General features: G+C 45.2%; 6 protein-coding genes and 1 long non-coding RNA gene across 10 annotated transcripts in view; 5 read left to right on the forward strand and 2 right to left on the reverse strand.

Annotated features, from left to right (window-relative positions):
* Positions 1–6,684: 6,684 nt before the first annotated feature.
* On the reverse strand, positions 6,685–20,874 carry RAD51D (RAD51 paralog D). Of its 4 annotated transcripts, none has more exons than XM_058560386.1 (10): positions 20,700–20,873; positions 20,295–20,428; positions 19,962–20,080; positions 13,428–13,509; positions 13,053–13,187; positions 12,445–12,540; positions 9,748–9,838; positions 9,557–9,627; positions 7,449–7,613; positions 6,685–7,281 (listed from the first exon to the last, which is right to left on the reverse strand). In XM_058560386.1, exons 1-10 carry the CDS (start codon positions 20,779–20,781, stop codon positions 7,198–7,200), a joined length of 1,059 nt encoding a protein of 352 aa, XP_058416369.1. In that variant the 5' UTR covers positions 20,782–20,873; the 3' UTR covers positions 6,685–7,197. The 4 variants fall into 4 exon arrangements, with proteins under 4 accessions (XP_058416369.1, XP_058416370.1, XP_058416371.1 ...); XM_058560387.1 differs by having other exon boundaries at positions 20,295–20,356; positions 20,700–20,872; XM_058560388.1 differs by lacking the exon at positions 13,053–13,187 and having other exon boundaries at positions 20,700–20,874.
* Positions 7,192–13,074, forward strand: LOC131417236 (uncharacterized). Its single transcript, XR_009222693.1, has 3 exons — positions 7,192–7,304; positions 9,030–11,492; positions 12,364–13,074. It is a non-coding gene; the product is annotated as an uncharacterized LOC131417236 (long non-coding RNA).
* A 1,507-nt stretch (positions 20,875–22,381) lies between the features above and the next one.
* Positions 22,382–30,428, forward strand: FNDC8 (fibronectin type III domain containing 8). Its single transcript, XM_058560392.1, has 4 exons — positions 22,382–22,840; positions 27,251–27,620; positions 29,124–29,360; positions 29,937–30,428. The coding sequence occupies exons 1-4, from the start codon at positions 22,632–22,634 to the stop codon at positions 30,264–30,266; spliced, it is 1,146 nt and encodes a 381-aa protein (XP_058416375.1). The 5' UTR covers positions 22,382–22,631; the 3' UTR covers positions 30,267–30,428.
* A 1,549-nt stretch (positions 30,429–31,977) lies between these two features.
* On the reverse strand, positions 31,978–40,286 carry NLE1 (notchless homolog 1). Its single transcript, XM_058560391.1, has 13 exons — positions 40,250–40,286; positions 39,970–40,113; positions 38,787–39,004; positions 38,112–38,191; positions 37,212–37,288; positions 36,938–37,035; positions 36,409–36,601; positions 35,756–35,891; positions 35,542–35,588; positions 34,612–34,814; positions 33,170–33,329; positions 33,001–33,071; positions 31,978–32,338 (listed from the first exon to the last, which is right to left on the reverse strand). The coding sequence occupies exons 1-13, from the start codon at positions 40,265–40,267 to the stop codon at positions 32,326–32,328; spliced, it is 1,458 nt and encodes a 485-aa protein (XP_058416374.1). The 5' UTR covers positions 40,268–40,286; the 3' UTR covers positions 31,978–32,325.
* A 3,374-nt stretch (positions 40,287–43,660) lies between these two features.
* On the forward strand, positions 43,661–73,690 carry UNC45B (unc-45 myosin chaperone B). The gene is made up of 19 exons (XM_058559326.1): positions 43,661–43,828; positions 44,398–44,434; positions 45,581–45,756; positions 47,055–47,144; positions 49,133–49,300; positions 49,878–50,046; positions 52,912–53,082; positions 55,743–55,914; positions 59,072–59,372; positions 60,321–60,415; positions 60,591–60,738; positions 61,510–61,650; positions 63,887–64,014; positions 64,960–65,026; positions 65,888–66,001; positions 66,354–66,469; positions 67,603–67,720; positions 69,943–70,098; positions 72,851–73,690. Exons 1-19 carry the CDS (start codon positions 43,661–43,663, stop codon positions 73,109–73,111), a joined length of 2,796 nt encoding a protein of 931 aa, XP_058415309.1. The 3' UTR covers positions 73,112–73,690.
* Positions 73,691–93,542: 19,852 nt separating this feature from the next.
* On the forward strand, positions 93,543–125,859 carry LOC131417239 (schlafen family member 5-like). The gene is made up of 6 exons (XM_058560393.1): positions 93,543–93,928; positions 97,123–97,254; positions 114,973–116,023; positions 117,220–117,345; positions 121,146–121,866; positions 122,039–125,859. The coding sequence occupies exons 1-6, from the start codon at positions 93,755–93,757 to the stop codon at positions 122,847–122,849; spliced, it is 3,015 nt and encodes a 1,004-aa protein (XP_058416376.1). The 5' UTR covers positions 93,543–93,754; the 3' UTR covers positions 122,850–125,859.
* Positions 125,860–132,078: 6,219 nt separating this feature from the next.
* The window catches only part of LOC131417921 (schlafen family member 11-like), a 10,227-nt gene continuing 192 nt past the window's right edge, over positions 132,079–142,113 (forward strand). Inside the window, 6 exon segments of the mRNA XM_058562024.1 lie at positions 132,079–132,120; positions 132,550–132,883; positions 134,118–134,246; positions 140,189–140,437; positions 140,440–140,911; positions 141,119–142,113. The exon segment at positions 141,119–142,113 is cut by the window's right edge and continues 192 nt beyond it. Coding sequence (XP_058418007.1) covers positions 132,079–132,120; positions 132,550–132,883; positions 134,118–134,246; positions 140,189–140,437; positions 140,440–140,911; positions 141,119–141,896 — 2,004 coding nt within the window. The 3' untranslated portion in view covers positions 141,897–142,113.

The following is a 142,113-nucleotide window of genomic DNA, read 5'->3' on the forward strand; positions in this document are numbered from 1 at the left end:
GCCACACAGTTAGAAAAAAGTCGAGCTGGAATTTGAAACCAGGTCTTTCCACTACCAGGAACGCATGGAAAGACTGGCCTTCTAGAGGACTCCACACCTGTATTAAATGTGCCCATCTTTTTCCTACCTGGCATAGTAACTTTCCTTGGTGCAATTCCTTGTCTTCTTGGCTTCTCTCCAGGGCTTTATTTTCCCCCATGAAGGCGTTTATTGTTTCTTCTTTTCCCCTTCTCTGGTGCCTTTTCTCTTGAGATACCAAGACCTTGTTCATCCTCTCTTATTTCTGAAATGAGTTTGTGACCTGTGATTCTCCACCCAGTCTCTCCTTCTCTTGATGTTACTTATAGTCATAGAGTGTAAATAGGTCCAGAACAAGAATGCGGCGAGACCCAGAGATGTCTTTTTGAAGCTTAGTTTACGAGCTGAGTGCTCAGTTCTGAAAGAGGGTGCGTTTAATTCACTGATTGGACCCAATAATTAGAGTCTGGATTCACACCATCCTGTGGAAAATTGTTTTTTCTGGGGCCTCTGGTCCATATTACAGCTAAATCATTGGAATGCTGCTAAATAATGTGCATATCCCTGAAGCGAGGTGGTCTCCTCTACTTTCTCCACCTTGAGCATTACCACCATCACTATTTTTCATTTTTATTGTGCCCTTCCACAGAGGCACTCAATAATGCACCCATTGTGCAAGTAATCTGAAATCCTTTTCAGTGAGCAATAGTATTTAGTAGTTATAAAATGCTAATTTGTCTACCAAGTGACATATTTATAGGAGCTGTTTACTTTGACATATTTTTATTATTTCACTCATTTGCTAAGTACTTTCCAATACATATTTATGAAGTGCATGCCTTTCCCCAAACAGTAGTGAAAAAATAAATCATATTATTTCTTTTATTAGTAGCAGCATAGTTTGTAAGTCCTGGTGCTCTGATTTTTGTTACTTCTGGCAAGAGACAGAAGAATTCATGGTGATTGAACACCTACTATGTACCAGACTCTCTGTGAAAGGCACTTTACATAAATTATCTGTTTATTCCCGAGACATATTTTACCAATAAAGAAAATGTAATTCCCCTGCAACATAGATTTTACCAATGAGACAGAGACATTACCAGAAAGGACCCAGCAAGGCTTCGAACCTAGATCTTTTCCTGATTCCAAAATCCCAAATCATCATTCCACTTCACCAGCCCTCTCTTAACTTCTCTGGACCTAATAAATTCTGTAAAATAGAAAGTATTCCTTTCTGAGAGAGGCTGTGTAGGTCACGCCAGAATGGAACAGTTAGAGATAAACAGACACAGGATGCTAACCCCAATTTTTCTATGGGAGGTTACTCTCTGAGGGAGTTATTCCCTAAGAAATCAGTGGTAGTGTTTTTCCCAAAACAAACGCCAGTAAAAGAGTTCTACTCAGGGACAGCCTGGTGGCATAGTGGTTAAGTGCGTATGCTCCGCTGCTGGCGGCCCAGGTTCGGATCCCAGGCGCGCACCACCACACCGCTTGTCAGGCCATGCTGTGGCAGCATCCCATATAAAGTGGAGGAAGATGGGCACAGATGTTAGCCCAGGGCCAGTCTTCCTCAGCAAAAAAAGAGGAGGATTAGCATGGATGTTAGCAGAGGGTTGATCTTCCTCAAAAAAAAAAACAAAAAAAAGAGTTCTACTCATTCCTGGAGACAGGACTGTCTACATAGTTTGCAGGGCATAGTGCAAAATGTGGGACCCTTGCAGCCGGCCCAGTGGCGTAGTGGTTAAGTTCACACGCTCTGCTTCAGCGGCCCGGGGTTCACAGGTTCGGATCCACAGACAGCATTAAGAATTTCAGGATGGGGCTGGCCTGGTGGTGTAGTGGTTAAGTTCACGCACTCTGCTTTGGCAGCCTGGGGTTCGCAGGTTCAGATCCCAGACACGGACCTACACACTGCTCATCAAGCCATGCTGTGGTGACATCCCATATACAAAGTAGAGGAAGATTGGCACAGATGTTAGCTCAGCGACAATCTTCCTCAAGCAAAAAGAGGAAGACTGGCAACAGATGTTAGCTTAGCGCCAATCTTTGGCACCAAAAAAAAAAAGAATTTCAAGATGGCAACAGCAGAGCATTAAACTAAGCACAGGGCTCTGTGCAACTGTACTGTTCACATTAGCATGAAGCTGGCCTTGCCAGGACAGAAGGAAGCTGTTACCAGTATCTCCCAGGCGTCATAAACCTCACAATGATATGAGATTGAGTGCCTATTATATGCCTGAACAGTATTCAGTGCTTTATATAAGCTATATGACCCTAAAGCAATTCTATGCAGCAGGTATTATTTTCCCCATTTCACAGTGGATGAAACTAAGGCTTAAAGAAGCTAAGTGATTGATCCAATGACATGCAGCAAGTAAGTGTCAGAGCTAAGAACAAGTTAGTTGAGATGTAAAAAATCTTGTTCCTTGACTTTGTATCCTTTTTAGCACAGGCCCATTATCTTCTGGCAAACCCAGGTTTAATTTGAAGCTATTACACCCAGAAACTACAAAGAGGCAGGGAAGAGCTAGGATTCAAAGGCTACTCAAGGAGTCAAACTTGTGCAGCAGCTGACATGCAGTTGTACAGCTCCAGGACGCATGGACTTTCCACTGGCTGGGAGAAAGAACTCTACTCTACACATGGCCAATGTAATGGCCAGTACCTGGCATCCCTCTCCAGGACACATGGGAAACAGAATGAGGTCTTTACCTTGACAAGAGGTAACTACAGGGAAGCTATGGCATCTTACTTAATGATAAAATATTAGAAACAGCCCACTAAAGTCAGGAACAAGACAAGGACAATGCCTATTGTTGCTTCTATTCAATTTAGTACCAGGAGTTAGTCTAGCCAGTGCAATAAGACAGGAAAAAATGAAGGAAAGCAACTTTTTGAGGGTAACCTTTGATGAATAATATACATAGCGCTAATTTAAGCTCCATGCACCGCACAGCTTTCTCCATTGCCCATCCCCAACACACCTAGTTGGACAGCTTTAACTACCCAGTATAACTCCATGCCAGAACACAGCAAAAACCTAGTGGGATATGCATCTAAACCCCTTATCTTCCCCTGGCTCACATCTCAGAGAGCATAGACCCTGTTGTGTTTTAGTCAGCTTTATTTCCCCCAAGCCTCCAGTTCACTTTAATACCAATGATATCTCCCTTCTCCAAGTGTTTGTCATTCTCTTCACTTCTCTAGGGGAAATCAGAAAGAGCTGATAAAGTAGATCTCTGATCCAGCTTTTTATGGTGAGCTAAGCTGAAAAGAAGCTGGGATGTGTAGCCTTGGCTGCTATCAGGGAAAAATATGAGAGAGTATTATTCAAACATTTCCATATTCACAAGTGAAGGCAGCATGAGGATGGAAAGTAGAGTTTGGAATCAGACAGATTCAAGTTTGATTCTGGTGCTGCCACTTATTATGTCCTTATCCTCACTGGGCTCCCATTGACTGTCTGTAAAATGGAGTGATTCCCCACGCCACGAGGCTGTCCTAAGGTCTAAATGAGATGTGTACAAAGAGCCTAAGCACATGAGAGCCTTGACAAACTTGCCTTCTGGACTATGGCAGACAGTAGTGGTTGCCCCAACATCCAATTCCTCCATGCACACGCCCTCCTTTCTAGTAGCATCCCCATTTTCTTCCAATGGCCACAGCATGTGCTTAAAGAAAGCCTGTCCCCAGCTCCAGCGCTATTTCCTGGTTGGTCTGAACCAATCAGAGTGGTCCCATTTGCCTTACCATGATACAGACGTGAGTGCATGAAGCAATTCTGCACCAATGAGACATGAGGTAAGTCTGCTATGGTTGGAAGGAAGTTCTGAGTTTTCCATCCTTAAAAGGATAAAACAAAGAGGCGATTATGTTCCTGCCTGTAGATACAGTTATGTGCCACGTAACGTTTCAGTCAACCATGGACCACATATACGATGGCAGTCCCATATGATTAGTACCACATGGTCTAGGTGTGCAGTAGGCTATACCATCGAGGTTTGCGTAAGTGCACTCTATGATGTTCACACAACAATGAAATCCTAACAATGTACTTCTCAGAATGTATCCCCGTCATTAAGGGACGCATGACTGTATTGTCAGGTCTCAACTGATGCTCAGAAGGTCTGCATCCGGGCTTTGATGAGAACAACAAGCTTGAGGACAAAACCAACACAAAAGGAGAGCAGAGCAGAAAGATGGAAAGGCTCCACACTCCTTGAGAATGAGCAGCTGAATGAGCCAACCTTGGACTTCATGTTACCAGAGATAATGTCTTTATTGTTTAAGCCTCTGTAAGTCAGGTTTGTTACTTGCAGCAGAGAGCAGCCTCAATGATACACGGACCTTGTGCCTGAGAGAGTCATTGGGAGTTCAAGTGCCTGACGTAAAGTCATCAAGTGCTAGCACATAGTAGGGATTCAACATTAATTTTGTCTAATATCAAACCAAGGACATACAACAGTCCTTTGTAGAGAGATACGTAAAAAGACACTCTGGAGACTCAATGACTATCTAAATTAAGAGAAAAACATTCCTGCTTTCCTCCTTTGCCATCTTTAAAATGCATTAAAGCCCACCCATTCATACATTTAACAGTTATAGTCATGCGTTGCTTAACAACAGGGATGTATTCTGCGAAATGCATCGTTAAGCGATTTCACCACTGTGCAAACATCATACAGTGTGCTTAACAAACCTAGATGGTATAGCCTACTACACACCTGGGCTATATGGTACTAACCTAATGGGACCACTATGTGCTCCATCATTGACCAAAATGTCGTTATGTGGCACATGACTGTACTGAGCATTGACATGGGAGCCCTTAAAGCAGATCCTGGGCTCATGGAGAGACAAGTAAACAGAAAGAATAAGTGAGTGGTACAGGGGGGTTATGATGACTAACAGTTGAGGCACACAAAGGGCAGGATGTCAGGGTGGGTGTGCACGGAGGCAGACACGTAAGCAAAGGGAGCAAAAGGCGCTTGGGCAGGGAGCCAGCCTGGCCTGAGGCCTTTAGGGGCCCTGCAGAGCATGGTGTGCCTGGGACAGAGCATGCAGTGGCGGCATGCCCCTCAAGAGAAAACCCCGTCTAAGGCCAAGGCCCAAGGAGGAAGCAAATTGTGAGGGGCAAGGTCCTGCAGGGGTGTCACGGGTGGTCTGGAGTAGCAGTGAATGCGGCACCTTCCCATGGCGAGAGGGGCCACCTGGGGGAGGGGTGTGGCGCCTTCTGCAGGAGGAAGTGCCCTAGTGGGAATAGAAACTAAAGGCACCGTGGAGATAGGAATCCTGGCCTAGGAATCAGGAATCCTGGGTTGCAGCCCTTGTTCTGCCACTGGGACCATCACATCCTCTCTGGGTCTCAGGTTCCTTCTCTGTTAAATGACAGGATAGGGCATGTGATCTTTATAGGCCTCTCAAACTGCATTATTCTAGGGTCCTCAGTCAGGGACTAAGCACCTGGACTTACCACATACAGGAAACATGGCAGATCTGCCCAGGGCTCCACCTTGAATGCTAACTCCAACTGATGGTTGTGGCTACCTGGAGTGCTGAGTGGAGAAAAACTGCAAAAGACTCAAGCTCCACAAAAAAGAACACTTGCCTGATTGGTGATATCTGTGGGTTCAGGATGGCCAATGGTATGAGTGGCAGGGACTTGCCATTCCTAGCTTAACGTGTTGTTTCCTGCTATGTTTGCAGAAATGTGCCAACCGCTCATGGTATAAGGACACTGAAGATTCACTCCTCCTGGAGTCTTCTGTGAAAGCAGCAGCGCCAAGGATCCCCTAGTTTTGAGCTCACCAACCCCGTCTTCACTCAGGCAGCCCGTTTGCCACTCATTCCCAATCCTCCCTACCTCTTGCTTCCATCCCTGCTGCATCCATCATCTCTAAATGTCGTATCTTCTGCCTACAACTCTGACCCCTCCTTTCCTGCAGCCAAGACACAACTAATTAATTACACAACAGGCTCTCTGAGAAAGGCGACCTTCCTTTAAAAAATGTGATCAGTAAACAAACCTGATCATTTCTCTACTTTGCCTTTTATTATCCCTTCCCCGGTGTGCTCCTCCCCTCCCAGCCAGGGTTTCAGCTCTCAGACGGAGGGCCACAGTGCTGGTCACAGAAAGGGGGATTATTTCATACACCAGGGCACTAGGCTATGGTACAGCTGGCAGGAAGAGAAGGGTAATTATATTGCATCTTGGAGCCACCGGCAATGAATTTCTGCATAAAGGACTAGATTTGCCATGTATTATTTACGCCAGCATCAATTTTCCCAGTTGGCTCTATTTACTGTGCAAATTCTCCTGTCTGTTTATGGGCAAGACCACGGTTCAGCACCTCTGGTTACTTTACACTGTGGAGAGGCCCCACAGGGCACCATGCAAATTAAACAAGTGGCTGGATTCACCAGGAGCAGGTCACATCCTTTTTTCATGTTAAATCATATCCCTGGGATTGCAGCGAGCTCACAGTCTCACCTAGTCATGGTGATCCACACAGGTGTGCGCAACCAAATTGGTGGGAGGGAAAAAGGAATGACTATTCTTTGGGGCCTCACTGGGGGAAAGTGAAAAACAACTTTCTGGGGGAAATTAGGTGGCTCTGGGGCTTGGGGAATTTCCTTTTTATATTTTTAAGAGCACGACACAGATGAAGAAGAGTTTTACATTTACGAGGTTACTTTCCACCCAGTAACTTACAGACAGAGCTAAGTGAAAGGGAGCCCCATCTTACAGATGGAAAAACAATGGCAAAAAACAAAGAGAAGCAAAGGCAAGCTAGAGGCTTCATGGCTCAGACCCTGTGTAAGGATGGAGCACAGGTACAATGGTGATGCACAGGGTCATCTAGTCACTAGTGTGCCTCTTTAGAGATGCCCCAAGCCAAGGGGAACTTGGCTCCCACTGAAACATACATAGTAGAAACAAGGAAAGAAAACTTGGCACCAGCATGAATTCCTGAGTCCATCCACCATAGCATCTTCTCTCGCCTGTAGCTCTGTGTTTCCACAGAGAGAGAAGCTGAGGAAATGGAGATGTCTCTTCTGCCCAGCCCGAGTGCTTCTACTGCAGTCCCAAGGGCTGGGTGGCAGGGAACAGGAGGTATTACTGCACAGGAGAGTCGGGCGCCTTGACGTCTCTCCCTTTCCCAATCAACAGCACAGTCATATCTGATCTTCCTGTAATGCTGGACTCTGCTCTGGAGTTCCCCAGGTCCCAATGTCTACTGTCTCCTGGAAACCTGTTGGCTGGAAGAAGACAAAAAGGAAGGGTAAGTTTTTGAGTTAAGCAACTCAAGTGTAGCCTCTTTGGTTATAGGGTCTTAGCATCCAAGAATTCCTCTACAAGAGATCTGTGGGCACAGACACCACCCTCAAGGGCCCTGATTACTAGCTTCCCCCAGGGGCCAGCTCACCAGACGGGGAGATTTGATCAGACGTGCCGTGCGCTGACTGCCTGATGTTCCTGCTCCTTCACCGATATCCAGAAGAATCCGGGTGCTGGGCACAAAGCTCCAGGAGCGTCCGAGGGCAGGTTTGAGCTTCCCACTGTCCCTGTCTCGGGTTATGTGGTTGGTCACCTGCATCAGAAGGAATCAAAGATTTATAGATCCATAATGCTAGTGTAGAGGACATCTGTTCCTACTGCTTCATTTTACAGATGGGAAAACTGAGGCCTAGTACAGAGAAACGACCTCCCCAAGACTCCATAACTCATCAAAGGCAGGTCTGGAACTAGAACCTTGGGCTCCTGACTTGCGCCCAGCTCCTTCCACTAAATCACGATGCCTCAGGCTTAACTCCAACAGAAGGTTATGGGGTACATGTCAGGCAATCAGCAGAGCTGTCTGCACTTTCCTGTAAGGAAGCCAGTAGTGGGCTTGAGCCTACTACACCCCCAACCCAGCAGATGGGCGTCCTGAGACCATGTCCACCAGCCCTTTGTGTCAGGTAGTGCATCTGTGTGTATGGGGTTGGGGAGAGTTTTACAAGGGGGGGGTCCTAATCTGGTCGGTCAGCTCTACTCTGCCCAGGGTAGCCACAGGTAAGCAACTTGAGCCTCACAGTATCCTCCTGATGAGGTTCTCCCCACACACACACCGACCCCCCAGGGCAGGGGCTGTGGCTTGTTCATCACTGAATCCCCACTGCCTAAGCCAGAGACCAGCACATAGCAGGGGATCACATACAGCCTTAAGTCAGGAGAGGGAGGCCCTGAGACCCAGTACAAGAACAAAAGAATATGAAAACAGATGTAGTTCCACTGCCAGTGGGTGCACACATTAGTATAACCTTCCTGGAAATTTGGCAATGTTGTATCTAGCCATTAAAAATACAGGTATTCCTGACTCAGTAATTATACTTTTAGGAGTTTGAAGAAATAATATGAGATGTGCAAAGAGATTTAGGTATAACGATATTCATTATACTTTTATTTAAAATAGAGGAAAACCAGTAACCTAAAGGCCCCAGATCAGGAAACAGTTAGAACGTTATGTTACACCAGGGGTAGGCAAACTACTGCCCGTAGGCCAAACTTGGTCCCAAAATTGTTTTTGAAAATCAAGTTTTACTGGAACATAGCCATGCCCATTTGTTTAGGTATTGTCTGTGGTGGCTCTCACGCTATACGGGCCAAGTTGAGTAGTTGCAACATAGAGCGCATGGCTGTAAAGCCTCAAATATTTATTATCTGGCCCTTTACAGAAAAAGTTTGGTGACCCCCATGACATAGGTATTAAACAAAATAATATGTAACTGCTAAAATTGGCATTCTTAAAGAATCTATTTAACGACATGGGAAACGGAATGAGATGGTAAGTTTTTTTTTTTAAACAAGGTTACAGTTTAGTTGGAAAGTTGGTTAAAAGTATATGTATGCATGCAGAGAAAAAAGATTCTACGGAGATATATAAAAATATTAATATGGTTTCTGTGGATGTGGAGATTGATTACAAATTTGATTCTTCTAATTAACTATTTTTTACACTTTCTAGGAAAAGCATGCAGACTTCTAAAAAATTACTCCATAAGCAGAAAAAGCTACTTTAAAAGCAAAAAGATCCCTTTCTATGAAGCTCTGGAAAAGCAAAACTATTGGGACAGAAACCAGATCACTGGTTGTCTGGGGCTGGGGGACCTTTCTGAGGGGACAGAAGTATCCTATATCTTGACTGTGGTGGGGTAACAAGACTGGATATGACAGTATCCGTTACAAACAAGGAGAAAGTTACTGCATGTGAATTACACCTCAATAAACCTGACTTAAAGAAAGCCAAAAGGAAAACAAGACTGTTCCTGATCCCTTGGCTACTTATGATCCGACCCCCTCCCAGGCCAGCACTCTAGATGACTCAGGGAAGTGGGGTTATGACCCTTTCCTAAAGGGCCACTTTGGGAGTTCAGAAGCTGCCGTTTAAGAGAAATAAAGAGCTATAACTAGAAATCAAGCTCATCTCCCCGCTTGGTGAAGCTCAGGGATCAGAGACAAGAGAAGCACGGCTGGCCAAGCCCACTTCCTCACCACCACTGCCGTGCCAAGGTCCCGGGCCAGCGTCTTCAGCTCTCGGGCCAGCTGCATCATCAAGGCCAGGCCTAGAGGAGAAGTAGAGGGGGAAGGCAGCAGGGCATTAGGGACTGGGCTGGCTGGAGACTGGACTCTGATCTGGGAGGCAAGATCACATCCCTGACCCTGGGCTCTGCCACATCACTCACCTTCCCTCTGCTGACCTCCTAGAAGTGGGGAGACCACGGCGGTGACCGAGTCCACAACCACGACCTTCACAATCCCCGAAGAACTGCTCACCTTGGGGGTTGGGGGGAAGTAGGTGCCATGAACCAGCTGGCCCATTCCAGGACAAGCTTGCTCCTCTATCAGAAACTGGTAAGAAATAACCTCCCCCGACCCCAAATACAGGAGCACAGGAATCACGGAATTTCAGCCAAGTCTTCTTTCCCCACCCCACTTTGTCTGTATAACAGATTTTACTGAAGACTTGGGTGGACAGAGAGGGTTTAAATCACAGTACACCACAGATACCCTAAAACAATGAAATTTGAGAAATCCCTGTCCAGTGTCCTGCTGCCCCTGGTCAGGAATTTCCTTAGTGGCCACCTTTCTCCTTATGGCCAGCCCCCCAACATCTTGTCAGGTCCTTCTTTTCCCCCTCCTGCTTACTTCCCAAATTCCTAACTTCTTTTGCTGAAGAGTTCAGCCTTTCTCTTTACTTCAGTCTCCTTCTAGATCATTTCTCTGGGGCCTCATCTTCCAGATCTAAAATGGTTCCAAATATAGATATAGAGACAGCCATCTGTTAAAACCATAATTTTTTGTCTCTACACGAGCACTAGCAACCTCCTAGTTTCTTGGACCTAAACTGTCTTTGATGCTTCCCTTCTCTTCTCCCTTAGTCTTTATATCCAAGTCATTTGCTGATTCTGTTTCCACAACTTTTTTTTTTTCACTTCATGTTGGCCAAGTCTTGGATATTCAGCATTATCTGGTCTCTTCTGCACTTCTTCCTTCATCTTCCAGATACTGACTCTTGGCCAGTCCTCAGCTTGTCTAAGAGAGGATGGCGGAAAAGAGAGAAGCTAAAACTGAAATTGGCTTAGCTCTTCCTCTCTCTGGGAGACCAGGTTGAAATCTCTGGCTAAAATGCGACAGCAAGCCTTTCACTGCCTGTAGCTATGGAGCTGTCAGGTCATCGGTGGCAGACAGACCCTAAGGTGGTCCCCAGATCCCCACCTCTAGGTATTCAAGCGGTTGTACAATCCCCTCCCCTTGACCATGGGTGAGTCTTGTGACTTGCTTCTGACTAATGTCAAAGGTGTTGGAATGTCACTCTCTTGATGAGGCTATGTTATATGGCAAAGGTAATGGGACGGCACCTCCGTGATTACATTACATTGTATAAGACTGTGTGCTGCATTTTGTTCTCACTCCCATGCCGTCTTGAAGAAGCAAGTGGCCACGCTGTGAACTGCCTTTGGAAAGGGCCACGTGGCAGGGAAGAGCAGGCAGCTTCCAGGAGTTGAAGGTGACCTCTGGCCAACTGCCAACAAGAAACTGAAGCTGCTAGGAAATGAATTCTGCCAACAACCTGAGTGAACTTGTAAGCAGATTCTTCCCCAGTTGAGCCTCCAGATAAGAACACAGCTCAACTGCCACCTTGATTACAGCCTAGTGTGACACTAAGCAGAGGACCCAGCTTAGCTGTGCCCAAACTCCTGATCCACGAAAACTATGAGGTAATAAATATGTGTTGTTTTAAGTCACCAAGTTTGTGGTAACTTGTTATGCAATAATAGAACATAGACCATCTAATGCTCCTACAGTAAAAAATATATGGTGACTGTGGACAACTCACTGAATTTCTCCAGCCCTCACTCTCCTCATATCTAGAAACGAGAGGGTTGGATTAGATCAGGACTACCTGCCTTCACGTCTCAACACACAGGTGGGTCATAACCAGCTATGACTCCTATGGCAAGTATTTGTTCAACCATTATATGTTCCAAAGTTTGTAAAAATGATTTACTTTATATACAATCCTGGGTATGCCCATGGGAACATGTCATCCTTTGGGGTGAGAGAAAAAGTTTAAGATGAATTAAACTATTCTAAGGTGTCTTCCAAATCAGTCTGCAAATCAGAGCACCAAATCCTGTCTAAGCATCTAGCAGGTATAGTAGGGTACCAACCCAAATGCCACTCCAAACCCCTCTTCCTTGTTAACAGGACTCTGAAAGTGTTAAGGTACTGGGCAGAAATCTCGTGATGTCAGGGAAGGTGGGCCCAACCCCTGGTCTAACATAACACATATAACTCAGTTTTGGCCAGTTAGATGTAAGGGGAAGTGGGAAGTCTACCAATGAGTTCTGGAGAAAGATTTTTCTTGCTTGATAAAAGGGAAGAAGTACCAAAAAGAGGCATTTATCTTTCACTGTCCTGAATATGGATGTAGATGTGTGAAGACATGATCCTTAGAGCTATAGCAGCCACTCTGCAATCGTGAGGGGGAAGAGCAAGAGAATCAGACATACCAACCTAGAGCCCTGATACTGTGGACCTGCCAACCCCCAGACTCATTTGAGATAATTAAATGTCCTCAAGCTTCAAATATCTGTCAGACTCCATTAGTTGCAGCTGAAAGTAATCCTAACTGAGCCGGTGGGGGCATGCAGAGATGAATATAACACGATCCTTGCACTCAAGGGGCTTTCTGTTTAGTGGGGAAGATGGCGTGTAAACAATAAAGCACTCAGGAATCCCATCGTGGGAGTGGCAAACACAGCAGGAGTCACCAGATTGCACATCTGCATTTCCAGAGTCTGTAGGAGGATATCTGCCCATATCCAGAGAGCACCCGGCAAGCTGGGTGAAGCAGAGGGGTAGAACAGCATGCTCACCTGCTGGGCCACAGCACCTCGGAGGTCCTGCAGCACATCCAACATCTGGAAGATGTCAAACGCACGTACCACCTGGATCCTCTGAAGAGCTCCCGCCTGAAGAGGTAGGGATGAGAAGGAGGGGCTTCGGATAAGAGGGAGCAGGGGGTGGAGCAAGATGAAGAGGGATGTTAAGGCTGAGCAGGAAGAGGCCCCTAGACAAAAGGACTCAGGTCCAGGATGGCAAATGGGCTTTGTCTAATGGGTCAGTTCTCACAGTGGTGGCTGCCTGGGTGCTGAGGTGCAAAGCCAAGTCAGAGCTCAGTGGGAATGAATGATAGGACTGATTAGCAATGTCTGCCAAGGGCAAGAAATTGGATAGACACACGGATGCAGGCTGTTTGCCAGCCCTGAATTAGTTTCTTGGAAGGATCAGTGTGGGTAGCATCCAAGCTGGGGTGATGTCATAACAGGGGAGGCTTGAAGAATACAGGAAATATTAATAAAACAGCAAGTTTCAAAGCCAGAAATAACTATTCATCCAAATGGCCCAAGTGCTTGCAATGTAAAGGATAATGGGGTCTTTTGGTGTCAGAATCTCAAAGGAACCCACCCCTCCTGCCCCTTACCTGCTCCTCCTCATCTGGGGTTCTGGCCTGAAGTAGCTGGAGGAGGCGGGAGCCTGTCAGCCCTCCACTGGAATCAACGTATAGGACGTTCTGCTGCAGGCCATGGGCCACATTTGCAGCCACACAAAGACATACCTGAGCAGATGGGGCATTGGGTGAACTTGAGCCCTCAGAGAGGGCCCAGAATGGGAGCTCCCCACCAAATCTTGTCCAGATCCCAGCAACACAAATGGGCCAAGGTCAAGCCCCACTCCTCACGACCACCTTCTCTCTTCGGAGCTCTGAATCACAAGCACAATGGCAGAAGCCCCCCCAGGGATCCAGAGCCATGCACCCCTCTCCCCCAATCCCCCTGGCTGCTGGCCACACGTGTACCTGGGTTTTGCCGCTACCCGGGCCTCCTACGAGTTCAGTCACTTCTCCAGTATAGAGACCAGCATCAAGCAGTTTGTCCAGGCTGATGGCAGAATAGGAGGGAAAAGAATCAACCCAAGGGATTGGAGGGAAGGGAGGGAGTAGGAACCAAGAAGAAAAGCAAGACATTCCTTCCAAGCACTGGTTCTGTCCAGAGACATTCTGAACATCTCTGGCCAGGAGGCTTCTCCTGGTGGAGCTTCCTTTGGGGAAAGAGGGCACGGCTAAACGCTCTCCCGGTCCCTCCTCATCCTTTCACTTCAGCTTAAAGACCAACCTCCCAACAGAGGTCTTTGCCGCCCTCTCAAAAGATGATCCTTTCATTTTCCATCTCAGCCCCTTGTGGGTTTTCTTGATAACATTTCTCATAATTTGTCATTTTTTTTAACTTTGAAATAAGGAAGTTGCCAAAAAATGTATAGGGAGGTCCTGTGTACCCTTCACCTAGTTTCACCTGATGGTGGCATCTTGCACTACAAGATGTACTGTATTACAGTACAGTATCACAGATTGACCCAGTACAATCCACAGAGCCTATTCAGATTTCACCAGTGTTACCTCCATGTGTCTGTGTAGAGTTCTATGCCATTTTATCACACGTGTAGGTTTATGTAACCACCACAATCAAGATAGAGAACATTTCCATCACTACAAGGCTCCCTTGTTGCTAGCCTTTATAGCCACACCCCTCCTCTCTACCTCTAATCCCTAACCCTTGACAACCACTCATCTGTTCTCCATCTCTATTACGTTATTTCAAGGATCTTATGCACATGGAATCATACAGTATGTAACCTTTGTGATTGGCTTTTTTTCACTCCAAATCATTCCCTCGAGATCCATCCAAGGTGTTGTATCAATAGTTTGTTCCTTTTTATTACTGAGTAGTATTCCACGGTATGGATGTACCAAGTCTGTTTAACCATTCACCCATTGAAGGACATGTTCCCTATTTCCAGTTTTGGGCAATTATGAAAAAAACTGCTACGAAGATTCACGTACAGGTTTTTGGGTAAACCTAAGCTTTTATTTTTCTGGAATAAATGCCCAAGAATACAATTGCTGGGTTGTAAGATAAGCACAGATCAATGTTATAAGAAACTACTATTTTCCAGAACGGCTATGCCATTTTCCTTTCCCACTAGCAATGTATGAGTGATCCAGTTTCTCCACATCCTCACCAGCATTTGCTGTTATCACCATTTTTTATTTTGGCCATTCTGGTAGGTGTGTAGCAATATTTCATTGTGATTTTAATTTGCATTTCCCTAATCACTAATGATGCTGAACATCTTCCATGTGATTATTTTGCCACCTGTACGTCCTCTTTGGTGAAATGTCTGTTCATGTCTTCTGCCCATTTTCTAATTGGATTGTTTTGCTGTTGAGTTTTAAGAATTCTTTATGTATTCTAGATGCAAGTCCTTTGTTGAATATGCTGCTTACAAATATTTTCCCCACTCTATAGCTTGTCTTTTCATTCTCTTGCACAGTATAAGTTCTTAATTTTGATTTTAAAAATTTATCAATTTTTTTTTTAATCATACTTTTGCTGTCAAGTCTAAGAACCCGTTGCCTAGCCCCAGTTCCCAAAGACTTTCTCCTGTTTCGTTATAAAGCTTGACAGTTTTTTTTTTTTTTTAAAGATTTTATTTATTTATTTTTCCCCCCAAAGCCCCAGTAGATAGTTGTATGTCACAGTTGCACATCCTTCCAGCTGCTGTATGTGGGACGCGGCCTCAGCATGGCTGGAGAAGCGGTGCGTCGGTGCGCGCCCGGGATCCGAACCCGGGCTGCCAGCAGCGGAGCACGCGCACCCAACCACCAAGCCACGGGGCCGGCCCCATTGACAGTTTTAAGTTTTACATTTAAGTCTGTGATCCACTTTCGACTTTTGTATAAGGTGGGAGGTTTAGGTTTATTTATTACCTCTGACGTCCAACAGCTCCAGCACCATTTGTTCAAAAGGCTATATCCCTCCTCCACTGAAGTGTTTTTGCACCTTTGTCAAAAATCAGCTGGACATTATTTGTGGGTCTACTTCTGGGTTTTCCACTCCACTGATCTGTGTGTCTATCTTTGCAATACCACACTTATCTTGATTATTATAGGTATAGAGTAAGACTCAACATTTGGTAGAGTGCCTCCTCCAAATTTATCCTTCTTTTTCAAAATTGCTTTAGCTATTCTAGGTCATTGGCTTTTCCATATAATTATTAGAATAAGCCTATTTCTACAAAAACACCTTGCCAGGATTTTGGTAGGAACTGTATTCAATCTACAGACCAATTTATGGAGAACTGAATCTTTACTATGTTGAGTCTCCCAATCCACGAACACAGTATGTCTCTCCATTTACTTGGGCCGTCTTTGATTTCTTTCATCAGCAATGTTTAATTTTCAGCATACAGATCCTGTATCTGCTTTGTTAGATTTAGACCTAAGTATTTCATTTTCTTTGGAGCAATTGTAAATGGTATCGGGTTTTTAATTTCCGTTTCCACATGTTCATTTTGAGTATATAGAAATACAATTGATTTTTGTGTGTTGATCTTGTATGCTGCAACTTTGCTGAATTCACTTATTAGTTCTAGGAGTTTGTAATTATTTTCTATTTGCTTGTTTTCATCTGTCTTCTCCATTTGGCCGGGAGCACCCTGGGGCAAGGACTGGGCCTTGTTCACTATCACATCCCTAGCGCTGGCACCGTGCCTGAAACACAGGAGACACACAATAAATGTTCCCAGAGAACTGAGTGACAGAACAGTGCTATTTAGGTCCTATATTGTCAACACTCGGGCTGTGGAAGCCTTGGGATAAACTCACGACATGGCCAATTCCTAATCCAGGTTCTGTCCTTGAACCACCATGAAACAGGTCACTACCCACCCCCTATGCCCTGCCCAACCTGCAGGCTGAAGCTTCTCCTCCTATGCCACAGCCTATACCAATGCCTCCGAGTCCTGACCACACACATCCCTTTTCTATCCTGCAATCACCTTCACAGCCTCCAGTCCCCTGAAATGTTTCTTGAGGACCTCCCATGACCCCTCTGTATGTGCCAAGCAGCCCTTAGTAAGCACCCCATCTATTTCAATACCAGGGACCCCATGATTATAACCACAGGTCCCTGCCAGTCAAAACGTTCTGGTTACCACTCCAGCCCCACGGCTTCTTGGGGTAATTGTGTTCATCTTGTTTCTGTTTAATAAGCACCTGTTTGAAGAGCATGGAGCCTCTGCCCCCCTGGATCTGGTTCCTTCCACTGAGATCAGAGAACCCCCAGTGCCATTACAGCAGTGGTTCTCCTGGTGTGGTCCCCAGACCAGCAGCATCAGCATCACCTGGGAACTGGTTAGAACCGCACTCTCAGGCTGCACCCTACACGTAATGAATCAGAAACTCTGGGGGTGGAGTCCCCATCTGAGCTTACACAAGGCCTCCGGGTGATGGGGATGCATGCTCAAGTCTGAAAACCATGAGGCTAGACTAGTGATTCTCAATCCTGCCTGCATAATGAAATCACCAGAGGGGTTTTAGAAAAAGAGGCCAGGATCGGCAGTTCCCAAACTCGTCTGCACATTGGAGTCACCTGGGAGCTTCAAAAAAATACTGATGCCTGTGTCCCACCCCCGAGAATGGGATTTCATTGGTCTGCAGGAGCCTTGGGCTTTGGAATGTCTAAAGATCCCCTGGTGATTCTGATGTGCAGACAAGTTTGAGAACCACTGGCCTAGAGCAATTAAGTTAGAGTTTCTAAAGGCGGGGCCCAGGCATAAATATTTCTTAAGCTTCCCAGACGATTCTAAAGTGCAGCCTGGGCTAAACCACTGGGCTTGACTCTCCAGTCAACAATCAACCACACTCTTGGCTGTGAGGATCACTCTGCATAAAGAATTCCCAAATCCACCTCCCAGCTGACTTCTCACCTATGTTTATCTTCCACATCTCCTACGGCCTAGAGGACCGTCTTACCAGTCTCCTCTAACTTGGCATGTCAACATGGAGAGAGACTCCAGCCTGCCTTGTGGAGCAGAAGCCCACCTGGGTTTTACCACTTGTCTTGAATACAAGTGATTCCTGGGATTTCTCCTCCACATTTCCCTCTGGACTGGCTTTCAGGCATTCATTCAAACATCGCCTGAATGCCTCACGTGTCCTGAATGCCTTACTCTAAAACGAAGGAGAGGGGCCGGCCCGGTGGCGTAGCGGTTAAGTGCAAGCACTCCGCTGAGGCAGCCCGGGGTTTGGATCCCGTGCGCACACCGACGCACCGCTTGTCAAGCCATGCTGTGGCGGCGTCCCATGTGAAAAAGTGGAGGAAGAGGGGCACAGATGTTAGCCCAGGGCCAGTCTTCCTCAGCAAAAAGAGGAGGATTGGCAGATGTTAGCTCAGGGCTGATCTTCCTCACACACAAAAAATAAATAAATAAAAAAATAAAATGAAGGAGATATAGAGCCATAGCTCTGGTCTTCAAGGAACCACCAAGCTCCGCCAATCAATACAGCTTCTTCCAAGGTACACTACATGTTCTACAGTCCTGCACATCAGCACTAAAGGCTCTGAGAAGGCCCACAACAAAGAAACCTGTTCAATTTGGGTTAATGGAGCATTTCCCAAATTCTTGACTACAGAACTGCCCCCCTCCCTTTCTAAACTTACATTCATTAACTGTCCGCAGAACAATGAGGAAGGCTAGAAATCTAGTGAATTATTTTCGATTCATGCCTATATCCCACCTGGTAGTATGGCACATCACAGGTCTTCTTCAACACGTCTCCCGCTATCACCTGCCTTAGATCAGACTTGTACCCCCACCCTCTCTCCTACAAGGCTCCCTAGTCCCGTCCACCCTGCACACCTCTACCCCACAGGGTATAGCTCTATTTCCACAATACAGCCTCCCACCTCCACGGAGGCAAGAAGGCAGACAAGTGCGAGTTAGGTCCCTGGACTTAGCAGTGCGACAGCCATGACTTCAAGTGCCTGGTCTGCCACTTACTAGCTGTGCCATCTTGAGCAAGTCACCTCACCCGAGTCCCAGTTTCCTCCTCATCAATGGTGATTTTCACCGTAATGCGCTCATCGGTGGTTGTGAAGAACAAATGAATTAATGCACCATGAAGTGCAAGTATGGGGCCCGATTCTTGGTAAGCACCCAGAGAAAGCCCATCCACTCCTCAATGCCCAAGGCCTGCCTCCTTTAGAGCTTCCTGAACCACTGTGACCCCTTGCAGTGACCCCATGCAGCTGCAATCTTGCAGTTTACCACTTGACTGCTCCCTAAACGCCTCCTCTGCCTATGTTGGTTTTACAAGCTCCCTAAGCCCTAAGGCCAAGTCAGCTTCCTATTACTAACACCCCCCTGATGCTGCCTCCACACATGCTTATACTTCTCTCTACCTACTAGGCCCCATGGCCCTTAAGTGCAGGAGCCTCGCCTTATACGTACACGAATCACCTGCACGTATCTGGCACCCAGTAGGCACTCAGTACAAACCTCACACGGAGCACCCAGCAGGCCCTCAGCCAGTGCTTGACAGATAACAGACTCAGACTCCCAACCAGAGGGAGCAAGCACCGTGCTGTGTGAACCCTGCCAAGAGAACGTGTCATGGAAATAGGAAGGGCCAAACCGATCCAAAGACCTTTGCGGTGGCAGAGCTCTTCATCAAATTCTGCACAAGCAGGCCAGGAGAGAGGTCAGACTCTTTGGCGAGAAACTGGCTATTGTCTTCCAACTCTTTCCCTCTCCCAACAACCCAGAAGAATGGAACTACTCTTTTACGGAAGCTCTCTTGTCCCCTCCTGCCGCAGCGTAGGGGGAACGAACCAAGTTCTGGGTTAAGTACCAGGGCCTGAGCCCCACCTCTGCCCCTCACTCCTCTTGGGTAAACTCAAGTGGGGTTAATAATCACTAACTCCCAGGGTCACCGAAGAGATTATATAACCTATAGTTACAGCTGGTATTTAGCAGGCACTCAATAAATGTTGGTCCTGTCATGTTCTCTCTTGCCCTATTCTTAAGTGAAATGGGAGGCAGGGCTAGAGAAGAGCTGCTCTGACCTGCTGAATCATAATGAAATACTGACATCTTGTTTTACAGGACAGTGGTTCTCAACCAGGGGCAATTTTGCCCCTGGGGCCTCATTTGACAATGTCTGGAGACATTTTTGACTGTCACAACATGGAGGGGAAAGAGGTGCTCTTGGTATCTAGTGGACAGAGGCCAGGGATGCTGCCAAACATCCTGCAACACACAGGACAGGCCCCTCCCCCCCACACCAAATAAGTACACATGGCGAATGTTGAGAGTGTGAGGTGGAGAAACCTCATTACAGGGTACGAGAACTCAGAAGTCCTGACTACCCGTCCAGACTGCCCTCACCACTGCTTGAAAACGCTGCTCTCTCTAGACTCCAGCATCAAAAGCCGAAGTGGAGGCAGCCTCGTCCTCCTGCCTCTCACCTTCTTCCCCAAGTACACACACAAACCTCTCAATGCCGGTGGACAAGATAGCAGTGGAGGTCTTCAGCTCCTCGTAGAGATCAGCGCCATTGAAGGGGAAAGCTGAGAACTGAGCCAGCAGCACCCGCCTGAGCGCGACCAGGGCCTGCAGAAGGGACAGCGGCAACTCCGGATGGGACAGAGGCACTTCAACCCAAAGCAGCCCAGAGTACTCGGTAATGACCGGCCAAGGGAAGGGTATCCTAGGGTCTCATACGCGCCCCCACACCCCTTATCAATGTCTGGGAAACTTTTGCTCCCTTAGCTGAGATGGGCATTCACAGACACCCGGGTTTGGAGCACGGAGACTGTCAGCTCACCTTATAAGACAAGCCACACTTCTGGGCTACCTCCTCGAGGTCCGCAGAAACCAGGTCCACCACTGAAACCAAAACACGTGCGGTTGACTGGCAGGAAGGGCGGCCCGGGCTTCCCACACTTGGCTTTGCCTCATCTGTGAAATGGGGGGACCATTCTACCTCGGGGAAGGCCGTCTCAGGAGGCCTACGTGAAATACCAGAGCTAAGGGCTGGCGTGCAGCCTGGCACACGGGAGGGGTCCTGCCCTTCCTCCGGGGGGCTCGCCCCACTCCCACCTCCCCAGCCTCTCCAGAATGGTGGGGGCAGAGGAGGAGGGAAGGCCTCCGCCCGGGAATGCCAGGGCAGGGGGGCGGCCCCGCGGTGTGCCCCGCCGCGCGGCGCGCACTGCAGAGCTCACGCGGTCACCTGTCCTGATCCCGCGGCTCCTCAGCAGCTGGACCATGTCCTGGGTGAGGCCAGGGCACAGCCCGGGCCTGAGCACGCCCATGCTCCCTGTGGGCGCGAGGCCTCCGCCGGGCCCTCTCCGGACGCCCCTCGGAGCCCCTTGCTGAAGGGGGCACGGGCGGCGGCAGGAGGCGGCGGCGCGGAGGATGTGAACCCCGCTGGGTCTCCTGTGCGCAGGGCCCGCCCTCTCGGCCGCGCCGCCGCTTCCGGCTCCCAGGCCCCAGGGCGCGGCCTGCAGCGCCATCTGCCGGCCGCGCCGCGTCCCGCGACCCCGTGGCTGGGCGGAGACCCGCGCGGGCCGGACGGAGCCAGTCCCCGACGCACGGCCCCGTGCCGCCCTTCCTGGCCCCGCGCCCGGCGGACTCGCGCGGGCTCCCACGACGCCCCCGCCCGCCTTCGCCTCCAGCCTGTTCCCCAACGCGCACGCAGGCCTTCCTGCCAGCCTCCTGGGGGCGGCCTCGGTCCTAAACGCTGGGCCAGAAAGTTCGACAAGACGGATCATCCCCAGGTCAGGGATCTACCTGTCAGTGAGGGGAAGACAGTGAAGAGGAATGAAATAAATCAGATAATAGGGTATTACAGGTTGTATGGTGGGTGCTAAGAAGCAGCAGAGCACACAGAGGGCTCCTGCTCCTATTTTCCAATTTTTTTTTAATGAATAACAACAACAAAAACCCTGAGTATGTAGAACACAAAAAATATGATTTGGTATTTTTTTTTTTCTTCCCCAAAGCCCCAGTAGATAGTTGTATGTCATAGTTGCACATCCTTCTAGTTGCTGTATGCGGAAGGCCGTCACCATGGCCGGAGACGCTGTGCATCGGAGCGCGCCCGGGATCCAAACCCCCCTGCTGGCCAGTAGTGGAGAGCGTGCACTTAACTGCTAAGCGGCAGGGCCGGCCCAGATTTGGTATTTTTAAATGTCCTTTGCTTTGCCTCATCCTCTGGAAGAAATAAAACAGCTTTACAGGGTTATCTCCTCACAGTCCAATGAGGTAGGTGCTACTTGTATCCCTGTTTCACAGATGAGGAGACTGAGGTGCAGTGAGGTGAAGTCACTTGCCAAAGGTTACACAGCCTGTAAGTGCACAGCAGGACTTAGAGTGGACAAATCCACATCTAAGTGCAAAGCCAGTGCTTTCTTAACAGCCTCTCCCCACCCCCTAAGGTGTGTATGTTTTCCTACTGTAAAGTGGTTTCCTTGAGAACAGAAGTAATGTGTGGCCCATCTTTATATCCCTCTGCAGCACCCACCATAGTCACTCAACACAGGCAGACACTTGGGCGTGGCGCATTTAGAATTCTAGCAGTAAAACCTGGGTAGGTGTGAGCTATGGACCATCTAGGCTTTCCCTGTGCCTGGATGACTGGATGGAGTGGGGGTTTGCTGCCTAAGATTTCTGCAGATTGAGCCTCAGCATTCTGTAAAGAATTCTCCCACCCGTTCCAGTACTGCCATCCCAGGGCTCCAGCTGCCTCACTCCATGCCCGGCTGCCTTTCTCTCACCATCCTTTTCCTCCTTCCCAGGGCAACTCTGAAGGAAAAAGGTGGTAAGCATTTTGAGATCTTCAGGAAAGGAAGGAAAGATCTTCAGGGAAAGATCTTCTGGTGTCATAACCACAGTTAGGCCTGGAAGGGGCCCAAGGGGTGAGGTAATCTGTTCCTTGGCTGTACCCTCTACCCCAGCCCTGACACTGGCCCTGGACAGCAACAGCCTCAGATCACGGAGGAGGCTGGTCCCCCATTGTTACACTCTGCAATGATTATGAAGTCAGCTCATTGCACGCCCATCACACCCAAACTTAGGGTAGGTCCGCTGCCCCCAGTTTCTCTCTGCTTCCTGTCAGCTTGGTTGTCCCACATGGTGACAGCTGTGGTCCCAAACAAATCAGATGGCATCAGAGGCGCACTACAAAGTCGGAGATGGGGAAGAGGCCACGATGAAGAAGGAAACTCTCAACGTTTTGAATGTGCTCAATCAAATGTCGAAGCCCTTTCCAAACCCCAAGTCGATGAACAGGACCATCACTACCAAAGGACTCCAGCTTTCCTCGACAGGCAGTTTGGTTAACTTCTTGGAGGAAGATACCATCAATCTACCGTAAGACACAAATCGGGCTCTTTCCTCCTTTCTGAGTCCAGAGCTGGGGGGTTGGGGAGAGGGGCTTGAAGAGGCAGTACTTCCTTGACCTGTCACAACCCTGTCCCTGGATTCCCAGGCAAGAGCATGTGTGCAGCATATGGGTTCCTGACCCCAAATCAGTTCTTGGAGGCATGTTGGCCTCCTGCTCCAGGAAGCCTTCCAGGATTAGTCAGAGATTTGTTGATAGTCCTCCTCATCCTGCTTTGTCTAGCTACAGTCCTCACCACCCCCACATAGACACCCCTGCCCCATTCCACTCCCCCATGGCTCCTCTCCCTCAATCCTTCCTTTTGGTGCCTTTGCCTGCCTGATTATGTCCCCCCAGTAGCCTGCCTGCCTTCAGACTGAGGTTTACTGTTCCTCTTCAGGGATTCTGGGTTCCCTTTACCTCATTCCACAAAACTTTTTGAGGCCCTGCAAGGTGTCTGGGCCAGTGTTAGGTTCTGGGAATCCAGAGCTGGAAAGCACAGTACCTGCCTTCAAGGAGCTCCCAGCCTGGTGTGTGTGTGTGTGTGTGTGTGTGTGTGTGTGTGTGTGTGTGTGTTGGAAGGGTGTCAGGCAAGAATCCAGAATAATATGGCATGGTCTGTGCTATGTCGGGACACCTTGAGGAACCAGAGGGGGCTTAGTATAAGTTGGGGAGGAGTGCAGTTAAGGGAGGCTTCTTGGAGGAGGTGATATATGAGCTGAATCTCCCTGGAAGGGAGGGAGTTAGCCAGTGAAGGGGTGGTGGTGTGGGTTGATGTGGGATCTGCAGGGCGGTTTCATGGGTGTGTGTTTCCCACACAGCCCCACACTTAGAAGGGCCCTGTGCTTAGTTTAAGGCTCTGCTGTCACTGTCTTGAAATTCTTAATAATTTTTGAAGAAGGGGCCCCACGAACTATGTAGCCGGTCCTGATTATATGAAAGGGATACGGTGTCCATTTCCTAAGGGACCTGTAAGTGAGCAGGTATGGGTGAAGTGACAGGTGCTTGTAGGAAACCTCATGGTATGGTGGGAGTCTCAGGCTAGGAGTCCAAGTTCAAATCCAGGTTCTATCACTTAGGTAGATGGCCATAGACAAGTTAATTAAGATCAGGGACCCTCAGTCCCTCATTTGCAAAATGGAGCTCACACTTATCCAGCAGGGTGTTGTGAAGGTCAGAAAGTGCTTTTGTCCAGCATATGGCCCCATGCCTAGCTGCCTCTCATGCCCACTTCAGCAGTGGTGTTGTGAATAAGTAAATCTAACATAGAGATTCATTAGGACAGTCTGAAGTATAGATGACGTCAATACACAAGCTCTTCCGCCTACAAAGGACCTTGGTGGGGGAATCATCTATTGCAAATGTCCACCAAGGGCTAGCACAGGAGGTTTGGGTTGAGCGGGATTTCTTAGGAAAAGGTCGATGGGGCTGGAGTTCAGAGAAGAAAAATTTGGCCCATCAATCAATGATGAAGCCAGAGGCTGGCCTGGAAAAAGGGATCCAGGGGTGTGTATCGGGTGCTGGACCTGGCCAGAGCAGCCGGGGGAGATGGGGGAGGAAGCAGAGGAGAGGATCCAGAAAGCACTGGGGGCAGATGGAGGCTGCATAACATGGAGACGGCGTGGAGCCCAGGAGATCTGGGTTCTGATTCCAGCTCTGCCATCAACTCGCCGTGTGACTTTGGTCAGGGGGCTTGGCCCCCAAAGGCCCTGTGACTGCTCTCTCTAGATCACTGCTCTTCAGACTATGGGTTGTGACCCATTAATGGGTCAGGAACTCATCATTCTAGTTGGTGGAGACCAGTATTATAAAAATGAGATAAAATAGAACGAAAATTCCAGAGCACATCACACAGAGTAAGTACTGGTTTGTGAAACATATTGTAGTTTCATGTTATGTATGAGTATATGGATCTTCCTCAACTTACAGTGGGGTTACATCCCAATAAACCCATCGTAAGTTGAAAATATCCTAAGTCGAAAATGCATTTAATACACCTAACCAGTGAACATCATAGCTTAGCCTCGCCTACCTTAAATGTGCTCAGAACACTTGCATTAGCCCACAGTTGGGCAAAACCATCTAACACAAAGCCTATTTTATAATAAAGTGTTGAATATGTCCTGTAATTTGTTGAATACTGTACTGAAAGTGAGGAACAGAATGGTTGTCTGGGTACAGAATGGATGTAAGCGCATCCCGTATTTACCCTTGTGATCGTGTGGCTGACTGGGAGCTCTGGTCATTGCCGCTGCCCAGCATCACGAGAAAGGATCCTACTGCGTATCACTAGCCGGGTAAAAGATCAAAATTCAAAATTTGAAGTACAGTTTCTACTGAATGCATATTGCTTTCACACCATTGTAAAGTTGAATCATCATCAAGTCAGGGACTATCTGTACTAGGTTGCTAAGTAATATGTATTCCTTACTTTGGGTCAAGGTCAAAAAAGATTGGAAAGCCAAACCTCTGGATTCTGCACTTCATCAGTAAAAAAGTTTTTAAATAGTGGGGAAACATGTACAAGGTTTTTCTTTGTAATAGCAAAGAATTGGTAACAATTCTTTGTTGCTAACAATATTTCTAACAATACCAATAACAAATATCCACGTAATGGAAAACCATACAACAGTTAAAATGACTGAACCAGAGCTACGTATATCAATACAGATGAATCTAAAAAAACACGGTGTTGAGTGAGAAAGCAAGCTGCCGATAGATATGTAGTGAATGATACCATTTATTTATGTAAAGTGTAAAAATATGCAGAAGAACAGATTTTGCTTAGGGCTAACATACATATGTGACAAACCTATAAAGACACACAGAGGGGCTGGCCTGGTGGCGCAAGCGGTTAAGTGCACGCGCTCTGCTGTGGCGGCCCGGGGTTCACTGGTTCAGATCCCGGGCGTGCACCGATGCACAGCTTGGCAAGCCATGCTGTGGCGGCGTCCCATATAAAGTAGAGGAAGATGGGCATGGATGTGAGGGCCATGTCTTCTTCAGCAAAAAAAAGAGGAGGACTGGCAGATGTTAGCAGAGGGCTGATCTTCCTCACCCACAAAAAAAACACACACAGGGAATAATAAACATAAAATTGAAAATTCACTGGTTAAGGAGCCAGGTGAGGGAAGGAACTATCCAGGGGCTCTCCCTATACTGATGAAGCTTTCGTTCTGAAGCTGGATGGTGGCTAAGTGGAAACTTAATACATTATTCTTTTATTTCCTCACTTTATCATATGTTCATTTTATTTTTTCCAGTTTTATTGAGATATAATTGACATATAACATTATATTAGTTTAAGGTGTACAACATAACGATTTAATATATGTATATATTGCGAAATGATTACCCCAATAAGTTTAGTTAACATCCATCACCACACAGTTACAAATTTTTTTCTTGTGATGAGAACTTTTAAGATCTACTCTCTTAGCAACTTTCAAAATACAATACAGTATTATTAACTATGGTCACCATGCTGTACATTACATCTCCATTAATATATTATTATTATTATTTTTGGTGAGGAAGATCAGCCCTGAGCTAACATCCATGCCAATCCTCCTCTTTTTGCTGAGGAAGATTGGCCCTGGGCTAACATCCATGCCCATCTTCCTCCACTTTATATGGTATGCTGCCACAGCATGGCCTGACAAGCAGTGCATCAGTGTGCGCCTGGGATCCGAACCCAGGCCGCCAGCAGCGGGGCGCATGCACTTAACTGCTACGCCACGGGGCTGGCCCCCTAATATATTATTCTTGATGTCTTTCTGTATGTCTAAAATATTTCATAATTTAACAAAATTAGAATCGAAAAAATGTTTTTGAGCATTCACCCAATATATGTATATTTATCTGTATACTTTTAATTTTACATGCTATGTATTAATACTGTTAAATGTTATAAGATCTAAGTAAATTAATTAGTAATTACATTAAATATTAAACAATAGTAAATAAATATTAGTAAAGCTTAGTTATTTTTCTTTTAAGTACTTTTAGATATTTTCCCATACTGCAGTAGATCACTTTGGTCATTCCCTGGGGTATTTGCACCCCACTTTGGAGGGAGGACAAAGTTTTCCCAGTGTTTCTCAAATCGTGGTCCTCAGAACACCTGCATCAGAATCATCTGAGGATCTTATCAAAGATACTTTAGCAGCTTCCCAGTCCCATCCCAACTGGGGACCAGGGACCAGGAATGTGTGTTTTTCATTTATAAGTGCCCTGATGGGTTTGATACACTGCTGCAGAGCAATAAGGATGTTCTGAGCTGTTCAGAAGCAGCTGGGGTGCTGGTAAGTCAGGCCCGAGGCCTGCCCTGCAGGAACTTCCAGCCTGATGGGCTGGGGTGGCCTTCTTCACCTGGCTCATCTGTCTCCCCCCCACCCCAGGAAACTGATACCACTGGAAGATTCTGAATGCAGCTCCGATGACACCAGCGTCTCCCCCGTCTCATCCACCTTGTTGAATCCCATCAAACTGGTTGTGACCCAGCCCAACAGCAGCTTCTTTGCGGGGATGCTGGAGGGCGAGCTGAACAAACTCAGCTTCTCCTCGATGGCCAAGAATACAGAAAAGGGGGACCTGGCCCTCTGCCCCCACCAATCTAAGTCCCAGATAGCCCCTGGGGGCATTCTGGACCTTGACAACCCTGAGCTGGATATAGACACCTCCTCGACATCCTCGGAGTCCTCTGTGATGGTGGATGTGCCTGAGGCGCCCTTCATCTGTGAACACACGGTCAGCGATTCCACCGCTGTGGTGCGTTTCCCTCCTCGTGCATTTGACTAAGGCTTACTGTGTGCCAGGCACTGGGCTGAGCTCCATGGGGAATGTGAAGATACCTACCACCTGCATCCTGACCTCAAGTTCTTGGGTTAGGAGAGATGGCATGGCTGTAAAGAACTCCAGTGCAAGCTAGCAAGGGCTCAGTGCTCTAGGAAGAGTTCAGATCAAGTGCCACCAAGAATCCAGAGGGAAAGAAACATTACTTCCAGGTGCAGGAATAAGCTTGGTGGCTTTTGGTAACTTTTGGGCTGGGACGCAGAGGTAGGATCTAAACACCTAGAGATGGGGAAAGGCATTCTATGGAGAGGCTGACACTAGCAAAGACTCCCCCCACCCCTGCAAAGGTGGGGACATGTGGGTAGAAACACCCATGTCCTAATCCAGGGCTTCTCCTACTTTCAGGCACCTGTAGATCTGATCATCTTGTTACAAATGAGATTCCTAGGCCTCCCCCACTGGAGGTTCTGATTCAGTAGGTCTGGGGTGGGGCCTGAGAATTTGCACTGCTAACAAATTCCCAGGAGGCGCTGATGGCCCACAGACCACATGTTGAGTAGCACTGTCCTAGAGTGCAGAAAGAGGGACAGAGGGGAAAGTCAGTCTGGGGTCATTTTCCCAAGGTCCTCCAATGTGAGGTTACTTTATAGATTTTTCTGTAAACAATAGGGAACAGCTTTTTACCAAGCTTTGTATCAGGCGATGGATGCAATTTGACCTGTATTTTAGGAAGATAAATCTGGAAGCCCCATTGTTGGATGGCAGTGGAGAGCAGGGTTTCTCAAAGTGTGGTTCCCAGACCACTAGCAGCATCAGCATCATATGGCAGCTTGTTAGCAATTTAAATTCTCGCCCCCCCCCCCGACCCCCCCAACTTGGGCCCACTGAATCAGAAACTGTGGGAGTGCGGGCCAGCAATCTGTGTTTTAACAAGTTTTCCAGGGGATTCTGATGCACACCAAAGTTTGAGAACCACTGGCCCAGATGGAGGGGAAAATGGAAATGGGAGACCAGATAGGATACAGCAGGGCCAGGAATCTGCAGTGGTATAAAAACTCCCCAAGATCCTTAGCCAGGCTTGGCAACCACTGTTGTAGGACAAGTTTTATGGGCTCTGGAGCTATTGGCTTGAACCTTGCCTCTGTCACTTAACTGTGTGACCATGGGCCAGCCACTTGCCCTCTCTGAACCTGTAACCCCATCTGCAATGACCAAGGTGGACAAGGTGATCTCTAAGGTCCCTCCCAACTGACACAGACAGCCCAGAAGAAATAGAGAATGAGGGCACACTCTGAGGTGAGTGGGGCTGCCCAGGGAGAGTAGCATACATTGCAGGTGGGTGATTCTCTTCCACCAGACCTGCCTCAGCTCCAGCAGGGGCAGGGGATGGGAGTGGGGCATTCTGACCCACGTGGGGTGCAGGTGAGGAGGACGGGTCGGGCCAGGTCTGAGGAAGCCTCGGGGGCTCTCTTCCCCCAGATTTCCTGGACCTATGCCTTGGGCAAGCAGCAAGTCAGTTTCTACCAGGTCCTGTTGCAGGAGGTGGCAAAGAAAAATGACAATGAGCCGCCCAAGGCAAAGAATCGCCCATGGATCTTCAACAAGATCTTGGGCATCACCGTCAAGCTGATGGAGCTGAAGCCTAACACAAGTTACTGCCTCACCGCCCGCGCGGCTAACACAGCTGGGGTGGGGAAGTGGTGCAAGCCCTACAAAGTGAGCCCCGGGAGAAGAGGGGCCCACGGGCAGGGAGGGAAGTCTAAACCAGGGACTTTGGGGGTTGGGAACAGCTCTATTCCCCTCTGACTCATCTCTCTGCTTGCTTTCCTTCTGCCTGGGCAAATAAGTCCCAATTCCAGGCTGTTCTCTTCTGGGAGGTTTAAGGATTAAGCCGCTCTGGGCCCCACTGGGAATGCAAACTAACATATTCCTCAGCATCTCTAGAATGTTCATCTTCCAAAGTCATTGGTTTTTGGATTCTTCAACTTACTACTAATGATTGTGAGAGGGCTGGGGAGTCAAGGGCATTGAGGGAAACAGAGGAAAGGGAGCAGCCTGGGGGTAGGCAGGGGCCCAGGGAGGAGAGGCCCGAGCACAGACAGCCCTGTGGTTGGAAACATCACCACTAGGGAGGCAGAGGTTGGAATCATGCCTCTCTATACCTGTTTCCGGACTCAATGAAAAGGTTGGCAAGGCTAGCTAAGATCCCATTTAGCAAACAGAAGAGGGGGCTGCAGAGACAGAGCTCAGGTCTGGGGAGGAAGTCTGAGGGGTTTTCTCGTTTTATTTCAGTTTGCAACCGTGGCCACTGACTTGAACATCTTCCCCGATCACAACCCCATCCAGATCACCGTGCTACGCAAGGAACCCCAGCGGAAAACCGTGTTCATCAGGCTGGAGGACATGCAGAGGCAAGAAGATCTGCAATGCCTGTTTCCCTACAAAGGGGGAAGGCTCCAGGAAGCCCCTCTCCTACCTTCAGCTTTGGTCCAAGGCCCTCAGGAACTAGAAGCATTAAATGGACCACCAGCACCGTGCCACGGAAACACTGACGACCCCGCCGGCCCAGGGCCTGGTGGCAGTGATACCGGAACGCCATACCTGGGCTGGGGCCAAGGCTAGACAGAGCTCCGTTCACGTGGAGACACTGCAGGCCAGGGCAGCCACTGCCCACAGCTACTAGGCCCCCTTCCCCAGATCTGGGCTGGGTCCAGGTTCTTCATTAAAGTACTGCAAGTCATCCAGTGCCCCTACAGTCTGCTTCATGCTGCAGACAGCCTCAGCTGGGCCACTGGCATCCACCTTCCTAGCTTCTGCCAGGACCAAGAGTCCAGGTGGGTGGAAGATAGAAAACAAGGGTGGTGGGGTAATGGCATGCTACCACACCTACTGCCTGGCTCTGCCAGCATCACCCCTTTCCCCATGCGAGGAAGAGCTGGTGCTCAAAGACTAAAATACCCTCACACCAGGAAAAACAGCAATGTTGCACAGAGGTGGTGGCAACCCGTAGACTGTCAGCATCAGACTTGAGCTCCAGAGGGACATGGTGTCAAGTGCACAAACTTTGGGGCAGGGTCTGATGTAATCCTGGCTCTCCCTGGATGTGAGGGCACGGGCAACTATTTAAGCTTCCTGGGCTGTTTGCTCATCACAAATACGGGGATGTGAGACTCTTGCAGACATGGCTGCAGGGGTGGTGTGAGGGTCCTGTGAGAGCACAGCAGGAGTGCCTGCACAGAGCAGGCTCAGCAACTGGTGCCTCCCTTTGCTCCATGCCGCCTCATTGCAGAGACGGCAGGGCCAGGGCGGAAGCCAAGGACCACAGCCAACCATATGCAAAATCACACAAGCACGGATGGGGGTGGGGGAGGATGAGAAGGAATAAGAGCTTAGAAATGCTGTGGCCCTGAGCAGTCCATACAAGGGTGGCTTGGAATTCCACATGAGCAGACCCGCGTGAGCATCAGAACAGGGAAGGGCCGGCCCTGTGGCTTAGCGGTTAAGTGCATGCGCTCCGCTACTGGCGGCCCAGGTTCAGATCCTGGGCGCGCACCGACACACTGCTTATCTGGCCATGCTGAGGCCACGTCCCACATACAGCAGCTAGAAGGATGTGCAACTATGACATACAACTATCTACTGGGGCTTTAGGGGGGAAAAATAAAGAACAGGGGAAAGCGAGGCAGGATGCATGGAAGGCAAGATCCTGGCCAAGGGTGTGAGGACGTCCTCCTGGGGCACAGAACTATCCTCCCATATGAGACCACAGCTGCTTCTGCTGGAGCTCTTACCGTATCCCTACACGCCCTGTCAGAGAGAGTCTCCGGGGACAGCCATGGCCTCCCCCCTACCCCGAGAGCCCAGCACAGTGCTCGGTACATGGCAGAGCCTCCAGAAGCGTGCTGTTGGGAGAGGCCAAGGAAGCACCCCTCAGAGCAGCACTGGCCAGCGGAACTCCCGGTGGTGATGAAAGCGTCCTGTCTGTGCTGTCCAACACAGTAAGGAGCCCCACCGAGCCAGTGAGACTGAGGATGGCATTTCTCCCTCTAGGGAATCTAGTCAATAGGAATAGCCACCTATGGCTAGTGCCTGTCATACTGGACACACTGCCTTAGATTATCCTCTGGCCACTACCAGAGAGGCTTCAGCCAGCCTCCCTAGCCTCAACGGGCCGCTCCCTCACAAGCACAGGGGAAGAGAGCAAAGGCAACTTCCCGGTCAGTATGCTTTTGGCGAAGTCCAGTGCAGAGGGATGGGGCTAGACAAAGTGACTTCTTAGCATGGTCCCTGGTTGAGCCCTCGGATTCTAGGACAGGGAATTATAACCCAAACACACAAAATATAAGTTATTTATTTGGTCATAGAATCTGGAGTCTGAACCTGAATAGAGCTGACACTGGAAAAGGAGGCGGGATAGCAGCAGGGGTCCAGTCATTGTCCAGCCTCCTGCCACCATGGTTGGCACCAGCAAGGTACAGAGTGATGGCCATGGGCTGGGCTCCATGATGACCTCCTGTGACCTTCGACCTCCTGCTCTGGGGAGGGACCCCACTGGGGTCTGTCCAAGGACATCAGGCCACGCTCGTTCTCAGGGTCACCACCCTGGCCTCTGGTCTCTGTCAGGGCAGGCAGCTGGCACAGGCTGAGTCCAGGCGGGGGTCAGAGAGAACTGTGGGATTTCTCATCTCCTCCATCTGTGGAGAAGGAAAGGGAACAGGATGGAGATCCCACCATAGGAAAGGGAGGCTGCCATATAATCCCAGGAGCCCACTACCAGGGAGAGTCATCAAGAGTCTGACTACTGTCTCTGCTCTAGCCACGCAAACTCAGGCTAGGCACCCACCGCCTGCCTCGGCCAGCAACTCATCCCGGGGCCTGGCCCCTTGAGTGTCCACCATGGTCTTCTAATGACAAATAGCAACAATCCTTTACAAGCACACAATGCTTCAGGTTCTGAGGTGTGTTCACCTCCTACCTTTGAACCTCCTGTCTACGGAGGTTTGATAACTCCTAAGAGACGGATTAACTAAACTCTCCAAGATTGCACCAGGATTTGAACTAGGTCTTAGGACTCCAAAGTCCAGCGCTCTAACAAAGAACTACCGCCTCACGCTGGAGGGACCCTGGACTCGCCTGTGCAGAGCGGCCTGAGAACCCTCAGGGTCTCCCATGATCCCTGCAATTCCCAGAGCCCTCCCACTTGCCCACTGAGAACCTGGCTCCGCACACCGTCTCAGGACCCTCCGGGCACCCAGAGAGCCCTCAGAATTCTACGCCAGAAAGGAAAGTTGCAAAGAGCAACCAACTCAAGGGAAGGAGAGCCAAACACATCAGCCACCACCTCCCCCAAACTCACATCCGGAGGCATTTGTCCTTCCCACCACTTGCCACTCTCTGGCCATCGGGACTCCAGTCGACAGCATATACCTAAACCGAGGAGGAGCAGAAGTGGGGCAGTGAGGAGGGTGGGGGGAGGAGGGCCAGGCTTCAATTCCACCCCCGACACAAGCAAGGGTCTGCCGCACCTCATCCGCGTGGCCTGGCAGGTCTGTGGCCAGCTTCTGGGCCTTCACATCCCACACCTTCAGTGTGCTGTCACTGCTGCCGCTGACCAGGAGCCGGCTGTCGGCTGACCACGCAATCTGGTACACGGCAGCCACGTGGCCACGCAGGGAACCCAGGTACCTGGGCCAGGGGAAGATGACGATGGATATTAGATCTTCAACACAACTGAGGGGTCCTCTGCCCACAGCAGTAGTTCTCAACCTTGGCTGCCTGTTAGAATTACCTGGGAACTTTTACAAAACCTCACTGCTGGCCCCCCACCCCAGACCAATTTATCATTACCGGTCATTACGATTTTGTAAAACTTCTCCAAATGGGTTGCTTCTAGGGTGCCTCTCGCCAGGCCTCCATACCTGCACAACTCTGCATGCCTTAGAATCCAATGCAGCCATCTGCTTAGCCCATCTGCCTGACATCCCCCTACACACAGTCACTTGCTGACAGGTGGCATGGAATAATAGTGGGCCAGGCCCACCCAGAACTTCAGGTCGATACACACCAGCTGTGTCTACTGGGACACGTCATTAGGTCTCTCTGAGACTCAGTTTCCTTATTTTATTTTTTTTATTTTTTTAAAGATTTTATTTATTTTATTTTTTTCCCCCAAAGCCCCAGTAGATAGTTGTATGTCATAGCTGCACATCCTTCTAGTTGCTGTATGTGGGACTCAGCCTCAGGATGGACGGAGAAGTGGTGCCTCGATGCGCACCCGGGATCCGAACCCGGGCCACCAGCATCGCAGCGCGCGCACTTAACCACCAAGCCACAGGGCCGGCCCATCAGTTTCCTTATTTTAAAATGGAACTGAATGGCCTATTTCAAAAGGTTGCTGTGTGAAAATACATTGTGACTGACACACAGGTGCCCTTCCGCCCCACAAGGGCTTCCCTTGCTCTTCTTCTCGTCTTGCCCAGGCCTTTGCCTCTTCTCCAACCTAATTACGCCAAGGGCACTGTGCCTCGTTACACCTGTGCTTCAGACTTCAGTGGCGAGCAGAAATCACCTGGTGACCTTATTAAAATGCAGATTACGAATTTCTATCAAACTACCAGGTGATGCCTCTGGTCTGTGGACCATACTTGGAGGAGGGCCAGATAACGACTGTCCCACAAACCTACACTTCTGCCGCATCCCTGGCCCTCGGCCAGCTTTAAGATCGTTTCTCTCCTTAGATGTGAAATGAAGTAGCCGTTTCAGGGCTCACTTAGTGGTGGCCCTAAATATAAATTTCCTTTAGTTCTTGTCATAAAGCTGAGAGGGAAGGTGTCTGCACATTACAGAAGAGGAAACAGAGGCTCAGAAAATCCAAACACTTGCCAAGGCCACACAGCTGGTTAAGTGGCAAAGCCAAGCTCCTTCCGAGGAACAGTGCCCCTCCTCACTCTCCCACGCCCCCACTCACTTGCCCGTCCTGCCATCCCACAGCTTGACGGACTTGTCAAAGGAGGCGCTGGCGATGATGCGGGAGTCAGGGGAGAAGAGCACCTGGTTGATGAGGGCCTGGTGTCCCGTCATCCGGGCGAGGGGCTTCTTGTCCTCTGCTGGGGACCACAGGAATAAGGTGAAGTCGTCTGAGCCAGACACCAGCCTCTCTGGGCCCTGGCCCTAGGGGAGGCAGGAAGCACACCATGTTGGACATGGTCTCAGGAGAGCCCGTGCTCGGCAGCAAACACATACCACTGATTACAACACCAGCACGGAGGCTGGGACCAGGAGAAATGAGGCCTGGGTCAGCCACTAACTCACATGGGTTACTTCCTCCAAAAGGAAACTTTATGCACACGGGAGGATTTCTGAGATACATAATCACATGAAAAAGCAAGGTACAGAATGGTGTGTTAAAAGGGGGAAAGATTTTGCATGTGAGTTTGTATACATGTGTGTATGTGTGTTGTATATAGTGTATGTATATACATGTATGTGTATATATAAAGTCTCTGGACGCAGACAGAAGATACTGGTAGTACTGGATGCTTCTGAAAGGAATGGATGGATGTGCAACAGAGATGGGAGACTTTTCACTATCTACCTTTTCGTATTATTTGAACTTCAGGCCACGTAAACGTGTTACTTAAGCAAACTAAATAAAATGAAGAGAGGTATCTTGGGAATGCAATAAATAGATAAGCAAATAAACAAACAAAATGAAATAAAATGATCTCGAGTGCACGCATTAAGATCTTAGGATTGTAGGCTAGGATTATGAAGAACAACTTTCTGGAGGTACGTGCTGTGCTGGGGCTAGAAGGGAGAGCGGCCTGAGTGTGGAGTTTTAGGGACCAGGAGGGGGAGAGTACAGAGCTGGGGATGCTGGCGGCTGGCACATACTCACCCGCACGAGGTTGTATCTGCTCAGAGCCCTCTCCTTCAACTCCTGCACTGTGTCCAGGTGCCAGAGGGGAGAGAGGGAGACGAGGAACAAGGCTGGTTAGAAAATCCAACACAAACATCAAACACCCCCAGCCTAGGTCTGACTCTCACACATTAAGCTAGAGAACTGGATCCTTCCCAAGCAGCCCTTTCCCCTCCTTCTCTCGCTCACTCACAGGACCCCTGGACGTCTTGGGCGTTAACCGAGGCCTCCGCTGGCTCAAAGGCCCCTGTGCGCAGGGCGTAGTCAGTGCTGAGTGCCATGGTGTTCACCCAGTGGCCGTGGCCTTGCAGAGTCCGGCACAGCACGCCCTAGGGCAGAGGGAGACAGGTCAGACACACACACCACTCTCCACCCCTAAGAACCTGCACCCCTAGATTAGCTCCAGAAGATGGGTGGCATGGGACTCAGAATTAATACCCTCATTGACTGTGAACTTAATCAAATCACCCCACTGGGCTCAAGTCTCTCCTCATGTCTAAAATGAGGGCACCAGCCCAAATCAATGTTTCTGAAAATAAGTGTCATGGAAGGGAAGTTAAATATGTCAGAACACGAGGGCTCCAGTCAAGTAAGTTTGGAATACGGCAGGTTCGATAAAGCTAAATAAACTTCCTACAGGGGGAATTTCTAGAGCCTGACCACACTAATGGACGCTGGAACCTCCACTAGAGTGCAGCACCGACCACAGCACCCCTGTTCCTGAAGCGCCTCCCAACCTGGCTCCCAGAACACACTTGGAAAACAGTGGTCAACACTCCTTCCAGCGCCCATATCCCCTGGCCTGAGAACTCCCCAGGCTGGTTTCTGAATCCTCTCAGCTCTTACATCGTGAGCCCTCCAGACTTTGATGGTACGGTCCTGGGAGGCAGAGTAGAGAAGCCCGTCCCCTCCCCACCGGAGACAGGTGACTGACTGCGTGTGCCCGGTGAGGATGCGCTCACAGCGGCCCGCAGTTGTGTCCCAGACCCGCACGCTGCCGTCCTTGGAGCTGCTGGCCACGTAGCGGCACTCCGGGTTCCTGGGGAGGGAGACGTGACCTCACTTCTGACCTGGCGATGCCTGTCTTGCCAGCGCACCTCCCCATTCCCAGCATAAAGTCATGGATAACGTCCTGACAGCTTCCCGACCCCAAGGTCTGGCTGCACACAAGGCGGCTCTCAGGCCCCGTGATGAGCAGCCCGCCCCGTAGCAGCAACGCAGGCACAGAAGACCTTCCCCACTGCCTGCTACGCTGTCACTGTCAGCCAGACTGCCCACCTCGCCCTCAGGTAAAACTCCTCGCATCAAGCAGGGGAGGGGGACAGCTTTGAACCTCTGGCTCCTCATTTGCCCCAGCTCTGTCACTGTCACTTACGCATGGAGGGGCTCCCAGCTCAGGCCTGTGATCCACTTGCTGTGGCCGGCAAGGGTCCTGCCCACCTGCTTCCCTGTGCTTGGGTCCCACAGGAGAATCTGAAGGTCAGAAGCTCATTGAATAACCCTCCCCAGCCTGTCCGTGGTCCACCAAAGGTCCCCCGCCCCTCACCCCACCCCACCCTCCCCACTAAAGACCCCAGAACCTGATTCTGACCCATCTCCCAGGAAGGGAGGCCCCAAGTCCCTGCCTAGTTACCCTGACCACCACCTACCTGGCCATTCTTGCAGCCTGAGGCCAGCTTCTTCCCGTCTGGGGACCAGGATATGCTAAGGACCCAGTGTCTGTGTCCTAAGAAAGCAGAAGAGGGAGAAAGGAGGGGCCACATCTGTCTTCATCCCCAGTGCCTAGCAATGCCTGGCACATTGCAGGAACTCCTCAACTAGTTGCTGAATAAATGAACAATCGAACAAAAGGAGAGATGAGGCTTTCTAGGCAAAGGGAGAATCCACCCCAAATGCTATTGCTCTGCATCTTGCTGCACAGACGACACTGCCACTTTCTAACAATGCCTTACGTGATACGTGGTATAAAGTGTTTCCACATGTCATCCCTTGTAATTCTCACAACAGCTCTAAGGTATGAAGCAGAACAAAAACTGTCATTCCCATTTTCCAGATAAGAACACTGAAGCTTAGAAAGGAAGCAGGCCCTGCACACGCAAGGTCACCCAGCTAGCGTGTGGTCCCCAGGCCAGCAGCAGCATCACCTGGGGACTTGACGTGCAAATTCTCAGGCTCTTCCCCAGACCTAATGAAACAACAACTCTGGGGGTGGGACCTAGTAATCTGTATTTTAACAAGCCCCAGGTGACTCAGATGCATCCTCAAGTTTGAGACCCGCTGTGGCAGAGGGTGGATTTAAGCCAGGTTCCCCATGCTACCAGCCAGCCAGACCCTTCCCACAGCCCCACACTGACTCTGGTCGAGTCTCTGCTTGTCTGTAAGCGGCTGGCTGGGCTCAAGGGTACAGTCTCTACCCGGCAACAGGCAACCACTCACCAGATGTGAAGAGACTGGAATCTGCTCTGGGCCTCCTGAGGAACTAAACAGCTGAGGGAATAACCCGCCCACCATTGCGTTAAGACCCTCTAAATGGCTAACCACATACTGACCCTGACATGTGAAATGCGGTGTCTCGGTGCTGAGATCCCAGAAGCGCACAGTGGTGTCTCCGGAGCCACTGGCCAGGTACCTGGGAAAGAAAAGAGGGTGGCTAACCTCTGCAGTGGGGAGAGGGGAGGGGCCCACCCCAAGACACTGCACATGTGCGTTTCTGCCGCCGTCTTCTGGGAACAGAATCTGGGACTGGACTTTTTTTCTCCCCTGAAAAGGAGAAATATAACACTGATGCCATCTAGGAGAAGATCCCAGGAGGCCATTTCTCTCCTCTTCCTAAAAGGAATGGCTACAGCTATAGCCAGATTTGAAGCTTCTCATTATCCTCATAGGACTGTGAGAAGCAAATAAACCCAGTTTCACAGATGAAGAATTAACTCAGAAAGGTTAAGTGACGTGCCCAGGTCACACAGCTAGGAAGAAGCAGAGCTCAGCGTGCAGCTCAGATGTCCTGAGATCAAGTCCAGGAAGGGCTCTTCTGAGGCAGGTGTCCTCAGCCTTTGTGGACCAAGCCCCACTGGGGAAGTCCCTTACTTGCAACCTGAGCCGAGAGCTCGAGTCTATGGTAGGCAGCCTGAGGCCCCATTGATCCTAACTTGTGGGTTCCTCCATCACCACAGCCAGAGGCTGCACCCCCACACTCCCCTCCACAATTCTGCAGCTGTACTTACTTTCCTGTGGGGCTGAAGGCCACGGAAATGACCGCCTCGCTGTGACCCTCCAAGGAGCTGGTGCAGCGGGTCACCGCACGGACCCTGAAGACAGCCTGTGGCTGGTAGATGATGTCAAGGACCTTCTCCGTCTCCACCGCTTGTGACTCCAGCGTCCTCCCCAGTGAGGAGACGATCTCAGCATCATGGACATAGAAAGCCAGTGGCAGTGGATCCTCCTGGAGGGCAATGGCACAGGGCAACTCTCCCATCAAAGGATGGCAGGGGCCACCTCACCAGGGATGCTCCCCACTGAGCCATGGGGAAGTGAGGCTTCCTTTTCAGCCACCCTGCTTGGGATACTCCCATCCTTCCCCACTGAACGAGACCTTTTTAATCCCTGAAGGGCAACTGTAGGATGCTTACATAGCTCTTTAAACCCCTTTATCTGCATCTTACATCAACCCTGGGAGGTAAGCATTAATATTCTCACTGATAGGTGAAAAAAATGAGGCTCAGAGCAACTAAGTAATTAGCCCAATGTCCAATTGCTAATGACTAATTCAGGTTCTTTAGTGTTCTTCAAAAAGAAAACTCAAGTCCAGGATTAGGGTTAGTATATAGCATCACGCATCGTTTTCTAAACCACCACTTCACGCTGTGTAATATGTAAGAAGCATCCTAAAAGCTGGTTGGAAATGCAGACTCTTTATTTCAACCCCCCTGAGTCTGGTATAGTAAGTCTGGGCTGGGGCCCAGGTACCGTATTTTTAAGCACCTCCCACCCCATCAGAGAGCAGCACTTTGAAAACACTGGCTTAGGAGTGAAGAGTATGGGTTTTGAGTCTGAGACACATTTGGGTTCCAGTTCCAAAGCTACCATCTACTGCGTGGCATCGTGCAAATAATTTAGTGCCTCTGGGCCACACTGTATAACGGGGATATTAATGAGGGCCTGTGGCGAGGAATCAGTTTGACAATGCACCCAACGCGTTCAAAACGCGGGCTCTCTCCGCAGGGGGACCCCGATGGTCGGCGTGTAAAGCGCTCTCATACTGATTACATCTTCTGACGCCCCCTCCCCCGAGGCGGGTGGCACTGCCACGGACGCGTGCCAGGGTGTATCGCCCATTGTCGGTAAGTAGCGAGGGCCGCTGATCCCCAAACCTTCGGTCTCCTGACTCACTGCGGGCCCGCCGCTCACCTGGGCCAGCAGCGCGTTGCACACGAGCTGCAGCTTGTCCGGGGTGATGTCCACGGGCACGTCGAACGGGGAGCCCAGCAGCTGCCCGCCCTCATCCTGGAACTGCACTAGCAGCCGCTGCACGTCGGGCGCCGCCGCCTCGTCCTGCGCCAACAGCGCGGCGGGCGTCAGCCACCCCGCCGGGACCGGAGGACCCCCACTTCCCCCTCCCGCCGGTCTGCGGGACCCCGAGCCCGAGCGCCCCGCCGCGGCGCCCCTGCCCGCACTCACGCACACCCACCACCACCTCTGTCGCCATCCTGCGTCCCCACGTGGAGGAGAAAGACTCCGGCGGGACGGAGCGCCGCCCCCGGGCTCGGGCGGTGCTGCCGCCCACGACATCGCCCTCTGGTGTTGCGGAGGGGAAGTGTCATGCCGCGCCCGGCCTTCCGTGGGGAGTGGCTCTCCCGGTACCCGCCTCCACAGCCTCCCTTGGACCGGTCGCCGCCGCCGCCTTCAGTCCCTCGTAGTGCCTTACAGGATACAGAATCCTTGCAGAATCCTTTTCAGAACAAGGATTCTTGCCCCACTTTATAGGTGGGGAAATCGAAGCTCTGAGGGGTGAATTGATTTTCTCCAAGATCACAAAGACAGGAAATGGCAGAAGACGAAGAGGCTGGGCTCCAGGCTGCAGCGCCGCTGCAGGGGCTGGCTTAGGAAGTCAGAGCCAATTGGGTTGTGGGGAGGAAGTATTATTGTTTTTTAGATGGATCAAATCAATTCGTAATAGTTGATGAGTACAAAAGCAAAAAACGCCTGCAGTTTTCAACACTGTAAAGCGATAACAATGATGATGATGACAGCAATGTCAGGCGTTGTTCTAAGTGCTTTACACCTATAGCTCATTTAATCCTCACCATAACCCTTTTCTCCCCGTATTACAGATGAGGAACTGAAGCAGACAACGACCAACACGAGCTCTCTCACCAGAAACCTGGGGTCTTCCTCAGCAGCTCTCCACTCCCTCGCCCTCACATCCAGGCAGTCTCAAGCTCTGTCAGTTCTGCCTGGTTAACCTGTCCTGAATCTGTTCTTTCTCTCCACTGCTACATTCTGGCCTGAGTCGCCATGGTTCCCTACAGCAGTCTCTTCACTTGCCTCTATTTCCACTCTTACCTGCTCCCGTGCATTCCCCACCTACAACCAGGGTGATGTTTTCAAACCAAAAATCCGGTGTGCCTCTCCAACCTAAAACCCTACGATGGCTCCAATTACGTGCAGGAAAAAAATTAAACTCCTTATAGTGGTCCATTCAGACTTACTTACCTCTCTGGCCATCCCTCTCTCTTTAAGAGCAAATGTATTGAGTACCTACTCTCTATCTGGCATTGTTCTAGAAGCGCTACATATATTAACTCCTTTAGTTGTTTACTCAGGGAAACCTTCTCTGAAACAACGTCATGTTTCCCTATTATATGTTTTCAAAACATTCTGGTATTCCTCATATTTAAAATCGCAGATCTATGGAATTATTTCATCCTTTCATTCAATAAATACTTTTGAGCACCTACTATGTGCCATACACTGTTATAGGCACTTAGAACATGTCAGTGAACAAAAGAGATGCAAATCCTTGCCCTCATGAGTGTTCTGTACTTCCATTGTCATTCACAGTTCCTGGCACATAGTAGATGCTTAAGAAATGCTTGTGGAATGAATTACTGATTCAGGATTTAAACCTAGGATCCCTTGGACCTAAAGTCACAGAAATGCAGTTCTCTGCCAATGGCAGGATCTTTTATCATATTACCTCATTGTTACAGAGAGCTTGCCCCACAAAGGGGCTCAAGGTTTGGGCCACTATGAGGGCAAGGAATTCATCCATCCATTCAATAATTTATTTATTCAGTCAACAAATAGGCGTCAGACAAAATTGCATCAGAGCTGGGTCTTGTGTCCAGCAGGGCAGTAGAACTTGTCCAAGGTCGCATAGCTGTGTGTCTAAGGTCATAGAGCTAGGAGCAGAATCTAGTGTGGGTGACCCACCTATACTTTTTCTTCAGTGTGTTTCTCAGCCCCAGACAGGTAAGTTGGAAGATATATGGGGGGAGGGGGCAGAACGGTGGTAAGTGAAGCAAAGCATCAGCATGAAGACACCATCATTCATTCAGGAAACATGCATTGGGCACTGACTCTGCCGGGCTCTCTGCCAGGGGAAGTCAAACTCATGAGATGCTGTCCTTGCCCTCCGGGAGGGAGCTCACAGCCCAGGCTTGGAGACGCTGAAAGGCAGGAGAGTTCTCAGTCCAAGGAGGGACAACCTCTTACATTTGACTCAGGAACCCTTAGTCAGATGGGGAGAAACAATTCCTGCCCCAGGGGAGCCCCTCTCTGGTGGTGAATACATAGTTCTTGTCCCAGGAGGACCCCCTTCTGATGCGGGAGACTCAGCTTGTCCCAGGAGAGCTCCCAGTCAGATAGGGAGTGCAGTCCCTGGTCTCAGGGAAGTCCCAGGCGGACCCTAGGAGAAGATTGCAGTCTGGTGGGGGATGTACAGAGCCCATCCTCAGGGAGCTCCCAGTCTGATGGGAGTGGTAGGCTGAATATATTCACTTCACACAGCTGGGGAGGAGCAGAAGAAGACATGAAGACCGAAACACAGAACCCACTTACATTAAACATTTAGCAAGTCCACTGGTCTTTCTGAAAAGGAAGGACGTTTTCAACAAGTGAATGCCGAGGGGTAGGAAAGTTGTGGAGAAGTGAAAGAAGGGAAGGAACTTTCCTCCTCTCTTCCTTCCCTCCTCCCTCCAGCAGGGCATTTCTGGAAGTCTCCAGTTGGTCACGGACCTGGGCAGCTGCTCTGTGTGTCTAAGTCTGTCAGCCCTTCAGCTGTCACTCTGCTCCCAAAATAGCAGTGGTTGAGGGGAGGGAGAGGAGGAGAGGAGGTTGTTTATCTGGGATGGAGGTGAAGAAGGGGTGTTATAGCTGTGCCTAGGGAGGGGAGTCTGCTGGGGGGTTCCTGTCCCTTCTGAACCTTTCTCTCACTATTTTGGGTGTGAGTGCCTGAGCCTCCAAGACTGCCCCTGAGTGGGGTGCTGGGGCAGAGGTTAGTCAGCACCTCCACGTGGTAATGACTGTCCAGTCTGGGGAGGGGGAGGGCCCCGAGTATCAATGACAGACTCCAGGGCACCTGCCCCTGTGGCCAAATATGGTCTAGAGCCACTGACAGGGGTGATAAAGTCTCCTGGGTGGGGGCTGGGAGGGGCAGGCTGAGGCTGCCTGGCTGGGGGTTCACACAGGAGCTCAGAGGGGCAGCCCCACAGGAGGACAGACGAAGAGCGCTGTCCTCGTGAGAAAGTGAGCCTGCGTGGAGTGTTCCTTGGACTGGGGAGGGAGAGGGGGAACTGAGAAGATCTTCTAAGGCCTGTAAGGAGAGCTCAGGCCTTTGGCGTGGTGGCTTCACCTGCCCAGCTGGGAGGGACGGAGAACGAGGCACAGGGCCTCTGAGACCCCTCTCAACTCTGCTATTCTCCCAGCAAATGTTCTAATGTCCTGCTGGGTAATGGAGCTGAGGGTACTGGGGGTGGGTCCCTTCCCTTCCCTTCCATCCCGATGCGGGGGGACCCTGGAGCTCCAGACCTCAGGCCAGGACCCAGCTCTGGGTCTGGAGTGAGGGGCTGGCCACACAGAGCTGCTCCTGTCCTGACAGATGGCGGAGGCAGAAGCCGTGCAGCTGAAGGAGGAAGGGAACCGGCATTTCCAGCTCCAGGACTACAAGGCCGCGACGAAGAGCTACAGCCAGGCCCTGAAGCTGACCAAGGACAAGGCCCTGCTGGCCACGCTCTATCGCAACCGGGCGGCCTGTGGCCTGAAAACGGTCTGAGGCTGGGCGGGGCGGGAGGCCGAGGGCAGGGGCTGGGGTGCAGGGGTGGGGGGGCAGCCTCCTCGTCCTGATGGGCATCGTCCATCATCCCAGCCCTCTCATCTGGACCCCTCGGGTTGGAGAAGGGCGCCCCCGGCTGCTTTCCTGGGCCTACCGCCTGACCACAACTCTGGGAGACAGAAATTCCTCCGGAGGGGAATCAGCCTAATGGGAACTGGCATAATGCCGGGGGCTTTTCATGTGTATTTCGTGGCATCCTAATAACAGCCCTGTGAGGGCTGTGTTGCCAGGCCCATATTGCAGATAAGAAACTCCAGGCCCAGAGGGATCAATAACTTGCCCAAGATCTCCTGGGTAGTCAATAGCAGGGCCCAGATTCAACCCCGAGTTTGTCTGATGCCAAAATGTGTCCACTTTTCCATGCCCAGCGAGGGGTGCTCCCCGGGGCATATGACAGCCGGCAGCTCCCAGCAAGTCCTCTCCCCTCACTGCAGGACCCTCTCTGGATGTGTCTGCATTGGGCCCCTGTTAACCAAGTCTCCCTCTCCTTCCCCATTTCTCAGGAGAGCTATGTTCAGGCGGCTTCAGATGCCTCGAGAGGTGAGCACTGCCCCCCATCCCCCCACACCTCCCCATCTCCCCCTCCAGTCCCTGTTTTGTCTAAGAGGCTCTCTACACTGGCAGTGATTACAGAGTGTGTAAACGCCATCCTAGGAGCTGTAGGCGGGGCTTCAGATGTTACCATCCCTATGCGAGAGGAGAGCTCCAGAAGAGCCACATCCCTAAGTCACATTTTTGCAAATCGGGTTACATGTTAAATATATTGGGGTGGCTTCTTTTCTTAAGAGGATGCTTCTGGAAATCCTTTTGTCATGGTAACGACACACCACCCTTTGTTGTAAATTAGGATATGCTCATCCTGGGGCTCCCCAGAACCAGGCACATCAGCTCAGTCCACTCTGTGGGGTCCGGGCTTCCCGAGGGGAAGAGGGAGGCACTACCTTGTTCCACGGATGCTAGGGAGAAATAAACATAAAAAAAACCACACGTAAGTTAACGTTGGCTTCAGAGTATGATCAAAATGGGAAGACTTCTCTTGGCTGCAGGTCTGTGTTGGGGTTCGAGCTGGTTGTCATTCTTTTAGGAGAAACAGATAGTCTGGAGTGAGATCAGAAGGGAGGGAACAAGCTGGAGAGTGGACTGGAAACTCGTGCTGTGAAGAGCAGTTGAGGGAAGAGGTGATATTTAGCTCAGAGAAGGCAACTCCCAGGTGGGCCAGAGAGCTGCCTTCAAATACCTAGAAGGCTGTCGCAAGGAAGAAGGATTGGATTTCATCTCGGGGGTTCCAGGGCTGGACTGAGGATAAAAGGACAAAGCTACAAGGAGATATGTTTCACGTAGGAAGAGGGACGGGCTTTCTAACAGGGCTGTCTGGCTGCCTTGAGAAGGAGGGAGCACCCCACTGCTGGAGGTATGCGAGCACCAGTTGGATGAGCACTTCGTTAGGATCATCATGTAGCAGAGACCGAAGCATCAGGAGTTGGACGAGATGACCCTTAAGCTCCCCTCCAACCTTGCGACTATGATTCTTACTGCCTCCTGAACAGAGGGGACTCTTGGGCCAGATAGTCCACACGGGTGGACAATCTCCAAGGAAGACAAAGAAGCCCTGGAGTTGGGGGCTGGGGAGGGAGGAAGGCGGTCTGCAAGCTCGCCCCCTGAGGCCCTGCCTGTCTCCCTTGCTAGCCATCGACATCAACTCCTCGGACATCAAGGCTCTGTATCGGCGGTGCCAGGCGCTGGAGCACCTAGGGAAGTTGGACCAGGCCTTCAAGGATGTGCAGCGCTGCGCCACCCTTGAGCCACGGAACCAGAACTTCCAGGAAACGCTGAGGAGGCTCAACACCAGCATCCAGGAGAAGGTGAGCTGGACCCCTCTGCACAAGCCTTGCTACCTCCCCCCATTCCTAGTAGGGACAAGTTAGGGAAGCGAGACATCAGGGCAGGCTGGCCCTACCTCCACACCCTTAGAGAGAGGGAGCACATGGCAGGCGGACACCACAGAATAGCCGAGCAGGTGCACCCATCTGTGAGTGATCAGAGATGCTGTGATGCTCGTTTGAGGGCGCAAGCCAGCCAGAACATGGTCTTTTAAATTCCAGATGGAGGCTTTAAAAAAATTGTAACTGAGTATGTCTGCAACATGATCTTCTTCTCTTTCTAGGAGGACGAAGGCAGCATGAGATACCTGAACTGGGGGGAGGGTATTGCTGAGGATGGAAAGTCAGGAGCCAGTAGGAACATGACATCTTTTCTAGGAAAATGGAGTAGGGAGGGGAGAACTTGGACCAGAGGTGAGGAATCCTGCATCCTAGTCCTCACTTGGCTAACAATGTCCTGAGGGGCCCCTTGGGGTGTCAGTTTCCCCTCTGTGAGAGCAAGAGGGTAACTGAACACTTAGCTCCTTGCTCCAAGACTCAGTAACTCCTGCGTGCTGGGGCAGGCCTACAGTGGCATCACAGCATACTGTCCCGAGTGCAGACCGCAGGGCTGAGGAAATACAAACTAAGGAATGACCAGGGAAGGGGGGGGCGAATGAGAGACGTGTGTCCCCCCCCCCGAAAAAATGAGCCCAGGATGGAAATAGGCAGGAGTGCAGACCAGCAGAACAAAGCAATGGGAGGTACAGAAGGAGCTAGCGAGATGGGGATGATGATCAGTTAGCTCATTTTCCGGAAGCTTCAGAGCATCAGGGTTGGGGTTGGGAGTGTGACGGACGAGACATCCAAACATAATGATTTTACTTTTCGTGAAGAGGTGCTTGAAAACTGCTTCAGGCTTCTGATGCTGGAGGCATATTTCTGTTTCAGCCCATTTTTAAGTGTCTAATAGCTAATTGTTACTAGACTGCAAAATTGGGGTGATGATCCCCTGCCTTCTGAGACTTGTGATGACCAAATGGGGTAGCGAATGTAAGTAGACTGTAAGCTTTGTGGGGCAAGGACTTGACTTTGTTCACCATTCTATCCCCAGCATCTACAACAGTGCCTGGCATGTAGCAGTTGTTCAGTCAACGTTTGTTGAATGAATGAATGACAGTGTGGATGGTGGTGGGGCCCAGAGTAGATATTCTAATATTTACTGAGATGAACTTTCTATGGAGCCGACTGAAATGTGGACCCCTGCCTGCCTTCTTCCCCACTCCTTCCCCTCTCCTCAGCTCCGTGTGCAGTTCTCCACAGACTCCAGGGTACAGAAGATGTTTGAGATCCTCCTGGACGAAAACAGTGACGCTGATAGGTTGGAGAAGGTGAGTGCCGGGCAACCAGCCGGCCAGCAGAGGGCGCTCTCGGGACCCGCCGGGTGACTGTGCTTCCGCTGCAGGCCCCGCCCCTGTCTCTGGGCGGGAATGCCTGACCGGTTGGGGGAAGGGGGAGGCGTCTCCTTGCAGAACCTGGCAAAAGTAGGCCAAAGGTTAAGCACTTAGAAACTAGCGTGATCTATGAGAACGGCAAGGATTAAGGTGAGACCGGTAGAGTCATGCAGCAGGGTTGGAGCTTGTCTTTATTTACATGTTTGATCTTTTGTTCATCGTGAATTTTTTTTTGCATTGCATTGATTTTGATATTTTAAAGTATTGCGTTAAATATTATTTATCTTGATTATTGAGGTTTTGGCGCCCCCGTAAATCTTGCACCCAAGGCGAGTGCCTCTCTTGCCTCACGCTAGTTTTGGCCCTGAGAAACAATGATGTATTAAAATAATGTTGTATTCCGTTACGAAATATTGCAAAAAGTCATTCTGAAATATGAAAATATTTACTCCTAATACCGTCTTCTTAGCCACATTTGTTGCATTTTTTCATGTTCCCTTCTAATATTTCTTCAGAGGAAAAAAAATGAATATCTGAATGTTTTGCACTTATAAGAACTTGACAGACAATGCCTGGGGAATTTTCGTTAGTTTTATGGTGAATAAACCCATATAATATGCAAATATCTTTTATAACAAACTCTTGTGGGGACTTAATGAGTTGTTATAGATAAAAATGTTTTGAAAAGTACAAAGCCCTTGACTGATGCTGATGATGGTTCTGGTCATGCTTGTGTAGAATTCTCTAATCAGCCCCCTCCCCAGCATTCCACTCCCCATCTCTTGCCTGCCTCCTTCTCCTGCCTCCTGAGTTCTTCCCTCAACCCTGGGTTCTCAGGTCTTGCTCCAGGCCTCCTCTCCTGATCTGGAGCCTTTGAAGGTATATGTATCCTCAGGTTGAAAGGCTTTAGGGTGGGAAGACAGTTGGGAACCTTCTAGCTCAACTGCCTCATTTTGCAGACAGGAGTCTGGGGCCCAGAGAGGTGCTGTGACTTGCCCAAGGTCACACAGCCAGCATGTGGCAGAATCAATACTCAAACCCAGGGCTTTCAAGTCCCATCTAGTGCTCTCTCTGCCCACCACCTCCCACCTTCCTTCGAACCCCGCAAATTCAGATTACCCTGAACAGGTGAACAAACAAATAAAAAATGCCAAAGCCATATTCAAGGAAAAATTTTAAAGGAAAATAATTCTCCATTTAAAAACACTTCACTTCTGTTAAAAGATAACCTCAGGCATATTACATATTTTAGGAATTTATTTGGGCAAAATCCATCCAATCCGGCAGCACCAAAACAGGAGTTGGTTAGGAGCGCTCCACCCACAGGAGCCCAGGGAAAGACTTTTACAGAAAAGAGGTGGAGGCAAAGCAAGAAAAGGATCTGATTGGCTACAGCTTAAGTGGTTGCATTATTTGGGAAAGACTAGTAGGCTGTGATTCGTTGTCCTTAAGTTTCGATTTCTTAACCCTGAGGCATGTCAAGCTCAGATTTTGGTTGGCTTATGTAGCTGCCAAGGCATTAAAGCCACCTCAGTCTAATGGCCTCTTTGTTTAATTAATTTAACACTTCCCTACCTTTTTTTAGTCCTTATCCATAAGCATGTATACACAATTTTATTTTAATGTAAGTGCAATCGAGTGAACCTATGATTCTAATTCTGCTTGCCAGTGTCTTTTGCAAGTTGCTGGGTAGTCTTTTTATTTATGACTTTAATGGCTGCAATACATTTCATCAAGTTGATCTTTATGCCAGTTACTTTGTTTCTTCTTTTGAATTATGTTCTTGGGCTATGTTTCCAGGAGTAGGATTATAGGGGAAAGAATGTAAAAATGTTTTGAAGACCTTGTCCTTGCACTTGGCTCGTGGCCAAGGCCCCTGCAGGCGGACCTCCCTCATGACCCTCAATGTCTCCTCCCTTCTCCAGTCGGCCAACAACCTCATTGTCCTAGGCCGTGAGGAAGCGGGGGCCGAGAAGATCTTCCAGAACAACGGAGTGGCCCTGTTGCTGCGGCTTATGGACACCAAGAAGCCTGAGCTGATGCTGGCTGCCGTGCGGACCCTGTCGGGCATGTGCAGTGGCCACCGAGCTAGGGTGAGGGCCTGGGTGTGGGATGCTTGGCACAGATGGCTGCCTGTCCTCCGAGGACCTGGAGGGTGACATGTGGGCAGGGTGTGGCTGGCATAAATAGACCCTGATACAAAGTCTCAAGTGTCTCCCCAACCTTGGTTGTTTGTTCCCCATTCGAGAGATTGATCCTCTTGTTCTTCCTTTGAGCTGGAAGTGGGTCTATGCAAAGATAAGGTTATCGAAAGTTGTTTGTGAGGACCAGCTGAATGCAAAGGCTATGATAGTTTACATTGTTTCATACTAAGTCTTCAAAATCCAGTGTGTGTTTTAAACCTAACAGCACATCAGTGTGGACTCCCCACCATGCAAGTGCTCAATGGCCCTGTGTGGCGAGTGGCTACTGTATTGGACAGCACAGCTGTCACCTCTGGAAAGGGGCATGGCTTGTGTCAAGGGCCTTCCCAGACCGTGGGTCCCATGAGGCATTCACTGCCCGGGCTTATTTCCCTGCTACATGGTCCGGGTGTCTCCCTCTCCCTAACCTGCACGGCAGCCGGAAGGGAGGGCAGGCAACTGACCATGGTTCTTGCTGGGGGTCTAGGCCACAGCAATTCTCCACGCGGTCCGGATAGACCGAATCTGTAGCCTCATGGCCGTGGAGAACGAGGAGATGTCGCTGGCTGTCTGCAACCTGCTCCAGGCCATCATTGACTCTCTGTCTGGGGAGGACAAGCGGGAGCCTCGAGGGAAGGAGGAGGCCCTGGTTCTAGGTAGGAGACATTCTTCGGTTTGGGTTCAAGAGGGTGGGGGCAAGGGAGAGTCAGTGACCACCTCAGACTGGGCATTTCCTCTATGTGGTGGGGCCTGGTTTTATTTTTATATTTATTTTCTGGTTATAAAAGTAACAGAGGCATAGCAGCATTATGTGCAATACCTTAAAGGTGGAAGCAACCCAAGTGTCCACTGACAGATGAATGAATAAACAAAATGTAGCATATACGTATAGTGGAATATTATTCAGCCTTAAAAAGGAAGGAAATTCTGACACATGCTGCAACATGGATGAACCTCAAGGACAATTATGTTAAGTGAAATGAGCCAGTCACAAAAAGACAGATACTGTATGATTCCACTTATATGCGGTTTCTAAAATGGTCAAACTCATAGAGACAGAAAGTAGAATGGTGGTTGCGAGGGGTTGGGGGAGGAGGAAATAAGGAGGTATTTAATGGGTGTAGAGTTTCAGGTTTGTAAGGTGAAAAAAGTTCTGGAGATGGATAGTGGTGATGGTTGCACAATGATGTGAATGTACTTAATGCCATTGAACTGTACACTTTAAAATGGTTAAAATGGTACATTTTATTTTGTGTATATTTTGCCATAATTAGAAAAAGTAACAGAGGCTTATTGGAGAAATTTGGGAAAATTTAGAAAAAACAAAACCTGTAATCACCCCTGTGGATAACCACTATTATCACTGCATGTGTATCCTTCCAACCTTTTTTCTGTCCATCTATATAAATATCTGTTTAACAAAGTTGGAATTTGGCTATGGATAGTTCTGTGGTTTTTTCCTTCACTGAGCGTTATATTAGTATTGCATACTATTTAATATTCTTAAAAAGGATTCCTTTTGACTTTAATGATTATTAATTTTACATTTGTTTCATTCCATAGATGATGGAATGAAACATACATGCACATACAAACTCATGCTTCTTCCTGCACATGCAGGTCCTAGGCATCATTTTAGAAGTTCCTGCTTTGCTTCGGAGGGTCACAGGGGCAGGTTCACTCATAGAAATCTTGATCTTAAATAATAGTAATCTCAAATAATAATAAATAAATGATTGATCTTAAATAATAATAATAAAAACTTGATGTTAAATAATTTCCCATGATCTTAAATAATATTCCATTGTATGGATGTATCATAATTCATCAACCAGCTGTATACTGTTGGAGATTTAGATTCTTTCCAATTTGCATGCTTACAAAAACACTTCATAGCCATTCTTTATGTAAATCTATGCTTGCATTTTTAATTATTTCCTTAGAACAAATTCCTAGAAATGAGAATACAGGTCAAAGGCTGTGAACAACTAAAATTCTTTCCCCATCTTACTTTTGGATTCCTTTCTGAGAAGGTGCATCAGTTTGTACTCTTCCCAAGTGATAAGAGTTCCTGTCTCAACTCATTCTCATACCAGATTTGGATACTATCATTCTTAAAGATATTTTCTTATTCAGTGGGTAAAAATGATCCTGTTTGAATTTTAAAAAAATTGCTAGTGAGATTAATCATTTTTTAAAATCTATATTAGCCATTTGGATTTCTTTGTGAATGATTTGTTCATGTTGTTACCTATTTTTTCTGTTGGGGTATCAGTGTTTTTTTAATTGGTTCATAAGAGCTCTTTGTAGATTAATAATATTAACCTTTTGGAGTCCTGGATTCTTGATGTGGTTCTGATTCACTATTGTAATGCTCAACAAGTCACGTTCCTTTTCTGTGCTAGAATCATCAGAGGGTCCAAGATGGCCTCACTTGTATGGCTGGTGGTTAACTAGAGATGCTGGCCAGGGCACCGTGGTTCTACTCCTTGTGGCCTCTCCAGTGGGCAGCCTAGGTTTCTATGTAACATGGTGGCTGCATTCTAAGTGGACAAGCCCTGTTGGGCAAGGGCTTTGCAAGCCTCTGGTTGTGCCATAAGTCACATGACCAATCCAGCGTGGGAGGGGACTCCTCAAGAGCATGAATACTGAGAGGTGTGGTTCGTTGGGGGCCACAACTTCCCTGGGAGTTAGTGAGCTGTTGGACATTCTGCTAAAAACTTCTTCCTTGTACTGATTTCAAATCTATCTCCTTGTGGCTTCCACCCGCCTCTGGGCCCAGTTCTGCCCTCTGGAGCCTCCCAGAATGAGTCTGTCGTCTCACTCTCATATACCTTTATCTGAAAACAAGCTATCCTGTCCACTTGTGTCTTTCTTCTCCAGTTAGATAGCCCCATTCCTGCATCATTTATTTATTTAACATGGTTTGGAGATCTTTCCTTTTCTATCTGCCTCCTACCTTTGGGCTCAACCCAGAATGAGAACAAAAGTCTCCAAGTCCCAAAGAGGTCAGACAGGGCAAAGCAGGAAAAGGCATTTGCTTTTTATCATCCGCAGGGGCAGGGAAGACCTGGCTTCCAGACAGAGGCTTGAGTTCAGGCTCCCAGCGTGCCGGAATCTGTGGGGAGTTAGATGTCTGTAAGGACTATAAATTTCCTTTCTGGAAAACACCTTATTAAATCAGTTTATTAAAAACTACATGAAGTATCTGTGGATCCGTGCCAGTCATTGCCTGGGAGTGGAGAACTTTCTAAGAACCAGAGCTGTTCAAGGATGGAATGGCTGTCGTAGAGGTCAGCGTTCAGAGTGCCTGGAGGACCCCCTTGGTGGTGTTGTCTGGGGGTTTCCCGTCCTTTTTTGGGGTGAGATGGGCAATACTGTACTCTCCCGGGGAATTCCAATATCTAGGAAGCAATGGATTCGACATTTCCAGAGTCCTTCTAGAAGCCTCTGCCATTCCTGGTCCTATGTGCCTGAGGCTCCCTCCTCCTCTCTATTTACCCCGTCCTCTCCTTCCTCAGACAGCAAGAAGGACCTGAAGCAGATCACCAGCCACCTGCTCGACATGCTGGTCAGTAGGAAGGTGTCTGGCCAGGGCAGGGACCAGGCCCTGAACCTGCTCAATAAGAACGTCCCCAGGAAGGACCTCGCCATTCACGACAACTCACGCACCATCTACGTGGTGGATAACGGTGAGGAGGTGGAGGGCCTGGGGCTCACTCTGTCCTTCCGCGAGGGCACCAGGGTACCGGCACTGAGCAGAAGGTGGAAGAGGCGTGGCTCTCGTCTGAGAGAAGTCTTCGGTCCCAACTGAAAAGCCAGGAAAAGGCATTAGCGTGTTAGGGTCCACCAGTGTGAAGGTGTAGATCAGGGCTCTGAATTCAGGGCCTGAACACACCCAGAAAGTGTCCGAAAACATCTGGAGGGAGTTAGCTAACAAATGGGGCAAACGCCAAAAAACAAACCGGACTCCACCAACCATGGGGTAACGTTCCTCACGGTCAGCAGAATACTCCCCAGGCCTTGGAGAAGGGAGAAATGGCATTGAGTGTACTTTATAGAAAGCACAGTAAATTTGTCAGCTCCAGGGTGTTGCCCCTCTCCTAAATCACCTTCTTTAATTGTTCAAGAATCATAGCCGTGGCTTTAGAATCTATTGTGATAAATTCTCTCGCAGGTTTAATGACGTATAGGCCACACCTTGTTCTAAAAGGTTCAAATCAGCTTTTACCAGCTTGAAATTTATTCTCTTTTGATACTGCACTTCCCTTGTTTTGTTTTCACAGATCTCAGCAAAGTGCACTTTAACAAATTACTCTAGATCTTCAGCCCCACCCCCAACACTTTTGTCCCCAGTTCTGGTCTTCTCGGCATATATTACAAAGGCCGGGCATCAACAACAGGCCTCTTTTCTCTGCACTAGGATCTAGGCTCAACCACATGGTTTGTAGGATAGGGTGTGGGGTGGGGAATATTTGTTATTCTATGCACCAAAATGAATAGCACTCGAGTAAAAATAATATGGACTTAAAAATTCTGGGGGCTGGCCCGATGGCCTAGCGGTTAAGTACGTACCCTCCTCTTCGGCGGCCCAGGGTTCGCAGGTTCGGATCCTGGGCGCCCACCGACGTACCACTTGTCAAGCCATGCTGTGGCGGCCTCCCATATAAAGTAGAGGATGATGGGCACAGATGTTAGCCCAGGGCCAATCTTCCTCGGCAAAAAGAGGAGGATTGGCAATGGATGTTAGCTGAAGGCTAATCTGCCTCACACACACACAAAAATTCCTGGGATACTAATGCAAAGCTGCAATGTTGAAGTTGTGTGTTGTAGAAACTGGGCTGGGAGACTTGATTAGGAGAGCCACCATGATGTCAAGCCTGAAGCGAGCTTTTGGGTTCTGGGAGGAGCAAAGATTAACAAGGAGGAGGTCCAGAGTGTTCTAGCAGAAGAGAAATGAGATGCTCAAGGCAAGGGCAGGAAGAGAAGGGAAGAGTGGGAGATGAGGGTGGGGAGGTGGTGGGAGGGGGAGCAGGTGCGTTTGATGGAGGCCTTTGGGAGCCAGGCTGGGGAGTTTGAGTCGGTTTATCAGGCCTCTTCCTGTAACTCTCCAGCCCTGCGTGTGGTTTTGTGAGTGTGGTAAAATACTCTTTGCATAAAGTGTACTGCCGAACACTTGTAATTCCCTCCTAACACCCAGAGTGTCATGCCTACAGCATTTACCTTGAGTGTCCCTCCTCCCACTTCCTTGTGCCACCCAAGGTCTGAGCAGCTCCTGGCCACCTCTAAAACCTGCCTCTGAAATCAAGCTGTCTGTTGTCTCAGAGGCAGCACAGCATAACAGTTAACATCGAGGGCTTTGAAATCAGACGTTGCCGGGAGAGTATCCTCGCTATGTCACTTGCCAGCTGCGTGATCTTGGGCAACTTACTTGACTTCTCCACATCTTGGTTTTCTGCTCTGAGAGATGGGAATAATGATGCCTAACCAGTAGGGTTATTGTTAGGATTAAATGAGGATTAAACGTGTATAAAGCTCTTGGCACATAGTAAGTCCTCAAAATAACTCACAACTCTTACTTTGTTGGAGAGAAGCACCCCACTCACAGATTACCACCCTGTCCTTGTCACACCTTATTGTCATGTTTGTATGTCTGTCTTTTCTATCCACTGTGAGCTTCTCTGAGGTCAGGATTGTGTTTCTTATTTTGGTATCCAGTACCTAAAAGGTGCTCATTTATTCATTAACTCATTCATTCGTTTATTTAACAAGTACGTAATGGTTGAGTTAGCCTGATGGGTAGTAGGAAGCCACTGAAGATTCTTGGGCAGTGGAGGAGAAGGGGTAATCATAATAAATAGTGAGCATAGTATTTACCAAGTAAATAATAAATATTTATTGAGTGATAATGACGTGAATGGATTGGCAATGGGCAGTTCCCATACATTATCTCGTTGAGTCCTCAAACTCTATGAGGTAGGTAGTATTGTTTCCATTTTACAAATAAAGACACTGAGGCCTGGGGAAAGAGAATATAAAATGGTGTTTGAGGAAGGTTATCAACTCCTAGCATGTTAGCACTGGTCGAGTCCTCTGAGATCAACTAGTCTTAATTTTGTAAATGTGAAAATAGAGGCTCTTGTGGGGAGTGAGTTGCTCAGGTGGGGGCAGAGTCAAGTGTGGAAGCTGCGTCTCTTGGCCCCATTCCAGTGCCCTTCACTCTGGATAAGCCACGTGCTGCGTAAAGGCAGGCTGGAGAGAGGCTGGTGATAAGACGTGACCCAGCGAGGGGGTGTGTTTGTGAGGACAGAGCCCAGCAGGGGTCTTACACTTGCCACCATCCGTCCTGCAGGCCTGAGGAAGATCTTGAAGGTGGTGGGGCAGGTCCCAGATCTGCCGTCCTGCCTGCCGCTGACCGACAATACCCGCATGCTGGCTTCCATCCTCATCAACAAGCTCTACGACGACCTGCGCTGTGACCCGGAGCGCGATTACTTCCGCAAGATCTGTGAGGAGTACATCACGTGAGACTCCTGGAAGCCTCATGGGGTGGCTCTGTGTCAGTTATCAATAGCTGTGTAACAAATTACCTCCAAATTTAGCAGCTTAAAACAACAATAATCATTTTTTATCTCAGAATATGACAGCAGTTTGGGAGAAGCTAGGCTGGGTGGTTCTGGCTTTGGGGCTTACAAGTTATAGTCACATGTTGGTCTGAGCTGCACTCATCTGAAGGCTTGACTGGGGCTGGGAGTTCTGCTTCCAAGATGGCACCCTCAGATGGCTGGCACATTGGCGCTGGCTGTTGAGGGGAGGCCTCAATTCCTCCCAGTGTGGACCTCTCCTCATGGTAGCTGGCTTCTCCTAGCATGAGTGATCCAAGAGAGAGCAAAGCAGAAGTGACAGTGTCTTCTATAATTCTGTGTCTTCTATGATCTAGTTTCAGAAGTCACACACCATCACTTCCACCACATTATGTTCATTAGAAACAAGTCATTAAGTCTGGTCTATGTATAAGAGGAGAGAATTAGGCTCTATGTTCTGCAGGTTGGAGTGTCAAATATTTTTGGACATATTTTAAATCTACCACAGCCTCCTGTGGTTGAAAGGAATGAATGTCAACTTGCAAGGAGGGAGACCTGGCTCTGTCAAGCCTTTATGAACTGACTTTAAGGCCTTGCAGAGACTAGACAGGAGCCCAGGGCCCTCAGCAGCTGGAGTTCTTGAGTCTTTTCACTGCCGCTCCATCATCATTGTGGCTCGGGTGCTCTCTATGCATCCTTTCCCTTCTCCTCCCACTGCTACATGGCCTTTTAATCCTTTTTTTTTTTTTTTTTTTTTTGGTGAGGAAGGTTGGCCCTGAGCTAACACCTGTTGCCAATCTTCCTCTTTTTGCTTGAGGAAGATGGTCCCTGAGCTAACATCCGTACCAATCTTCCTTGCATGTGGGACACCTCAACGGCATGGCTTGATGAGTGGTGCGTAGGTCCACACCCGGGATCTGAACTTGCGAACCCCAGGCTGCCAAAGCGGAGCATATGAACTTAACCACTTCGTCACCAGGCTGGCCCTCTTTGCCTTTTTTTTTTTTTTTTTTTTTTTTTTGTGAGGAGATCAGCCCTGTGCTAACATCCGCCAATCCTCCTCTTTTTTTGCTGAAGAAGACGGCCCTGGGCCAACATCTGTGCCCATCTTCCTCCACTTTATATGGGACGCCGCCACAGCATGGCTTGCCAAGCAGTGCGTTGGTGCGCGCCCGGGATCCGAACCAGCGAACCCCGGGCCGCCGCAGCGGAACGCGCGCACCCAACCGCCTGCGCCACTGGGCTGGCCCCCCTCTTTGCCTTTTAACCCTTTATTCCAGTGATCCTCAAACTTGTAAATGGTTCAGATTTTTGGGACACCCCCCCCCCCGGACTCAGCAGTCTGGGGTGTGGCTCAGGAAGCTGCATGTGTAAAAAGCACCCCAGGTGAGCCGTGGGAGCGTGAAGACACTGCCTGCACCTGCTTGTCCTTTCTCCATTCCAGGGGTTGGCAAACTTCTCCTGTAAAGGGCCAGAGAGTAAATATTTTAGGTTTTGTGGGACCTGTAGGTCTCTATTGCATATTTTTTTTAAATGTAAAAACCGTTCTCAGCCTCCCTGATTTGGCCTGCAGCCGGTTTGCTGACTCCTGCTCAATCCCATAGCTTCTCCTGACCCCTGACTTTGGTTCCCTGAAGGCTCCTCAGGGCTTTTCTGGTCTTTCTCTGTCTCAGCGTGAGCTACTTCTTGAGTCTCTCACGAGGTCCCACGTTGAGTTCCGGTAACTGTCGCCCAGCTGGTCCTCCTTTGGGCAGAGGGTGTTGAACGAGGCACCCCTCCCGGTGGTCAGCCTGTGCAATGCTGTGCAGTCACCTGAGGCTGAGTTGAGGGGTCTCCACCTTCAACAAACTTGCCTGAGGCTTCCCCTCTGCAAGGGGGTAACACACCCACTTTGTCAGGGCCAGGGGCTGGGGGGACGTTCAGACATCAGCCGGCATCAGGAACCAGCTTAAAGGGCAGACCCCAACTAATTATGAAAGGCTGTGGGTTCCCTGGTGCTGAGTGGAGAGATGGGGTGCAGAACATGGACTGTCAGGACTGGAGGGGCCCTCAGAGCTTCTAAAGCTGACCCCTCTCCCCAGAAGGACTTGCCCAGGTCACCCAGCCCACCATAGGCAGATGTGGGACTAGAGCCCAGGCCTCCGACTCTCAGTGTGGCATTTGCCTGACTAGTCCATGCTGCCTTCTCGCCTTTATACACATCTGCACTTCCACTGTGCACATCTGCCCTGATTCCCCACATTGAACCAACCTGGGCAGATCAGAAGGATCTGAAGGTGTGTCACCCCTGATGTCCCTATACAGAGATTCTCCCATAGAGTAGATGATAGTAGATTCCGAGAGCAAGCAGAACCTTCTGGCTCGTCTAGTCGCTACCCTCACTTGATAGGGGAAGGGCTGGGAGCAGACAGTGGGGGTGACTGGCCCAGGCTGCGTCATGACTCAGCCACGTGGGTGGAGTGATGCAGTGTGCCGGGCACCGTGGTAGGCCCTTTCATGTTGTTGTGGCTGCTGTACTGTCCCACCAGACATCCCACCTTCTGGAAAGCCTGTTGGCTGACAGCTCTCACCTGTCATCTCTCTTGGGGACTTGCCTCAGCTGAGGACAGCTGTTCACCCCTACTGGGGCAGCCAGCATCCAATGACCTGTCCTTCACTCCAACTTGGAGCAACTTGAAGGGGTGTGTCAGCTCTAGAACTCTTCTGAGGCTGAGGCTTTGTCATGACTGCATTGCAGCCCAGTGCCTCCCTCTGTCCAGTCCTGCTTCCTTCCCCAACAGGTGTTGATCCCAAGAGCTCTCCCTAATAAACTTCCTGCCTGTCAATCTCCATCTCAGAGTGTGCTTCTTGGGGAACACAACCCATGGCACATCTGTTATGTCATTTACCCTCATTGTAACTCTGAGAAGTGGTAGTACTGTCCTCAGTTTCCAGATCGAGAAGCTGAGACTTAGAGAAGTTCAGTGAATTGCCCAAGGCCACACAGCACATGAGTGGTGGATTCAGGATACAAATACAAATCTGTTTGCCCCCAAATCTCACACTTTTCCCACCCCCCTGGGCCAGTTCTCTTGACCACACTTGCTCTCTGTTTTAGGAGCAAGTTTGACCCCCAGGACATGGACAAGAACGTGATTGCCATCCAGACGGTGTCGGGGATCCTGCAGGGCCCCTTGGACCTGGGCAATCAGCTGCTGGGACTGAAAGGTGTGATGGAGATGATGGTAGCGCTGTGCGGCTCGGAGCGTGAGACAGACCAGCTGGTGGCTGTGGAGGCCCTCATCCATGCCTCCACCAAGCTCAGCCGCGCCACGTTCATCATCACCAATGGCGTGTCACTGCTCAAAGAGATCTACAAGACCACCAAAAACGAGAAGATCAAGATCCGCACACTGGTGGTGAGTGGGCTTGGTCCCAGACACTGTGCCAGGCACCAGGGCACCAGGATGAATGGGGCGTGGCCCCTATCCTTGTGGAGCCCACACTCTAGAGGGCACCAGAGCCACCCACAGGCCCCTGCAGAGCAGGATGATCAGCAGGAGGCTGTGAGAATTCAGCCTCTCAGGAGGCTGAGGAATTCAGTATGGTGGACCCTCCCATTTAACCGTGACCACATTCGCCTCTGTACTTTCGAATGATACTAACGGTCATGAGCTTCTGTCCAGCAAATATTTTCAGAGCAAACTCCAAAAAGTCGCTTTGTTTCCTTAATCACTTTCTCTATGGCATAGTTAAACCTGTTTCATTTTTTCCATTTTCATTTTGCAGAAATTATTTTCATTGATGTTTTCCTTGTAAACGATTACAGTGATTTGAGTCATCGATCTGTATTTCTGTTTATATCAATTTTTAAAAAAACTAATTATAGCTTCTGCCATTGTGAGTTTTCTCTTATGGGAGACATTTTGTCCTAATAAGAGTCCAACTTTTCCTGGGTAAAATTCTGCACGTCTGAATTTGTTATCCACAAGATACGATTTCTCTGCCAGTTTTTGTACTATATCAAGTTACTGTTGTAGTTTCAGGTAGGATTATTATTCTTTTGTGCTGATTTTTCAAAATGGCAGACCCAAAATATTTGTGGGGTCTTACAAAATGGTGGGGCAAAGGGGCAGGGTAAAAACCTCGAGCTTCGTGGGCATCTACCGTAACCTGGAAGCCTCAGAGAAGGCATCTCGGTAAGAGGTGACACCTGGCCTAAGTTATGTAGTACATGTAGAGGTTTATCCAGGCAAAGAAAAAGGGGCAAAGTGTTCCAGCCACAGGGACTTGTTTGAGCAAGGCCTTGTCCCCAAGCCTTGGTGTCTCTGACCCTGCAAGTGGCCGCTGTCTCCCCTCCTCCACAGGGTCTCTGTAAGCTTGGCTCTGCAGGTGGCACAGACTACGCTCTCAGGCAGTTTGCTGAAGGGTCGACGGAGAAGCTTGCCAAACAGTGTCGCAAGTAAGGGGATCCTCTTTCCCCAGGCCCACCATCTCCTCTCTAGGGTGTGCCCTGGTGGGTGCCAGGTGGTGAAAGCCCCCTCACCTGCTACCCACTACCCTGAATTTCTTCACTCCTGACCTGGGCCCGGGCCCTGGCACCCTTCCCCAGAGCCTCTCCCTCTCTCCTCTTTCAGATGGCTGTGCAATGCGTCCATAGACACTCGGACCCGGCGATGGGCAGTGGAGGGCCTGGCCTACCTCACGCTGGACGCTGACGTGAAAGACGACTTTGTCCAGGACGTCCCCGCCCTGCAGGCCATGTTTGAGCTGGCCAAGGCAAGTGTGGCCCAGACCTCTGGCCTCAGGAACGGTCAGCTGGATTCAGGCTCACAGGGCCTTCCATTGAGCCTGGGAAATGGGACCCCTGTGTCCTCATCCTGACTCTACACCCCCTCCCCATATAAACCTGCATTGGTCATTCCCCTCTTTCTGGCCCTCATTTTACCTGACTGTAAAATGGGCTCACAATTCTTCATGCCTTCCAGGCAGTGGGAGGATGAACAAGAGGCTGGTATTTTTTCCTGAGACCCTCAGGAACTGAGGTCTTGAGGCACCGAGAGGCACTGCCTAGCCTCTTCTGGATCCCCTCCCTCCTTCCCAGTGCCCCTAAACTCATTTCCTTCTCTGCTGGGCCAATCCCCTGGCTCTCTTCCACCACTAAAGAAAGGAAGTGTGGAGGGAGTTTCCACCGGGGCCAGACCAGAGGGTGTCCAGCCTCCACCCCGTCCCCACCCGAGTTGGATGGGGAAGCGTGTTGGATTGGGCTTTTGAAAGAGGCACAAAGCAGGGAGCACACTCAGAGGACTCGCATTCATGCTCTCAGTCGGGGGGGAGGGTGGCTACTGAGAGTGCAGGAGGAATTTCCACCCACCCTGTACGAGCAGACCCAGTTCGTCTCCCTCTGTGCCGCTTGTACTTCTCCAAGCTGAGTGGCACCAGCCACGCTCCCCCTAAACCAACCTACCAGCCGTGCGAGGGAGGCGTCTTGGAAGCAGAGGCTTGTTCTAAAGTTCCCTTTCTGCCCTTCCCCATCACTTCGCCCCGTGCCTCCAGACCTCTGACAAGACCATCCTGTACTCGGTGGCCACCACCCTGGTGAACTGCACTAACAGCTACGACGTCAAGGAAGTCATCCCTGAGCTGGTGCAGCTCGCCAAGTTCTCCAAGCAGCACGTGCCCGAGGAGCACCCCAAGGTGGGGATGGGGATGACCTGGGAGGGGTCTGTGTCCCCAGACCGCCATAGAGGCGGAATGGAAAGATAGTGATGTCTGGGTGCCGTGTGTGTGTGCGTGTGTGTGTGTGTGTGTGTGTGTGTGTGTGTGTTTGTGTTTGGGAGGATTTGGCATAAGACAGATAAATGGAGGATGATAATGGTAAATTTCCCCCACCAGCTGGCGCTCATGTATTTTCTTAGTTTCTGTTTTGAAAAAAACCTGAATAATCTGTAGTTTGAGAAAACAAATAGAACCAGGATCAACGTTTTGTAATTTATGTTGTTGATTTCATAGTCATCAGACAGTTGTAGTTCATGTTTCCAACACTTATAAAAATTTTATTTTCTGGGATATCTGAATTTGGGGATATTGGTGCTAAGTAGGAATAACGAGAGGAGAAGGGACATGGGTGAGCATTAGCCCAGATGCCACAAATGCCCTTGGGGCCCTCCGCCGTGATTCCCTGCACAGTAGGGTATAGTTTGTACATGGTTTGCATGTGAATATATATGCTTTGTATTTCCAGCCAGTAAAACATTTAGATTTTTTAAAGATGATCAAAGTAATATAACCATATTGCAAAACCAACAAAAAGGTGCAGTAGAGAAAAAAAATGACCATTCACAGTTTACATCATCTCCACGTGAGCACTATCGGCATTTTGGTGTGTTATATTGCCTACCAGAGACTTTTTTTTCCCCGTGCATTTTTTTTTCATAGTTATAATCAGAATGTAGTTATCATTTTGTGCCCAATTTTGGGAAAATACTTTATATGTTTTCCACATTATATGTCATTCTCTGAGTCATATTTCACACCCGCGTAGTATTTCATGCAGGTGAGGGTGTGTGGCATGTTCTGCTACCAGAAAGTTCACATGTGGCTTCTAGAGATTGCCCATGACTGTCAGCTTCTTCCCAGCCACTCCGAGGATTGTCTGTAGACACTCTTCAACCCTGGGGCTGACTTTGAATTTGCAGCAAAACCCAATCTATTGTTTTGTCAGCTTTATCCACTCCTTATCGCTTCTCACTCCTGCCTACCTCCACCTACCCCCCCCCCCCCACAGCACACCAAGCCAACTGTTTGCAAGCCTTTTCTTTGCAAGACAAGTAATGTATGAGTCATCTAGTGTTTTAGATAATCTCTCTTCTGTTTCACTCCTCTGTGAATGAAGTGTCTTGGGGATTGATTTCCATATCGTATCAGCTCCTCAGGCTCTGTATTGGGAGTGGGGAGGGCAAGGAAGAGGAGGAGATGTTCTGACATTCACAGCAACAGAACATGCTGTACTTCCCCTTGGCGGTTGTTTCGGCAGAGGGAATCTGGAGGAGTGTATTCATTTCCTATTGCTGCTGTAACAAATTGCCACACACATAATGGCCTAAAACCACACGGATTTAATATCTTCCAGTTCTGGAGACCAAAAATCTAAAATCAGTCTCACCGGGGTGAAGTCAAGGTGTCAGTAGGGCTGGTTCCTTCTGGAGGCTCTGAGGGGACCATCTGTTTCCTGATCTTTTTCAGCTTCTTCTTCTTTTTTATTTTTTTGTGAGGAAGATCAGCCCTGAGCTAACATCTGTGCTAATCCTCCTCTTTTTGCTGAGGAAGACCGGCTCCGAGCTAACATCTATTGCCAATCCTCCTCCTTTTATTTTCCCCAAAGCCCCAGTAGATAGTTGTATGTCATAGTTGCACATCCTTCCAGTTGCTGTATGTGGGACGTGGCCTCAGCATGGCTGGAGAAGCGGTGCGTCAGGGCGTGCCCGGGATCCGAACCTGGGCCGCCAGCAGTGGAGCGTGCGCACTTAACCACTAAGCCACATGGCCGGCCCTCTTTTTCAGCTTCTAAAGGCCACCTTCCTTGGCTTGTGACCTTGAATCACTCCGACCTCTTGCTTCTGTTGTCATTTCTCTTACTGCTAATTCTGACCCTCCCACCTCCCTCTTATAAAGACCCTTGTGATATATTGGGCCTACCCAGATAATCCAGGATTATCTCTCCATCTCAAGATCTGTAACTTATTCATATCTGCAGAGTCCCTTTTCCCATGTATGGTAACATATTCACAGGTTCCGGGGATTAGAACATGGACATCTTGGGGGTCATTATTCAGCCTACTACAAGAAGTCAGAAGTGCACCATCTTTAGTTCCAATACAGATTGGCCTGGTGCCCAGGCCCCTTCCCCATTGCCACCCTTTCGTCTCCCCAGGACAAGAAAGACTTTGTGGACATGCGAGTGAAGCGGCTTCTGAAGGCTGGCGTCATCTCCGCGCTGGCCTGCATGGTGAAAGCGGACAATGCCATCCTCACCGACCAGACCAAGGAGTTGCTGGCCAGGTGCGGCTGCAGCCACCCTGGGCTGGGGTCTCAGGGGACAGGCGGCAGGAGGCTGGGCAGGGAGATAGAGACGGCAGGGGACTAAATAAGGGAATCAGCCCCTGGGGAGCCTGGAGAGGAGACTGAAGGGGGTCAACGTTCAAAAGTGTCGTGGTAGGGCAGGTCATCACAGGTAGAAGTTTGCATCGGGGAGAAAGAGGTCACTCTCCATTCTGGTTACCTGGTCCCAGGCCCTGTGTAGGACCTGCTATTCCAGAGATGAGAGGCACAGTCTCTGTGAAGCCTGGTGCGGGGGCAGACAGGTTCACAGTTACAAGAGACGCAGTGGGTGCCTCGATGGGGGAAACACAGGGGGTTGCTTGGAGCACAGGCAGGGGCACCCGACCAGCCAGACTGGAGGGTAGGTGGGTGGGCAGCCAGGAAGGCCTCCTGGAGGATGTGACAACTCAGTGGAACCCTGAAGGAAGAAAAGGAGCCACCTAAATGCAGGGGACGGAAGGGTTCCAGGCAGAGGGGACAGCACATGCAAAGACTCTGAGGACGGAGGGAGAAGAGGGAGTGAGGACGGGGTCCTCCTGCAGTCTGTCTGGAGCATGGAGTGCACAGGAGGGAGTGGTGCTAGATGAGACCAGAGAGGGAGGCAAGGGCCAGACCATGGAGGTCCTGGGGTACCTCCATGTTGAAGAGTTTCTCCTGGGTGGTAGGCAGCAAGGAGCCATTCTTTGTCTCCCTAAATAGACGTGGAGTGGTCTTTGCAGCCTTGCTTGGCCTCACTTCCTCCCCAGCCCCTTATATCCATGGCACTGTCTCCCCAAGGTGGCTAACGCTGGAGCGTGTGCACACTTCTAGCACCTTCCAGGGCTTCACTGGGTCTGACCGCCTGGCCTGCTGTTGTTTGGGAAGGGTGTGCTGGTGCATTACATGTCCTTTATCCTTGCCCTACAGGGTATTCCTGGCACTGTGTGACAACCCAAAAGACCGAGGAACCATCGTGGCTCAAGGTGGTGGCAAGGTAATTGAATGGGACAAGGTTCTTGCCATTCTAGACGGTGCTCCACTGGGGAGGGGCACTCGTGTGTGTGTGTGTGTGTGTGCGCGCGCGTGCGTGCGTGTGCGTGCATGCGTGTATGGCCCAAAATGCTCATTGCCTGGCCCAAAAATAATGTACCTCCTGCCCCAACCCGACCTCCTGGAATATGGTCATTCAAGAATCTGTGCTGTCTGTGCCATGGTCCCAAATCACTTTCTGCCTGATTGTGTGATGCTTCTTGGGATTTACTGTCGAATCTCATTTATCCTCCTTGCTGTTGGAAGGAAGCATGGCGCAGATACAGACTGTGGGCTTTGCCATAGAAGACTTGTCATTGAGTCCTTGCTTGTCCCCTTTTTAGCTGCATAACCTTGGGCCAATTACTTAATCTCCCCGAGCCACAGTTTCCTAATCTGTAAAATGGGGGAAAAGTCACAGACTCGTTTTGCAGAATGTCACAAGGGTTAGAGAAAATACACTTAACGTGTTGGCTCATACTAGGTGCTTAATAAATGGCTGCTATTATGATTGGGTTGGACTTAGGCAGAAAGTGAAAAATCAGTGTATTGATCTATTTATTTTTCTAAAAGCCTAATGAACATGTGGATGGGTCGGGGGGGAGTGCGGGCGAAGACCTCAATGTGTGCTGAGAACGGGGGCGGGGGGGGGGGGCGTGAATCCATGACTAAGTATTTAATTGTTTTCTGTGATGCTTAAGAGTTTTAAATGGCAGAGTCTTCCTGAACTCCTGCTGGAACAGACAGACAGCAGCTGGAGAGGGAGGAGGGGTAGAGAGGCCTCTGGATGTCTGTGACCGAGGAGTGACTGTGCCCTTTCTTGCAGGCCCTGATTCCCCTGGCTTTGGAGGGCACAGACGTGGGCAAAGTGAAGGCAGCCCATGCCCTAGCGAAGATCGCTGCGGTCTCCAATCCCGACATCGCCTTCCCCGGGGAGCGGGTGGGTACCTGGGAGGGTGGAATGGGGTGATGGGAGGAGTCTCCTCTGCCCCTAGAGGCCTTTCCCTGGGTCACTCTACCCCCAGCCTGGGAGGGCGACATGGTGCTGTCACATAAAGGGCAGTGAATTGGAGGCACCTGGTTCGGCCTCTGACTAACTGGGTTGTCCTCTCAGAAACTCAGTTACCTCATCTGCAAAGTAAAGGCAATAATCCTGCCTTTCAGCATCATTGTGAAGGTTGAATCAGTGAATGGGCAAGTGCTTTGGAAATTCTAAAGCTGAGCCCTTGTAAATATTAGGGACGGAGGAACGTGATCTCCACCTGACCCACTCCTTGCCGCCTCCCGCACAGGTGTATGAGGTGGTGCGGCCCCTTGTGAGGCTCCTGGACACCCAGAGGGATGGGCTCCAGAACTACGAGGCCCTGCTAGGCCTCACCAACCTGTCTGGGCGCAGTGACAAACTCCGGTGAGTGGGGTGTGGAGGGAGCATGGATGGAGAGAGGTGTCCCATGAGACGTTTGGTGGAAATTTCACATATACTGTGTGTGCTTGCCTTCGAGGACAGGATCAAAGGTAGAGCGTAGAAATGACAGTGGGAGGGATTTGTGTTAGCACTTGGAAAAACCACATAGTGAATGTACGAAGCCACAGGAGACTGTAAAGATCCTTCTCTCTGAAGTAGTAAAAAAGATATCGAAGTGGATGGGTGGGAATAAAGTGTATTCCTTCGCAGAAGCAGAGGGATGGTGGAGTGTATTGGGTTGAGATTCTTTTTTTTTTCCTTTTTTTTGTGAGGAAGATTGGCCCTGAGCTAACATCTGTTGCCCATCTTCCTCTTTTTGCTTGAGGAATATTGACCCTGAGCTAACATCTGTGCCAGTCCTCCTCTATTTTGTATGTGGGATGCCACCACAGCATGACTTGTTGAGTGGTGTAGGTTGGCACCCAGGATCTGAACCTGTGAACCCCGGGCCACCAAAGCGGAGCACACAGAAGTTAACCACTATGCCACTGAGCCGGCCGGCCCCCTAGGTTGGGATTCTTTTGGTTGCAAGTGGCAGAAAACTCAGCTCCAACTGGTTTAAGCGTAAAGAAAATTTAATGACTGATGTAAATGAAAAGTCTGGGGTAATCCAGATTCAGGTGAGGCTTGATGCAGGGGTTACAGAGATGTCCCAGATCCTAATTCTCTCTACCTCTCTTGTCTGTGTTGTCTTAATTCTCAGATGGGCTTTTCCCCTCTCTTATGATCACAAGGGTTGCTCCAGACCTCACATCTTCTTGGCTTCATATCCAGCAGGAAAGAGAGAAAGAGAATTTCTCTTCCCCAGCAATAATACAAAAGAATCTCTAGCTGAGTGACATGTTCATCCCAGACCTCATAACCACAGCCAGGATGCTGTACTATGTCATTTAGTTCATGCCCACTGGTGCCCCTTTGGGAGCTGGGGGCGGGGTCAGTGCCATCCAAACCATGCTTGCTGAGGATGTGGGAGGGACACCACTGGGATGGTGGAATGACCCCTAGGTGGCTGAAAAACCCAAATGCTCACTACAGAGGACTCAGTGGCCTCTCTTCCTCTACCCCTCGCACCCTAGGCAGAAGATCTTTAAAGAGAAAGCCTTGCCAGACATTGAGAACTACATGTTTGAGAATCATGACCAGCTGCGACAGGCAGCCACCGAGTGCATGTGCAACATGGTGGTGAACAAGGAGGTGAGGGGGCTCAGGATGGGGACGGGAATGACAAAGATTGGAGATGCAGCACAGCTCAGGGCCTGGCATGAGATTGGGGGCTGTTATAATGGCATTAAGGTAGCATTTTGCCAGAGAACCCAGGAATCTTTCCTAGATTACAGCCCCCTCCCTGTAGGGATCCTGAGAGGACTATATGCACAAAGGAGATAAAGGGAAACACACCAAGTAATATTCTCCCCAGCTGGGGCTTTGACTCCAAAGCATAGGCTGAATGAGGCAGAAGGTACCATTTCCCTAAGTTATTTAGGTCTCACAAATAACTTATATACAACAAATATAAACAAATATAAATAACAAATATAACGAATATAAATAACAAATATAAACAATCTCACAGCAAAGCAGGATATGAGACCAGGGCCTCTTAGAGGTCAAAAGAGGCCAGGCCACTTGCATTTATTGAAGTTCCACATATATAAAAATGAGGAAATGCAAACATGCAAAATTGTTACAAACAATTTTGGAATATTTTACCTGTTAACATTTAGTAAACTATCACTGTTTCCATAGAAACTGCAATGCACTATAACTGTGCTCTTTACAGAATAATTACAGGATTTATAAAAATAAAATGAATTCAGCACATGTCCATGGCCTCATGGTCCAGAAATGGGATAAATTATAACCATGTGATGAATGAATGTCTTCTTTCCATCCTGCCAGAGTACTGCTGTGCATGTAGGTAAAACCTCATCAGAGGTGGCAACAGGCTATAAATCTGAGGCCCTTTGTGAACGTGAGGGCCAGGCCAAGGGGACCTCCTGGGCCCTCATGTAGGGCGTGGTGTGAGACCCACTCTGTTTCCCCTCAGTTCTTAAGTCTTGGATCTTCTCACTGTTATAGGAGGAAAATCCAACCCATGAAAGCCTGTTAAAGTCAAAAGAAATAAAGCTAAACAGGGTGCATCAGGGAGCTGGGCTAGGGCTGGCCTGGGGGCCTGGCAGCCACGTGGGAGAAGAGAGACAGTGCATCCAAGGAAAGGGGCGGGGAGAGACAGCGGGATGGGGGAGGAGCCTTCCCCCTGGGAGCACCAGCTGCTGCAACAACTCAAATCAGAACACTACACAGCGGTCCACAGGATGGAAGTCATTTCTTGCTCATGTCACTTCTCGCCCACATTTGGATCAGGTGGCTCACTTCCAAGACGTGACTCGGGGATCCAGTCTCCTTCTTTCATCAAGAACTGTCTCCCTCTCCGCCGCCTTGGGAGTGGTCTCCATTCAGATAGTGGGTGAGGGGAGACCCCGGGAGAGGTGCCTGCGGTACTCCACCACGGTGGCCTGGAAGTGACACACATCTCTTCTGCTCGTGTTCCACGATGAGAACTAGTTCATGGCCACATCTAGGTGCTAGAGGTGGCGGTGGGGAATGTAGTCCTTTTGGGGCAACTGCTTCCCAGTCACAACTGTGCCCCGTGAGAGGGGACCCCACTGACCATCTCAGCCGTACTCTCACCTCTGAGGACCACTGCTCCAGCTTCAGGGAGATGCAGGCGGAGGGTCATAACCTGGGCAGCTGTGACCTTTGACCCCTTTTGGAGCTCCACTTCCAGGAAACCTGACCCAACAAAATGCCCTTAAACTTGAACAACCAGATTTTACTGTAGAGCAGAGGGGTGGGGGGTCATTGTGCTCGCAGACATGCCAGGGCCCTGGGCCCCAGGAGGCTCTTCTCCTGGCTCTTGGATCCTTGAGAAGCCTCATCCCTTATCCAGTGATGGTACAGCAGCTCTTTAATACCAAGTAAACTACCCACTTGTCCCTGCTCCTGCCAAGCCCCTGTGCCTTCAAGGACTGCAAAGTCATTTCATTGCAGACCCTGAAGGGCCATCTGTTGCGGGAGATACATTCCACTCAAAAGGGAAGTGAAAAACGGCTCCTGCCTTTCAGGAGCCGGTGCCGGCCCTTCCCCTGGTGTGGATAGCTGAATGCAAACAGAGGTGGTGGCACACGCTATATGAAGGATCCCTATTCTCTTCAACCTTGTAGCTGGAGGATTTTGTAGCTCCTTCATCCAGCTAATCAGAGAAGACTTCCTGGGGGAGGTGGCATGGGTGAACTGCTCACAGGAAAGCTCCGAGGGATCCTGGGTCAGAGAACGTGGCTTCAGATGCATCTTTCCCTCTCTGGGCTGGGCAAGTAGGGGCATTTTTCTCTGAGCCGGGTACTTGCCTTCCACAGGTACAGGAGAGGTTCCTGGCCGACGGGAATGACCGGCTGAAGCTGGTGGTGCTGCTCTGTGGGGAAGATGATGACAAGGTGCAGAATGCGGCCGCAGGGGCCCTGGCCATGCTGACAGCAGCACATAAGCAGCTGTGCCTCAAGATGACCCAAGTGGTGAGAGCGGGCCCTGGGGGCAGGCAGGGGCGGGGGGCACTCCAGGGAACCTCCCACCCCCAGACCACACTGCCCTGTATGGTCCTCTGGGGGAGACCAGCCCCGTGGTAAGTCTTCCCGAGCCCTGGGTCTCTGCTCCCGCCACCTAAAGAGAGGAAAGTCGTACTCTTTGGCCCCTGACTTTCACTATTTGGACACCTAAGTGTGCTAACTCAGATCCCTCCCACTGTAGTTTCACCTATTCCCTTTGCTGGTGCTTATAACTCACTACTTAAGAATAATGACAGTAATAATACCAACAACGCTAACTACTGCATGGAGCCCCTGAGCTCCCCGAGAGAAGCCTGGATGTGGTTGGGGTACCATAGGGAGCTCGTGGTTTGGCGAAGAGGCAGTGGATTCTCTTAAGTGAACATGATGATCAGATCCTTTGGTGGGACCGGGGCCATCTCGGCAGGTGTAATGGGAGTGATATTTACACAGTCGCAAACATGGGGGTGCAAAATGAACCTTTCCCCATTTCACTGAACTGAACTTAGTTCAGGGGCATCATTTCCACCAATGGTGAGAAATGTACACATCTCAATTCAAATGTATTCAGGTCAGCTTTAAAGGCACGCTCCTTTAGATAGTTTAAGGTAGGGGTGTGTGTGTGTGTGTGTGTGTGTGTGTGTGTGTGTGTTCTCTAAATGCCATGGGTGCATATGCCATCCTGGCACCAGGGGAGGGGTCTCTCTGCTGGATGTAGCTCATCCTGCTTGGTCCTTGGGCTTTAGCACTTTCCTTAAGGCAAGTTTCTCAGAACTGTAAGGTGTGTAAGAGTCACCTGGAGGGCTCGTTAAAACACTTTCCCCAGATATTCTGAGCCAGTAGATGGGGGGTGGGGGTGTGCTTCCGGCCCGGGGGCCACACTTTGAACCCCCTGCCCTAAGCAGCCTCCGCTGAAGTAACTGGTCACACAACAGTCAACAGGCCCGCAGGGCGCTCTGTGACTCATCCACTTACTGTGCTGCAGGAATTGCTCTAAATGTTCAGATCTCTTGAGTCATTTCATCCCCCAACAGCCCTATGAGGTGCGTATGATTATTATTATTCCTATTTTACAGATGAGGAAACTGAGTACAGAAAAGTCACTAGCCCAAGGCCACACAGCCAGAATCCTTCAGGATTTCTGACCTACTCTTGGCCACTTCTTCCTTCTTTCTGAGGGGCTCAGAAATCTTGGCTGCATTCCTGTCCCCACAGTGGCATCCCGGGGACTCTGTGAAGCTGCCCAGACCCATCTTTTATACAACTCTGGGGCATGATGGATGCTGGGCCTCTCCACAGTCTCACATCTCTTGGATACACCCTGGGAAGCCAGGCCACAGTTCCTCCTGCCCCGGGATCCTATCCCCGTAGGATCTATCAGCCCTTCCCTTAGCCCCCGATGACTCCTCCCAGGGAGTGATGGGCACTGGACCCATCATCACTTACCCATCAGCATTAAGTCTTTCCCTGAGCCCTACCACAGCTAGCTGATGGAAATGAAATGCTTTCAGTTCCTTTCCTTGTGGTAGGAGACTCAGTGTGGAGTTTACAAAAGTCTACTTAGATGCTCAGAAGCCGATAATTCACCTTTTCTTCCCCTCAGTGTCTATCTCCCCATCTGAGAGCACTGCAGGTAGGGGAAGCTGAGGGTAACGGGGACAAGGAAGCAAAGGGGAAAGCTTTGGGTTAGTGCCTAAAATCATCATCCCTGTTTGCTTCTACTTGCTGAGCTCTCACTGTGTGTCAGCCCCAAGCTAAGCTCTTGCCAGGTATCAGTCACATCGTTAAACCATCACGGTGTTAAGAGGTAGGCATAGCTGATGACAGATGCGCTCCTGAGGCTTGGAGAGGTTAAACAGCTTAGCTAAGGTCAGACAGTTGGTAAGTGGCTGAGCTGGGACGTGAACACTGGTCTCTCTGACTCCAGAATGCATGCTGATAACTATTCTACTCTGCTGCTCATGTGTGTCTGTTGAATGGTGTGAGTCAAGCCTCCTGGTTCTAGTCTCAGCTCTCTCTCTCTCCTTGAGTGACCAGATGGTCTAGAGTCCTGTATTCCCCATGCACAGTAGCTGGGCTGCCTCACACCTGGGAATGGAGGAGAGAGATGGAGGAGGGATGGAGGAAAGGAAAGGATACACTCCAGACTCCACTGTCGATTCCAGTTGAGGTCAGGGCTGGTGCAGTGCGTGCCTGGGGCCTGCCTGGAGCCCATGTCACAAAGGGCACCTGGGTTGGCAGAAGCAGGCATTGCCCGTGTGCCCAGGGTTAGAATCCTCCTTTCAACACCCTCCATCCCCGTTGCACTCAGGCATGCAGTAGGCCTGTCCTTTGCTTCTCAAGACACTTAAAAAGTAAATGGATGGGTAGATGTTTATTCTCTGCTATTTCCAGATGTGTGACCATAGCTGAGTTCCTTCTCCTCCCTGGACCTCAGTCCCTCCCCTTGTAAAATGAAAAGGACTGGATTATTTCAAATTCCTTCTAGTTCTCCGATTCCTGCCCTGGCCCTGGTAAGGAGATGGGCATCACCCACCTAGTCCCAAGGGGCTCGAGTAGGCACGTGCTGAGTCCATACACACATAACGAGATATGTGTTTGCCCTTTCAGAGTCCCAAATCTGGGCCCGGCCAACGCCTTCTGTTTGTCTTGTCCAAAATCTCCTCTCTCCGTCCCCCCACTAATTCCTCCAGTTCTTCCTTTTGCACCTCCCCCACTCCAGACAACTCAGTGGTTGGAGATCCTACAGCGGCTTTGCCTGCATGACCGGCTGTCAGTCCAACACCGGGGCCTGGTCATTGCCTACAACCTGTTGGCGGCCGATGCTGAGCTGGCCAAGAAACTGGTGGAGAGTGAGCTGCTGGAGATCCTGACTGTGGTGGGCAAACAGGAGCTGGATGAGAAGAAGGCGGCAGTGGTTCAGACGGCCCGGGAATGTCTCAGCAAGTGCATGGATTACGGCTTCATTAAACCAGTGTCTTAGACAGGGCTTGCAGGGCTGCTGGAGCTGGTCCTGTACTGTGCAGAGTCCTGAGCTGGGAACTCCCGGTGTCAATTCAGCTAGGGATCACGGCAGTGGCGGTGAAGTCTCCATATAAAGGAAAGACTTAATTGTTCCCTCAGTTGTGATTCTTCCCCTTTGCCCTAGGAAAGTTTGGATGTTTCATTAACTCTCTTGCTCCCAGTCTCCTTACATCTGTCATGTTCCAGAAATTCCTAGAATAATTTTCATTTATGATTTGGAAGATAGGTTGGATAATTCTTTCTGTACCCATTCCAAAGGCCAAAATAATGGGCTGAAGTTCTTTATATTTTGGAAAACGGATTGTTTGGTAAGGTAGGACCTAAGAGGTGTGTGAATATAAAGGTTAGTGCTGTTGTATCTGGATGTCGATCTGTGCCAGTTTTTATAGCCTCTCTAAAAAGACTGTTTGAACAAGGCTGCTGGAACTGCATGTTTCAGCTGCAGTGCCCTGTTCCAGCCCCATACCCATTCCCATCACTCAACTGTGATGGAAATACAGTTTATGTTTAACAGTATGACGTGACGTTTGCAATTTGCTTGGGAAAATCTTCCAAGCAAGATGGACATGATGGATACAAATAAGATCAACTCAAAGTACTTTAAGGAAAAAAAAATCATTGGTTCATATATCTTGTCTACCCAGGGAAAGGTCTGACATTATAAGACCCAGGGTTCAAATATTGTCACCAATGTTATTTTCTGTGTGGGCGTCTTTATCTCTTTCTCATCCCCTCCCCCACAATATCTTGGCTTTGATTTCCTCTGGGTTGACCTTATTTTCTGGCAGGCTCTCTCCATGTGGTAGGAAAGATAGTCCCAGAAGCTCCAGACTTACACAGTCGCTATAATTCATAATTATGGAAGAGAAGAGAGAGGACAATTCTCAGTAACCCAGCAAAATTCCCAAGGATGGCTCTGATATGTCTAGCTTGTGTCACATTTCCATTTATTGCACTAACAGAGTAAAGAAAAAAAATAATATGACTATCTCAATAGATGCAAGAAAAACATTTGATAAAATTCAACAATTCATGATAAAATTTTTCAGTAAACTAAAAATAGGAAACTTCCTTAGTCTGATAAAGATTATCTACATAAAATCTACAGCCAAAATCATATTTAATGATCCCCATGAGATTAAGAATGAGACAACAATATTTGCTTTTACCAATTCTATTTGACTTTTTACTGGCCATTCTAGTTAGTACAATAAGGCAATAAAAGGAAATGAAAAGCATAAAGATTGAAAACTAAGAAATAAAACTTTCAAGTTATTCGCACAACAGGATTGCACAAGTATACCATCTGAAAAAATCTACAGGTACCCTCTTAGAATTAATAAGTGAATTTAGATACAAGGTCAATTTACAAAAATAAATTGTATTTCTGTATACCTGTAACAAACAATTAAGAACTGAAAATTTAAAAGATGATGCCGGGGCCAGCCCCATGACGTAGTGGTTTAGTTTGCACGCTCTACTTTGGCAGCCCAGGGTTTGTGGGTTCACATCCCAGGTGCAGACCTACACGCTGCTCATCAAGCCATGCTGTGGCAGCGTCCCACATACAAAATAGAGGAAGATTGGCACAGATGTTAGCTCAGGCCCAATCTTCCTCACTAAAAAAATAAATAAATAAAAGATGATGCCATTTATAATAGCATTAAACACATAAAACGCCTAGGAATAAATCATGTGAAAGATTTTGAAGGACTCTACATCAAACGCTTTCTTTTATTTCTCTAAATAAAATGAGAGATATTACTATGTTCATGGATTGAATGACTCAACATTATAGAGATGTAAATTCTCCCCAAATTGACATATAGATTTCATGAAATACCAATCACACTTTGAGCCTTTTGGGGGACAGGGACTGAGAAGTTGTTTCTAAAATGTATATGAAAATGCAAAGAGTCAAGAATAATAAGTAATGACTATCTTGCAGAAGAACAAAGTTGGAGCAAACTACTTGAACAGGCACTTTATAAAGGAGGGCAATAAGTACATGAAAAGATGCTCAACCTTACTAGTCATCAGGAAAATGGAAAATATTATGAGATGCCACTATAGACCCATCAGAATGGCTAATATTAAAAACACTGACAAAACCAAGTGTTGGTGGGAATGTGGAATAACTTGGACTCATACATTGTAGTTGGGAATGTAAATTACTGCAACCACTCAGTAAAAGGTATTTGGCAGTATGTATCCCCTAAAAGTGTTTGGTAGTAGCCACTAAAATTGAACATAAGCATAGCCAGCAACTCCTAGGTACACAGCCACCAGAAATACGTACTTATGTGCACCAAAAAACATGTCTAACAATGAGAGAGAACATTTTTCATTATAGTTCCCAAGTGGAAATAACCCCAATGTCCACAGAAAATGGATAAATTATTCCATATTCATACAGGAGAAAATGATACATCAATATACTTCAACAAACTATTGCTCCACATAATAACATGGAGGTAACTTACAAACATGTTATTCAGTGAAAGAAGCTGGACCTAACAGAATATACTGCAGAGTGAATGATGCCATTCATACAGGTTCAAAACCAGGCAAAACTAGCCTATGATATTAAAAGTCGGGATACTGCACTTGTAGAAAGAAGGGAGTGAATAATGATGGGGAAGGGCACAAAGAGAGCTTCTAATTTTTAGTCTGGGTGTGTTCACGTTCATCAAACTTATTATTTGTGCACTTTTCTGTATAATGCTATGGGGTTTTTTGTTTCATTTGATTTTTTTTTTTTGAGGAAGATTGGCCCTGAGCTAACATCTGTTGCCAATGTTCCTCCTTTTTTCCCTTTTTCTCCCCAAAGCCCCTGTAGATAGTTGTATGTCATAGTCGCACAGCCTTCTAGTTGCTCTATGTGGGATGCTGCCTGAGCGTGGCTTGATGAGCAGTGCGTATGTCCACGCCCAAGATCCAAACTCCCAAACCTGGGCAGCCGGAGAGGAGAGCGCAAATGTAACTGCTATGCCACCAGGCCGGACCCTATAATGCTATGTTTTTAAAGATAATTTAAAAAGTGAATGATGTCTTTCTCTTAGAAAGTGAGGATTACATGGAAGAATGGATCTAAAGCCCCTGGTTCCTAGTATATGAACAGTCAGTATTATTTAGTTCTCTTCCTTTAATCTGTTTGACATTCCCTGTTCCTTAGGGTAGAGTTGCAGTATGATACCAGGCTGAGCTTCCCTGTTTGTGGATCTGTACTTCAACAGGTCACATAGGGGAAGGGCGGACTGGTGAGAAGGTCAGTTTACACTTGAAATTCCTCCAAGGAATGGCCGCCATCTGGCCTCAGTGTGTTTAGGAAACTTAAGAGTTCTGGGCAGGAGAGCTGGCAGTGATCAAATGGAAAGACTTCTTTTCACTGAGGTTCCAAGGCAGAGTGTCCGGAGGGCATCCCGTGAGAGCAGCAGTTGGAGCTGGGATTGGACTAAACTGCCCAGGAGTCCCCATGATGCTACTTATGTACCAGCTGAACCCCAGGAAGTGTGGGTTGGGATAAGCTCTCTGTGCAGCCTGCTCCTCGCGCCCTTGGCCCTCTTGGGCTCTTGGAGTGTCCAGGCAGGGACCCTGGCACAAAGCCTGGCATCACGAGTGCCCAGAAAATATCTGCTCGATTTTTTCTCTGAATCCAAACCCCAGCGCCTGTCACCATCTATAGCTAAATCCCAGCGCCCTGGAGGGGCTCAGAAACTCTGCCTTAGACACATACACTTTAAGAATTGCAGCACTAAGGAATAACGTGTACGTTTGCAGAAGAGGAGGCTCAATTTCCTACCTCCTCCTCCACCCATTGCCCACACTCATCCTCTTTCCCCAGCGGGCAAGTCAGTCAGGAACCCACCGGCTGGAAGCGCCCTCTGGATTGAGAGCGTATGGGACTCAGGGGCGCCTGCCCGAGGGCGCCAGAGCCGGGGGTGGGAGGGTGCCGGGATGTGGCGAAGCACCCGGGTCCACCCCGACAATCACCACTGTTGTCCTTCCAGGTGTAGATCCCGGGGTCAACTAGGAGTGGATCCCCGGGTCGAATAGGTGCGTCCCCCAGCGGGGTACAAGGAGCAGAAATAGGCGGGAGGCTGGAGCCCGTTGGTGCCTCCCCGGAGATGCCTGCGGTGGACCCGCAAGTTGGTAGGAAGGTTCTCCCAGCTCCTTGGCTCAGGTCCTCAAAGCTTTGCTTCTCCCCATCCCTCAGGGGTCTAGTCGGCTTCCAATCGCTGTTAGGAAGCCCTCGACAGGTTGCAGCGGGCGCGGCCACGCGCGCTCCTCTCGCCTAGGCTTGGCCACTTCCCAGCTCCCGACTCTGCAGACTCTTCACGCTGCGGAGGAGCGTGGCGGCCTCAGGGCGGGGCTGGGGGGGGGCTACTCGGGCCGGGGACGGGTGGGGAGGGAGTGAGGCCAGATGTCACCACCGGCGTGCACGGTGAAACACAGAGTACACAGAAAGAAGGATGGTGGCTTCCGACTGATTAAGGCGAGGCGGCGGCAGCCTGGCAGGACAAGCGAAGGCCCCTTTGCACGGACGGGTGCAAGGACCCTCAGTCAGGCGCAGGTCTGCAGAGTTCCAGGAGGTCCCTCCTCCTCCAGGTTCTGAGAGCAGGCAGAGGCGGGAACAGGGGCTGCTGGTGCACCTGCGGCCCTAGAGATGCACGGAGAACTTCCACCGTCCTCTCCGGTGGGATTCTATAACCTATAAGGGGAAGGAGATAAGGGAAACGCTCCCGACGCAGTAAAATGCCAAGTGCCACAGGGAGGAGGGTACACCTGTCACCTCCCTTTTCTACGTGGTTCTGCTAGTATGCCACTCTGGCACTGATCTTTGGGGTTCCAAGGTTTGTGGGCTGTTTCCCTTAGTAATGAAGTGCAAAACCCAGTCCATCTACACAGCAAGGTAATAGGTTTCTTCGTGGTTCGTAAAATCTTACATAAAACATGAAAGATTTCAGAGGAAACAGGCACACTGTGAGCCACTATGAGTTCTGGGATCCAAGTGAGGTAGGTGAGTTTTGGGTTTCCGGTACAAATATGTTCCTGAGGTGATTTTACAATGGGTTATGTTCTGCAGGATTACCTGTGAGCCACTGTCTCGGAAGTCTTTGTAGAGTAGCAGCATTGGATGAGGTGGGCAGGCACTGGGCTATCCCACAGAGCCTCCTGTATCCCACCACAAAGATCAACTAGACTCCTGTGGGGTACCAGCCCCAGAGGTTGAGGCCTGCATGAAAAGAGATTTCCTCTCCCATCTATTCATGGTGGGTGTGGGAGGTAGAAAGGACTCCTCTAGGGCACAGCCTGAGGCAGGGGGTGCTGAGAAGTGGGCTGAGGATTTCCCCTCGTGTCTGGGAAGGGAAGGTGCTAAGAGTCTGTTCAGGATCAATTGGACTGCTCATATGGAGTGGGTAGCTGTTTTAAAAAAACAGTGCCTGTGGGGGCCGGCCAGGTGGCGCAAGCAGTTAAGTGCGTGCGCTCTGCTGCGGGGCCTGGGGTTCTGTGGCCCGGATCCTGGGTGCGCACTGATGCACTGCTTGTAGAGCCATGCTGTGGCAGCGACCCAAAGAAGTAGAGGAAGATGGGCATGGATGTTAGCTCAGGGCCAATCTTCCTCAGCAAAAAGAGAAGGATTGGCATCAGATGTTAGCTCAGTGCTGATCTTCCTCACACACACAAAAAAAGTGCCTGTGATGCAAGCCCTGGGACACCTACCTACCCAAAGAGCACAGTTCCTGTGACATTCTGCCTTCCACCAAGCTTGGGGACTTCACCCCAACAAGTTTTAGGTGTCAGGTTTTCATGTAAGGTTCTTGCTGTAGTGTGGATAGCTGTGATTGGTGGATGAGTCATAACTATCCACGGCTACCAGTTACACTGAGGTTGCAACACCATTTTTGCTTTCAGTACAACAAAGACGCTGCGTAAATAAACTCAGCGTTAAAAAAAAAAAGTGGTAATAGATATCATAGGAAAGAATGGAGGAGCAGCCCTGCTCGCAGCACTGGTGCCACTTGCAGGTGGCAGTGCGGAGTGTGTGCCCGCTGGCACAAGGGGACTGATTCCCCATGGTTTCTTGGGGTGGAGAGTTTTGCGTGCCGGGGCCGGTAGAGAAGGTCAGCCCCCAAGTGTGGCAGCAGTTCCTGGGTAAGCAATGTTAACTTAAGTGAAACAAAACATCTCAAACTCTTAAGAAATTGAGCAGAAGCATAGGTTTTATTATCTCCGTGCATGTGGGAGAACAGGGAAGAGCTCTTCTTCCTTCTGGCTCAAAAAAAGCAAATTTCAAGTGTATATCCCTTCCAGAAAAAAGCTGTCAATTTAAATGTTATCAGAGCTGCACATCATTTAGTTAAACAACTCAATAGGATAACAGACTTTAGCAGTTAGTGATTTACTTCCACAGGACACAGCAACAGTCTCTGAAATCCGGGTGTTTATACAATTCTCCTTTGCCAGAAATAACATTTGGAAAGACAGCTTTGCCGTGCTGAGTCATACATGCTTTTCTGCAACCATAAATGAACAGAGGAACATAATCTGCTTATCTTACTGAGTCTTTTTTTTCCCCACCCAGGTCTGTAATGTTCAGAGCCAAGCACTGCAGTTTCATTGGTTGCTTTGGAGAAAACAAATGCCAGACCTCAAAATCTCAAAATTTAAAATATACAAGGAGAAGGTCAGGATGGGATTATTATTATTATGTGGACTGTAGAGCGAGTGGCATTTTATATCCACAGGAGTGCCAGGAATATGGGACTACAAAACACAGGTTGTACCCGAGACCCAGTTTATATGAGGAAAAAAGCTGCTTAAAAGGAGACACACACACTGCCTACTACTTTCCAGATAATTATAATAAGAATTGTTACAAATTTGAAAACTCAGAGTTGTACATGCACATAGTACTGAAAGTCAGATAGTTCTACAGCCTTAGTAGAAAATCAGCAGTGTCCTGGCCCCCCTCTCTTCCTGCTTCCCTGGGGCAACCACTTTGATGTTTCTTTTGGTAGATACCTTTCTGTTTCCAAATAGTGCAGTTTGGGTTTTTAACTAGATATCATCTATTTACTTCCGGAAGATTTCGTTCAATTACACTGTCCCCCACCTCCCTCCTCCCCTCCCCACATCCTGCCAATATGGTTATATCAGCATTTTGAGTTAGAACAATATTCAGTGTTTACCTTGTTATGACTCTCTATTCACAGCTGAGCTAGGTAATACGCTATGAGTGCATTTCATGTCTTGTACAATTTTCTGCTTTGCTCAGGAATTGTAATCATCTTACTTTTTGTTTGTTTGGTTTTCTATGTATCTAACGCTAGTTTATCTCCAAGTTCTCTGTCTTGTATAAGGAAACTTGCTGTTAATCAAACAACAACCATCAACACCATCAATTAACATCAATTTTGCATCCTCAGGACATATTCTCTCTGAGCCCTCTGCCCTTGGATCCTGACTGGGAGCTCTCTAGGCTCACTCCTCAGCTGTCGTCTGGGGCTCTCCCTTCACACTTATCCAGGTTTTGTTTTTTTGTTTTTTGTTTTGCTTTTCTGCAGGGTTAGATCCCTATTTCCCGGATGGAGCTGCTTGCAGGAGTAAAGTGTGGGAACAGGGCCAAGGCTATGCTTGGGGCATGAAAGTCTCCTTGATTCACAATTGACGTTGCATGGTTTGGGGTTTTATAATTAACTGTTCTGAGGATTGGTGTAGCTTTGCTCTTTCCAGAGACTGAACATTGGAGGTAGCGGCAGGGCTGTTTGTCACTCACAGATATTTTTCAGACCTGAAGAGTGATTGCAAAGATGGTGTGTCTCCTTTTCCAATCCTCACTGTCAATCCAGGGAGGAGGAAACTCCTAAAGCCCACCTCCGCCCTTTGGTCTGGTTGTTCCAAACGAGCAGTTGTTGATTTTCCTCCTCAGGGTCTGTAAGCCCCCCAACAGAGAAGTCTCCGTTCACTGGCTGTGCCCAGGATGCGTAGCTGCAGGGCATCTCTCGGTGTCCTCACCTCTGCTGCTCTCGGATCCCTGAGCCCTGATTCGCAAACACTGCTTCTGCGGTCACTGGTGTTCCGTTTCTCAGTCTCACTTCTGGACAATTTGCGAAAAGAGAGCAGAGATATCTTTGCTGTGGTGTCTTAGAGTCTCCTCTTACTTCTATAAGCAGTAAAAATAAACACCTTAAAAGTTCAGTATTATTTAATTACTGATCTGCGAAACAAATTTTTTTTTTTTTTCAGAAAAAAAGACCAGATGGATTCCATCACAATGCTAAGTCTTTGGGTGATAAGTCTATGCCCCACCCCGTTTTTCTATTTTTTCCAGAATTTAAAAAAATTGGAACATTAGCAGTGTAGGTTTACCAATGGGAGAAAATAAGAAAATCTGCAAATGAAGATAACTGAATTTTTAAAACCTTTTTATTTTGAACTAATTTAGGCAGAGAGAGGTCGTCAAAATAGTACAAAGCTCTTTATATCCCTCTCAGCTTCCCCGAATATGAACATCTTATAAACCGTTGTGCAATGATGAAGAACAGAACATTAACATTGGCACACTATTATTCATTAAATTACAGACTTCATTGGAATTTCACCAATTTTTCCACTAATGTCTTGCTTTTTTTTTAGAAAAGGAAAAAGTGGGATTGTGTGGGGAGTGGCTTGCTTTTTCATTTAAACATTTTTTTCCTCCATCTGGGACTCATATTATCTGAATGATCCTTCTATATCTATTCTCTATATCCCTTAACTTTCCTTTATATTTTCTATTTATTTATCCTTTCCTGCTTCTTTCTGTGAGAGATCCTTGATCTAACGATCTAACCCAGGAATCAATACCTTTATCCATTCTACGATTTATCTCATCTCTTGGGTTCTTCATTTCATCTATTATATTTTTCACATCTAATGGTTCCACTTGGTTCTTATTATTTTCATTCCCATTTCATATTTCTAATATCTAACTACCTCTGTATTTATTACATTTGTTTTAAATTCTTGGTCCAGCTATTCTAATAACTCTACTTTTGATGATATCTAATCCATGTTGATTTCCTTGTGAAGTAGTTTGGTACAAAAACGTGCTGTTATTTGGTGTGTGAGCTCAGGTTTCCCTGGAGGTACCAGATTCTCTGTGTCGGGGCAGTGCCAAAAACAGAGCCCAGGTGATGTTAGCCAGGTGGACTCAAAGGGAGAGGAGGAAATAAGTGCTAGTGTAGACAGCCCCAGACACCAGAAAATCATGTTTAAACACTTCAGTGAAGTGTCACTTCCCCAAGCAAAGTGGCTTGGCAGGTCAGAGCTTACCTTCAGCACCCCAGAAAGAGTCAGTTTGGGGGAGGCACTTCCTGTATAGTAAATCATTGGCTCTGAGGGTTTGGAAGAGGGAGGATGGGATAATGACTGACTGAGATTAGACAGTTCCTAACTCGTCATCCTAGTTACTCTGATCTTATCCCCATGGACTCCTGCACCATTGCCACTGGCAGTCGTGTGTATGGGATGGGGTAGAGGAGGTAGAGCAGAACTCAATCGCACGCTCTCTCAATCTCTCTCTTTTTTTCCTGATTATCTTCTACAGTTATTCTAGGCTCCTCTGCCTCAGGCTGCAGCTCCCTCTACACACACACACTCGCAGGTTCAAAATAGCCTCTTCCAGAGTTGCTTGCAGACTGTTCTATTTCAGGATCTATGATGTTTCTCTCTATAGTTTCTCTAGGGTTGATCTCGATGGAAGGAGCCAGAAGCTGGTGCTAATTACCATCTTGGCAGGAACTCTAGGAATTGTACAATATTTTGAAGGTTTAAAAAAGTTCTCTCCTATAGCCCAAAGGGCTGATGCTCCTGAAAATACTTCAGTAAGTTTTCTGATTTTTTTCTGTCTGCATTGATTTGTCTGAGTTTCTTGATTTTTCTTACTAAATTAATTTTGGTTTTGTACATGCTTTGAAAGTCTCTCCACTCCATTTAGTTTTTCAAACTTCTCAGTTTATACTTCGATGGAACAAAATCTCCCTTTATTTTTAGAAAAAAATTTCACGTATCACTAAATTGTTAATTTCCCTTTAAGCCTAAAAGGATAAGAGATGGCGATAGAGTCTTCTGGGGTTCTTCTGACAAACAAAAGGTTCAAGACCTTTTATACATAGAAGAGAATTTCCAATTTGAATATAGTTACTTTGGTGATAAACTACCATGAAATGTGTTTAAAGTAAAGTTTCCAATACATAGGAAAAAACCTTAAAGCTTTGAAGACTAGATGTCTCAAATGGGATTTTTTGCAAATAATCTTCAAGCATCCTTCACACATAAATTTTCACAAAGGAGGTCTCTATTAGACAAGTGTAAATGATTGTGAATGTCTGGCCTTCGTTTACATATAGACTCTGAGAATTCACCCACCATGATATCCTGACACTCACTACCCTCTTCTTCTGAACCAGCCTTGTCAAGGTCCCTGATGATGTACAGTTTACTGAATACAGTTTACCAGTGAACACTATTTAGTCATTACTTGGGTGTTCTCCTTAGCAGGCCCTTGACACTGTGGACTCACTCCACCTTGAAACACTCACTTCCCAGGGCTTCCTTGATAATGACTCTCTCTCTCCTCTCTCTCCTACTGTTCTAACCATTCATTCTCAGTCTTCTTTGCAGGTGTTATGAGAGGTTCGGGGATTCGATCGGAGACGTAAAAGAAACTTTCCATTCCAAACAAATGGACTGAAGGTATATTTTAGTATATAGAGGATAGTAAAGGCAATAATTCACAAACAGATCTGAATAGGTCAAATAATAAGAGGGAAAAAACACCAGCTCGACTGGAAAGGGAAAACATCCACATCGGCTGAGATAGCAGCAGATTCGAATAGGTTATATAACGAGAGGGAAAACCATCAGATCAATCGGAAAGGGAAACACCAGATCGACTGAAGGGAAATGACACAAGTCAACCGGAAAGAGAAACACCAGGTTGACCGAAAAGAGAACACATCAGATCAATTACTTTACAATAAATCTATTACTCACAACATCCATGCCCCACTGCCGGGACAGTCCTGTCAATCGACACGGCTGGGCAAGGATCACACGTTCTGGGCAAGGCGTCCCTTCCACAGGTGGAACTCTCACCAGGTCTCAGTTTCCAGCAGTTTATATAAGCAGTTACAGAGTTTACAGAGCAAGCACCTAGTGTTCCCATGCACAAATGGTTATCAGTGGCGTACGTGCACTGAGCCCCCCCCCCCACCCCGCTGTAGTCCCAGCCCAGTAGTTGTGTACGTGCATTGTTTACCTTGCTTATTGTCCCAGCTTGGAACAGATGGTCAGTCTGCTCCAGGTTGTGGCGCCCGAAAGGCCTTGAAATTTTTACACATTGCAACTATCTCCATGGGAGAAGGGCCAGTTACCACCACGCGGAAAGCAGCTTTTATATTTCTTTTTGTGCTGGTGGCTGTAGGTCGATGGAGCGGCCAAACATGGCTGTACTTATGTCAAGACAGCAGGCTATTTTGAAATTTCTACTTCATTTTCCTCTCTCGATGGGAACATTCCTTAGCCTTTGTTCTAAACAGGATGTTCTCTCCCCATTTTTCTACACAGTCTCCCTGGGTGATTGCTTCCATTCCTATTTCTCCAAGCTGATTGTGTCTGTATCTGTATCTCCATCCTAGGCATTTCTCTTGAACTCTGGACTCATATCATTTAAGTCTTCCTGTCCCTGTTCTATCACATCCAATCAATCACAGCATCCTGCTCATTTTTTTTATTATGGTAAAAAATGCATAACACAAAATTTACCATTTTTAACTGTAGTGCTCAGTAGTGTTAAGTATATTCACATTGTTGTCAAACAGATCACAGCTTTTTCATCTTCTGAAACTGAAACTCTATACTCATTAAACAACTCCCTCTCATTCCTCCCTCCCCTAGCCCCTGGCAACCATTATTCTACTTTCTGTCTGTATGATTCTGACCACTGTAGGTACCTTGTATAAGTGGAATCATGCAGTATTTGTCTTTTCATGACTGGCTTATTTTGCTTAGGATAATGTCCTCAAGGTTCATCTATGTTGTAGCATGTGACAAGATTTTCTGCCTTTTTAAGGCTGAATAATATTCCATTGCATATATATACCATATTTTGTTTATCTATTCGTCCGTCGATGGACACTTGGGTTTCTTCCACCTCCTGGCTTCCACCTCCTTCCACTATTGTGAATAGTGCTGCTATGAATGTCAGTGTGCAAATATCTCTTCAAGATCCTGTTTTCAATTCTTGTGGGTATACATCCAGAAGTGGGATTGCTGAATCATATGATAGTTCTATTTTTAACTTTTGAGGGACCTACATACTGTTTTTCACAGTGGCTGTATCATTTTACAACCTCACAAACAATGCAGAAGGATTTCAATTTCTCCCCATCCTCACCAACACTTGTTCTTTTCTTTTCTTTTTTTGTCCCTGATAGTAGCATCCTAATGAGTATGAGGTGATACCTCATTGTGGTTTTGATTTGTGTTTCCCTGATGCTCTGATGATTAGTGATATTGACATCTTTTCATGTGCTTGTTGGCCATTTGTATATCATCTTTGGAGAACTGTCTATTCAAGTCCTTTGCCTATTTTTGAATTGGGTTATTTGATTTTTTGTTGTTGAGTTGTAGAAGCTCTCTATGTATCCTGGATATTAATCCCTTATCAGATATATGATTTGTAAACATTTTCTCCCATTCTGTAGGTTGCCTTTTTACTCTTGTGTTGATTGTGTCCTTTGATGCACAAGTTTTAAAGTTTGATGTAGTCTCATTTGTCTATTTTTGCTTTTGTTGCTGTCCTATTCAGTTTATTCCCTAAACATCTCCCCCTCCCCCCTGCTGCTACTCGAGTCTAGACCACCACCTCTCAGTTGTCTGGCTGCAATGACTTTCAGCAGTTTCTTGACTTTAGTCTTCCTTCCCCACATCTTTCTGCCACCCTGAGTTAATAACATGACACGTAAGAGCGTGGATTGGAACATGTCTATTCCTTACCTAAAAACCTTCATAAAGGCATAAACCATGGCCTTGGGAACCTGTTGGTCTGAAAAACAACTAAACTTAAATCAAGGATAGAGAAATTCATCTTGAAGTGAATTGTTTTTACATTTGTATTCTCCAAATACTGTTAGATCTTTGATGACAGAATCAGGCTTAGCATATAGTAGTTATTTTTGAGATTGCCATTGAATAAATTGAGTGAATGGTAAAATGGTCATTGAACGTTCCTAAGATTATTGTCATTACATCAACAATTATTTACTGAATCATGCTGTGCAGGGGTCTATGCTGGGTTCTTCAGGGGATACAAAGTTTCTCTTTCTAAGAACCTGACAATTCATTCATTTATTCAACAAATACTTATTGAGCACCTACTAGTGCCAGATACTGTGGCAATGATGGGGATACAATGTTGTACAATATAGACATGATACCTGGCCTCACAGAGCTTTTTGATTTAGTAGGGAAGACACCCAGAAAAGCAATTACATAAGTGATTATTTGACTAGAGTTGTTATAAGGGCTATTAATGAAAAGCACAGGAATCTATGAGAACATTTTCTAGAGGCTCCTAATCTAGGGTTAGGGATAGTGGAGGTGGAGAGGCGAGGGTGGGGGAATAAGACATATACACAGATAAGTATAGCAAAAGAACGTGCTAAGTTCCATGAGAACCTCAAGCGAAGCACTAATAAGACTTAGAGAAAGGAGAATCATACTGAGCAGAGAAATGTGTTCAAGATCCAAAGGAACTATTCCTTAATGGTGAGTCTCTGGGCACGCAGCAAAGGCACGCAGCAAAGGCAGAAGTGTGGGCAAGGAAGGGGATGCACGTTCACCCAGCGTCCTCTAAATTCTACAAACATCACTTGGGAGCTTGTCAGAAATGCAGAATCTCAGACCAAACTCCAAAACTACTGAATCGGAACCCTTATTTTTAAAAAGATCCCCAGGTGGTTCATACAGACCTTCCAGATACCAGAATAAATGGAGACCTCATGTCAGAGGACTGTAACACGTTTTGCACCTCCACCACCAAGAGGAAATGCTGCAGTTGAAGACTATACCACCGAGGTCATGTCTCTATCTTTAATGGGTACAGCCCACAAAGGAAGTGCACTGGTTAGATAAAGTCAATTTCCTTATTTTTGTGTGGGTGTGCACCTCACTTTATTTTGTTTATCTTTAAGTGAATGCACTGCATTTTTTAGATCAATTTTAGGTTCATGGCAACATTGAGCAGAAAATACAGAGTTCCCGTAACCTCCTGTCACCACACACATGCAACCTCTCCCACTGTGGACATCCTGCACCCCAGTGGTCCATTTGTTGCAATCGGTGAACCTACAATGACACATCATTATCACCCGAAGTCCATAGTTAACATTAGGGTTCACTCTTGGTGTTGTACAGTCTACGGGGCTGGACAAACATATAATGACATGTGTCCACCATTATAGTATCACACAGAGTAATTTCAATGCCCTAAAAATCCTCCAAGGTCGTTTCTTGATCTTTAACAGGTACAGCACATGCAGGAAGTCAATGGTTAGGTAAAGTCAGTTTCCATTTCAGAAAGAATTCAAAATCTCCTCCGGCTGTTGCAGAGCCTGACCGTGTTTTGTTCCTGTTTCAGAACCTCAGAATAAAAGGAAGTATATGAGCTCAGAGCAGAGAGAGGGCCAGGGAGGAAGAATCCATTTCAAACTCAGCTTCTGTTGCTTCCTTATAAACTTGGTCCCTTTCGTTCATCGACTTCCAATCATTGCTGTTTCAAACTCGACACTACCTTAGAATTATTTTCTTCTCCCTGAAGTAGTCCATAAGTTAAAGCCTCAGTCACCTTCAATCCAATCATATATCTAATTAAGTTCATTTGCTTTGGCTTTTTGAAACTCATTTTAAAAATGAGTATTTCACTGGTGAGTGAATTTCTTCACGCTTGACGTGGTGCAAGTGGAATCACTTTATGAGATATTTGTAATGAATTCTCATTACGTATCATATATTTTAGCTGAGTTTTTATTTTCAGCTTATTAAAAAGTTCTTCAAGTTTAAGTCTGAGTTCAAAGTATAAGCAGCACTAACCTCCACAAGTCCCAACCACATTCCAATGTGTTCATGGTTAGCTCTTTAAATCTTCACAACAGCTCTCAGAGGTGGGTCTGCACTGTTTACAGTTAAAAAAAATGAAGCTCAAAGAAGTGAAATAACTTCTCCAGGGCTTCACAGTGCCAGAAACAGTCTGACTCCAAGGACCATGGTCTTTGCACTGCGCCAAGCTGTTTAGTATTTATAGATCCCCTTTTTTTTTTTTAATGAAGTTTTATTTATTTATTTTTGTGAGGAAGATCAGCCCTGAGCTAACATCCATGCTAATCCTCCTCTTTTTGCTGAGGAAGACCGGCTCTGAGCTAACATCTATTGCCAATCCTCCTCCTTTATTTTTCCCCCCAAAGCCCCAATAGATACTTGTATGTCATAGTTGCACATCCTTCTAGTTGCTGTATGTGGGCTGCGGCCTCAGCACGGCTGGAGAAGCAGTGCATTGGTGCACACCCGGGATCCGAACCCGGGCCGCTAGTAGCGGAGCGCACGCACTTAACCGCTAAGCCACGGGGCCAGCCCTATAGATCCCGTTTTAAAAAGTTCCCAGCTAAACCTGTAAATTGTGTGTTCGCTGAAGAGACTAACTACCATAACACTTGTTTCTTTCCTCTGCATACAGCATCCTGTGGTAGACAACCAATTAGCCCCAAATGCTACCTAGCCATTTATGGCAAAAACAGCTGTGGTGGTTTGTAACAAAGTAGATTTAAGAAGAATACAAATGATGCACAACTCAAGAACCCCAAAAGGAAACTGTAATGTACATAGTTTATGTTGATTAATACTATTCCAAACCAATTTTCCACTAAAACTTCTACTGTAACAGAAAATTAAAACTTATTTACAAAATTTCCACTACAGCTGAATCTAATTCCAGCTCAACTTTTTTTTTTTTTTTTTTTTTTTTTGTGAGGACGATCAGCCCTGAGCTAACATCCATGCTAATCCTCCTCTTTTTGCTGAGGAAGACCGGCTCTGAGCTAACATCTATCACCAATCCTCCTCCTTTTTTTTCCCCCAAAGCCCCAGTAGATAGTTGTATGTCATAGTTGCACATCCTTCTAGTTGCTGTATGTGGGACGCGGCCTCAGCATGGCCAGAGAAGCGGTGCGTAGGTGCGCGCCCGGGATCCGAACCCGGGTCGCCAGTAGCGGAGCACGTGCACTTAACTGCTAAGCCACGGGGCCGGCCCCTATCTTATCTTTTTTATAGTTAGGCTTTTTAAAAAATGCTTTTTTGAAAACTTTCCAAAAGAAAATCTGTATTGTGTGGCAGTCTGTTGCGTTAGCGGCCCCAATGGGCTATGTATCCTGGTAGTCATGTGTCTGTACAATTTCCTCCCCTTGAATCTGGGCTTGTGACTGGCTTTCATCAACATAATGAGGTGGAAATGATTCTGCGTCAGGTCTAGACATCAGCCTTAAGAAGTCTGGCAACTTCTACTTTTGCCCTCTTGAGAGACCTGAGTGGTTATGTCAGAAGTATGGCTACCCACCTCGGAGCCCACGTGGAGGGAGAGAAAGGCCCAGCTAAACCAGTGTCCCAGCTGCTTCCTGATCCAATCCTTTCCCTCCAAGGAACTAGCCATGTTGGCAAAGCACTGTCTTGGATGTCCCAGCCCTGCTCACCCTCTGACTGTCTCCTTTAAAATATGTATTTTCACGACTTTAGGGTACAAATGGAGACCAGCAGAAGAATTGCCCAGGTGAGACCCACTCAACTCACAGAATGATGAGCACATAAAGTGATTTTGGTTTAATCTGCTAAATTTGGGGGTTCTTTGTTACATAACAATAACTGAAATAGAAATTCACACCTGGAACTGAGGTACTGATGTGAGGTACTGATGTCTAAAACATGTGTCATTGACTTTGAGACTGGCAGCAGCTCAAGGCAGTCAAGTGACTTCCAGGCAGCCACAGAATCAGGAAACGGTGGGGTCAGGACTTGAATCTAGGTCTAACTGCCTTTCCACTACACTTCACTATCTATTTTTTTTTTCTGGTGAGGAAGATCGGCTCTGAGCTAATATCTGTTGCCAATCCTTCTCTTTTTGCTGAGGAAGATTAGCCCTGAGCTAACATCTGTGCCCATCTTCCTCTATTTTGTATGTGGGACGCTGCCACAGCATGGCTTGATGAGCGATGCATATGCCCGTGCCCAGGATTTGACCCTGTGAACCCCAGGCCACAGAAGCAGAGTGTGAGAACTCAATCACTATGCCGCCAGGCTGGCCCCAACACCTCGCTATCTTAAGCCAAAAAGACCACTTCTCCTCAGCAGTAAGCAAATGCAATTATAACCCTTAATGTTGGTGTCACACATGATTCACTTCACTGTTTACTTTTTTTTTCTTTAATTGTACAATGGTACATTTTTTCTCAAGGAAATTACATGATGCTTGAGCGCAGAAAGAGCTTCTTTGAGGCCCTTTGTATTTCACATAGTAGTTAGCAAATTTGGGGCTACAAAATTCCTCCCCATGCCCTGTGTATTTTGCATCAGCTTCATAAGGCTGTTGACCACTCCCCATGTAGTTTGGGACCTCTGCACCTGTGAACATCGTTCTTTGTGCCTCTGATTCTGTCCTCACCTTGTGCACCTATGAACTTCTCATATTTCAAGGGTCAGTTCCCATATCACCTTCGAGAAACAGCTCTTGGCATGTTAGTCTGCCCTCATAAAGAACAAACTCTCCACTGTAGGATATGAACTGTTCATGCACCTAGAACTATCTGTTATGAGCTGGGTTCTGTTGGACTAAGTCCTAAAGTTGGATAGGCTCAGCAGCTGTTCATCATAAGATAGAAATGGCCCATCCAGATTGAGCCTGAATAGGACCAGAGGGCACAAGTAAGCTGCATGAATAGGTAGCCCAGACCCCCACCCCTCCCCTTGTCACCCACCACATTTGCACCAGTTTGCACTTATGGCTGTATGGGGTCTGGAGGAGAAACCAATACAACTGGCTGAAGAAGAGGAAAAAGTTCAAGCCCCAGATCAAGAAAACGTATGCAAGGTGCCTGCTACTTTGTAGGCAATCAACAAATCATTGATAGCTTCTTTGATTTCTGTTTCATGTGCTGGCGGAGGTCACTGACACATGGCTGGCCTAGGTAGTTATTCTCTTTACTCTTATACAGTAATTCTCCTTCTGTGAGAGGCTGCCTAAAACTTATGAGATCACATGTGCCCCCACTTCCCTTCTCATTAGCTTGCTTCTTGCTTAGCTTGTTGAAGGGGAAAAAAGGTGAACTTTGCATTAACCGTGTGTGTCTGTATGTGTGACCAGTAGTGGTTCTTGACATTTCCTACTCTTGGACAGAGCAAACCTAAGAGTTTTACTTTTAATCTTGAGTAAATAGTAAGAATAAATCACATTCCGCCCTCACTCCCCTCCCACCCCAAACAAACAAGTATGCAAACAACTGGAGGGGCAATATTTCACCAAAGCTCTCCCTTTCTCCTCCCCCTCTAGAAGCTTCAGACCAGGAAGGTGGGAGAGTAGGGCTGGGGCCAGAAATGGCAATGTAATGCTGAGGCAATTATGACCCCAAGGTGAGTGGGAGCTGAGGTCTTTGGCAGGAGAAGTTGGAGGAGACCTGGATAATTTGGGACCAAGGAGGATGGATGGAACGGTAAGAAGGAAGGATCTAGCTCACATAATAGTGCAAATGAATGATCTAGATACATGGATAAATCTTTAAAATAAAATGTTAAGGAGATGGAGCAAGTTCTGCAGAATACATCTGATATTATTTACATATGGTTTGTGTATATAAATGTGTGAAACAATGTCATATATTGATGAGTGACATATACACATGTAGTAAAAGTATACAGAATTGCATGGGAATAGTAACTTCAAATTCAGAAAGTTGTACTGGTTACCAGGTGAGTAGGGGACCGATGGGATGAGAGAATGAGACCAGTGGGGAGTACACAAGAATATTGCTAATGTCTTATTGTTTAAGCTGGGTGGTGAATACATAGGTGTTCACTGTATTATTTTTGTACTTTCTGTGCACCTTAGCTATTTGACAATACATTTAAAAGTTTAAGAGCCATCCCCTAACCCCAGCCCCTAGAGATGACCACAAGTGGTGTCGTCCAGACGTTTCCCTCCGCTTTGATTTTCAGTAACTGGTGGGCATCCGTCTCTCCCTGGGCCGCCCTGGCTCTGCAGAGTCTCCGGCTCAGAGTCCCCGCGTCCTTTCTGGGCAGGGATTTGAATGCGCTTGGGCAGCGAGGCAGACTCACCAGAGACCCGTTCAGACTCACCAGGGACTGAACCAGTCTTGAGAATTGAGCCAGACAGCGAGCCGCCCTGGGCCAGACTCAGTTTGGCCTCAGTTTCCTCAGCCCGGTCTACTCAGACCTCGAACTCTTGGGGAGAAGATGGGAGAGAGAGAATTTGCTGGGGGGGGGGGTGTTCCAGCGGTCCTCCGACCTATGGGCGCGGGAGTTGGAAGCGATGAGACGAAGAAACATCTATTTACCAGAATTTTAAGGGGTCCGAGGAAGACAGAAGGAGGACGCCCGGGGAAAGAGGCAGTTGGAGTCAGGACTGGACTGAACGCTCCAGGGATACCCAGGTGCTATTTACATCCTCGGGGGCGCGGGCTCAGATCAATTCCCCGGCAGCCCGCTCCTCGCTCTCTTCGCCCCGAGGGGCCGTCCCTTCAGTTTCCCGCAGGACCACAGCGGGGCAGCAGCGCGCGCCGCAAGTCGGGCACGTCCGGAGACTCAGTCTTGGAGACCCGCGCGGAGCCAGACCCTTTGGGAGCGTTCAGAACATGTTAGGTAATAGAATTAGAAAGAATGAAATGAAATGAAAACTGACGGTTCTGCATTAGACCCGGGTGTAATGAAGTCTGCTAGTGGGCAGATGAATCAAAAGGGCAATTTCTCTTTTCTTTCGCCAAACTGCCATCGCCCGAGCCTCCCCGGGTTCTCCCAAGCGGCGACACTCCCAGCCGGTCTCAGTGAGAGACCTTAGCAGCGATCATCACCCCTTTACAAATTAAAGCACCCGCAGAAGAAAGGAGGCAGAATCAACTTTCTCCAATTAAGGGGTGGAGGTGGGGCGAAAGCCGAGGCTTAATTCTCTCCTTCCCTCTCCGGGCAACGCTCCCACTCCCTGGCCGCTGATGGGGCGATTCGAGCCGCAATCGAGAGGCTGGAGGCGTTGGGGAGAGAGAGCTGCGGAGCGCGCCCGAGCCTGAGGCGGCCGGGGAGGGCTGGAGGACGTGGGGCTGCGCCCGGATCTCCCTCCTTGGGTGCGGGTGAGAACCGCGAATCTCAAAAAATTTAATCAGAAAACATAGAGAAGCAACAAAGAGCCCCCGCCTCCTCAAAAAAACACCCCACCCCACCCCATATCCACCGAAGGTAACCAAGGCTGTTGTCCTCGCAGGAGAGGGTTTCCAGGTCCACAGAAGCGATGCTGTTGGGCTGTCGCTCTATATCCTGCGCGGTGCCCCGCCCCGTAAGGTGTCACCGAGTTCTGCTGATAAAAGGACCGGAACCTGCAGGGTCAAGGCCTCTGTTCTGGACTTGGGAGGCCCCATCGCTTTCTCCCGGAGCGTGGCGCGCCGCAGAGGAGAAACCTTGGCCGGTAACGATTGCCCCGCGCTCCTTTGCACAGGTCTTCCAAACGCTCGGCTTCTTTCCCTCCCCGGCTCCGCGCCCATCCGCTCCCGGCTGTGGAGAAGCGGGGCCGCAGGCCCCCGGGCCTGGGCATTGCCCCAAGAGCTCCTTTCCCGCTCTTTGACTCAGTAGCAACTTCCAACGACAGGCGGGCAGTGGAGGGTCGGGGGCAGGGAGGCCTGGAAGGCCCGGCGAGCTGGGGAGGAGGAGCGCGCAGCAGCACAGCCTAAATCGGACCAAACTGAGCCTGGTAAAGTTTCTCCGCCGTTCAGGAGCGCAAAGAGCTTTAGAGGAACCAAGTCAGGTACCGAGACTACTGAAGGTGAAGCCAGCGAGCTTGTGGCCTCGGGACTAATAGGGTCAGTGTCCCGTTTGTTACAAGAGCCTGTGTTCCGCGGATTGCCGGTAAGCCCAACTGCATCGGGCAGAGGGCGTGGGGTCCCAGGACAGCCCACACAGCCCTGTATCCGCCATCAAGCGGCTAACTAGAACTCACGTGGGTTCTGTCCGCAGAGGCTGGGCTGTGGTGAGTTATTCTGTTCCCCTTTTGCACACGACTGTTGTAGGACCAGAAGGGAATCCTTGAGGACTAGTGCGGGAGGGAGAGGATGCTTGACGGTGGGACTTTGGGGGTTCCCCAACCGGTGGCGTGTCTCCAGCGGAGCCTCTAGGCGGAGATGAGGTCGGTGGCTAAGGTTTCCTAGCTTTGCCCTACCAGAAGGTGGCGAGGCTATGCCTGCCTTGGTGGGGAAATAGAAACTGATTCCACTTGGGTCTGTCGGGGCGGAGGTGCGAGTTCCTGTGGCCAGATGAGCAGTTAAGCACGACAGCGTCCTGTGTCAGAAGTGTTCATTTAAATGCCACAAGACTTCAACTCTTTTTGTTTAAATAAGAAGATGAGCAATCACAAGTGTTAGTACCTTCTTGCAAGTGGAAAGAGTGAATGTGTTGATCTGCTCTGGCCTGATTATGAAAATTCACAGGTGTTTGTGCATATCAGAAAACAGAAATCAATTTCAGCATTATTGTCATGGTAACAGGACGTTAAGTAAACAACCATTCACAGTTACAGTGTCTCTCAAGGCTAATGGACAGGTTCACAGGCCAGAGCAACAGTCTCTGAAGACCAGGTATCTTGGAGGATTTCTTTGCTAGAAAAAAAAATCTCCAAGGGCAATTTTATGAACTGGAATCCTTCTTGCTTTTATGCACCTGTAAGGGAAGGAGAGAATTTTCTCTTATTTTGCTGAAGTAATTTTCCTCGGTAGCTAGGAGGGCCTGTTGTCTTCCACACCAAGCACAGATTTCCACTGAGACAGGACTTGGCAAGCCTGAGACGTATATATGTACAATATGGAAGGGAAAGGGCAGGGGGGGTTGATGGTTATTATCAAACAAATATTGGGACATACAAAGCTCTCCCTCCATCTGGAGTATGCAGAATTTGGGACTCTATAACACTAATCCTATCAAAGACTCAGTTTCTATGGAAAAAAACTCAGTAATAGCAGGCACATAATTCTTCTACTGGTTTTTGAGCTAGTTATATTATAATAAAATGTTTTACCTATTTTTTCACAATCATTCACATACATAGTTTTTAATAGCTTTATTGGAATATTATTGACAGACAATAAACTGCACATATTTAAAGGATACGATCTGATAAATTTTGACACGTGAAACCATCATTGCAATCAAGACACTGAACATATATATCACCCCAAAAGTACCCTTGGTAATCCCTTTCTCCCACTCTTCTATCTCCATCCTCATCCTCAAGCAACGATTGATTGGCTTTCTGTCACTAGAGAATAGTTTGCATTTTCTAGAATTTTATACAAATGGGATCATAGGATATGTACTCTTTTTGGTCTGGCTTCTTTCACTCAGAATAATTATTTTGAGATTCATTCATGTGTGGGTACCAATAGTTTCTTCCTTTTTATTGCTGAGTAGTATTTCGTTCTATGGATAACCAAAATTTGTTTCTGCTCCTGGGCATTTGGGTTGTTTCCAGTTTATGGCTTTTACCTATAAAAGTGCTGTGAACATTCATGCACAAGTCTATATGGACATATGTTTTCATTCTTCTTGGGTAAATACTTAGGAGTGGAATGGCTGGGTCATACAGTAAGCATATACAACTACCAAACTCTTTTCCAAAATGGTTGTACTTTATGTTCCTGTCAGGAGGGTATGAGAGTCCCCTTTCCTCCACATCCTCGTCAAGACCTCATATGATTAATCATCTTAGCTGTTCTAATAGGTGTATAGTGTTATCTCATTGTAGTTTTAATTAGCATTTCCCTAATGACTAATGATGTTGAACATCATTTCATGTACTTATTTCCTACACATATATCTCCTTTGGTGAAGTATCTGTTCAAATCTTTGATCTGTTTTTAAACCATGTTGTTTGTTTTCTTGTTATTGCCTTTTGAGTTCCGTATGTAATCCAGATATAAGTTCTTTATCAGATATATCATTTGCAAAGATTTTCTTCCAGTCAGGGGCTTGCATTTTCATTCTCTTAACAGTGTCTTTCAAAAAGGAGACATTCTTAAGGTCCAATATATTGACTTTTTTCTTTTTTATATTGTGCATTTAGTGTCATCTCTAAAAAATGCTTGCCAAACCCAAGGTGAAAATATTTTCTCCTGTATTTTCCTCTAGAAGTTTTGTAGATGAATATACAAAGACTGAGAGACTTTACAGAGACAAATACAGAGACTGAAAATACAACTGGACACTGGCCAGACCACATATAAAAACAGAACTCTGATCATAACCTCTGCAGCAACCAGCTCGGAAGCCAAACCACAAACCCTGCAGCACTTGGCCATATGTGGTCAGGACTTGGTCAATAACTGCCAGCTTCCCTAATTTTTGCTCCCACTTCCAACTCAGGACCAACCAAAAAAAGTCAAATATGTTCCCCAAACCAATCACCTAGGATGCCCCATTTCTAGTTAGCTTCCCCCTGCCAAGAACCTCAAATCAGAGCATACCATATCCTTCTCTTCCTTTCACTGTAAAGTGTTCCTACTCCCTCGCTTGTCTTTGAGTCGCTCCAAGGTGCAAGTGATAGTTACTGACTCCCTTGTTATAGTGAGCTCTGAATAAATAACCTCATTTGGGTGGTTTCATTAATTTCCACAGTTTTCCTGGAGGTTCCACCAAGATACCGTCTGCGCTGCTTTGGCTGTGGACCCCAGCCTTTGGGCAGGTGCGGTACATACAGAGGCCCCTCTTGCCTTGCCAATAGTGGCTTGTTGTGTTGGCACCAACGTGGTAAGTCAGCACTGGCTCTGAACTCCTCTTTCTTTGCATTGACTTCTTCTATCAATCAACTGCTATTTTATTAGCAGTTTGCTAATTAGCACTGCTGTTGATTCGCAGTTTGGTACCTGGGCTTTGTTATTGGTTCCCATTTGCTTGGTATCCTTGGTGGAATCAGGCATTCTTTTCATTCCTTTTTGCTCTCTTTTGTGTTAGTTTTGTGTTGTGCTGTTTAAAAATGTTTGTCATAAGAAGAATCACAAGTTAGAGCACAGGGATAGACCCCATAAGCCTGTTCAAGCTGGCCTCACGATGAGTTTCTGGTTCTCCCTGAACCAATGTCCATTTGGACAAACTTTGCTGTGAGTCATTAATAAAACCAGATAACTTTCTCTTTTTGTCTAGAGTTTTTGTCCTGAGATCTTGGCTTTAATCAAGAGAAATTGTTCTCTGGTTTTCCACCTGCTGGGGGACGCAGATTATTGGGTCTACGTTCAGAGGCGGCCAACAGTAAGATGGGGGACCCGAGACACAAGGCGCACAAACTTTATGTTCCTACTGATGGTCGCCAGCTCTCATGGGGTCTTCTAAGTCTAAATCTTCTCCTCTTCCAGGAAAAACTCCTGCTTCTTATACGTTTACTACTAATTCTTGCACTTATCTTTCTAAATGGCATAACTTCACTAAGGATGATTTGGGCCTTGTGGCCACTCGGGAATATTTGACTTGAACAAAATTGTTCATTTGAGAGGCACCTTAGAAAGGTAAAGGAATAGGACTTCTCAGGACCAGTTGGACAGCAGGTTTTTTTTTTTAATTGATGTATCATTGACATAACATTATATTAGTTTCAGTTGTACAATGTAATGATTCGATATTTTTATATATTGCAAAATGCTCACCACAATAAGTCCAGTTAACATCCATCACCATACATAGTTACAATATTTTTTTCTTGTAATGAGAACTTTCAAGATCCACTCTCCTCGCTACTTTCAAATATACAATACAGTATTATTAACTATAATCACCATACTGTACATTACACCCCCATGACTTATTCATTTTACAACTGGAAATTTGTGTCTTTTCACCCTCTACACCCACTTCGCTCACCTCCCACCCCCTGCCTCAGGCAACCACTAATCTGTTCTCTGTATCCATGAGCTCAATTTTGTTTGTTTGTTTGTTTTTTAAGATTCCACATATAAATGAAATCATACGGTATTTATCTTTTTCTGTCTGACTTATTTCACTTAGAATAATGTCCTCAAGGTCCATCCATGTTGTTACAAATGGCAAGATTTCATTCTTTTTTATGGCTGAATAATATTCCATTACACATATGTATACACCACACTTTCTTTTTTTTTAAATATTGTTTTCAAATTTTATTGAGAAATAATTGACATATAGCACTGTATAGGTTTAAGGCATACAGCATGATGGTTTCATTTACATATATTGTGAAAGGATTACCACGATTAGGTTCAATTAACATCCATTTTCTTATATAGATAAAATAAAAAGAAAAGAAAGAAAAAAGGAAAAAATTTTCTCCTTGTGGTGAAAACTCTTAGGATTTACTCTCTTAACAACTTTCCTATATGTTATACAGCAGTGTTAGCTATAGTCATCATGTTGTACATTACATCCATAGTACTTATTTATCTTACAACGGGAAATTTGTACTTTTTGACCATCTTCCTCTAGTTCCCTCTCTCCCTCCCCTCTGCTTCTGGTAACTGCAAGTTTGATTTCTTTTTCTATGAGTTTGGTTTTTTTCCCCCCAATTCCACATATAAGTGAGATCATACAGTATTTGTCTTTATCTGAACTATTTCACTTAGCATAATGCCTTCAAGGTCCATCCATATTGGTTTTTTTTTTTTTTTTTGGTGAGGAAGATTGTCCCTGAGCTAACATCTGTGACAATCTTCCTCTATTTTGTATGTGAGACGCTGCCACAGCATGGCTTGATGAGCGGTGTGTAGGTCTGTGCCTGGAGTCCAAACCCACAAACCCCTGGCCGCTGAAGCGGAAGCATGCAAACTTAACCACTACGCCATGGGGCTGGCCCCAAGATTTCCTCTTTTTTTAATGGCTGAATAATATTCCTATATACCACATCTTCTTTATCCGTTCATCCACTGATGAACACTTATGTTGTTTCCATGTCTTGGCTATTATAAATAATGCTGCAGTGAACATGGGGGTGCAGATACCTTTTCGAGTTAGTGTTTTCTTTTCCATTGTATATATTCCCAGAAATAGAATTGCTGGATCATATGGTAGTTCTATTTTTAATTTTTTGAGGATCCTCCATACTGTTTTCCATAGTGGCTGCACCAATTTACCATCCCACCAACAGCGCACAAGAGTTCCCTTTTCTCCACATCCATGCCAGCATGTGCTATCTCTTGTCTTTTTGATGATGGCCGTTCTAACAGATGTGAGGTTATATCTCAGTGTGGTTTTAATTTGTATTTCTCTAATAACGAGTGATGTTGAGCATCTTTTCATGTACCTGTTGGCCTTTCATATATCTTCTTTGGATAAATGTTTATTCATGTCCTTTGCCCAATTTTTAATTAGGTTGTTTGTTTTTTTTTGCTATTGAGTTGTATGAGTTCTTTATATATTTTGGATGTTAACCTCTTATCAGATATATGGTTTGCAAATATTTTTTTCCATCCCGTAGGTTGTTTTTTCACTTTGTTGATGGTTTCTTTGCAGAAGCTTTTTGGTTTGATGTAGTCCCACTTGTTTATTTTTTATTTTGTTTCTTGTGCTTTAGGTGTCATATCCAAAATATCGCTGCCAAGACCCATGTCAAGGAGGTTTATTCCTATGTTTATTCTAGGAGTTTCATGGTTTCAGGTCTTATATTTAAGTCTTTAATCCATTTTGAGTTAATTTTTGTGAGTGGTATAAGATATGGGTCCAGTTTTATTCTTTTACATGTGAATATCCAATTAAACCAGCACCATTTATTGAAGAAATTGCCTTTTCTCCATTGAGTATTCTTGGCTTCGTTATCAAGTATTAGTTGAACATATATGCTTGGGTTTATTTCTGGCCTCTTAATTCTGTTCCATTGGTTTATTTGTCTGTTTTTATGCCAGTACAATACTGTTTTGATGACTACAGCTTTATAGCATAGCTTGAAAATGGGAAGTGTAGTGCCTCCTGCTTTGTTCTTCTTTCTCAGGATTTCTTTGACTATTTGGGGTCTTTTATGGTTCCATGTAAATTTTAGGAGTTATACTGCATTTTCTTTATCCATTCATCCATCAATGGACATTTAAGTTGTTTCCATGTCTTGGCTATTGTAAACAATGCTGCAGTGAACATGGGGGTGCCTATATCTCTTCAGATTAGTTTTTGTTTTCTTTGGATAAATACCCAGAAGTGGAATTGCTGGATCATATGGTAGTTTCACTTTCAATTTTTTGAGGAACCTCCATCCTGTTTCCCATAATGGCTGCACCAATTTACATTCCCACCAACAGTGCTTAAGAGTTCCCTTGTCTCCATATCCTGGTCAACATTTGTTATTTCTTATCTTTTTGATAATAGTCATTCTAACAGGTGTGAGGTGAGATCTCACTATGTTTGGATTTGCATTTCCCTGGTGATTAGTGATGTTGAGCATCTTTTCATGCACCTGCTGGACACCTGGATGTCTTCTTTGGATAAATGTCTATTCAGATCCTCTGCCCATTTTTAAACTGGATTGTTTGTTTTGTTGCTACTGAGTTGTGTGAATTCTTTTTATGTTTTGAATATTAACACGTTATCAAATATGATTTGCAAATGTTTTCTCCCACTTGGCAAGTCGTGTTTTCATTTTGTTGATGGTTTCCTTTGCTGTGTAGAAGCTTTTTAGTTTGATGTAGTCCCACTTGTTTATTTTTGCTTTTGTGGCCTTTGCTTTTGGTGTCAAATCCAAGAAATTTTCACCAAGATTGATGTCAAAGAGCTTACTGCCTATGTTTTCTTCGAAGAGTTTTACAGTTGCAGGTCTTACATTCAAGTCTTTAATATATTTTGAGTTAATTTTTTGTGTATGGTGTAAGATAAAGGTCCAGTTTCATTCTTTTGCATATTGCTGTCCAGTTTTTCCAACACTATTTATTGAAGAAACTGTCCTTTCCCCATTGTATATTCCATAAATTAACTGACCATATATATGTGAGTTTATTTCTGAGCTCTCTATTTTGTTGCATTGATCTATGTGTTTGTTTTAATACCAATACCATACTGTTTTGATTACTATAGCTTTGTAATATAGTTTGAAATCAGCGAGTGTGATACCTCCAGCTTTGTTCTTTCTTAAGATTGCTTTGGCTATTTGGGGTCTTGGGCAACAGTTTTGATCAGTATGCAGAGGCCTCCAAGTGAAATTCTCAATCAAAAACTCCTTCACTAAAAGATTCTTTGCCCAAAGCTAATGAACAATTAACAAACTAGACTCTTTCCCTAGCAAGTCCTCCCCATCCTGGTCTTTCAGTTGCCTCTCTGTATCCAGCTCTCTTTTTCCCCTTATCCTTCTGATTTTTCTCTTGCATCTCAGTCATCTTCTCCCTCTTCTCCCCCTTATTCAGACCCGCTATCTTTAACCAACGACTCTCCTAAAACCCCAAAATGTCACTTACCTCTAAAGATCTACCCCTGCCATGAGCCAGGTGTACAGGCAACTGTAGAATTTAAACTTTGGACCCAAGCTGAATTAAGAGCTATACCTAAAGATTTCCCTAAACCCAGAAAAGGCCAGCAAATATTCATAGAAGAATTTAGAATTCTTTTGGGTGCACGTAACCCAGGATTACGTAACCTATATCAACTCATACATTTGTTGGTCAGAAATTCGAATGCTAAATCCTGGATGGCAAAGCTCATTGGGCTAACTCCGAAGGGGACCCACAGGACCCCTTTTTCCACAATAAACCTGAAGATTCAAAAAAAACCAAAAAGATCCAAAAACTAGGGTACAGTCTCCTAAAAGCCAGACCCCAAACATTTCCAATAAAAATCAATTAGATCCTAATTCACTCATGCAAATGGAGAAAAGATGAAACCATTCCCCTTAAGTCACTTGCTTTGCTGTAGTGGAAATTTGCTCTGTCTTTTTCAATGTGCCTTTAGACCAGGACGTTCAATACATTTTTGCTGTCTCTTGGGGAAGATGACCATAAAACTGGGGAGTCATGCCCCAGGAGTTCACTGAAGCTCCCTATTTTTTCCTCAGTCAAGACTTAAAGAATCTAAATTTCCCTTGGGATTCAGTTCTGATACAATATGTAGATGAACTCCTACTTTGTTCAAAGAACAAGGAAGTCAGTAAAAAGAATTCCATTTACTTGCTCTCACCCTTAGCAGAAAAGAGATATAAAGTTTCAAAAGATAAATTCCAATTTTGCCAAAACATGGTTCATTGTTTAGTGAATGACCTATCTAAGGAGGGAAAAGCACTGTCTCCTGAGAGACTAAAGATTATCCAAACTTACCCTAGATGCTTCACAAAACAACAGTTGAGAGGATTTCTAGATTTAACCAATTTTCTAGGTTTAACTAATTTCTAGGTTTTATTGCAGGCAATGGGGGCCAAATTGTTCTGAGACTGCGATACTTCTTTATGAATTAATAAAGTCCTCAGAAAGAGACCCTCTCCTTTGAGAGCCCAAACATGAACAGGCCTTCTGTAGCCTAAAGAAGTCTCTTCCACAGCCTCCTTCCCTAGGTATCTCTAACTATATAATAGCCATTTCGTCTATTTGTGCATGAGTGATCTGGACAAGCCCTTGGGGTTTCAAATCAACTTCATGGGAACAATCAGATAGCCTCACTCTAGACCTGGTTGCAAAGGCTTATCCCTCTTGTCTCAGGGCAATAGCTGTCACTGCAAATCTTGTTGATGCTTCTGCTGAATTAGTTCTAGGCTCCCCACTTGAGCTCGTGGTTCCTCACGTAGTATAGACATTACTACTGACTGAAAACTTGCAACACTGTTCCGCCAACCAACTAACCTCTTATGCGATTCTGTGACTCTCTCCCTCTTACATTATTGTCGACTACTGCAACACCCCAGATCCTGCCACTCTCCTGCCCCTACCACAAGAAGGGGAGCCTCATAAATGTCTTACTTCAGTAAGAGAACTTTCTGTACTTTGCTCAGATTTATTGACTCCCACTGAGAACTCTGACCTAATATTATTTGCTGATGTGTCATATTTCAAAACTGAAATTGGAGGTTATCAAGCGGAATATGCTATCACTAATTTAGGCTTTTCTTTAGAGTACATTACTCTACCTGAGATAATGTCAACGTAAGTGGTAGAACTTATTGCACTTCTGGAGTTTGTCAACTAGCCAAAGACCAGAGAATAAACATATATAGATAGCTGGTATGCTTTTGGAGTAATGCATAACTTTGTGATGCTTTGGAAACAAAGGGGATTTCGCATCTCTGCTGGAACACCCATCAGAAACGGACAGCAAGAAGAGGAATTTTTAGATGAACTCCTACTTGTTAGAGAGATAGCTATTATAAAGGTTGAGAACCATGCAAAAAGAGATAATATAGAAGCTAAAGGAAATGCTCTAGCAGATCATTCTTTTCTTTTCTTTTTTTGTGAGGAAGATCAGCCCTGAGGTAACATCTAATGCCAATCCTCCTCTTTTTTCTGAGGAAGACTGGCCCTGGTCTAGCATCCGTGCCCATCTTCCTCTACTTTATATGGGATGCTGCCACAGCATGGCCTGACAAGTGGTGTGTGAGTGCGCCCCTGGGATCCAAACCACTACATCACTGGGCCAGCCCCCAATCATTATTTTCTATAAGAAGTCTTAACCAAGCTTGTGATGCTATCTAAACTCTCAAAGGATAAATATCTTGAGAGATTCAAAAAGGCTTGTACACTTAACCTCTAAGCCACACTCTCATACACTGCTGGTGGGAGTGCAAACTGGTGCAGCCACTATGGAAAACAGTATGGAGATTCCTCAAAAAATCAAGGATAGAACTACCATATGATCCAGCTATTCCACTGTTGGGTATTTATCCAAAGAACTTGAAAACACCAATTTGCAAAGGTACATGCACCCCTGTGTTCATTGCAGTGTTATTCACAATAGCCAAGACTTGGAAGCAACCTAAGTGCCCATCAAGGGACGAATGGATAAAGAAGCTGTGGTATATATACACAATGGAATACTACTCAGCCATAAGAAACGATGAAATCCAGCCATTTGTGACAACATGGATGGACATTGAGGGTATAATGCAAAGTGAAATAAGTCAGAGGGAGAAGGTCAAATATCGTATGATTTCCTTCATTAAGTAGTAGATAATAACAACAATAAACAAACACATAGGGACAGAGATTGGATTGGTGGTTACCAGAGGGGAAGGGGGGAGGGAGGAGGGTGAAAGGGATAATTCGGTACATGTGTGTGGTGATGGGTTGTAATTAGTATTTTGGTGGTGAACATGATGTAATCTATGCAGAAATAGAAGTACAATGATGTACACCTGAAACTTTTACAATGTTATAAACCAATGTTACTGCAATAAACAAAAAATTAAAAAAAAAAAAGATGAATAAGTTCTGGGAAAAAAAAATAAATAAAAAAAAAAAAAACAAAAACAAAAAAGGCTTGTAAAATGTCATTGGTTAGCCCTTGATTTTGAAAAGGAAGAATGGAAAAAGTCTGACTGTACCCTTAACTCAGATAATCTCTGGCACTCTCAAAATGGCCACTTGCTGGTACCAGATTATTTCAAATGGATATTAGCTAAATTTCTTCATGAAACCACTCATTATGGTATAGACAAATTGGCTACTGTATTAAATCAGCATTGCAGGGGAAACTTTAAAAAGACAGCTGAGGAGGGGCTGGCCTGGTGGTGTAGTGGTTAAATTCACGCCCTCTGCTTTGGCAGCCCAGGGTTCGCATGTTCCGAGGTTTGCAAGTTCGGATCCTGGGCACGGACCTACATACCGCTTATCCAGCCATGCTGTGGAGACATCCCACATACAAAATAAAGGAAGATGGGCACGATGTTAGCTCAGAGCTAATCTTCCTCAGCAAAAGGGGGAGGATTGGCAATGGATGTTAGCTCAGGGCCAGTCTGCTCACAGTCACACAAAAAAGACGGCTGAGGCTATTTTCAGGTCACGTGTCATCATCAACAACGTAATTCTGGGAGAACTATAAAGCTGAGACATGGTCAGTAACCAAAGCCTCAAGGTCCTTTTAACACTTTCAGATGGACTTTAACCAGCTTCCATCCTCCCTGGGGCTTGAATATATTTTAGTTATTGTAGGTGTATTTTCAGAATGTGTTGAAGAATTTTCTCGCAAAAAGCTACAGTCCTTACAGTCACTAACAAGCTGCTTGATTTTGTGTTTCCTACCTGGGGCATACCAACTTTATATCAAGTGATCAAGGCACACACTTTATAGGAACCATATAAAAGAACTTTGTAAATTGTTACTACTTACTTTATACCATCCTTACTATCTACAATCTTCTGCAAATGTTGAAAAGACCAATGGCCTTTAATTTAATTTTTAAATCTAATCCTTTAATTTAGTCCTTAAATGAAAATTAGCAAAACTTTCAGAAACCGTTGAGGTCTCTTGGCCAAACATACTCCCACTAACCCTTATGGCCATATGGTCCATTCCCTTGGGGACACATCGGTTATCTCCTTACGAATTAGTAACTGGAAGAGATTTCACCTCCAATACTAGACTATGTCCTACCGCTTGCAGATATCACAAAATATTGCAAGGGACTCATGTACCATACCCAGTCCTATCACCAGCAGGTTAAGGCTGCCTTCCCATAACATCATCTTAAACAGCCTCTTCATGATCTTCAACCAGGAGATTTCATCTATTGGAAGAGACATCAGAGTAAAACTTCTCCTGAACCTCACTGAAATAGACCTTATCAGGTACTATTAACAACAAATACAGTAGTGAAACTCCAGGGTGTCAATCCTTAGGTTCACATTTCACAACTGAAGAAGTAATTGAGAATTCTACACAGTTAAGGCTATTCCAAGAGAGGACCTCAAACTAAGGATTCTCAGAGATGTTCTAGGAGTAGCTGATCTTCAGAAGTAGACAGCTAACCCAAGACCTTCAGAACAAGTGGATGACCTAGGATAATGGATGGCTTCCACCCAAGACATTGGACCAAAACTCCTGTCTAGTTTCTGGGGTTTTTAAAATCTGCTTGTTTATAATCCTTCTTCTCATTGTCTATAGATCCTTGGTTGTCATCTACCCATGATAAGGCTTTTCTTCTTTTCTTATTATAATTGTTAGGTCAGAACGTACTCACTAATGCCCTTCTTAGGTTATCTAAAACAGTGGCCACTGCTTTCAGTCTTACTGACTGCAGGATATGCCATCTATCCCCAGCCCGCCATGATAAAAACCTCTGGCCGATTCCAGTCTCATCAAATGAGCCAATGGCGTTTCCACTTACACCTTCATGGACAAATTGCCTCAAACAAGTCAACTTGTGGCTGTATTAGTGTCCTTCTCTCCCAGAAAAAGAACCAATTATCACAGTCTATTGGTCAGACTCTAGGTAATTCTAAATTTGAATTCAACAACCTTCACAGGGCAATGGGCCAAATATTCACCACCTGGAAGAGTGGTGATCCAAATACGTATCCCTGCTATTGTAAGGCCTTGGTTCCAACTTCTTGTTGTGAACAACTCCTTTTTTCCTGGATCTCTATGTACTCCTACTGGATACTACTTCCTTTGTGGCCAGGATAGCCATTCTTGTTTGCCTCAGACTAACACTTCATGTTCTTTAGGAATAGTATTCCAAGACCTCTATATACAGAAACCTTAATTCTATAAATGACAGAGGCTGGAAAATCCAACTCCAACATGAGATCCAAATGAGGCCGCTGTTGATTATTTGAGGACACTACCTGGGGGAATTACTTACTCATTGTGTATGTGTACAGTTAGAACAGCATTCCCATCAGTGGGAGTCATACAAATAGCAAAGGCTGTAAGAAACTTATTACTAACTCTGACAGAATTTATTAACAATACCATCTCTTCCCTAGAAAGAATACAAATTAGTACAAGTAGTGCTGGCATGAGTAGTGATGGACAATCATTGGCAGCATAATGATGAATAATTGCATTGCTCTAGATTTCTTGTTGGTGAGTCATGGTCGCATTTGTGCCATTGCTGATACTTCTTACTATGCTTGGATCAATGAAACAGGCAACGTAGAACGGGCTATATATCACCTTAAGGAAAAAGATACTTGGCTTTCTAAGATTGATCCTCATGGCCTATTAGACTTGTTCTCTTGGCTTAAGTTAGGCAATAGGGGTTCCCGGTTCTAAGGCATCTTACAGGCACTATTAATTGTTCCTGCTTTTGTCATAGTGGTCATAATGCAGGTCTGTTGCATTCTTTTCAGAGTCTTAAATGCTTCTGTGCAACCACTGTCTCATCAGATGATTGCCATGATGACACAACAACAAAAAAATCAAGAGGATCTTGAAATACAGTAGGCTATGGAGATGGCTGAACAATCCTAGAGCAGTGATAATCTGGATCTCTAGCCTTCTCTGAATTGGTTAACTTCTTGCAAGCAAGAAAATCACTAAAAAGGTGTCAGGAGGGACTGAGAGACTGAATACACATACCAACAATGGCCAGACCAAATATAAAAATAGAACTCTGACCCACAGCCTCTGCAGCAACCATTCTGGGAAGCCAATCTACAACCTCTGAAGAATCGGCCCAAAATAGTCAGGACTTGGTCAATAACTGCCAACTTCTCTAATTTTTTCTCCCACTTTCAACTCAGGACCAACCAGAGAAAGCCAAATAGGCTCCCCAAACCAGTCACATAAGATGCCCCGCTTCTAGTAAGCCCTCTTCCAGCCTCCCCCTGCCAATAACCTCAAATCAGAGCACACTTGAGCCTTCTTTTTTTTCACTGTAAATCTTTCCCATTTCCCTGCCTGCCTTTGAGTCTCTGCCAACACAGATGGTGGTGACTGACTCCTTTGTTATAGGGAGCTCTAAATAAATAGCCTCTGCTTGTTCTCATTTGGGCAGTCTTCATTTATTTCCATGTAGTTTTAGGTTTTACATTTAGATATATGACACATTTTAAGTAAATTTTTGTAAATGGTGTGAAATATGAATTGAAGTTTATTTCTTTTGCAGATGGATATCCAATTGTTCCTGTCCTATTTATTGAAAAGATGACACTTTCTCCACTTTGCACCTTTGTTGTCCGTGTATGTGTGGGTCTATTTCTGGACTCTCTATTCTGTTCCATGGATCTATTTATTCGTCCTTATGCCAATTCCATGCTATCTTGGTTACTGTAAGTGTAGAATAAGGCTTGAAATCAGTTAATGTTAGTACTACAATTTTATTATTCTTTTAAAGAGATTTAAGTTTAAAAAAATTATATATTTACCCATGTAGTTACCATTTCCAGTGTTATTCATTGCTTTATGTACATCTATTTTCCAACTGATACAATTTTCCTCCTGCCTGAAGACTTTCTTTAACATTTCTTGTATTGCAGTTCTACTGATAATGACTTCTTTCAGCTTTCTACGTCTGAGAAAGTTTTTATTTCACCTTCATTTTTTAATCAATTTTAAAAATTGAGGTGAAATTTACATAACATAAAGTTAATCATTTTAAAGTGAACAAATCAGTGGCATTTAATACATTTACAGTGTTATGCAACTACCACCTCTATCAAGCTTCAAAATATTTTCATCACTCTCAAATAGAGACCCATTAAGCAGTTACTCCTTACTCCCCTCTTCCCCTAACCCCAGGGAACCACTAATCTCCTTTCTTCATTCTACGTATTTCTCATAAATGGAATCATACAATATGTGACTGTCTTAGTCAGTTGGGCTGCTATAACAAAAATACTATAGACTGGGTGGATTAAACAGCAAACATTTATTTCTCACAGTTCTCGAGGCTGGGAAGTCCAAGATCAAGGTGCTGGCAGGTCTGGTATCTGGTGAGAACACTCTATCTGGTGTGCAGCTAGGTGCCTTCTCATTGTGTCTTCCCATGGTGGAGAGAGCAGAGAGAGAGGAAGCAAGCTCTCTCATGTCTCTTCTTATAAGGACACTAATCCCATTATGAGGGCTCCACCTTCACGACCTAATTACCCCCTAAAAGCCCCACCTCCTAATACCATCCCAATGGGGGTTAGAGTTTCAACATATGAATTCTTGGGGGACACAAATATACAGTCCAGTGACCTTTTGTGTCTGGCTTCTTTCACTTAGCATAATGTTTTTGCGGTTCATCCATATTGAAGCGTGTATCGGTACTTCATTGCTTTTTATCACTGAGTAATATTCTGTTGAATGGATATGGCACAATTTGTTTATCCATTCATCTGTTGATAAACATTTGAGTTGTTTCCATCTTTTGGCTATTGTGAATAGTGCTGCTGTGAACATTCATGACTTATTTGAGTCTCAAGGATTTGTCTGAGTACTGGTTTTCAATTCTGTTGGATAGGTACTTAGGAGAGGAATTGGTGGGTCATATGGTAATTCTATGTTTAACTTTTTGAAGAAACTCCAACTGTTTTCCACAGTGGCTGCACCATTTTACATCCCTATCAGCAAAGTATGAGGATTCCAATTTCTCCACATCCTCATCAACACTTATTATTTTCCTTTTGTTATTATTATTATTATTATAACCATCCTAGTAGCTGTGAAGTGGCATGTCATTGTGGGTTTGATATGCATTGCCCTAATGACTAATGATGTTGAGCATCTTTTCACATGCTTGTTGGCCACTTGTGTGTCTTCTTTGTAGAAATGTCTGTTCAAGTCCTTTGTTCATTTTAAAAATTGGGTTCTTTGTGTTTATTGTTGAGTTACCTTATTTTTTGAAAGACATTCTCACTAGGTATAGAACTCTCGGTTGACGGGTTTTTATTTCTTTCAGTAGTTTTAAGATGTTGATCCACTATCTTCTCACCTGCTTTGTTTCTGACAAAAAATCTAAGGGCATCCTTTGTTCATCTATGCATAATATGTTTTTTTCCTCTGGTTGCTTTTAAGATTTTCTCTCTATCAATGATTTTGAGCAATTTAATTATGATGTGACTTGATGTAGTTTTCTTCATATTTCTTGTACGTGGGACTTGTTGAATATTTTGGCTGTCAATCTTGATTTTTTTATAGTTTACATCAAATTTGGAAAATTTCTGACCATTATTTCTTTTGTTTTTTGTTTTTTTTTTGAGGAAGATTAGCCCTAAGCTAACAGCTGTTGCCAATCCTCATCTTTTTTGCTGAGGAAGATTGGCCCTGGGGTAACATCCATGCCCATCTTCCTCTACTTTATATGAGACACCACCACAGCATGGCTTGATAAGTGGTGTGTAGGTCTGCACCAGGATCCAAACCTGCGAACCCCAGGCCACCGAAGCAGAGTGCATGAACTTAATAGGTATGCCACCGGGCCAGCCCCATGATCGTTATTTCTTCATAAAACTTTTATTTGTTTCACACAGGAGAGTAATCTAGTCCCTGGTACTCTATTCTGACTGGAAGTGGAAGTTTCATGTATGTAGTTTTGAAAGTTATAGTTCTATAAGATATAATAAGAAAATCAGTGGTCCCTTACTCTCCCCTTTGCCTGCTCTTTAGGCAAGCTTTTGCCTCTTTGGCTTTTTCTTTTGGCATTTATGTATATATTTCTAAACAACTTGCTCATACTCTCATTCTTCCCTCCCTCCTTCCAGTTTCAGATATTGTCTGTTTCTGAAAGATAAGGGTATCGCTCTCTCACACTTCTTTTCTTTTAATTATTTTATTGAGTTCACATAGTTTTATAACGTTGTGTAAATTTCAGGTGTATATTATTATAGTTCAGCTCCTGTATAGACTGCATTGTGTTCACCGCCAAAAGTCTGGTTTCCATCCATCACCAAACACATGGGCCCCTTTACCCTTTTTGCCCTCCCCCTGCCCTCTTCCCTTCTGGTAACCACCAATCTTTTCTCCTTATCTGTGTGTTTGGTTGTTTGTTTATCTTCCACATATTCTGTCACACTTCTTACTCTACCCTTTCTCTCCCCACATCCTGCCAGGACAATTATATCATCATTTCTGATCAGAACAATTTTCAGAGTTTATATCATTATGACTGTCATTTTACAGCTGTGCTGTATAATTATATTTTATTTCCTATACTACTTTTAATTTTAATCTTAGAGTTATTATCTTATATTTGTATATTGTATTTGTGTATTTGTATTTGCATATTTTCCTAAGACCCTATTGCTAATTCATCCCCAAACTCTCCACCTCCTCAGTTGACTAACTTATTAAGTGTCCCATCAATTGCACAGTCTCAGGGGCTACCCGCTGAAGCCTGTTGCCATCTGCTCCAGTTTTTGGATACTGATTCTCTAGGCTTGCCCCACAGCTGTCATTCTGGGGTCTCCTTTCCCACTCATCCAGGGGATTGTATTTGCTTCTCTCTCAGGTTGCATCTTTTGTTTCATGCATCTAGGGTTTTTTTGTGTGTGTGTGTGTCATGAATGGTCATTTCTTTCTTTATACATTTTCTGTAATGTTATTCAATAAGTTTTTAAAAAAATTATTGCGGTCATGTTGGTTTATAAGATTGTGTTATTTTAGGTGTACATTATTATATATCAGTTTCTGTATAGACTACATCTTGCTCACCACCAACAGTCTAGTTTTTATCTGTCACCATACATATGTGTCCCTTTACCCCTTTCACCCACCTCCCCACCATCTTCTCCTCTGGTAACCACTAATCTGTTCTCTTCATCCATGTGTTTGTTTATCTTTTGCATGAGTGAAATCATATGGTGTTTGTCTTTCTCTGTCTGGCTTCTGTATATATATACACAACATCTTCTTTATCCATTCATCCATTGATGGGCACTTAGGTTGCTTCTGCATCTTGGCTATTGTGAAAAATGCTACAATGAACATAGGGGTGAGAAATCTCTTTGTACTGTTGATTTCATGTTCTTTGGATAAATACCCAGTAGTGTGATAGCTGGATTGTATGGTACGTCTATTTTTAATTTTTTGAGAAATCTCCATACTGTTTTCCATAGTGGCTGCACCAGTTTACATTCCCACCAGTGGTGTATGAGGGTTTTCTTTTCTCTACATCCTCCACAACATTTGTTATTTTTTGTCTTGTTAATTATAGCCATTCTGACAGGTGTAAGGTGAGATCTCATTGTACTTTTGATTTGCATTTCCCTATTAATTAGTGATGTTGAACGTCCTTTCATGTGCCTGTTGGCCATCTGTATATCTTCTTTGGAGAAATGTCTGTTCAGATCCTCTGCCCATTTTTTGATTGGGTTGTTTGTTTTTTGTTGTTGTTGAATTGTATGAGTTCTTTATCTATTTTGGAAATTAACCCCTTGTTGGATATATGATTTGCAAATACTTTCTCCCAGTTGGCGAGTTGTCTTTTCGTTTTCTTGATGGTTTCCTTTGTCTTGCAGAAGCTTTTTAGTCTAATGTAGTCCCTTTATTTTTTCTTTTGTTTCCCTTGCCTGAGTAGACATTCTACTTGAAAAGATGCTGCTAAGACCGTTGTCAAAGAGTGTACTATTTATATTTTCTTTTAGGAGTTTTATGGTTTCAGGTCTTACATTCAAGTCTTTAATCCATTTTGAATTAATTTTTGTGTATGGTGTAAGACAATGGTCTACTTTCATTCTTTTGCTTGTGGCTGTCCAGTTTTCCCAACTCCATTTATTGAAGAAACTTTCCTTTGTCTAATGCGTGTTCTTGGCTCCTTTCTCAAAGATTAGCTATCCGTAGATGTATGGTTTTATTTCTGGGCTTTCAGTTCTGTTCCATTGATCTGTGTGACTGTTTTTGTACCGCTGCCATGCTGTTTTGATTACTATAGCTTTGTAGTATATTTTGAAGTCAGGGATTGTGATGCCTCCAGCTTTGTTCTTTTTTCTCAGGATTGCTTTGGCTATTTGGGGTCTTTTGTTGTTCCATATAAATGTTGGTATTCTTTGTTCTATTTCTGTGAAGATTGTTGTTGAGATTCTGATTGGGATTGCATTGAATCTGTAGACTGCTTTAGGTAATATGGACATTTTAAATATGTTTATTCTTCCAATCCATGAGTATGGAATATCTTTCCATTTCTTTATGTCTTCTTCAATTTCTTTAAAAAATGTCTTATAATTTTCAGTGTATAGGTCTGTCAGCTCCTTAGTTAAATTTATTCCTAGATATTTTATTTTTTTGTGTGTGATTGTAAATGGGATTCCATTCTTGACTTCTCTTTCTGCTAGTTCATTATTGCTGTAGAGAAATGCAACTGATTTTTGCAACTTGATTTTTTACCCGGTAACTTTGACGTAGTTGTTGATTATTTCTAATAGTTTTCTAGTGGATTCTTTAGGGTTTTCTATATATGGAATGATGTCATCCGCAAGCAGCAAGAGCTTCACTTCTTTCTTTCCAATTTGGATACCTTTTATTTCTTTTTCTTGCTTAATTGCTCTGGCCAAAACCCCCAGTACTATGCTGAATAGGAGTGGTGAGAGTGGGCACCCTTCTCTTGTTTCTGTTCTCAGAGGGATGGCTTTCAATTTTTCACCATTATGTATGATGTTGGCTGTGGGTCTGCATCTAGGTTTTTGAGGAAGGAAGTGTAGCGGGCAGAGCCAGGACACTGTCCAGATAGCAGGACATCTTCTTAGTTCACAGTGAAGTCTCTCATGATAGAGGGTTTTGTAATTATGTGTGAGTTGGTTTAGTCGCTCCTTCTTCCTTGACTGCCACAGATTGGTCCAAGATGGCAGCTGCAGGGATGTGTATCACTCACATCCCTTCTTCAGTCCTGTAGTGTGGTTGCAAACATGGTGTGTCTGCACGCTGTCATTAAGCTTCCCCTCTTCTGATATTCCTTGTTGTCAGTTGAGGTTTAGGAAATGTCAAAAGCCCACCTTAACCTGCCAGCCTGGTTGTTCCAAACAAATAGTCAATAATTTGTAGTTCCAAACAAATTACATAAAAATATATAGTATATAATTATAATTATATATAAAAGGTTTTATTATGTAAAAATAGAATATATATTATATATAAAAGTACATAATATACATTTATATTTTTTTTTCACAAGATGAGAACTGCTTGGACCAGGGGAAGCTAAAGGATGTGTTCCACAGCAACAATGATAAATTACCAACTCAATCAGATTTGATCCTTCCCAAAACTGAGCTATAAAATAATCTGAGAATTGCCCAGGTCTCAGTGAAAGGAAAAAGACAAAGCACCAAGAAAAACAATAAACAGCACACCCCAGAGATACCTCTGACCATGAAAGCTTTCCAGTTGCATTCCACCATGTGTATCTTTGTAAAATTTCCTGTTTTCTGCAGGTGACGCAGGAGACCTTGCTATTCAGAGAACTCGGCAGAAACGGTTACCAAAATCACAGCATAAAAATAGCCTCTTGATCATTTCTCTGGTGGCAGTGGGCTTCCAGCAGACAGCTTCTCAGCCCATCCTACACACTTAATTCTTGCATCTGTCTGGCCTCAAGCCCTGTGGGAATAAATGAAGTGGCCTCAAGCTGTCGATATTCCCACCGCCCCTATTCTTGTCCTATTCTAATGGATCTATCTTCCTGTTTTCCAGGAGGACATTTCAGGTAAGAATAGGACAAGTGCCCAGAAGATGAGTCTCAAGACTGATTTGGAAACAAACTTTGCTGAGTGTGTTTTAGACGCAGGAAAAGTCATCCTTGGGAATAAGCAAAGGAGTGAAATGAACCCTCAACTGCAGGAGAAACAGAATAAAGTCATCTTGCATGCAATATGTGCCCTGATGAATTCTGGTGGGGGAGTGGTCAAGGCTGAGATTGAGAACAAAGAGTACAATTATGAAATTCATGGAGTAGGGTTGCATCTGCCTTCCATTTTCAATGGCTATTTAGACGAGATGCAGCAGGGAGACCTCTTTTTGATTTTTGTGAAATCATGGAACGCAGAGGCCTCTGGTGTACGGCTTGCTACCTTGTGCTCCAATTTGTACTACAGACATAGAACATCTACCAATGTCATGAATTCTCACGAAGCACTGGCATTCCTCAAAGAGAAGACTCAGACTCTTAGGAATATTAATTATTCCTATTTAAGTCCACAGAAAGTTCGGGTTGGTGTACAAAATGAAGGTAACATAAAGGCCTCAGCCGCTGCTTTATTTGACAGAGCTCAACTTCAGTACCTGGAAAAGCTCAACTTTACTAATTCCACGCATGTTGAATTTAAAATGTTGTCAACAGAGGTGTCACAATGCTTTAAAGAGAGTCTCCCCAGTTGTGTTTCTGCGTTTGCAAACACTGAAGGAGGGTTTGTATTTTTTGGTGTGCATGATGAGACCCATCAAGTCATTGGATGTAAAAAAGAGAGACTAGATCTTACCGCCTTGAGGGCTTCTATTGATCACTGTATTAAGAAATTACCTGTCCATCATTTCTGTACACAGAAGCGTGAGATAAAATATGCCGTCAAATTCCTTGAAGTACACAATCAGGGTGCCCTCCATGGATATGTCTGTGCTGTCAAGGTGGAACCATTCTGCTGTGCAGTGTTTGCTGAAGTGCCTAGTTCCTGGCAGGTGAAGGACAATCATGTGAGACAGCTGAGCACAAAGGAATGGGTAGCTTGGATGACGGAAGCCGACCCAGGTCAGGGAGCAGAATCCACAGTGATTGTAATGTTTGCTGGGACAGGGGAGGTGGGGATGGAGGAAAGGGAGGTATTATTTTAGAATCTGGGGAAAGAGAGGTACTCTGAATTGCAGATGACTGATTTATTAATTCCTATGGACATAGTCGGTGGGTCATTGCCCTTTTTTCATCTGCCCATCTTGAATATTCTGCATTCAACAAACGGATACCCTGGGCTAGTAAACCCACTAGAGGTTGGTGCAGGCGGCTGTTTGACCTGGAAATTTCTATTTTTACATCCTTTCTTGTGTTCCTATTCAAGTTTCTTCTTTTCCTTTTCATGAACTCACATTTTTTCGGGAAATTCCTGTTTCACATGTACATATATGTGCCCTTGAACTTACTGCCCCATTCCCCTGCCTTCCCATTCTTCTGTGGTTCCCTGGATGAAATATTCTCCCTTTCTCATTGCCCCACTTTCATTTTTGAACCCAAACATGACATGGCTGTCCCTCTCCTTTCTCACTTTTCCTTTTGAGAGCCAACATGTGATGCTAACTGTGACTGATGAGCCAAAGAGTAGTCTTGGTGATATGCATCCACCTTGGAAGAGGAAAGCCTGAGATAAAATTAGACAAAAGAAAATCAATGGTAACTTCTTCAAAAGTCCAGAAAAATGAAGTCCATTTCAGAATCTTCTCAGAAATCTATATCCATTGACCTTCACATCTTCTAATCATATTTTTTTTAATATAAGCATTCTAAAAATATGAAAATAGTTTGATTCAATATAATAAAATTAAAAATTAAAAACTGGGGCCAGCCCGGTGGCGTAGTGGTTAAGTTCACATGCTCTGCTTTGGCAGCCCAGGGTTCGCAGGTTCGCATCCCGGGCGCGGACATGCATACCGCTCATCAAGCTATGCGGTGGCAGCATTCCCGGATACAAAATAGAGGAAGACTGGCAACAGATCTTAGCTCAGGGCCAATCTTCCTCACACACACACACAAAAAATTAAGAACTGTTGCTACATGCCAGTTTCTTCCCCCCAAGATATCAGTAGGCTTTCCCAAGCTCACTTAGGATGTAAATACAAATAGCGTGGGCCACGGCTTTGAGTTCTAAAACTAAGTGAAAGACTGTGCAACACAGCTCAGCTATAAGTTGGGGTCTGCTTTTTTGCATTTTGAAACTTTGGTTCTTGTTTCCTAAGATCTTTCCAGATTTTCTGAGATGGTCCTTGCGCTGAGCTTGTCAACCACGACACCCTGCAGCAGGAGTGTGTGCATTCATAAGAATTTGGAATGTCTGGAAGAACAGCAAAAACGTTACTTTCCAGGTAATTCATCATCTCTGGTTGCTTTGGCACATGTTGGTTGTTCATCCATATGGAAAAAAATAAAAATGGGCTCCTATTTTATATTATATAAAAAACCAATTTCAGAAGTTTTAAGGACTTACACGTCAGAAACAAACTTTTCACATTTTTAGTAGAAAATGTATATGAATAATTTTGTGTCATTGAGGTAGGGAGGGATTTCCTAAACGAGACACAAAAGTATTAAACTTAAACAAAAAGATTGATCAATTTTCCTACATTAAATTAAGAACTTCTGTTCCTCAAAAATAGCTTAAAAAGAGTGAAAAGATTTAACTAAAAACTTGAAGAAGATATTTGCAATCCATGTAGCTGACAAAGGATTGGTAGGAAGAACATATAAAGAACTTGCACAATTTTTTAAAAGGACAAACCACCCAGTAGAAAAATGGGCAATAGTTATAAAGATGTATTTCCCAGAAAAGGAAACATATATGTCCAGTAAACTTACGAAAAGATGCTCAACCCATCCGTCATGAGTGAAATGCAAATCAAAACCACAAGTAGATGCCATGTTACACCATTTAATTGACAAATCAGGTGTTGGGGAGGTTGTGGGTAATCAGGATCTTTTGTACATCCATGCTGGGAATTAAGTTGGCCTAATCCCTTTGGAAAACAAATTGGATATTTGGTCATTTGCACACTCTAGCATTCAGCAGTTCTTTCTATGTTCTAGAGAAAAACGTGTACACGTGCATCAGGAGATATCTATAATTGGAGATATGCCCATGAGGGGTCATAGAGTCACTATTTGTAACAGCCCCAACAGGAACAACCAAATAATCTGTTGTCACAACAATGGATAAATATATTGTAGTTTATTTACATAATGAAATATTACACAGCAGTAAAAATGAATGCACTACAGCTGTGCAAGCTGAACCTGAGTAATGTGTGTGTACATCTTGTTACAACCTTACTCATAGATTTACCCGATTCTTTTATTGATTGTATAGTATTGCATAGTATTCCTAAACATGTATGTTATTAATTTTGCTGTTTTTATTATGAAATATATAATACATACAGAAAGTACATAGAACAAAGATATAATTTAATAAATAATTATGCAGTGAAACCTGTGTAACCACCAGCCAGGTCAAAACGTAAGACCTTTGCAAACACCCCTGCTATCACTTCGTTAACCAGTCCCCTTTCTGATGGAATTTTAGATGATATCTAATTTTTTCTGTTTTATTTATTTTTTTTTTGTGAGGAAGACCAGCTCTGAGCTAACATCTATTGCCAATCCTCCTCCTTTTTTTTTTCTCCCGAAGCCCTAGTAGATAGTTGTACGTCATAGTTGCACATCCTTCTAGTTGCTGTATGTCGGACGTGGCCTCAGCATGGCCGGAGAAGCGGTGCGTCGGTGCGTGCCTGGGATCCGAACCCTGGGCCGCCAGTAGCGGAGTGCGTGCACTTAACTGCTAAGCCACGGGGCCGGCCCTAATTTTTTCTATTTTAAACAGGGCTACAATATACATTTTTCTACAAATACCTTGAGGTGTTCCTTAAGGATAAATCCCAAGTAGTAACAATAGCTTGTAAATTTAGGCGTATTGCCAATTTGTAATTCAAAACATATACCAGAATACAGTTTCCTCAAATGGTATTATCATGGCATTTCTCTTCTAGAAGAAGCTTAGAAACATTTTGTTCCACCAAAAAGCAAAGGACAATATGAGATTATTTTTATGGCATTTAAGTGAAAATGATAAATTAATTTGGAAAGAACTGTCATTTTTACAACAGTGAATTTTTTTCATAATTGAATGTGAAATGTTTGGCCATTTATTCAAGTCTTCTTTTACCATATTTCATCAAACTTAAGAAAACAATATTGCACTATTATTTATTTACCACTGAAAAAGAAAATATGGCCAATTAAATTATACGAGGTATCTTGATTTTAGAGATATTCAAGTACATTTATAATCAGTGAAATATGGTATATCTCTCAATTGTTTCAAAGTTTTATCCACATTATTACTCAAAATATTAAATTTTATTCCTAGCATGGGATCTTTATATGATGATAATTTCTGATTGTGAATTGCTGGCATGTAGGAAAGCTCTTAGTTTTAAAATGTACATTATACTATTTCCAAACATTTTACTTAATAATCTTATTAATGCAAAAGGAAAGGTAATTTTGAACTAACTGTTCCTATTTTTATACGTTTTATTTCTTTTACTTGTTTCAGTTCATTGGCCAATAATTCCAGAATGATGTTAAATCAAAATAGCAGCAGGAGGTGTCCTTAGTTTAGTCCACTTTTATGGAAAATAAAGCTAGTATTTCTCTGAGCCTGGACAAACTTTACTGTTGTGTCCAATTGCTTGCTGAACAGCGTCATGTACCACAGATATTCCAAACTGAGCATTTCCAAAATCAATCTCCTACTCTGACAATCTTCTATTTCTTCTATATAGTCTGCATATTATTCTGTATCAAGTATTCTTTTTCTGCTGTTTCTTCTACATTATCTCTATCGATTGGGGAGTCCATTCTCCATCCAGCCAAGCACAGAAATCTGGATTCATCCTTGTCTCTTCCCCCACCCTCACTTAGAAATTCAAATTTTATGTGTATTTGAGTTTTTTTCTGGGGAGAGGGCTTATAGTTTTGGTTAGATTCCAGATTTGGGCTTGTCACCTCAAAAGGTTTAAGAACCTTTTGTATACACATAGAAAAATCCAAAACTCATTTTAAAAAGCACTTTTAAAAATTAATTTTTTAAATTTACGTCTGTAAAATGGAATTTTTTTGTTATACTGTTCTAAGCGATTTCAAATATGTAGAGATTCATGTAACTACCACCACAGTCAAGATAGACAATAATTCCAACACCCAAAAGAGACTCCTTCATGCTCCCCCTTTGTAGTCAAACTCTCCTTCAATCCCAACCCCTAAAAGCCGTTGATCTGTTCTCCATCCCTATAGTTTTGCCTTTCACAGAATGTCAGGTAGGTGAAATCATATAGTATATAACCTTTGCCAGGTGTTTTTTTTTCTGGTTTTATGGAGATATAATGGACATGTAACATCATGTGTAAGGTGTATAGTACGATGATTTCATACATGTATATATTGTGAAATGGTGACCGTGATAAGGTTAATTAACATTAACGTATCCATCACTTCACATAATCATCATTTGTGTGGGTACGTGTGGTGAGAACATTTAAGACCCCTCTCAGCAACTTTCAAGTATATAATACAGTATTGTTAACTATAGTCAGCATTGCCAGGTGTTAGGATGGCACTATAGTGCCTTCCTCCCCACCATCATCGCCACCTCTTTCCCTCTCACTTTAGGTGTCAGCAACACACACTGCTTGGAGTTGCCTGAATGGAGCTTGCTGTTGCTTGTCTCTTGTGCTTTACTCATGAATCCTGTTTTGCCTCGCTCTCTGTTCTACCGTCCTTCTACTGGCTAACTCGCAGTGATCCTTTAAGAAACAGCTCAAGTGTCTCCTTCATAAGACTCATATTTTCTTCTTTCTTAAGCTGTACGTCTCCTTGGTGTTCACATAGTGCTTTGTGCACTTCCTTCCCATTGCATTTATCACTTTGGGTCATAATTATTGTTTGTCTCTGTTTATGCCAATCAATTATCAGCTCCATTGGACTGGGAATTGTTTTATCTTTTTGTTACTAATGCATAACCTAGGGCTGACACACAGTAGGGTCTAAATGTCGATTGAATCTTTTACACGTAGTGATGATTATGTATTCCAATTCTCTCCCTGTCTAGTATTTTCAGACAGAGTGGTGTATACTCCAGACAGCCTCTACAAAGAATTGATCTCACAACATAAAGGACTCAGAGACTTAATCAATAGAGAAATGCGCTCTGTCTCTCGAGGAATCTTGATTTTTTCTCGAAGCTGGGCTGTGGACTTGGGTCTGCCAGAGAAGCAGGGAGTAATCTGCGATGCTCTTCTACTTTCCCAGAACAACATCCTGCTCCTCTACACCATCCTCAGTGAGTGCGATGAGGGCTGGAAGGACTATTCTCTGCGAGTCGCCTGTTCCTTAAAGCTGAAGCTGGTGAACACAGGTGGCTACACTGGGAAACTGTGCATCACTCCCTTGGTCTTCCTGTTGAATCCTGATAGAACCGCAAACGCCCTTCATGGTTCTGATTTGCAAATTTACCCCGAGTCCTACAACCTTACGACCACCCAGCACATGGAAGCTCTGTTACAGTCCCTTGTGATAGTCCTGCTTGGGTTCAGATCTTTCTTAAGTGAAGAGCTGGGCTCTGAGGTTTTGAACCTACTCACAGATAAACAGTATGAGTTGCTTTCAAAGAACCTTCGCAAGACCAGAGAGCTGTTTGTTCACGGCTTACCTGGATCAGGGAAGACCATCCTGGCTCTTAGGATCATGGAGAAGATCAGGAATGTGTTTGGCTGTCAACCAGGTGACATTCTCTACGTCTGTGAGAACCAGCCCCTGATGAAGTTTGTGAGGTACGCTGCCTAAGTATATTCACTTTCTTTTCTTGAGTAACTCTGACTGATGTGGCTTTAAGTTTACATGCTAAGAGTCATGTTCTATTTACTATTTTCAGAGGAGTTTAAGAGTAGAATTAGCTTCCTTTGTTTGATTGGGGAAACTTGACTATATTTCTTACATTTTCAGCAAGAAAAATATCTGCCAGGCAGTGACCCGGAAAACCTTCATGAAAAATAACTTTGAAAGGACTCAACACATCATCATCGATGAAGCTCAGAATTTCCGCACTGAAGATGGGGACTGGTATGAGAAGGCAAGAACCATCACTCGGAGAGAAAACGGTAACCGAGGAATTCTCTGGATCTTTCTGGACTACTTTCAGACCAGCCACTTGAGTTGCAACGGCCTGCCCCATTTCTTAGACCAGGATCCAAAAGAAGAGCTCACCAGAGTGGTCCGCAATGCAGATCCAATAGCCAACTACCTACAAAAAGTAATGCAGGAGGTCACAGAAAATCCTCCACCTAACATCCCCCCTGCATGCCTGGAGATGGTCCATGAAGCTAAATGGGTTCAGGGTGTCCCAGGCAATTTCCAGATTGTGGAGTGCTCGGACTTGGAGGAGATGGTGGTCCAGCTAGCAGAGAGGTGCCAGTTTCTCTTGAGGAATGCTTATTCCCCCAAGGATATTGCTGTGCTTTTCAGCAAAGCAAGTGAAGTGGAAATATATAAAGAGAAGCTTCTAAGAGCAATGAGGAGGAGAAGAATGTCTCAGCTCGATGAGGGAAATGATCTGTTAGTACGGATCAAGGACGCGACAGATATGGCGGGCAATCACATCGTGTTAGACAGTGTCCGTCGATTTTCGGGCCTGGAAAGAAACATCGTGTTTGGCGTCAATCCAGTGGCAGCTGAGCCAGCTGTTTCCCACAATCTTCTGCTCTGTCTAGCTTCCAGGGCAAAGAAACATCTGTATATTCTGAAAGTTTCTATCTGACAAGAAGATCCCGGTCTAAGAAACAATTAGGTAGCTCTCATCTCTAGTTAACTGTGAAACTATTGGATCTAAACATTTAATCATCAAATGTTTAATGAGCACTCATTGTGAGCCACATACTCTTCTAGGTGCTGGGGGTTGGGGATAGCAAATGAGACAGACAAGATTCCTTCTTTGGAGCAGAGGCAGATCACAGACAAGTAAACAGATAGAAGGAATTTTAGATAGTAATGAGACATCATAGTACTAATTAGAGGCGCTGAGTTGCAGAGATTGTGCGTGTGTGTGTGTGCGCGCGCGCGCGCACGTGCATGAGTAGGTAGGTAGGTAGGTAGAGGGAGGGGTTATTCAGGGCAGTCAGGGAAGCCTCCGTGAGGGAAGAAGTCACGAGAAGATCTTTGAGCCAAGAGTGCCAGGCAGACTCAGATATTTTCATTAGTTTAACACAGCTGTGGTGCAAAATTGCTTGAGTGCGATGTCCTGGGAGAGTATGAAGGATGGAGAAGGGTAGCGTTTCTGGCCTTTTATGGGCCAAGAGTGGTTGTGATATGTTTCAAAATGTAAGATCAGAAGGTGCAAGTTATAATTTTTTGGAAGACCACATTACATTACTTCATTATTTTCCATGTTCTTTCTTTTAATGGCATTAGTATTTTTGATCACTATGTTTTAAAATACTTTGTGTGTGCCTTTTGGTTATTTGGCATCTCAGCTCTTTAGCTCTGCTTTAATATTGTACCTGTGGAGAATCTTAGGTTACTACACAAAGGTAAGATGGCCACAGTTCCCCAGGGAGACATATTGTGTTTTATTCATTAATTTTAAAATGAAAGGGTCTTCAAGAGGATGAATTACTGGACTCAAAGGTTACATTTTATTTTTTATTTAATTTAATAAGCAATGAAATGATAAAGTAAATCCAATATCTTTGTTCTGCTGAGTCTTCGGGGTTTCAAGGAGTCTCTCAAAGGCTATTGCTGCAGAAGTGCAAACTCCTTGTGTGCCATAGGTCTCTCAGAAATTCTCCCAATATTTCAAGCCAAACAAATCTCTCTTTTCTGAGGGACAGAAACTAAAAAATTCAGAGAGTTAATTCTCTATTGAATACAGAAAGACTCTACTATTTCCTAAGAATAGAGAAATTTAAATCTCATTGTAAGGAGTATGAACTTGAAGCTAGAATTGATTATTTTTGGCAGCTGGTTACAATATTAGAACTTCTAAAATTTTAAGACATGCCCATGCGAAAGCATGGAATTAATCTATTGTGAAATGATTTATAACTAACTTGAAATATATTGCAAATCACTTACTCTAGGATAGTATAGAGAGAGATATTTAAAATAAAATGATTAATATAAAAATTGGCAATTCTCAATAAAGAGCTGAAAAAATTCAGATCATAGACTCTCCCTTTACCAACACCTAAAAGAATAAGCAAAATTAGTAAAACTACAGCCAAAAGTTTACCAGCTAGAGAGAAGCAAAGAATGGAGCTCAACCTCATGCCATAAACATCTGATAGCTGTATATTGACATAAAAAATAGAATAAAAAAGAGTAATATAAAGTCATAGCTACTATCTCACCTGCCCAAAGCAGTACTGAATAAAGAGGGTACATGAAAGAAAGAAAACCAGAATTCTCATTAATATGACCAATTTCAAGAGTGGCAGCTGAGGCATTGAGTAGGTGGCCCAGGGAAACACAAGGAGACCCTCAAGAGTAGAAGTCCCTGACTGTCCTTGAGGACTCTCTATAGGGATAGGAAGTGTTTTTTAGGGTTTCATGTGACTACAATGAAGGAGGAAAAGCACACAGGAATAGGAAAGAGCCCCTTGGTATAGTGGAGTTAATGGAATCTCATAGGCAACTATCAAGAGTACAAGCCAGGCTAACAGTGAGGGCCTCATATAACACAAAATCAGATCAGGCTACAGAAAAGTACATGAAAGATTCCACCCAGACCTCCACCTATACACTGGAGAGGAAGACAAACAAGTTCTACTTTATAAAAGAAAGTTGTCAAAGAGAGTCCTTTCGTACCATCTTAAAGTACATAGAAAGACTATACTGAGCTGCTCTTATTAAGCATTAGAAAGATAAGTGGCACGATAACCAGACACAAAGACTATAGGGAAAAATGTGAAAAAGAAACATCATATGAGCCAGATGAAGAGCCTACCCTGAAAGGAAGTATAACTCCAGGGACAAAAGTAAACTCCCACAAGTGTCTCATGCTATAGAAGAATTTGAGAAGTCCGTAAATTCAATAAAACAAGAGTTGAAAGACAAAATGATAAAGCAGTGAAAAGAGTTGAATAGGGGTATTGCTAAGGAAACAGATTGTGAAACATTACAGAGGAAAAATAAGTTAGAAACAACAAGAAATTGAAAACTCAATTTGTGCCATATAGGAAGCCTTAAGATAGTCACACAAACGGAGAGAAATAAGACAAATATTAAGGTAATTATAAAGAAGATATATCTGGAGTAAAATGATCCACTAAGAATGGATATGAAGTACAGAACTAAATAAATGGCACAGGAAAAAATTCTAAGATATAATATAGGAAATTTTTCCTAAAATAAATCCTCAGATTGAAAGAATTCTAAACAATCCGAGCAGAAAAATCTAACTATCTGTGTGAAGGATCATGCCAGCTTCTGATTTCTCCAGAGAAATATTCAATACAGGAAGACAATGGATGTGTTGCATTTTTATTTTCATTCAGTTGCTTTTTAATCCAACTTGACAATTTCTGCCCTTTAATTGAGGTGTTTATTTCATTTTAAATGTTTTATTTTGAAATACTTAGAGATTCATAGGAAGTTGCAAAGGTAGTAGAGAGTAGTACAGAAGGATCCCCTGTTTCCTTCACCCACTTTCTAAACCATTTATTTTTAGTGGGATTATTGTTATCTTTGGGTTTTAATCTACCCTATTGCAAATTTTTTCTATTTTCTCATCTATATTCTTTGTTTCCTTTTTTCCTCTTTTTCTGCATCCTTTTGACTTAATTGTGCATTTTTTTTGAGGAAGATTGGCCCTGAGCTAACATCTGTTGCCAATCTTCCTCTTTGTTCCCTTTTTATCTCTCCAAAGCCCCAGTAGATAGTTTTATGTCATAGTTGTACATCCATCTAGTTGCTCTATGTGGGACACCTCAGCATGGCTTGATAAGCGGTGCATAGGTCCATGCCCAGATCCGAACTGGTGAATCCTGGGCCACCACTGAAGGGAAGCATGCGAACTTAACTGCCGTGCCACCAGGCTGGCCCCTTAATTGTGTATTTTCTAATGATTACATTTTATCTCTTTTACTGGTTTATTAGTTATAACTCTTGGTTTTGTTATTTTAGTGGTAGCTCTAGGGTTTACAGTATATATCTTTGACCTTATCACAGTCTACCTTCAAGTGATATTATACTATTTCCTGTATTGTATAAAGTATTTACAACAGTATTCTTCCATTTCTCCTTTTCAAGACTTTGTGTTATTGTTGAGATACGTTTTACTTCTATATAAATCCCATAATATGTTGATATTATCTTTTAAAGAGGTTTACATAATATGAAAAAGAGTTCTTTATACTTACATATGCAGTTACAATTTCTGGTGGTTTTTATTCCTTTGTGTGAATCTAGATTTCCATCTTGCCTCATTTTCCTTCAGTTCAAAGGAATTTCTTTAACATTTCTTATAGTGTAGGTCTGCTGCTGATGAAGTCATTCAGATTTTGAAAATATGAAATCATGAAAAAAGTCTTCATTTCACTCCTGTTTTTGAAAGATAGTTTTGCTGGGTAGAGACCTAGGTTGGTAGTTTTGTCTTTCAGTAATTTAAATATTTTGCTTCATTGTCTTCTATCTTGCATCATTTCCAATGATAAATCTGCTGTCATTCTTATTTTTGTTCCTCTGTACATAGTGTGTCATTTTTCTCTGACTGCTTTTAAGATTTTTTCTTTACTACTGGTTTAAGCAACTTAATTATGGTGATTTTCAGTAATTAAAAAAATTTCTTGTGCTTGAGGTTTGTTGAGAGCTCCTTGGATCTATGGGTTGATAGTTTTCATCAAATTTGGAAATTTTTCAGCCATTATTTCTTCCAATATATTTTCTATATTCCTTCCTCTCCTCAGGTACTCCAATTATAAGCACATTAGGCCACTTGACTTTGTTCCACAACTCACTGGTTCTCCGTGCTTTAAGTTTTTTTCTTTGTGTTTTATATCAGGTTGTTTCTGTTGCTAGGTCTTCAAGTTCAATAATCTTTTCTTCTGCATGCAATGTCTAATATGCCATTAATTCTGTTTGGTGTATTTTTCATCTCAGACATTTTTTCATCTTCTAGACTTTCCCTAGAAGCTTGATTTGGATCCTTTTAAAAATATTTTCCATGTTCCTATTTAACATATTCAATCTTTCTTTTAGATTTTTGAACATATGGAACACTGGTATAATGTCTATATTAATATTGTGGTCTATCAATTATATTATCTGTGTTAATTCTGAATCAATTTCAAATAATTTTTTCCCTTTATGGTTGGTATTTTCCAGCTTCTTTGCATACCTGGTAATTTTTTATTAGATGCCAGACATTGTGAGTTTTACCATGTTGGATATTGAATGTTTTTGTATTCTTCTAAGTACTTTTGAGCTTTGTTTTGAGGCACAGTTCAGTTACCGGGAAATAGTTTGATCCTTTTGGATCTTGTTTTCAAGCTTTTTTATACAGGACCAGGGCAGCATTTAGTCTAGGATTAACTTTTTGCACCTCCTGAGGCAAAATTCTTCTGAGTACTCTGCCTAATGCCTTGTTATTGTTGATGTTTTTCACCCTGCTTGGTGGGACCAGACTATTTCCGGCACTATGTGAGCTCCAAGGATTGTTCCCTCTAATACTTTTGGGTGAGTCTTTCTCCATCCTCAAGTGTTTCCTCGCAGCCATGAGCTGATAAGCTCTCAGTTGAGTACTCAAAGGGAGTGCTTTGCAGATTTTAGAATTTTCTCTCTGTGAAGCTCTCTCTTCTTCGGTATTCTTCCCTACAAACTCTAGTTTCCTTGGTCTCCCTACAGTCAACTCTGTCTATTCACCTCATGGAGACTTCCAAATTGTATCTGAGTTTTCCATCCCTGAAACGCTGCCTAGAAACTTTCTATAGGCAGTAAGCTGGGGGCAATGATAGAGATCACCTCATAAGTTTCCCCGATTTCAGCGATCACATTCCTTCATTGACTGGTTTACAATGTCTTAAGACCTGTTGTTTCACATATTCTGTCTGATTTTGCAGTTGTTTCAGAAGAGAGGGTAAATATGGTCCCTATTACTCCATCTCGACCACAAGCATCTAAGAAGACAATGAAGCAATAAGTATATAGTTCTTAGGGAGAGAAGTTTTGACTTAGAAATATTAAATTTGACCTAGCCAAAATATTGTTCTAGTACAAAGGCAACTCACAGATATTTTTGGACATAAAAGAATTCTATGAACACAGGACCCATTAATCATTCTTGAAGAAAAATTACTCAGTGAGGAAATCCAGCTAAGCAGGCAATATGTGAAAATAAAGGATAGTGGTAATTGGACTTGAAACCTGTTTATATGTATATAATTAAGCTATATAGGAATTATGATTACAGAAAAGAATATTATAAACCTTGACAAAGTAAAAATAGTTTTACATCAGATAGACTTTTTTTTCAGTCAGCAGTAGCAGAATCTGGATGATTTAAACAAACAACAAAAAAAGAATTTATTGGAATCGTAAGGGGGACCACTCACAGCATCAAAAGACAAGCTGAGCGAATAGGCCTTGGAGAAGTGAGGGGCCTTGGAAGCTCCAAGGGTCTGGATGGTGGGTGTGAACTGGCTCCACTCATTTTCCTCACTTGGCTTGTGAAGGTCAAATTCCTGTGAGAGAGCTGTGTGTGCCCAGCTGGCTCCGGGAAGGCCCTTGGTTGAAAATCCCCAAAAGGCTTGATGTAAAGTGGAAAGATTGGTTCCTCGAAAGAGTATCAGTTACTAAAGTAGAGTGAGAGGATGATCAGTAGGTCAAAACAACAGATGCCCTTTACAGTAAATCACAAAATTTAGGGAGTGAGAAAGTTTGAATGCTAATGTCATCTTTCATGGCAAGGAGTGATCAATGCTAATACAGATTTCCAAATAACTTTAAAAATGATCCCAAACATTTTAATGCTTTTTGCAATTTAGTTATTTTAATATCAGATAAATCTTTTGGTAACAAAAGTTCTTGAGTTAAAGAAATACATTCAATAGTTCATCTCTTCAATTTTAGTAGTTGCTTTTCCTTCAGTTAAGTTCAAGCAAAATAAATGTAAAAATAATTTCAAAATAGTATGTATAATATCATTCTACTTAATATATTTAATTCTGTCTAGCTTTTCTTATATTTTATCTGATATATTAAACAACAGTTCTCTGGAATATGTTAACCTTGAATGTTCTGGTTGCTGGGATTATGGGTGACTTGTTGCTTGCTTTTTTCTTTCAGTGTTGCTAGAATTGATTTTATTGACTTTATACCTTTGTATAAAGACCCTGTAGGTCACCTGTGAAATCTCTCTTTCAAAACAAAATTCAGAGAGATAATGAAAAGATATTTTAGCACATTGCTATATATATAGCGATATTCAAAACAAGAAAGCTCTCTCCAGGGATCAAAGACTGTGAGGCATTTGCATGAGTAGAAAGAGAAGGCGAAACCACAGTGATAGACAGGCTGCCCCTACCACAAGGCCGGGACAACCACAGCTGCAAAGTCAGGAGTGAATCCCCCAGGCAGCAGTTGTTGCCCTGAAGCTGAGGCCAAGTCTATTCGGCCCGCACCTGGCCGGAGCAAGGCCCAGAACTGAAATACCCCCACCCCAGCCTGTCTCAGTGTTAGCACTATTGGCAGATGGCGCAGGATAATTCTTTGTTGTGAGGGGCTTTCCTGGATGTTTAGCAGTAAAGCCCCTCCTCCCCAGTTGTGACGAGCAAAAACGTCTTCAGACATTGCCCAACGTCCCCCGAGGGGCAAAATCACCACCGCCAAACCTCCTTAGACTAAAAGAGTTCCTGAATAGTGGGCAGAATATATGTCAAACATGTAACACATTACAGTCACAATTCAGAACATTAAAGATTTCTTTAATCCTAAAGAGAAAAAAGTTTAGCTAATCTACAAGAAGAAGGATGAATTCGACAGTAACTGTTTCATCAGCAAGGTTGGGTGCAAGAAGCACGTGGGCAGTATGTTCAAACTGCAGTGGGAACAACTTCGCATCTAGACTCCTCTCCCCAAACTATCGTTCAAGGTTGAGGGCAAAATAAATACATTTTCAGACTTGCAACGACTTGCAATTTTTTTTTTATCAACCATAGCCCATTCCTGAAAGAATAACTGAATAATGTACTCCGGTGAGAGAAAAATGAACTGAGGAGAATGTAGTGGTTTCGAGAAAGAAAAGTGGACAAATAAATCAGTAGAACATAAGATTAATCTATGTGTATTATTTTCCAGTTGCCAGATAATTCCATAGCCTTTCTATAGGCAAACTACATCTACTTAGAAGATATAATGAAATAAAAGCCCTACTGTAATTCCAACAAAAATGATAATTAAGAATAAGTGAACAAGAAATGTACAAGCTCTGTATGAATAAAATTAAAAAGTGAAACTGAAGAACACAAAAGAGAACTTGAAGAGATAAATAGCAGACTGTGTTTTTGGATAAGAAGACTTAAAAATCATTAAAAATCCATTTTCACTAAGTTAATCTACAAATTCAATGTAATCCCAATAATACCAACAATCTTTCCCCAAAGCGTCACAATGATTTTAAAGTTCACCGAAAAATAAAAAGCAAGAATTTCCAGAAAAATCTAAAAAGGATGAAACCTGAGGGTAATTAGCATTACCATATATTAAAACATTATAAAGCTACAATAATTAAAATAATGTCGTTCTACTGTGTGGCAGGTCAATGGGACAGACAGTAATGTCCAAAAATAAGTTCCAATATACGTGGGAATGTAGCCTATGTTAAAGGTTTCATTCAGATTGGTTGGGAAAATATGGATTATTCAATAAATGGTGTTGAATGACTTGGGTGCCTATCTGAAAAAAAATATTAAGCTTGGGCCATACACCACATTTGATACCAAAATAAATTCCAAGTGGATCCAATACTTAAATGTAAAAATATGGAGTCAAGGAAGTATATGGAGAAAACTTAGGACATTTATTTTTATAATCCCAGCATAAGGAAGGCCTAAAGATGGCCTCCACTCGGAAACCATGAGAGAAAATATTGATTATTCTAAGCAAATTATCTTTGTAGCAAATACACCCTAAAAAGATCAAGAGAAAAACAACACACTGGGAAAATATTTGCAACAAAAATCATAGACAAATAGTTAACTCCTCATTTTTAAAAAAGTTTTGATAAATCAAAGAGAAAAATTCTAAGATTCCAAAAGAAAAACAGGCAAAGGATGTGAACAGGCAGAAGAACACAGAAAAGGAATTTAAAATAGTTCCTAAGAATATGGAAACTTTAGTCATGATATAGAAGTATCAATTAAAAACTACAACAAGCCATCACTCTTTTTCACTTATTAGGTTGACAATTAGATTAAGTTCAATCTTAATGATTTTACTCTTTGGCAGGGGAAAAGCACTTTCATACATTGCCGTAAAATAGTACAACTCTTATCGAGAACAATCTGGCAGTGGCTATCAAAATTTTAAATGCACACATCCCTTTGTCTAGCAATTCCTCTTTTAGGAATTTATTCAACATATATGCTCGAACATGTATGAAATGACTTCTGCAAGTTGATTGAATTTCACTTTATCTCTAATAGCAGAAGACTGCAAAATAGTAAGTACCCACCAGGAAGTCTCGAATTGATTAACTCAGGGCGTAGCAACACATTGTAATACTATGAAGCCATAAAAAAAGAGAGATCTCTATATGTGTTGATGTGGGATCATCTTTTTGTGTGTGTGTGTGTGGAAGATTGGCCCTGAGCTAACACCTGTTGCCAAGCTTACTGTTTTTCTCCACCGCCCCCCCAGAGCCCCAGTACATAGTTGTATATCATAGTTGTAGAGTTGTAGCTCTTCTATGTGGGAAGCCACCCCAGCATGGCTTGATGAGCCGTGAGTAGGTCCGCACCCGGACCTAGAGGTGAACCCAGGGCCGCCGAAGTGGAATGCGCAAACTTGGCCGCTACCCCATGGGGCTGGCCCCCGATGTGGGCCCACCTTTAAGATACACTGTATCATGAGCAAAGCAACGTGTGGAAAAATGTCTATCTTTTGTTTATGGAATTGATAAGAATAACTTAATCTAGACAATCTTATTCGAAAGTTCCAGTGGAAAAATAAACATGCAGGAAGAGCCAGGAAATAAAAACTAAAAAAGAAGAGCAACACGAGGGGCCATCTAGATATTAAATCATTATAAAGCCTCAAATGAAAGTAGAGTTGTATTGGCATGTAGTTAGACCAAGGGCACAGAATAGAAGGTCTGGAAATAGATGCAAACACAAGGGAGAATTTAGTTTATGATGGAATTGACTCTCAGGTAAGTAGAGAAAAAATGGATGTTTCAGTAAAGAGATATTGGGATAACTGGGTGGCAATTTATTTTTAAAAAGATGGATTCACATTTCATGCAATAGACCAACATTGGAGTGGATGATAAGAGTAACCAAGTTCTGTGATGTGCTAAAGAAAGTGTTGACCCTGACTCTTTGACAGAGAAAATTAAAAAAGCAATATACGAGTTACCTTGTGTCCACTTTTGCCGCTCCCAATGCCAGATAAATTTCAAAGTCAGAATCTTGGATGTGCTAGCCAGGGGAGAGCTATATGGCTATGTCTGTGTGATCAGAGTGAAGCCATTCTGCTGTGCAGTGTTCTCAGAAGCTCCCAGTTCATGGATGGTGAAGGATGAGAACATCCGCAGCCTGACAACTGAGGAATGGGTAGACATGATGATGGACTCAGATCCAGGTAAGAGGCAGAAAACTCCCTCCCTGTCCTTTCCAGCTCTTTGACACCTCCACATTAAACAGATTTTCCTTTGTTTCCCATGACTTTGAACTTCTCACACCCACGAAACTCTGTTTTTTTTTTTTTTTAATTTCCAAGCATCCTACCCTCCACGCGTTAGAATTTCTTGGGTGATTAGAAGCCCAAATCAAGTGTCTTATAATAGGCAACTGTCCTTATCAGAAGATGAACAACAAATTGTTTGAAATCGTTGCCTTGCAGTGGTGTAGTGGAACTGGCTCTTCCTGGCTCCAGAGCCGTTTATTAAATTTTCAGGAATTTTGTGAGCCAGTTGTTAAACACAGTCATTGTTAAAAATTGTTATATACCAAAAAAAAAAAAATTAAGTTATATAAACTTACAGTTAAACAAATTATATTAAAAACAAATGTAATAAATACAAACTCACCGCTTCCTAATTATTTACTACATTTTATTATTATCTATGCTTGTGAGGTTATTTATATCTATTGCATCCGTATGATGGAAATACTATAAAATGGTGTGTTACTGTGCATTTCTTTCCAACTCTGCAGTTTTTGTGTTTGTGTGTGTGAGGAAGATCAGCCCTGAGCTAACATCCAATGCCAATCCTCCTCTTTTTTGCTGAGGAAGACTGGCCCTGGGCTAACGTCTGTGCCCATCTTTCTCTACTTTATATGGGATGCCACTACAGCATGGCTTAACAAGTGGTGTGTGGGTGCGCGACCAGCATCCAAACAAGAGAACCCCGGGCCGCTGAAGCCGGGAAGGCGCACTTAACCGCTGCACCACCGGGCCTGCCCCCCAACTCTGCATTTAGTGACATCACATTGGTAGCTTGAAATTGCCCCTGGTGAGAATATTTACACCACAGAAATAAGATGCATCAGAGATATGTGTACTAAAAGAATGTGCTACATATCATAAAAGAAATACAAACAAAATGCTATCCAGACATAGAGAATGAAGAATTATATTGAATAAGAAGCACGTTCAAACTTCCAAATAATTTCTCTTTAATGGTGGATTTTGGCAACCTTCATATGCAATAAAGACAGCTGACTACATGAGGTAAATTGGGCATTATCTTGCCATTATCTCTGAAGTCACACCACCTAGACAGTTATATGATACACCCACTCATAAGGCCTCTTCAGTGGTGAAGAGATGAACTAACACGTCAGAATAACATGAGTTTTCTTTCTTTGTCAATATCGTCGATGGCTGTGCAAAGACTTTAAATCTCAGCTGAGCCCGTCCAGTGGGCCTCCCCTTAGCAGACCAGTGTACGCCAAGAAAGGCCTGGAACCTAAGAAGGATCTCCAGCAACTCTTATTTCCAGGTAGTAACTATGGTTTGCCTACTTGACACCAGCCAGTTTCTATGTTAGGATAAAGGGAGATAAACTGTTATGTTTGTTTTTTAAAATCCTGGAAGTACGCTCTTTAAACCTTTGTGTACGAGGTGATAATGCTACGAGCATATTGGTGATAAATAGTTTAAAAATGAACCCTCAGTGACCTCATCAGCTGAGGCAATACCACATATAGAATCCAGGAACATTATTGCCCTTCAAGACCTTTTGGTCTTGTACTTCTCAAATCGGACTGATCATCAGTATTTCTTATTATTTTAAAAAGTAAAGATAGCTGTGTCCCCACTCCAGACTTAATAAATTAGAATATCTTGGGATAGCACCTCACAATGCGCATTTTTCTCAAGCTACTTACATGATTCTGATGCTCATCCAGATTGGAAACTTTTCATCTAGTCGAAGTAGAGGCACACACTGCACCAGGAGCAAAAAACTGCCCACTCCTGCCAGATTTTCCAGAGGAGTGGTGATTATGAATATGAAAAAAGAGTAAAGATTTATATCAAGATGTAACACAAAACAAAATAAAATGAAGATCAATTATGAACATTTCTGAATACGTTTTGAGTTTAGAAGAAACAATCGTGCTTCTTTCAGCACAGAATCATGAGCACCAAGGACAGTGCCTGTTTTCTGTGCTCATCCCTCGCTCCTTGCGTTGGGCTTTACCTAGGAGTCCATTACTGGCCTCTTTCGAGACTCCTAGAGAGGGAAAATCACCTGCTCAAGTCTATGCAGCAAGTCAATGGCTTATCTGACAGTAGAATTTGATACACAAATGTCCTATATGTGTGTGAATGTCTATCAAGGACCATTAAGTTAATAGATAATGACTGCCCAATTTAAGATTTCATTTTTTTCCTCAACTAATTGAGGTCTTTGCATTCATTTGAGTATCAAATTTATATTTAAAAACCTGTCTACAATAAACAGTATTAGATCCTAAGGTAAACATAAGCATTGATAATTATTTTCTGAACTCAGTAAGCTCCATTTGAGTAGAGCTTATTACCTTGGAATAAATTATAACTTAAACAAAATATTGGGCTGTATGCTCAGAGCAACAATCTATTATTCTTGTGTAAAAAAATCAATTTTCCAGGAATTGTACCAAAAATTTGAGGAATAGATTCTTCCAACATTATTTAAATTGTTCCAGAGCCATAGAAAAAGAATGAAAATTACCAAGTTATTTTTTAAGCAAGAGTAATGGTAATCGCAAAACTTGAAAGAGATAGCACAACAAAAGGAAAACTCAGACTAGTCTTACTTATGTGTGAGGATGCAAGATAGAACTCCAGGAATGAAAGGATGGATCAACATTAAGAGAGTTTTTGTTATAAGTCATCATTTCTATATATCTATGCAGAAAAATTATATAATTGCTAATACACTAAAAAAGGCACTTGAAAAAACTTAATACACATTCTTGATTTTTATAAAACTTTCAATACATTAGGAACCCATAGATACTTCTTTAACGTTATATCTGTATATCTATATCTATGTATATCCCTCAAAGACTATCATGTTAATTGGGAGATATTGGAGGCATTCTGTTAAACTCAGGAAGAAAACAAGCACATGCACTATTACAACTTCCGTGTAATATTAGTTAGCCAATGCAATTAGATAAGAGAAAGAATTTAGAGGCATAAAAATTAAAGAAGATAGGGGCCGGCACCATGGCTTAGCAGTTAAGTGCTCACGCTCTGCTGCTGGTTCGGATTCCAGGGGCACACTGATGCACTGCTCGTCAGGCCATGCTGTGGGGGCATCCCACATAAAGTGGAGGAAGATCAGCACAGATGTTAGCTCAGGGCCAGTCTTCCTCGGCAAAAAGAAGAGGATTGGCATGGATGTTAGCTCAGGGCTGACCTTCCTCACACACACAAAAAAAAAAATTAAAGAAGATAGGACTATACTTCTGGAAAACTCAAGAGAATCAGTGAAAAACTACTATAAACAAAAGAATCAAGAATGAGTAGAAATAATCACATTACATAGCATTATAAGAAGCATATGTGAAAATTAATATGCAGAATTCCATATCCTAATATAACAAACAATGAAAGAAAATACTAAAGTTTCAATAGCAACAAAAAGTTAACATATCTAGGATAAACCAATCTCAGAAAAAGGTTAAAACAATATTTAACTTTGAATACCTCTGATGAACACCTGAATCAAATGGAAACACGTCATGTTCTTGAAATGAAGAGTCAACATCATAAGGTTGTCAATTCTATGTTATTTTATAAACTTAATGAGATATCAGTTAAAAAAAAGACAGAGAATAACTTAATCTAGACAATCTTATTCTAAAGTTCCAGTGGAAAAATAAACATGCAGGAACAGCCAGGAAATAAAAACTAAAAAAGAAGAGCAACACGAGGGGCCATCTACATATTAAATCATTATAAAGCCTCAAATGAAAGTAGAGTTTATTGGCACATAGTTAGACCAAGGGCACAGAATAGAAGGTCTGGAAATAGATGCAAACACAAGGGAGAATTTAGTTTATGATGGAATTGACTCTCAATTAAGTAGGGAAAAAATGGATGTTTCAATAAATAGTTATTGGGATAACTGGGTGGCAATTTATTTTTAAAAAGACGGATTCACACTTCATGCCATAGACCAACATAGCCTCTAAATGGATCAAAATTTTAAAACTAAAAAAATTAAAGCCATAAGCGTTCTAGAAGAAAGCATGGCTAGATGCCTTTATAATTTTGGCATGAGGATTAGAAAAAACCAAGATTCAAATTCTAGAAGCCATGAAAGTAAAGACTGATATATATGAGTGCATAAAGAAAATGAGCACTGTGTATGGCTAAAGCCATAAAGAACAAAGTCAAAGGGCCATTGCCCAACTGGGGAAAGTATATGCAACTCATATCACAAACAAAGGGCCAATGTCTCTAATATATAAAGAGATTCCAGAAATTGATAGGGATAAAAAACAGCTTACAAAAATCAACAAAGAGAATTCACAGAAAATAAAATTCAAATGGCTTTCAAATATTTGAAAAGATGATTAACATTAATCAAAATAAAAGACATGCAAATTAAAATGAGATATCATTTCTATCTATTGGATTGTAAAAAATAAAGAAATCTGACATTATCTTTTATATGCTATGTTGTGGGGAAACAGGCCTTCTTATACATTATTAGTGGGATTGCATATTGGTTCAGCTCCACTGGAGAACAATTTGGCAATATCTATCAGAATTACAAATGCATTTACCCTTTTACCCGGGAATGCCACTGCTGAGACTTTATTCTTTATATAGACCTGCACACATACCAAATGTACAAGTCCTCATTGCAATATTATTGTCATAGCAAAAGATTGGGGGCAAAAACCCAAGCACATATCAATGGGGACTGGTTAAATTAAAAAAAATGGCATGTCAGATAAGTGTGGGGAAAAAACACCGATAAGGAAGTTCTTCATGTGCTGATATGGAAAGATCTCCAACATATATTGCTAAGTGAAAAACAGTCAAGTGTTGAACAGTTTGCTACCTATTGTGTACGAAAGGGGGAAATATTTCCATAAGGAAATTTTGGAAGAATAGGCAAGAAACTAACAAAAAGTATCTGTGGTAGGGGAGGAGGATGGGGTTGGGAAGGCAGGAAATGGGGCAATTAGGAGTAGGAGCGTTTTGGCATTTGGACTATGGGAATGTATTATCTAATTAAAATTATTTTTCTTAAAGCCAATTTTCATTTTAAGAGTCTGCTCTTAGATTGTGCACACTAACAGTGGTAAACAAAAAGTTTGGTTTTTGTTTTGCAATTGGACTCCAGATATTAAGAATAAGGATGTCCTCAGCACATTAATTATCAGCATTGATTGACAATAATTTGGCTTCAGGTTAAACACTGTCAATGTTTCTCTTGGAAGAAATGCAGTGACTGCCTGAAAAAGAAATTTTGTCTATGACTGGAGTTATTGCTGCTAGAGACAGTCAGAGCCCGGGGTGTAGGTCAGACTCAACCAGGCCCCAATGATCTTCATCCTGGTGTCCCAAACCATTAGGAGCCCTCACCCGATTTCCTGTAGTTTGGAAACAACTTCTCTGGACACTCTAGTGCTCTGTTTCTAAAGATTTCACTAGATCCATGGTGAGATTAATGCCCAGTATGGATACAAAGTTCTGTGGGAGTCCTGGACAGAAGGACAGACACGGGAGTTCTGGGAAGAATGAGAGAAGTTTGTCAGGTGACATAAGTGGAGGAGGGCATTAGAGTCTCAGGGCACACCTATGCAAAGGCACAGAGGCCCCAGGTCACATGGGGAGTGGTGACTATTCTAGTGCACGTGGAATGGTGGCATTTATTGAACACCTAGTCTGGCCCCTGTAATTTGCTAAGTATCACGTGCAATATCAAAGAATGAAAAGGACACTTCTTGCCTTCACATAATTTCCTGAGGAAGCATGTCCCATTATATAATTAAAGACATATAAGACCTCTTCAGTGATGAGGTAAAACACGTTTGCTGTGAACATCAAGCGCTGTAGTGATTTTCTTCATTTATCAGGCAGGGGTAGTCTATGTGGCTTGCAGGGCAGTGCAGTAGAGTGGAAACAACAGAGGGTCTGGTGTCTGAGACCTGGGTTTGGATGCTGGCTCTGCCATTTCCTAGGGTGTGACCACGGGCAAGTCACTTGACCTGTTTGAGTTCTCATTCGCTCATATGAAAAAGAGAATAATAAGTATATTTCCTTGCAGAATTGTGAGGACTGGAGGTGTGTGTAAACTCCCTGGTATAGTCAACAGATGATGTGTTTTCTTATTTTATACTTCCTTTGCTTTCTAAAGCTCCATTTTGAGCATATCTTTATATTACCCTGTTTTGTGCATTCTAAGATGAATGTTTTCCCTCATCTTTTAACATCTCTAAAATCTGGATGTGTCTCATAACAGGTGCCATCTCCTACTCACTATCCCAGGTGACAGGCATAATCAAGTTGTGCGGACACCTGGTACTAGTGAGAAAGCACAGCAACAATGGATAATGAAAAATTACCGGTGAAATATGGGTGATTTCACTTGAAATTACCATTACAAATCCTGATTCTGGTTTGTGATCTGACACCACTACAACATGATTAAGACAATCTCTTCATTTTTTTCCCCCTTTGGAACAAATGATCATCGAAATAAGTTTAAAACCCTACAGTGCAATTCTATTCTCATGTCACATCATTGTTCCTTGCTCTCTCACGACAAAGGGAAGACTCTTGTGATGGATGGAATCTCACATTGATCTCTAAGGGCACGATGTCAGAGTTCTGCCTCAGGAGAGGTAGCTCGGGGGCTAACCTCAGGGTCTCCCAGTCCAGGATGGCAGGGAGTTCCCTGCTAACAAAAGGTTTCATGTGGCTGCGTCTTCTCTCCAAATATTTATCAGCATCTTCTTCTTGGAGGGCTCCTTCTACCTCCATCAGCGGGGACTGTTCAGGGACATTTTGAGATTCAGATACTTTGAGAGATGGAGGGAACAGAACAAACATTTCTCAAGCAGCTACAATGAGCCAGATACTTCATGTTATAACATTTATTCCTCATCATGGGAGGTGTATCTTTTTTGTGTGTTTTTTATTTCACAGATAAGGAAACAGAATCTTAGAGAGGTTAAGAAATTTTCAAAGACCATAAACATAATAAGCACATAGGTTTAGATGAAGTGTGCCAGATTTTTCAAGCCTTCTTTTCCTTTATTGTAACATAATAATATTTGCAAAAGAATATATAATAGTCTATAATTTATCATAATTAATAAAATTAATTATGATTAAGTATAGATGTAATAATTAATTGTGATTAATTATAATTAATAATAAAAATAAATGTGATTTTTGCCCCCAATTTATAATTCTTTCCATGTCTAGTGCCCCCAGGACATCTGCAATACACTCCTGAATCCCTCTGGAAGGAGCTGTCCGCACAGCATGAAGGTCTGGAGGAATTAATAGAGAAGCAAATGCGTCCTTTCTCCCAGGGAATTTTGGTCCTCTCTGGAAGCTGGGCTGTAGAACTGAACTTGCAAGAGAAGCAGGGAGTCATCTGCGATGCTCTGCTGATAGCACAGGACAGCCCCCCCGTTCTCTGCACCATTCTCCGGGAGCAGGACGCAGACGGCAGTTCTACTGCACCCGCACCGCCTTCACTGTGAAGCAGAAGCTGGTGAACAGGGGCGGCTACACCGGGAAGCTGTGTGTCAGGACCAAGGTCCTCCACCTGAGTCCTGAGAGCCATGCGGAGTCCTTGGCGGGTTCCGGCTCCACCATCGATTACCCCGGGTCCCATAACCTTGCAGACACCCAGCAAATGGAAGCCTTGCTGCAGTCCCTTGTGATTGTGCTGCTCAGCTTCAGCTCTTTCTTGAGTGACCAGCTTGGCTGTGAGGTTTTAAATCTGCTCACAGCCCAACAGTATGAGATCTTCTCAACAAACCGCCGCAAGAACAGAGAATTGTTTATCCATGGCTTACCTGGCTCAGGGAAGACCATCATGGCCATGAAGATCATGGAGAAGATCAGGAATACGTTTCACTGTGAAGCAGATAAAATTCTCTACGTTTGTGAGAATGAGCCTCTGAGGAACTTCATCAGGTAAGCAGTAGGATCTTATTATCACTAAATGAGGTATAGTCTGAATTCACTCCACACCCCCCTCAACCCTAATCGCCTTGTTTCTTGATAGTTAGATGGTAAATTGATCTGTGACAGCAGTACCGTGTTCAGAGGAACATGATAGAGTAATTTTCCTCCTTTATTTTCTTGGAGAAAACCTCAATGTATTCATTTTCATTCTTACAGTAATAAAAATATCTGCCAGGCAGTGACCCGGAAAACTTTCATGCATAAGAACTTTGAAGAGATTCAACACATCATCATCGATGAAGCTCAGAATTTCCACACTGAAGATGGGGACTCGTATGAGAAGGCAAAAACCATCACTCAGAGACAAAAGAATAGCCCAGGAATTCTCTGGATCTTTCTGGACTACTTTCAGACCAGCCATGTGGTGCACAGCGGCCTTCCTCCTTTCTCAGCCCAGCTTTCAAAAGAAGAGCTCACCAGAGTGGTCCGCAATGCAGATCCAATAGCCAACTATGTACAAGAAGTAATGCAGGTAATCATAAAGAATCCTCCACTTATCCCCTGTGAGTCCCTGGAGATACTTCTTGAAGCTGAATAGGCTCAGGGTGTTCAGGGAACCTTAAAAATTAAGAAAAACTTGACTCTGGAGCAAATAGTGACCTATGTGGCAGAAACTTGCAAACGTCTCTTTGAAAGGGGCTATTCTCCCAAGGATGTTGCTGTGCTTGTCAGCACCACGGAATATGTGCAGCGTTATAAGCATGAGCTCCTGAGAGCACTGAGGAAGAAAAGAGTGCAGCTCAGCAATGCGTGTGACATGTTGGGTGATCACATGGTGTTGGACAGTGTCCGGCGATTCTCAGGCCTGGAAAGGAATATTGTGTTTGGGATCCATCCACGGACACCTGAGTCAGCTATCTTATGCAACATTCTTGTCTGTCTGGCTTCCAGGGCAAAACAACGGCTATATATTCTGTGGCATGGTGACTGTTAGGAAGAATCCCAAACCAAAACGAGATGAGGCAATTGCTGTGTAAATGTCCATGGGTGAACATCTGCTTGGTGTGGGCAGAAACTTTCTTTTTGGTTCACAGATCCGCTGGAGATTTGGGCAGAATTGACACACAGAATTTGGAACTTCCCCTCTCTGGCTCTCTCCTTTCCCAATTCCTTCCTGAACTCCTTCCAGCCGCTATTTTTACTCCAAATTC

This window comes from Diceros bicornis, chromosome 18 (assembly GCF_020826845.1).
Source record: "Diceros bicornis minor isolate mBicDic1 chromosome 18, mDicBic1.mat.cur, whole genome shotgun sequence".
NCBI lineage: Eukaryota > Metazoa > Chordata > Mammalia > Perissodactyla > Rhinocerotidae > Diceros > Diceros bicornis.

Excerpts from the sequence above, each read along its gene's own strand:
- RAD51D (XM_058560386.1), bottom strand. The coding sequence starts at position 20,781 with ATGGGCGTGCTCAGGCCCGGGCTGTGCCCTGGCCTCACCCAGGACATG. Across the intron at positions 20,081-20,294 it reads AGTGTGGCTTGTCTTATAAG|GCCCTGGTCGCGCTCAGGCG; the intron begins GTGAGCTGACAG and ends TCCCTTCTGCAG. Across the intron at positions 7,614-9,556 it reads ACCTTGGCACGGCAGTGGTG|GTGACCAACCACATAACCCG; the intron begins GTGAGGAAGTGG and ends CTTCTGATGCAG.
- FNDC8 (XM_058560392.1), top strand. The coding sequence starts at position 22,632 with ATGGCATCAGAGGCGCACTACAAAGTCGGAGATGGGGAAGAGGCCACG. Across the intron at positions 22,841-27,250 it reads GAAGATACCATCAATCTACC|GAAACTGATACCACTGGAAG; the intron begins GTAAGACACAAA and ends CCCCCACCCCAG. Across the intron at positions 27,621-29,123 it reads TCAGCGATTCCACCGCTGTG|ATTTCCTGGACCTATGCCTT; the intron begins GTGCGTTTCCCT and ends CTCTTCCCCCAG.
- NLE1 (XM_058560391.1), bottom strand. Across the intron at positions 37,036-37,211 it reads CAGGCTGCAAGAATGGCCAG|ATTCTCCTGTGGGACCCAAG; the intron begins GTAGGTGGTGGT and ends TCTGACCTTCAG. Across the intron at positions 34,815-35,541 it reads GCAGATACAACCTCGTGCGG|GGCCAGGGCCCAGAGAGGCT; the intron begins GTGAGTATGTGC and ends TGCCTCCCCTAG.
- UNC45B (XM_058559326.1), top strand. The coding sequence starts at position 43,661 with ATGGCGGAGGCAGAAGCCGTGCAGCTGAAGGAGGAAGGGAACCGGCAT. Across the intron at positions 60,739-61,509 it reads TTGAGCTGGCCAAGGCAAGT|ACCTCTGACAAGACCATCCT; the intron begins GTGGCCCAGACC and ends CCGTGCCTCCAG. Across the intron at positions 66,002-66,353 it reads TCGCCTTCCCCGGGGAGCGG|GTGTATGAGGTGGTGCGGCC; the intron begins GTGGGTACCTGG and ends CCTCCCGCACAG.
- LOC131417239 (XM_058560393.1), top strand. The coding sequence starts at position 93,755 with ATGCTGTTGGGCTGTCGCTCTATATCCTGCGCGGTGCCCCGCCCCGTA. Across the intron at positions 97,255-114,972 it reads GTTGTGTTGGCACCAACGTG|GAGGACATTTCAGGTAAGAA; the intron begins GTAAGTCAGCAC and ends CCTGTTTTCCAG. Across the intron at positions 117,346-121,145 it reads GCAAAAACGTTACTTTCCAG|TATTTTCAGACAGAGTGGTG; the intron begins GTAATTCATCAT and ends CTCCCTGTCTAG.